General features: G+C 44.3%; 5 protein-coding genes across 5 annotated transcripts in view; all 5 read right to left on the reverse strand.

Moving 5' to 3' along the window:
• Positions 1–8,640: 8,640 nt before the first annotated feature.
• Positions 8,641–11,186, reverse strand: pth2 (parathyroid hormone 2; the record flags this gene model as incomplete). Its single annotated transcript, XM_080540969.1, has 4 exons — positions 8,641–9,040; positions 9,807–9,915; positions 10,215–10,288; positions 11,182–11,186. The coding sequence occupies 4 exons, from the start codon at positions 11,184–11,186 to the stop codon at positions 8,641–8,643; spliced, it is 588 nt and encodes a 195-aa protein (XP_080397095.1).
• Positions 11,187–13,214: 2,028 nt separating this feature from the next.
• rin3 (Ras and Rab interactor 3) lies at positions 13,215–33,919 on the reverse strand (the record flags this gene model as incomplete). The annotated part of the gene is made up of 15 exons (XM_080541074.1): positions 13,215–13,544; positions 14,278–14,441; positions 15,063–15,194; positions 15,489–15,594; positions 15,938–16,140; positions 17,339–18,061; positions 18,850–18,993; positions 19,230–19,353; positions 19,478–19,929; positions 20,353–20,444; positions 21,028–21,100; positions 22,016–22,130; positions 24,428–24,624; positions 25,223–25,367; positions 33,893–33,919. 15 exons carry the CDS (start codon positions 33,917–33,919, stop codon positions 13,215–13,217), a joined length of 3,027 nt encoding a protein of 1,008 aa, XP_080397200.1.
• Positions 33,920–50,880: 16,961 nt separating this feature from the next.
• On the reverse strand, positions 50,881–76,666 carry LOC308166325 (potassium channel subfamily K member 5-like; the record flags this gene model as incomplete). Its single annotated transcript, XM_080540593.1, has 5 exons — positions 76,429–76,666; positions 54,665–54,776; positions 53,912–54,078; positions 53,338–53,506; positions 50,881–51,872 (listed from the first exon to the last, which is right to left on the reverse strand). The coding sequence occupies exons 1-5, from the start codon at positions 76,612–76,614 to the stop codon at positions 50,881–50,883; spliced, it is 1,626 nt and encodes a 541-aa protein (XP_080396719.1). The 5' UTR covers positions 76,615–76,666.
• A 46,268-nt stretch (positions 76,667–122,934) lies between these two features.
• On the reverse strand, positions 122,935–132,539 carry LOC308166859 (potassium channel subfamily K member 17-like; the record flags this gene model as incomplete). Its single annotated transcript, XM_080541182.1, has 5 exons — positions 122,935–123,179; positions 123,643–123,811; positions 125,144–125,310; positions 127,209–127,323; positions 132,327–132,539. 5 exons carry the CDS (start codon positions 132,537–132,539, stop codon positions 122,935–122,937), a joined length of 909 nt encoding a protein of 302 aa, XP_080397308.1.
• Positions 132,540–135,617: 3,078 nt separating this feature from the next.
• kif6 (kinesin family member 6) overlaps positions 135,618–144,179 on the reverse strand; it is a gene marked incomplete at both ends in the record, with an annotated part of 100,948 nt that continues 92,386 nt past the window's right edge. Inside the window, 3 exons of the mRNA XM_080541292.1 lie at positions 135,618–135,841; positions 136,439–136,607; positions 137,783–137,934. Of these exons, the coding sequence (XP_080397418.1) occupies positions 135,618–135,841; positions 136,439–136,607; positions 137,783–137,934 (545 nt within the window). The remainder of the gene's footprint in view (positions 135,842–136,438; positions 136,608–137,782; positions 137,935–144,179) is intronic.

A 144,179-nucleotide genomic window follows, 5' to 3' on the forward strand; every position in this document is an offset into this window, starting at 1 on the left:
GCTCGAGCTGACCAGTCACATGACCAGTCACATGACCAGTCACATGATCAGTCAGACTGGGGGTTCACACTTTCTTGCTTCTTTAACCAAAAACATTGAAACAACCCAGATTTTAAAAAGTAACAAAGAAGAAGAGATGCTTCTACACCACACACACACAGCACAGGGAACACAGTCATGGTGATGATGCTATGACCAGATGACAGCTTGTGTAAAGCTTGATAAACATGAGAACATGAGATTCACCCAAACACACAGAGACACACACACATACACACACACACACACACACACATACACACACACACACTTCACCTACAGCCCACGCATAACCAGACACACTGTGCATCACTTCCACTGCATGCAGAAGACGCCACCATGTGGACTTGGTGCTGGTGTGGGAGGACTCATGCTGTCTACTCTGGTCTGGGGGGGTGGAGGGGAGGGGAGGGGAGGGGAGGGTGGAGGGGAGGGGGGGAGGGTGGAGGGGAGGTGGGGGTGAAAGTTGGACAGTGTCTCTTTAGGAGGCGAAGGAGGTGTGTCCTCTATTTCTTCTCTCTCTTGGACGTGTGTCAGGAGAGGACAAGCAGATTGCTAGTCACCGTGGGACAGGACAGGGGACAGGGGGGGGGGGCTGTGAGGGTTTTACATACACATATGGGAGAGGGGGGGACGGGACGGGACTGGGGTGTGCATCATCAGAGTTTGTTCTCTCACATAAACTTGAAACACAGGGCGAGAGCTCTCTTTGTGTGTGGGGGGGGGGGGGTTAGGGTTGGGGGGGGGTAGGGGGGTTTTAATGATCCCTTACGCTGTCGCTATATCTCCATCTGCGACTTCCTACAACTCTCTATATCTTCCGCTCCTGAATCTGGAAGAAAAGGTGGATTCTGAAAAAAAGTAGTGTATATATTTTCTTTTGTTTTTGTTTACGGATACATAAAAAAAGAAAGAAAGAAAGAAAGAATGTAAGACATGGATCACAGGCCGCAAACGCCGGGGTGATAAAAGGAGGGAGGGAGGGAGGGAGTGGGAGGAGGAGAGGAGAGGTCGGTTGGACAGAAGACAGAGTCTTGTCTCCCTGTGCAGGAGGGGTGGAAGGTTTGGCTGTCTGCCGTTTGGACGGGTCAATACTGACCCTGAGGGGGAGGAAGAGCAGTGAGAGGTCGAAGGTTAAAGGTCACAGAAAGGTCAGGGAGGAGACATAGGCACACAGCAGTAGAACTGAGGTGAAGGGTGAAGGTGAAACAGACAAAGACTTAAAAAACCACTGAGACCAGAGATGAGACCGTCTGAGTTACATCCAACCAAGAGTTTTTCCGAAGAGGTTGTGTGTGTGTGTGTGTGTGTGTGTGTGTGTACTTTCCTTAGTAACTAGTTACTTTTACAATGAAGTAATTCAGTTACTAAATAAATCAGTTACTTTTTGGGATAAGTTAACTAGTAACTATAACTAATTACTTTTTTAAAGTAACGTGCCCAGCACTGATAATAAACGATGTCATCTTTACTTCTGATGTAGTTCAGCAGTAGATGTCAGCTGTGTGATACCAGTTTAGTTGATGCTGTCAACAACGGTCAAAGACTGTTCCCGCTTTTCAGATGAGATCAGAAGTTTAGTTTCAATGTTTCTTTCGACACCACGGATTCATCAGCAGAGGGGGGCGGGGTTAGGGTGCAGAATAGAGACGTACTTCCGGCTTCATGTTCCCTTCTGATTGGATCGCTTGGGAGAGCGGAAATGATTCCATGGCAACCGTACTTGGATGTTGTTACAGCACCGGGAAACTTCAAATGAAAATGCGCCGGGAAGGGAACGTCAGAGTGAAAGAAGTGATTGAATCACTTTGCAGACTGCTTTCGACGCTGCAGGTGGAGTCTGTCCCCAGCGCAGAGGCCTTTAGACGAGCCAAGTTCAATAAAGGAGAACATGTGGTGAGTTCTGCCCGCTTCCTTTGGCGTGGCTAGGCTAACTAGGCTAACTAACCAACGGCTTGACAGGAAACCTCGTTGCTTTTAATCTTTAACTATTGTTGTTGTTGTTGTTACTGACTTCTACTGTCATGTACCTGTGTGCTGTTGAACTGCAGCTAGTTAGATCGCTATCCTCACCTAATTCATCAGAGCAGACGTGATGTCACCAAGCACCCCAGTTTCACCCTCAACATAGACAACTCCTTGGTTTCCCCCTCCTCCCCCCAGGTTAAGAGTCTGGGTGTCGTCCTCGACAGCACCCTTTCATTCCACTCCCACGTCAACAACACCACCTGGTCTGCTTACTTCCATCTTCGTAATAATATCAACCGCCTCCGCCCTTCACTCACTCCCAACAGCGCCGCAATAATCCTGGTCCAGAGTCCCTCGTCACTTCCCGCCTAGATGACTGTAACTCCCTTCTCTTTGGTCTCCCCCACAAACTGCTCCACAAGATCCAACTGGTCCAGAACGCTGCTGCCCGTATTGTCACCAGAACCCCTATCATCAGTCACATCACCCCCATTCTACACCAACTCCACTGGCTCCCCATCAAACACCGCATCGATTACAAAATCCTTCTCCATACTTTCAAGGCCATCCATAACCTCGCCCCTCCATACCTGTCCGACCTCCTCCACATCAACATTCCCACCCGGTCCCTCAGGTCTGCCTCCTCCATCAACCTGACCGTCCCCCCAGCCCGTCTGTCCACCATGGGGTTAAGAGCCTTCAGCCGCTCCGCCCCTCGCCTCTGGAACTCCCTCCCCCCCGACATCAGGAACATTGATTCAATCTCCTCATTCAAAACTCACCTCAAAACCCACCTGTTTACGCAGGCGTATCCCTGTTGATTTACTGTTCCTGTGCTGCTCTGCTGCTAGCTATGTTTTATACTGTATATTTCTATGTATTTTGTATTTTTGAATTTTGTAACTGTTTTTACATTTGTTGTACGGCGACCTTGAGTGCCATGAAAGGCGCCTTATAAAATAAATGTATTATTATTATTATTATGTCACCCCCCTGTCATCAGAACGACCACGCCCCCCTTTGGGGGAAACCGAGCGGAAAACTCCTGGGGGGTATTCCATCAACGTCACTAAAGGAAAATCTTATAGATAGGTAGATATAGATAGATAGATAGATAGATAAGTAGATAGATAGATAGGTAGACAGGTAGGTAGATGGATGCGTTGCTCTGATTAATGTATCTGTGTGTTGTGTGCAGGTGGAGGAGTTCTGGAGGTTTCTTTATAGTATCTTATCGAAAGCACTTAAACTGGAATGTGGATGTTCTTATACATCACACCACGATCTAGGTAAGGCTGGTGTGTGTAGTGTCTTGTCCATGTCTTTAGGTTGTGTGTGTGTGTGTGTGTGTGGAGATAGTAGTGCGTGTCTCTATTGGATGTATGTGTGTCTATAGTAAGTGTGTCAATATGGTGTGTGTGTGTGTGCAGGGTCCAGGCTGGTGCGGTCAGCGTTGTGGCAGTGTGGTTATGGAGCGTGCTGGGTGCGCGGGGGGGGGGGGCGGGGGGCCCGGGGGGGGCGTGGCCAGCAGGGAGCTGCTCCTGGCCTTCGGTTGGCTGCTGTCCTCTGGCCGCCTGCTGGACCTCCTGCTGAGAGACAGAACCACGGAGCTGGACGCCCTGACTCTGCCCACGGCCACGGTCAGTCTCTGCCCCTACCTGCCCCTACCTGCCCCCCTACCTGCCCATACCTGCCCCCTACCTACTTGTCCGGAGCAAGTAAAACATAACCCGGTGAAAGTTTTACTTGCTCCGGACAAGTAGGTAGGAAGCAGGTACCTACCTATGGGCAGGTAGGGGGCAGGTAGGGGGTAGGGTTAGGGTTAGCAGTAGGGTTAGGCTCCTCGGGCTGTAGTTTACTCATGTGCCCTAATCTGTGTGTCTCTCTCTCTCTCCCTCTCTTGCTGTCTCTCTCTCTCCCCCCCCCAACCCGTGACCAAGGCCTCTCTGAGAGATAAAGACTGCCCTCTGACTGGCCGAGGAGGGCTGGGGGCGGGGCCAGGGCTGGGGGCGGGGCCAGGGCTGGGGCCGGGGCTCCTCAGAAGCCTGCAGTGGCGATACGGGAGGCTGAGGACCCGGAGGCGGAGCTTGGTGTCCAGTCAGGAAGAGAGAGCCAGACTCCTTCACCTGGTAGGTCCGTCCGCCTGTCACTCAGCCTGCCACAGCAACCTTCAGTGGGTCATGTGACCAGGGTCATAGGGCAACATTCCTATCGGCAACATTTTAACCCTAAAACCCTACTACGCTGTCAGAGTGATGTCATACCTCTCTGTCCACAGGTCTTGTCCTCTAGCTCCTCCCCCTCCTCTAGCTCCTCCCCCTCCTCTAGCTCCTCCCCCTCCTCTAGCTCCTCCCACCACAACATGGATTCCACCACTCTCAAAAAGGTGACCCTAACTGCAACCTAACCCTAACTCAACCACACACCCAACACTAACCCTAACTCAACCACACACCCAACACTAACCCTAACTCAACCACACGTAATACTAACCCTAACTCAACCACACACCCAACACTAACTCAACCACACCTAATACTAACCCTAACTCAACCACACCTAATACTAACCCTAACTCAACCACACCCAACACTAATCCTCACCCAACATTACTGCCAAACTTAATGTCTTGGGGAGTGTGTTGTGGTAAAGGTGTGTGTGTGTGTGTGTGTGTTTGTGTGTGTGTGTGTGTGTGTGTGTGTGCATGTGCGCGTGTGCAGTGTGAGGGTTCGCAGGCGCTGTGTGAGCTGATGGAGGTCTACCTGCTCTGGAAACGTGTGGAGCCTCTCTTCTGGAGCTGGATGGTGAGGCTCCTAACCACAACCACAACCACAACACAACCACAACACAACTGTAACACAACCATAACCCCAGCACAGCCACATCCACAGCACAATCGTAACACAACCATAACACAACCACAGCACAACCATAACCCCAACACAACCACAGCACAACCATAACCCCAACACAACCATAACCCCAACACAACCACAACACAACCGTAACACAACCATGACCCCAGCATACCATAACACAACACAACCATAACCCCAGCACACCACAACACAACCGTAACACAACCATAACCCCAGCACACCACAACACAACCGTAACACAACCATAACCCCAGCACAACCATAACCCCAACTCAACCACAGCATAACCCCAACACAACCACAACACAACCACAGCATAAACACAACACAACCATAACGCAACCATAACACAACCCCAACACAACCATAACCCCAACACAACCATAACACAACCATAACACACCACAGTACAACCATAACACAACCATAGCACAACCCCAACACAACTATAACCCCAACACAACCATAACACAACCGTAGCAGAACAATAACACAAGCACAACCCACCCATAAACCCAACACTACCACATCCACAACCATAACCATAACCCCAACACAACCACAACACAACCATAACACAGCCACAGCACGGTGGGGCACACCGTACCCCAACCCAACACAACCACAACCATAACACAACCCCAACACAACCACAACACAACCAAAACCCCAACCATAACCCCAACACAACCACAGCATAACCACAACACAACCATAACACAACCACAGCACAACCCCAACACAACCATAACCCCAGCACACCACAACTATAACACAACCATAACCACAACACAACCATAACCCCAACACAACCACAGCACAACCATAGCACAACCATAACCCCAACACAACCCCAACTCAGCGCCGCTCTCCCGCTGCTCTGTGTGCCTGCAGGGCAGCGTGGTGGACCAGACCACACACCTGGATGAGGAGGATCTGGTTGATGCGTCACCAAGGCAACAGACTGTCAGTCTGAGCTGTCCCCATGGTAACGAGAGCAGGGGGGGTCTGGAGCTGCTCGATGACATGCTACTGAGGCTGCAGCCTGCAGGACACACACACACACCCCAGGTAACACACACACACACATACCCCAGGTAACACACACACACACACACACACATATACCCCAGGTAACAGACACACAGATCTCAAGGTCCGCGGTCGATCCCCGTCTCCACGTGTCGAGGTGTCGTTGGGCAAGACACTGAACCCCAAATTGCTCGGTGTGGTTAGGGTTAGTTATGGTTGGTTAGGGTTAGTTATGGTTGGTTAGGGTTAATTACAGTGTGGTTAAGGTCAGTTATGGTGTGGTTAGGGTTAGTTATGGTGTGGTTATGGTTGGTTAGGGTTAGTTAGGGTCAGTTATGGTTGGTTAGGGTTAGTTATGGTTGGTTAGGGTTAGTTATGGTTGGTTAGAGTTAGTTATGGTTGGTTAGGGTTAGTTATGGTTGGTTAGAGTTAGTTATGGTTGGTTAGGGTTAGTTATGATCTTAGCTTCTACTTCATGAACACACAGCTGTTATTACCCCAAGTATCAAACAATCAAATCTCTCTTTCTCTCCCCTTTTGTCAAGGTGGTAGAGGAAGAGGAGGAGGAGGAGGAGGAGAAGAAGAAGGAAGAGGAGGATGAGGTGAGGAGGAGAGTATCTCTGAGGCTGCAGGTTCTGCAGCAGGCCTATACTCCAGCCTCCCATGGTTACAGGCCCCGCCTCCAGAGAGTCAGCCCGTTAACAGAGGCCACTGGGTGCGAGGCCCTGCTCCACTGGCTGCAGGAGGAGGAGGCGTGTCTCCTGAGGGAGCTGGGCCAGAGGAGGCGGGCCAAGGAGGAGGAGCTACAGGAGTGGGCGGGGAAACTGGAGGGGTGTGTCCTCATCCCTTTCCTGAAGAGATGACTAGGCTTCTTCTCAGCTCTTAGTGCTAACCGCTAATGCCACTCCTAATATTATAGCTAATGCTACCAGTAATATTATAGCTAATGCTACTGATAATGTCAGAGCTATTGCTAACGATAATGCTACTGCTAATATTACAGCTAATGCTATTGCTAATGTTACATCAGTTACCACCCTACAGAGCAGCCAGCTGAAGACAGTTGAAGGTTACGAGACTCATCATGTTTCAGGAAATGTAATAAAACACAGAACAATTATTTATTCATGTTCTTTTTGTTAATTTATTTGCAGATAAAAAACGCCAACATCTTGTGTATTTGTGTTTGTATGTGTGTGAGTGCGGTGCCTTTAGAACAGTTGGTTTACACCCTAAACCTTTAGAACAGTTGGTTTACACCCTAAACCTTTAGAACAGTTGGTTTACACCCTAAACCTTTAGAACAGCTGGTTTACACCCTAAACCTTTAGAACAGTTGGTTTACACCCTAAACCTTTAGAACAGTTGGTTTACACCCTAAACCTTTAGAACAGCTGGTTTACACCCTAAACCTTTAGAACAGTTGGTTTACACCCTAAACCTTTAGAACAGCTGGATTACACCCTAAACCTTTAGAACAGTTGGATTACACCCTGCCTAAACCTTAAGAACAGCTGGATTACACCCTAAACCTTTAGAACACCTGACGTCATAGGACACATTAAGTGGGACAATGACCATATCTATACAAAACTAAAAACCGCCAACATCTTGTGTATTTGTGTTTGTGTGAGTGCGGTGCCTTTAGAACAGTTGGTTTACACCCTAAACCTTTAGAACAGTTGGTTTACACCCTAAACCTTTAGAACAGCTGGATTACACCCTAAACCGTTAGAACAGTTGGTTTACACCCTAAACCTTTAGAACAGCTGGATTACACCCTAAACCTTTAAAACTGTTGACATGAGTGTGCTCTCCAGTCATCCCTATCCCAGTGTGAGTGGGGCATAATTGATTGATTGACACCAGCTGTGTGACATGAATGATTGAGCCAGCTGATCCTATATATGTGACCATTCCCACAATAAAAGTTGCTTCCTTGATAACATGAACCCTGTCTGACAGCGTATGATTCCTCCGTTCAGTGTGTAGTCCGATCGTTATGGTTTTAGCCAATACGCAATAACCAACGTTTAACAAGAACAGTTGGTTTACACCCTAAACCTTTAGAACAGCTGGATTACACCCTAAACCTTAAGAACAGCTGGATTACACCCTAAACCTTTAGAACACCTGACGTCATAGGACACATTAAGTGGGACAATGACCATATCTATACAAAACATCGTGCTCTTTATTTTGAGTCATTCACCAAACGCATTTGTTGACAGTTTCATGGTAGACCAAAATCCAGACTGGGTTCAACACAACCATCTCCAACCATAACCAGTGGGGTTAGGGTTAGGACCCTAGGATTAGCCATCAATAGATTTTAGATATGCAGTTTATTCTTCATCTAATATCAACATCTTTATAGACATTTTCTCAGTGATGGTCTAGGTTAGGTTTAGGATTTCGTGAGTTTAGGGTAGGGTTAGGGTTAATCTCCGTTTAGGGTAGTTCAGAGATATTGAGCGTCAAAGTTTTTACATTCCATTATGTTTTGTGAGATGGAACCTTTGTATTTTATTAATTACTAACTCAAAAATGTCAACATTTAAAAAATAACACCACACAGGCATTAATAAACACCTAATGGATCAGATTATGTAAAAAACTCAATTTTGACAAAAATGGAGATAGAACCTTCTCTAGATAGAATTCTAACGTCACGATTTTAGGGTTAAGACCCTAGAGTTAGGGTTATGGCTAAAGTTAGGGGCTAAGGCTGATGTTCCTGCGAGTTGACAACCAGCAGCTTCTGCATGTAGGAGTTCAGCCACTTCTGCCTCTCCATGGCTGTCAGCAGCTTGCTCTTCTCCCTGAAGGCCACGTCGTCCGCCACCACGATGTTCCTCTTCTCCTGTCCAGGGTTGGAGGCCCAGGGGCCGGGGTTGGAGGCCCAGGGGAGGCTGGGGTTGGAGGCCCAGAGGCTGGGCCAGGCCTCCGCCAGCGCCTCCTCCAGCTGGCTCAGGGAGAAGTACTCCTCCTCCTCTCCCAACACCTCCATCTGGCTCTCAGCCGCTCCGAAGTCTGATGATGACATCATCTGGAGGCTCCGCTGGGACGCGGCCGGGTAGAGGAGCTTCCTCTGGTCCTCGTCGGCCGGAGACGACGAGCCTCTGGAGCACAACAGGGTTAGCGTTAGCACCCTAGGGTTAGGGTTGGGTTAGGACTAAGACCCTAGGGTTAGAATTTCGGTTGTTAAGTCTGACAAAGTCCCGCACCAGAGTACCAGTGTACTTAAGCGGTAGAATGACAGTTCAATCGTTTTTTAGACTGGGATCTATTCATACAACAAGGGACGCAGCACCGTTTCCCCCATATTGTCAGCGTCTTTGAGCCTCGGAAAAGCGCTATACAAATGAATTATTATGAACCCTAACCTTAATGAATTATTATTATTACTGAGGCATTTCGAAGAGAGCGCCTCAGCCAACGTTGGACCCGGAAACACATCACGACTTAACAACCAAATTGGGTTAGGACCCTAGGTTTAGGGTTAGGACTCTAGGGTTAGGGTTAGGACACTAGGGTTAGGACCTTAGGGTAAGGACTCTAGGGTTAGGGTTAGGACTCTAGGGTTAGGACTCTAGGGTTAGGGTTAGGACTCTCGGGTTAGGACCTTAGGGTTAGGACTCTAGGGTTAGGACCCTAGGTTTAGGGTTAAGACACTAGGGTTAGGATTGGGTTAGGACTCTAGGGTTAGGACTCTAGGGTTAGGACCTTAGGGTAAGGACTCTAGGGTTAGGGTTAGGACCTAAGGGTAAGGACTCTAGGGTTAGGACCTTAGGGTAAGGACTCTAGGGCTAGGGTTAGGACCTTAGGGTAAGGACTCTAGGGTTAGGGTTAGGACCTTAGGGTAAGGACTAGGAATAGGGTTAGTACCTGTGCAGAGGTGAGAGGCGTGGCTGAGGGAAGCTGGAGGTCTGCAGGGTGAAGACCAGGAGACTCAACAGGAGGAGAGGGAGACGACCCACAGCAGCCATGGAACAGCCTGGAACACACAGGTCAGAGGTCGCAGGTCAGGAGGTCTCTCTCCAATGTCTCTCTCCAATGTCTCTCTCTAATGTCTCTCTCTAATGTCTCTCTCCAATGTCTCTCTCCAATGTCTCTACAAGATCTCAATCACATCTCAATATTTTCCTCCACATTCACTTTGTTACTTTAAAAAATAAAAAATAAATACAAACAACTATATAAATCAAACACAGAACACTAACCAACTCTAACCCTAACACTGAGAGGAAACGGTTAGGGTTAGAGAGAGCTGAATGTACTTTTGGATGTTCTCACCTGCTGTGTAGAGAGTTGACAGGCTGGTTCTGGTCCAGAGATTGGCTGGCTGGTTGACTGGCTGGTTTTCTGTCCTGCAGGTGGTTGAAGAGAGGGGGAAGAGAGTGGTTGAGGAGAGAAGAGAGCGAGTGGTTGTTCTCCAGAAGATTCTTCTCTTATATACCTCCTTCAGATGGGGGGAGGAAGGAAGGCAGGCTCTGCCGGATGAAAGTATGTGTCTCCTTCTCTCCTTCTCTCCTTTCCTCTCCTCAGCTTGAGATGTCACACAGCAGCGACTGGACCTCCCGTTTCTTAATATAGAGCCAGGAAGCTGTGGACAGATAGCTGACTGGTCGTCACGGTAATGATGTCTGTGATTTGATGATGTGTTGAGTTTCTGAAACAACGCCAAGAAATAATCAAAACAAGCTTTTATCAGCGACTGTCACCCAGCTACACTCTGTTGTTTCTGACGTCACGACCTCTCGGAGACTAGATGGAACAGCGGGGGTCATGGGGTGGGGGGGGGGTTAGGGGGGGCAGGAGGGCACTGGTGAGGGAGGGGGGGGGCGGGGGTGAAAAAACGGATGTGGAACATCAAGATCAGTGTTGCGTTTGTTGCCCTCGCCTGACAGCCTACGCACGATGATGACGGGCAGGACTGAAGAGACCTCGTTAACCACACTCCTGTCATGTTCAACACACACACACACACACACTACCATACACACACGCCACACAGACACCAACAACATTGTGACGTTAGAATTATAAGGTTCTATCTCCATTTTTGTAAAAATTTAGTTTTTTACATAATCTGATCCATTAGGTGTTTATTAATGCCTGTGTGGTGTTATTTTTAAAATGTTGAAATTTTTGAGTTAGTAATTAATAAAATACAAAGGTTCCATCTCACAAAACATAATGGAATGTAAAAACTTTGATGCTCAATATCTCTGAACTGCCCTAACCTTAATTCTAAGCTCACGACATGACGCCTGTCATGTTCAACACAAAGACCTCAGCCCAGCACTAACGTTAGCATTAGCCAGACAAACTGTAGCACATATGCGCACACGCACGCACGCACACACACACACACACACACACACACACACACACGCGCACACACACACCTCTCTGAACCTGTGGATGTTACAGACAGTGTAGGAGCCATTTTAGTCCTACATGTTATTTATGTTAATTTCCTAATATTAATTTTGAATGATTGATTCATGATATTGATTGCTTTAATTTAATTGTGATTATTTGCTTCTAAGTCTATATTCCCTATGTTATGTTATTTAGATTGTTCCTTGTGGTCATTCCCCCTGGTGGTTGGGATGAATGATGGGGATATAAGGGAACAGGAAGGGGATTGTTAATTGGGATCAAACAAAGTTTCAACGACAGTTCAGGACAAGACGGTTGTGAACAGTAATTGACAGTTCAATAGTAATGGACAGTTTTGTGGACAGCTATAGACTTTGCTGACAGGATCGTTAATGATGGAGATATTTATTTTGAGTAAATAAAGGAACGTGTTTATTTTTATACACACGTCACTCTGCCTTTTTTGGAAACTGTTTGTTGGAACCTACGACTCACCCAATGTAGAGACTATTTGGATTATTAAGAAGCCTCTACAGACAGGCTGACAGGTGGAATGCTCACACCACCCCTCACTCCAGGTTGATTGACAGATGGAGTGCCCGAGACAGAACAACATGTCTTGTTACCGACGGCAACTTCATTAGACTCTCATTTAAAATAATGACCAGCGGCGGAGAGAGAGAAAGAGAGCGGGAGAGCTGGTCTCTGATCCTCTGACGCTAATCTCCTCGTCATACCCCGCACTAGGGGACAAACACTTGGAGACCGTGCCTTTTCTGAGGCGTGTGTGTGTGCGTGTGTTTTTTCTGTTGCTGCACCCAAGCTGTGGAACACCCTTCCACCAACCATCCGAAGCTCTGATACTCTCAGTACATTCAAGACCAGACTAAAGCCTGGTACACACATCGTGACATTAGAATTATAAGGTTCTATTTCCATTTTTGTCAATTTTTACATAATCTGATCCATTAGGTGTTTATTAATGCCTGTGTGGTGTTATTTTTAGGTTCCATCTCACAAAACATAATGGAATGTAAAAACTTTGACGTTCAATATCTCTGAACTACCCTAAACGGAGATAGAACCTTATGATTCTAAGCTCACGACATTAAGATTTTCCAAATCTTGACAGATTTTTTTATCTGAGAGAGACCCCATACATGAAGATAAAAAAATAATGGATTGAACAGTCTTGATCATATTGTGTGTGGTGCGCTGATATTCCCAATACAGCACACCACATACATAAAGATTATCGTTACGACAGTCTCGAGTCTCGTTCCCCAAGCCAGAAATCTGGCGTGATCAGGGTAGTAGAACCCTGTCTGACCTGTAGAGGCAGCCATGTGCGACAGGGCAAATAAAGTGCTGAAGAACGAAAAGAAGAAGACGCGTCAGTCAGCTCGCTTCTTGAGAAGGGTCCAGGTGTCGACACCCGGACGCATGAAGACCATGGCTGTGTTCGGAATAGCATACTAGCATACTACTCATGTTGAATGGGAAAAAATATGTGTGTTATCTGTGAAAAACCAAAGAATAACTAACCCTAACCATAAAGCCTGGGTGATGTCATCTAAAAGAAAAGAAAACGTCACATGATGTAGCAGTAACAGTTTAATGACAGTATGCAGAAGCACCGTTACCATAGAAACCAAATGGAGACATTTAAGCAACCCTAATCCTGACGCCTAACCCTAACCATTTTTAAACCCTAACCCCTAACCCTGAACCTAATCCTAACTTTGACCTTAACCCTATCTCTATCTCTAACTCTGTCCCTGACCTTAACCCTGACCCCTAACCCTTAACCCTGATCCCTGTCCCTGACCATTGACCCCTGACCCCTGACCCCTGTCCCTTAACCCTGACCCCTAACCCTGATTACAACAGAACTGTGTGGTCCATTACTCAGACGGACACAGTGGGGGTCTCAGGTCCAGACTCAGGGGTCTCTGGAGGTTGGCTGCCTGGCTCCTCCTCTTCTGTCTGCTTGCCGGGGCGATAGACAAAGCTGTACTCGGCGTGCTGGAGGCCGGCCTTCATGTGGAGGGGGCGGTCCTGCGGGTCCAGCGGCCGGTACTGTCCGTCCAGCAGAACGCCCAGGCTGTAGGCCTCCGGGTCGGACACACAGAACCGCTCAGCACACTGGACACACACGTCCCGGGCCGTGCTCCCCGGGACCACGCCCAGCGGCCGGCTGCTCGAACCCGGCTCCAGGAAGGACACGGTGATGAAGTCCTGCAACGCCATGACAACCATGTATGTGTGTGAGAGGATAACCATGACAACCATGTATGTATGTGAGAGGATAACCATGACAACCATGTATGTGACAGGATAACCGTGACAACCATGTATGTGAGAGGATTGTTGTATTATAGAATATCGTAGTCTGTAATCACACCCTAACCCTAACAGGCTAACCCTAACAGGCTAACCCTAACAGGCTAACCCTAGCAGACTAACCCCTGTATATCTATGTGGTGTGTGTGAGTGTGTGTGTACCTGTGTGTGTGAGTGTGTGTACCTGTGTGTGTGAGTACCTGTGTGTGTGAGTGTGTGTGTACCTGTGTGTGTGAATCTGTGTGTGTGAGTGTGTGTGTACCTGTGTGTGTACCTGTGTCTGTGTGGTGTGTGTACCTGTGTGGTGTGAGTGTGTGTGTACCTGTGTGTGTGAGTGTGTGTGTACCTGTGTGTGCGAGTGTGTGTGTACCTGTGTAATTGAGTGTATGTGTACCTGTGTGTGTGAGTGTGTGTGTACCTGGGTGGTGTGTGAGTGTGTGTGTATCTGTGTGGTGTGTGAGTGTGTGTGTACCTGTGTGTGTGAGCGTGTGTGTACCTGTGTGTGTGTGTGTACCTGTATGGCCTGGCTCAGCGTCCTCCTGGTGTGTGTGAGTGTGTGTGTACCTGTGGTGTGTGAGTGTGTGTGTACCTGTATGGAGCTGGAGGGGGGCGTGGCCTGTGTGTGTACCTGTATGGAGTCGGAGGGGGGCGTGGCCTGGCTCAGCGTCCGCCTGCGCTCCCAGCGGTGGATGGAGTCCTGGATCTCCAGGCTGAGCTGCTGCGGCGCCACCTGCTGGCTGAAACTCTTAATGTGCTGCAGAGCCCCGTAGGTGGTCGTCAGGTAGTAGGAGCCTACACACACACACACAGACACAGACATAGACACAGAGACACAGACACACACACACACGCACACGCACACGCACACGCACACGCACACGCACACGCACACGCACACGCACACACACACACACACACACACACACACACACACACACACACAGAGACAGACACACACACACACACACACACACACACACACACAGAGACAGAGACAGAGACACAGACAGACACACACACACAGAGACAGAGACACACACACACACACACAGACACAGACACACACACAGACACACACACACACACACACACACACACACACACACACAGAGAGAGACAGAGACAAAGACAGAGACAAAGACACACACGGTCAGGTTGTACAAGCCTAAAACACCACACAGCGTGTTACTATATAAAATAATGACAATAAAGTCTCTCTCTCTCTCTCTCTGTCTCTGTGTGTGTGTGTAGGAACCTTCTCCTAGCTGCAGAGCAGGTGTGTGTGTGTATGTGTGTGTGTGTGTGTCTGTGTCTCTGTGTATGTGTGTGTGTGTGTGTGTGTGTGTGTGTGTGTGTGTGTGTGTGTAGGAACCTTCTCCTAGCTGCAGAGCAGGTGTGTGTGTGTGTAGGAACCTTCTCCTAGCTGCAGAGCAGGGTCCATCAGCTCCATCATGTACTCCACATCCACCAGCAGGGCGGCGCTGTTGCTGCGTGCCAGGACGTACATCAGCACCGGCAGGAAGTCGTCGGCGCCAAGGGCTCTCCCTGCAGGAAATGACATCATTAGGTGTGACATCAGACACCACACACATCTACTGCCTGAGACTGAGGGCTAGGGCTAGGGTCAGAGTGAGGGTCAGGGCTAGGGTCAGAGTGAGGGTCAGGGCGATGACTAGGGTCAGGGCTAGGGTCAGGGTCAGGGCTAGGGTCAGGGTCAGGGCTAGGGTTAGAGCTAGGGTGATGACTAGGGTCAGAGTGGGGGTCAGGGTCAGGGTCTGGGCTAGGATTAGGGTCAGGGCTAGGGTCAGGCCTAGGGTCAGGGGTCAGGGTTAACCTCACCCGGGCAGCCGACAGACATGGAGTCGTAGATGATCTTGCAGGTTTTCAGCAGCATGTCGATCTTCCTCTGGGGCGAGTACTCCTGGTGCAGGGCGGCCAGCTTCACCTGCAGGGTATATACAGGAATCTTGAGGTTCATTTCAATACCTTTCTAAGACTTTTTAAAGACCGTGTCAATATTTTTCCAGACCTCACCGCCACTTCGAGCTGTAAGCGTTTACATCAGTGACACCGTTGTTTTTTAATAAAACTAATAAATTCACGAACTTTTACTAAAAGTTTTTAGGACTCAAACTCTTTGGACAGAGTCTAATTCAGAAAAATACCTACAAAATGCAAGACCTCATAAAATCGTGATAAGACTTTTTAATACTTATTAAGGGTCTTGATTTTCCCAAAATGTATTTATCAACTTTTAATACTTTTCAAGACACAGCGGATACCCTGACCTGGATCCGCTCCATGACGGAGGCCTCGGGCACGCTGGTGGTGACGCCCAGGGCGGTGGTGGTGGAGCTCATGACCACGCCCTGGTTCTCCCTCAGCCTCTTCAGGGAGCCGCTGCGGGTGTGGATGTCCCTCAGCCCCGCGTACACCGCCTCCCGCAGGGGCTTCAACACACTCTTACACACCGCAGCCTCCACCACCGCCTCTGGACGACGCCCACCACACACAGACACACACACACACACACACGTGTTACACAACGTTACACGCCACTACACACCACTTCACACAACACACGTGTTACACAGCACTACACACAACACAACACACACACACACACGTTACACGCCACTACACACAACACACGTGTTATACACCACTACACACACAACACTACACATACACACAACATAAATAATACACACTGACACACACACACGTTACACACACGTTACACACACGTTACACAGCGTTACTACACACCACTTCACACAACACTACACACACACATACACCACACATAATACACACTAACACACACCACTACACAAAACACACGTTACACACCACTAGGGTTAAGGTTAGGGCTATATTTAGGGTTAGCGCTATGGATAGGGTCAGGGTAAGAGCTAGGGTTAGGGCTAGGGCTATGGATAGTAGGGTCAGGGTAAGAGCTAGGGTTGGGGTTAGGGTCAGGGCTATGGATAGTAGGGTCAGGGTAAGAGCTAGGGTTGGGGTTAGGGTCAGGGCTATGGATAGTAGGGTTGGGGTTAGGGTCAGGGCTATGGATAGTAGGGTCAGGGTAAGAGCTAGGGTTAGGGTCAGGGCTATGGATAGTAGGGCCAGGGTAAGAGCTAGGGTTGGGGTTAGGGTCAGGGCTATGGATAGGGTCAGGGTAAGAGCTAGGGTTAGGGCTATCGATAGGGTCAGGGTAAAAGCTAGGGTTGGGGTTAAGGCTATGGATAGTAGGGTCAGGGTAAGAGCTAGGGTTAGGGCTATGGATAGTAGGGTCAGGGGTTAGGGTAAGAGCTAGGGTTGGGGTCAGGGTAAGAGCTAGGGTTGGGGTCAGGGTAAGAGCTAGGGTTGGGGTCAGGGTCAGGGCTAGGGTTATGGATAGTAGGGTCAGGATAAGAGCTAGGGTTAAGGTCAGGGCTATGGTTAGTAGGGTCAGGGTAAGAGCTAGGGTTGGGGTCAGGGCTATGTTTATGGATAGTAGGGTCAGGGTAAGAGCTAGGGTTAGGGTCAGGGCTATGGATAGTAGGGTCAGGGTAAGAGCTAGGGTTGGGGTTAGGGCTATGGATAGTAGAGTCAGGGTAAGAGCTAGGGTTAGGGTTGGGGTTAGGGTAAGAGCTAGGGTCAGGGTTGGGGTCAGGGCAAGAGCTAGGGTTGGGGTCAGGGGTTACCCAGGCTCTCCAGGCTGGTGTGGGGCTCCAGCAGGCTGCGCAGCTCAGTGCTCTGGATCAGGTAGCTCCTCAGCTGGGTCATCATCTGCCGCATCTCCTGCAGCATCTCCGTGCTGCCGCGGTGCTTCCCCAGGGTCTCCGTGGTGAACGTCTGGTAGTCTCTGACCAGGTTGCCGAAGTAGGAGGAGCCGTCGCGCGACAGCTCCACGATCCTCCTCTGCAGCTTCTTGTCGGCACTCAGGAAGCCCGTGAACACGCTGGAGAAGTTGACCATGGACAGCCGGTGTTTGGCGCGGTCGAGCATCACGGTCGGGCTTCTCTTCACCGTCACCTTGGGGTTAACCCCCCCTCCCCCTCCCCCTCCCCCCTCGTTTGAGTTTGTGTTGGCCACTCCCCCCTCGGCGTCCTCGGTCTCCTCCTCCTCCGTGCTGCTGGTGGAGTAGGAGTCGTGTTCCGCGGAAAGGGAAGCTCCGCCTCCCTCGGGGGAGTACAGGGACACGTCTGCCGCCCTGCTGGCCCCTCCCACCACCGGAGCAGCCCTGGTCCCGCCCCTGGGGTGGGAGATTGGCCGAGGGGGCGGGACCACATCTGACGATGCGTTGATTGACAGAGGTCCTCCCCCTATGACGTGGCAGTGCTCTGGATACAGTGGTGTAGTGGGCGTGGCCTGGGAGGACCTCTTTCTCCGGGGGGGCGGGACTGGAGCTACACTCTTCTTCAGTGCTGAAAGTGGGAAAGAAACTACAGTCACACACTCCTACATCCTGACTACAGTCAGACACTCCGACATCCTGACTACAGTCAGGCACTCCTACATCCTGACTACAGTCACACACTCCTACATCCTGACTACAGTCACACACTCCTACATCCTGACTACAGTCAGACATTCCTACATCCTGACTACAGTCAGACATTCCTACATCCTGACTACAGTCAGACACTCCTACATCCTGACTACAGTCAGACACTCCTACATCCTGACTACAGTCAGGATGTAGGACTGTAGTGGTAGTGGTGGTCTAGTGGATAGTGAGTTGGACTTGTGATCGGAAGGTTGTGAGTTCAAATCCCGCCTGAAGCCACACCACTGCTAGTGTGCCCTTGGGTAAGGCACTTAGCCCTCAGTTACTCCAGGGGGAATGTCCCTGTAATTCGTAATTGTAAGTCGCTTTGGATAAAAGCGTCTGCTAAATGGCAAAAAAAAAAAAAAAACACTCCTACATCCTGACTACAGTCAGACACTCCTACAGCCTGACTACAGTCAGACACTCCTACATCCTGACTACAGTCACACACTCCTACATCCTGACTACAGTCAGACACTCCTACATCCTGACTACAGTCAGACACTCCTACATCCTGACTACAGTCAGACACTCCTACATCCTCACCTACAGCTTGACTACAGTCAGACATTCCTACAGCCTCACCTACAGCTTGACTACAGTCAGACATTCCTACAGCCTCACCTACATCCTGACTACAGTCAGACATTCCTACAGCCTCACCTACAGCCTGACTACAGTCAGACACCCAGCTCTGGTCCACTGCTTCGTCCGTCGTCCTCTCTGTCATGTTGCTGTCCTCAACACAGACCAGTGAAGCGACAGGGCCTGCTGTCAGCCTGGTGAGGTCTGGATGAGGGTGAGGGTCTGGATGAGGGTGAGGGTCAGAGTCAGGGTCAGAGTCAGGGTGAGAATCAGGCTGAGGGACAGGGTCTGGATGAATGACAGAGTCAGGGTCAGAGTCAGGGTGAGGGACAGGCTGAGGGTGAAGGACAGGGACAGGGGGAGGGACATGGTCAGGTTGAGGGTCAGGTTGAGGGACAGGGTGAGAGACAGGGTGAGGGACAGGGTCAGGGTGAGGGTGAGAGACAGGGTCAGGGTGCGGGACAGGGTCAGGGTGAGGGACAGAATCAGGGACAGGGGGAGGGACATGGTCAGTTTGAGGGTCAGGTTGAGGGACAGGGTGAGGGACAGGGTCAGTGTGAGAGTCAGGGTCAGGCTGAGGGACTGGGTCAGGGTCAGGGTCGGGGTGAGTCGCTGTCTGTTTGCCGGAGGCTCTGCGTCGTAGTGGAACAGGAGGAAGTCTGTGCGGAGGACGCTGTGGGTGTGGCCGCCTGCCGCTTCCTCTTACTGCAGCTGCTGCTGACGTCTCTTTCTCCGTTTCTCCATTCTTTCCTTCCTCTCCTCCTCCTTCTTCCCCATTCTTTCCTTCCTCTTTCAGCTCTGGGGTGGCCGGGGGGCTCAGAGGAGGTGACCTGCGGGAGACCTGAGACGACAGCAGTAGTAGTCCCTCTGGGGCGTGGGGGGGGCGGGGTGGGGGGCGTTTGTACCTGGGTTGGCTTCCCTGGTGCCCTGGGCTGGTCAGACTTTGGCTGCGGTAGATGGGGGTGGGGGGGGGGGTGCCTGAGTTCTGCAGCAGACTGCTGCAGTGCTCCTCTAGGAAGACAGGGTTGACGTACCACAGCTGGCTGCAGCCTGCAGACAGCTGCACCTTGCAGGAGCTCCGCCCCTCACTGGGGCTGTGGCCCCGCCCATCACCCATAGCGTCATCACTAGGGGTGTTCAGCTGTGATCCCCAGAAGTCTGGAGGAAAATGGTAAACGGTAAATGGACTGCACTTATATAGCGCCTTTATCCAAAGCGCTTTACAACAGCCTCTCATTCACCCATTCACACACACATTCACACATCAATGGCAGCAAGCTACCATGCAAGGCGACAGCCCGCTCACTGGGAGCAATTTGGGGTTCAGTGTCTTGCCCAAGGACACTTCGACATGTGGCCAGCCGGGGCTCGAACCGCCGATCTGCCAACCATGTGATCATTAGACGGCAACTCTACCTCCTGTGCCACAGCCGCCCCCACTAATGTGTGTGTGTGTGTGTTCGTTGCCCTTCATTATTACTTCTTTTGGGAAGACCTGCTACCACTAAAGACATACACACACACACTCTTTTTCATAAAAAAAAATCCAAGCCTAACCTGGCCAATCAGAACTCACTCTACCTGAGCCTAATGATGAGATCATCTCCATGTCCTCATACTTGGTTGCCTGGACGATGACCGAAGGCAGCCTCAGGGTGAAGGGCAGAACATCACTGAAAGGGTTAAAAGTCAACATTAACATCATCCCTAAGGTCAGAGGTCAACATTAACATCTTCCCTGAGGTCAGAGGTCAACATTAACATCATCTTCCCTGAGGTCAGAGGTCAACATTAACATCATCCCTGAGGTCAGAGGTCAACATTAACATCATCATCCCTGAGGTCAGAGGTCAACATTAACATCATCATCCCTGAGGTCAGAGGTCAACATTAACATCATCCCTGAGGTCAGAGGTCAACATTAACATCATCATCCCTGAGGTCAGAGGTCAACATTAACATCATCCCTGAGGTCAGAGGTCAACATTAACATCATCCCTGAGGTCAGAGGTCAACATTAACATCATCCCTTAGGTCAGAGGTCAACATTAACATCATCCCTGAGGTCAGAGGTCAACATTAACATCATCCCTTAGGTCAGAGGTCAACATTCTGTAAATAACATCGTTCTACATGTTTGAGTTCTTACTGCCTGGTTAGGGTGTTACTGGCTGTTACAGGAGAAGGTTAGGGTCTTACCAGCTGGTTAAGGTCTTACTGGCTGGTTAGGGTGTTACCGACTGGTTAGGTTCTTACCGGCTGATACAGTAGAAAGCAACGAGTTTGAAGATGTTGTCAAAAACCAGGACGGAACTCTCCAAGTAGATCACTGCAACGGAGAGGAACTGTTCATCAACAGTGGATCGTGTTGTGACAGTGGTGTAGTCTAGTGTTTTCTAGTGGGTATACTGTGATTTTCCCCTCCCAGCCTCATATCGTTCATTTCGCCATAAAAATAAATCTGTGCTGCCTGTCTAACTATATATATATGTTAGAAGGCTGATCTGTGCATGATAGTGCTGCATTTTTGCATATTAATCATGTCACATCTCCCCCTGTTGATGGTATATGACGCTATAGTCAGTCCCAACGGTCCAAAAGTTAAGTGCTTCGTAACACAGACGGGGTGAATTTTATGAATGAAAGTGAAAGTTCTGTCACAAAACGCTGTTACGTATCCTCACACATTTTTAAGTGGGTATATGGAAATCGTTGGCCTTTCCTAGTGGGTATACGGCGTAGTCCTGCGTATCACCTAGACTACACTACTGGATCAATGTCCTATTGGTCACTGCAGTCATATCTGGCCTAACCCTGACCCTAGTCACATTGTTATCCTGGTCTAACCCAAATCCTAACCCTAATCTTAACCCCAACCCTAATCCCAACCCCAATCCTAACCCCAACCCTAATCCCAACCCTAATCCCAACCCTAATCCTAACCCCAATCCTAATCCTAACACCAATCCTAACCCCAATCCTAACCCAAACCCAAACCCTAATCCTAATCCTAACCCCAACCCCAACCCCAATCCTAATCCTAACCCCAACCCTGTTTAATTAAATGCTCTGCTGCTGTCAGGTGCACCTAGTACTGCAGAGGTTTAGTAACAACAGAAAGGAAAAGGTTTGGACGAGTCGAGTACGTCACCTCACCCTTGTCCTTCCCCCATACCTACCTCCCTCCCACCTCCCCCCCCTACTCCCCTGCAGTGAACAATAGTGGTCAAGTGAGGTTACCTACATGACTGTTCCTGGTTAACCAGAAGGTCCTGAACGTGTGTCTCCCCCTGTTGGCCACAGAGCCGAATTGACAGGACCATCATCTTCTGATCACAGCTTTTACGCACTAAAAAGATCTGAGCATAAAGTCATAGTGAACACTGTTACAGTCATATAGTCAACACTGTTACAGTCATATAGTCAACACTGTTAGTCATTAAGTCAACACTGTTACAGTCATATAGTCAACACAATTACAGTCTATAGTCAACACTGTTACAGTCATAGTCAACACTGTTACAGTCATATAGTCAACACTGTTACAGTCATAGTCAACACTGTTAGTCATATAGTCAACACTGTTACAGTCATATAGTCAACAATGTTAGTCATATAGTCAACACTGTTACAATTATATAGTCAACACTGTTACAGTCATAGAGTCAACGCTGTTAGTCATTAAGTCAACACTGTTAGTCATTAAGTCAACACTGTTACAGTCATATAGTCAACAGAATTACAGTCTATAGTCAACACTGTTACAGTCATAGTCAACACTGTTACAGTCTATAGTCAACACTGTTACAGTCATAGTCAACACTGTTACAGTCATATAGTCAACACTGTTACAGTCATATAGTCAACAATGTTAGTCATATAGTCAACACTGTTACAATTATATAGTCAACACTGTTACAGTCATAGAGTCAACACTGTTACAGTCATATAGTCAACACTGTTACAGTCATATAGTCAACACTGTTACAGTCATAGAGTCAACACTGTTACAGTCATAGAGTCAACACTGTTACAGTATATAGTCAACACTGTTACAGTCATAGAGTCAACACTGTTACAGTCATATAGTCAACACTGTTACAGTCATATAGTCAACACTGTTACAGTCATAGAGTCAACACTGTTACAGTCATAGAGTCAACACTGTTACAGTCATAAAGTCAACACTGTTACAGTCATATAGTCAACACTGTTACAGTCTATAGTCAACACTGTAACAGTCATAGTCAACACTGTTACAGTCACAGTGTCAACACTGTTAGTCATATAGTCAACACTGTTAGTCATATAGTCAACACTGTTAGTCATATGGTCAACACTGTTACAGTCTATAGTCAACACTGTAACAGTCATAGTCAACACTGTTACAGTCACAGTGTCAACACTGTTAGTCATATAGTCAACACTGTTAGTCATATAGTCAACACTGTTACAGTCATATGGTCAACACTGTTAGTCATATAATCAACACTGTTACAGTCATAGAGTCAACACTGTTACAGTCATATAGTCAACACTGTTACAGTCATATAGTCAACACTGTTACAGTCATAGAGTCAACACTGTTACAGTCATAGAGTCAACATTGTTACAGTCATAAAGTCAACACTGTTACAGTCATATAGTCAACCCTGTTACAGTCTATAGTCAACACTGTTACATTCATATAGTCAACACTGTTACAGTCATAGAGTCAACACTGTTACAGTCATGTAGTCAACACTGTTACAGTCATAGAGTCAACACTGTTAGTCATATAGTCAACACTGTTACAGTCATAGAGTCAACACTGTTACAGTCATATAGTCAACACTGTTACAGTCATATAGTCAACACTGTTACAGTCATATAGTCAACACTGTTACAGTCATAGAGTCAACACTGTTACAGTCATATAGTCAACACTGTTACAGTCATATAGTCAACACTGTTAGTCATAGAGTCAACACTGTTACAGCCATATAGTCAACACTGTTACAGTCATAGAGTCAACACTGTTACAGTCATAGAGTCAACACTGTTACAGTCATAGAGTCAACACTGTTACAGTCTATAGTCAACACTGTTACAGTCATTGTCAACACTGTTAGTCATAGAGTCAACACTGTTACAGTCATAAAGTCAACACTGTTACAGTCATATAGTCAACACTGTTAGTCTATAGTCAACACTGTTACAGTCATAGTCAACACTGTTACAGTCATATAGTCAACACTGTTACAGTCATATAGTCAACACTGTTACAGTCATATAGTCAACACTGTTAGTCATATAGTCAACACTGTTACAGTCATATAGTCAACACTGTTACAGTCATATAGTCAACACTGTTACAGTCATAGAGTCAACACTGTTACAGTCATATAGTCAACACTGTTACAGTCATATAGTCAACACTGTTACAATCATATAGTCAACACTGTTACAGTCATAGAGTCAACACTGTTACAGTCATAGAGTCAACACTGTTACAGTCATATAGTCAACACTGTTAGTCATAGAGTCAACACTGTTACAGTCATAGTCAACACTGTTACAGTCATAGTCAACACTGTTACAGTCATAGTTAACACTGTTATAGTCATAGAGTGTGTGTGTGTGTGTGTGTGTGTGTGTGTGTGTGTATGTGTCTCACCCCAGGTCTTTCTCTCTGCAGTATGATGGAGGCCTGCTGCTGACTCATCCCCAGCTGCAGCCAGACGGGACATGTTTTAATTAGCTTCTCCAAAACACTGATACCAGGTGGGGGGGCAGGCTTTGGTACTCGGTGAGACAGGGAGGGAGACAGGGGAGTGGGGAGAAGGGAAGACAGAGGGGGAGTGGGCTTTGGTACTGGGGGAGACAGGGAGGGAGTCAGGGGACTGAGGAGAGGGGGAGAGGGCTTTGGTACTGGGGGAGACAGGGAGGGAGTCAGGGGAGTGGGGAGAGGGGGAGACAGAGAGGGGGAGGGCTTTGGTACTGGGGGAGACAGGGAGGGAGTCAGGGGAGTGGGGAGAGGGGGAGACAGAGAGGGGGAGGGCTTTGGTACTGGGGGAGACAGGGAGGGAGTCAGGGGAGTGGGGAGAGGGGGAGACAGAGAGGGGGAGGGCTTTGGTACTGGGGGAGACAGGGAGGGAGTCAGGGGAGTGGGGAGAGGGGGAGACAGAGAGGGGGAGGGCTTTGGTACTGGGGGAGACAGGGAGGGAGTCAGGGGAGTGGGGAGAGGGGGAGACAGAGAGGGGGAGGGCTTTGGTACTGGGGGAGACAGGGAGGGAGACAGGGGGACACACAAGGGTTTTGTCAGTGGAGGAGGAGGTCTTGGCTGGAGTGGAAAAGAGGGTTTTGATGGGAGGCGGTGGAGAGGGGCAGAGGGGGGCTGGCAGTGGGACGGAGGGGAGGTGAGGGGAGCAGGCTGGGTTGATGGGAGGGGTGGGGAGAAGGGCAGTGCAACTGGGGGTGGAGATGAGCTTATGGAGGCCGGGGGGAAGGAGGGTGGTGCCATGGAGGGTCCTGGGGAGGGTCCTGGGGTGGGTCCTGGGGAGGGCGCAGGCCTGCGTCCCACAGCTCTTGGTGCTGGTCCTGGGTCTGTACTGACCCTGTGGATGTAGAGGAGTATACTTTCAGGAGTGTAGAGGAGTTTACGGGGCGGCTGTGGCGCAGGAGGTAGAGCCGCCGTCTAATGATCACAAGGTTGGCAGATCGGCGGTTCGAACCCCGGCTGGCCACATGTCGAAGTGTCCTTGGGCAAGACACTGAACCCCAAATTGCTCCCAGTGAGCGGGCCGGCGCCTTGCATGGCAGCTTGCCGACATTGGTGTGTGAATGGATGAATGAGAGGCCGTTGTAAAGCGCTTTGGATAAAGGCGCTATATAAGTGCAGTCCATTTACCATTTACTACATACTACTACACAATAACAACACTACAATACAACTACTACTAATAATAATATACTATCATCACTACTAATACTGTACTACTACGACGACGACTACTACTACACTATCACTACTACCACTAATACTGTACTTGTACTACTACTACTATTACTACTATTATCACTACTACTACCACTACTATACTAATACTGTACTACTCCTACTATTATATGTAACACGGTCTGGTGAAAATGCAAAACGCATGTCGGCAATTCTCAAGTCGCGCAATGAAAAGAAATCTGTTTTTTTGCATATTATGAAAGTTTAAGTGTTGAAGAGCCTGCTCTAACAGTTTTAGGATCACTAAATACTTATACATTTGTGAATTGGCATCACTATCTTGTCTGCCATAGGCTACTGGGTAAGTGATACATGGCTTGCTAACAAACTTACGTTTTAGGACGTGTTCAAAAGCAAGGACTGTGTGATCATCTAACTATGTGTAGTTATGTGTTTTTACCATGTTGGTGTTCTATCAGCGTGTTGTGCTAAACATGCAGTTAGATGTTCAGATGTTCCAGTATTTGGTTTGAGGTGTACCAACATTCAAATAAGCATATCATCTTCAACTATCACTTTCAGATTTCAATGTATGACACATCATTTGAAAGCTTACACTATCAGCACTTTCATAATCTGGAAAAAAATGAAAAATGACCATGCCCTACTTTTTAACCAGACCCTGTCACATATTTACATTTTTGGCATTTAGCAGACGCCTTTATCCAAAGCGACTTAAAACAAATACATTTGTCTAAGTAAGTGAATCATCTATCCATCAGTCATCGCAAGAAAATAATCTATGCTAGGGCCAGAGGCAGTCCAAAATGATAGAGAAAGGAAGTTAATAGTTTTTTTCCCCGCCCCACCACATCAAGAAACCATAAGCAACCACAGGCTCACAAGAACACAGCATCCTAAAGCAACATCAAAGCATATACAAACAGAGAAGCCATATAACTGCTCCCAGTGTGGGAAGACTTTCAGTCGAGTAAGACACCAGAGAATACACACTCTACTACTACTACTACTACTACTACTACTACTACTAACTACTACTACTATGTACAACTACTACTACTACTCCTAGACTACTAGTATACTCCTACTCCTACTACACCTCACATACAGTGAATATAGACAATAAAGCTCCAGTCGAATGTTTTAAAACAACACAACAGCCAGATTATGAAATAACATTAGTGTCAGGTTTAAGACAACATTAAGAGAAAGTTAGGGCTGTTTTTTTATGGGTGACTGACTATACACGGTTAGAACACAGCGTTAGGGTAGTACTAGACAGCGATAGGGTCAGAGTTAAGATTAGGGTTAGTCAGGGTCAGGCTGTGCATACCTAGGGGGAGTAGCTGGTTCCATCATCCTCTCGTCCGGATGGAAAACTTGTAACTTCTGTCCTTCTAGAATGCCTGAGTCCTTCTAGAATGCCTGAGTCCTTCTGGAACGCCTGGAACTCTCAAAACCTTGTTTGTGTATTGAGGGTTCCACCATCTCTCTCTTTTTAATCTTTCTCTCTTTCTCTTGATTCTCCCTCCATCTTAAACATGGCTGCTGATGTGACAGGAAAAGTATTTTTTGTCTGTTTCTCTCTTCTCTCTCTCTCTCTCTCTCTCTCTCTCTCTCTCTCTCTCTCTCTCTCTCTCTCTCTCTCTCTCTCTCTCTCTCTCTCTCTCTCTCTCTCTCTCTCTCTCTCTCTCTCTCTCTCTCTCTCTCTCTCTCTCTCTCTCTCTCTCTCTCTCTCTCTCTCTCTCTCTCTCTCTCTCTCTCTCTCTCTCTCTCTCTCTCTCTCTCTCTCTCTCTCTCTCTCTCTCTCTCTCTCTCTCTCTCCTTCCTGTCTGCGGTGGTGTTCAGTCAGGGTTGTCCAGTGTAGTCGGTCGGCCCCTCCCCCTTTACCGCCTTGAACATTATATCAACAATCTCCCCCTCTCCCCCTCTTAATTCTCTTTCTGCTCCTCAACAGTTGTTTCTGTTTTTCTTTGCTCTGAAAAGAGTATTATTGACACAACTACATCTACAGGGTTACCTAGGGTTACCTAGACATCTACAGCCACCCTGAACCCGAACCCCAACCCTGCCCTAACCCTGCCCTAACTATCCCTAACCCTGCCCTAACCCTAACTATCCCTAACACTGCCCTAACTATCCCTAACACTGCCCTAACTATCCCTAACCCTGCCCTAACCCTAACCCTGCCCTAACCATCCCTAACACTGCCCTACCTATCCCTAACACTGCCCTAACCCTAACACTGCCCTAACTATCCCTAACACTGCCCTAACCCTAACCTTGCCCTAACCCTAACTCTTCCTCAGTCTGTGTATATTGATGCCTTTGAGGAGAATCTAAACAGATGATTTTGACTTTAGTGTCCGAGTTAGAAACCTGTTTCGCTTTGTGTTCAACAGAGGCAGCATAGCGTCCCCCCCCCGCCTCCCTGCCCCCGCCCCCAACCCTGCCCCCCATCCCCCTTCAACCAAACCACAGCAGATGTTTCCTGTCACTGTGGTGGTATGTTAGAAGAGAGAGAGAGAGAGAGAGAGAGAGAGAGAGAGAGAGAGAGAGAGAGAGAGAGGAGAGAGAGCCAATATTCACTATAAGTTGCAAGTATGACATCTTGTGGCCTCTGAGGTGAACTGCGATTGGACACTGAACAAATACAGACTGAACTGTTACTGACTGAAAAACACCTAATATAACACCTAACCCAAGAAGAAGAAAGACAGGAAGACAGAAAGACAAGCCGTTAGGGAACTCAAACATACGGAGCCCACCTGGGGTCACATGGTAGAAAAAAATTATTTGATGTGTGAATCCGTTCCCTCTGTTTAGTAACGGATTCACACATCAAATATTTTTTTTCTACCATGTGACCCCAGGGGGGCTCCGTACAAACAGAATCACACCATCATAATAAAATAAGCTGACAAAGGATCCACATTTTTATTCTTTTTTTAATACTCGACACGGAGCGCACATCAGACCACAGAACATACAAACTCGTTACACATAGCATACAAACCCAGACACGTGGTCTGGGGTGGTCCAGTGGTCCATCACCGCGGTCTACAGTGCACTATGCCCATGTCGTCATAGGTTTGAATCCCGCCCATGATCTGCTGACATGCCCTCTCTCTCTCCCCCTTCTTCTCCTTACTTTCCTGTCTGTCTTCACTGCATCTGTCTAATAAAATGAAAAATATGAGTGGGACTGCCCCACTCAGGAAAAAACCAAAAACCCCAAAACCCCAGACACAACAACTCTCCGCAAAATAATCCATACACTTCATGAAAAACAATACATAAACAAAAAACAGTTCGATTTTCTGTATGGACCGAATCAACCAAGACACTATTTATATCTTCTTCTCAAAATACACAAGGACCCTCACTCCTGGACAGCCCCTTTTTAAGAGAGCGCCAACTTTGGACCCGGAAACACGTCACGACTTAACAACCAAGGCTGTGTTCGGAATAGCATACTAGCATACTCATACTAGATATGACGTAGATTTGAGTAGGCGAGAGCGTTCACACTGTACAGTATGCGAGATTTGAGTATGCAAGAAATTTAGTATCCAAGCAATATTTTCGGAATAATTTAAGTGTGTTACGACTGTACACTTCTGGAGTACTGGATCCCCAAAATGCATTTCTCGCCCAGGGTTGCCAGATGGGGCTGGTTACCGCCGAATGGGCTACTTGATTTTGAGGTTATAGAAAGTTTAAGCTGTAAATTGTCAATCCCATCTGGCAACCCTGTGCGCTTTCAGCCTCGTCAAACTACGTCATACAAACTTGTCATACAGCTGTTGTTTACATTGTCCGATAGCCTGGGGACCGAAAGCTTGCAATAAACATCGTTTTTAGCACAGATTTGAGTGTGCAGATGCTGCTTTTTTGCACTCTATTTGATACTCTTCAGCTGCAGCACCTCAGCTAAATCTGATCACGGATGAGCGGTGGTATTTTCACTATACTGGGAATTAACATGGTGAAATGCATTCTTAGACATGACTACATCGTCATGATTACAAAGATGCCACTTGAAATGCATGAAATCCAAGTTTATTTGTGTCTTACACACATGTTCGCCTAGTATTTGACTGCTTGTCAGGCCCGGATTAACCCCCTAGGGAGCCCTAGGGTGACCAGACTTGATGTGTGCCCCCCCCCCAACACACACACTTTTTTTTTTTTACTTTGCAAGTGAAAATTTGATATTTACTATGGTTACAAAAACCATAGATTTACAAGAGCATATTACTACAGTACAGGCTCATCCCAGTTGGGCCTAATGCCGTAGTATAGCCTTGACACTGATGCTCAAATCTGAATGCAACTCACATCCCAATGCAACACGACTTTCTAAATATAGGCTAATTATTTCCATCATAAATGGCCTGAGACTACATGCAAAACCATAACAAAGGGGGAAAATGCACATACTGTATACTACAATAAAACAAGCTCAATACCAACCAAGTCCAAAAATGGAAATAAACAGCGCCTGTCTCTTTGCCGCTCTGCTCACCTTCGTGATGCTGTATCAGACGTAGGCTATAGCCCTGTGCATCACACAGGCCCAAATCAGCCACAGCGTCATATTAGCCCCAAATAATCATAAGTAAGCCTTACCGGTAAGGAAGAGCCTCAGTGCGACAAACACACATTGGAACGTCGTCTGTAGTCCATGTATTCTCAGGATTTGAAGCATCTCCTCTGGTGAACGGGTTGTCTCCTCCCGCACAAAATCCTTGAACTGAATAAGTTCATCTCCAAAGTTTTTGTTCAGGTCATCTGGATATGTGGAGGAGAGCGCAGTAGCGCGTTTACGCACAGAATCGCGGTCCATGTCGGAATCAAACAAAACGCCAAATAGTCCATTCAGGGCCCTGTATGCATCAATGCGCTGAACAAGACAGGATTGCTTAATTTTTCGCTTGGCAGAGCCACTCAGTTGTCGCCTGTCCATTTTGATTTCTTAGTTGATAGTTTGGCGTCACTGCGTCATCGCGCACCTGTCTGTGATTGGGGGGGGGGGCACTTGTCTGTGACTGGGGGTGGGGCACTCGCAATGATTTATCTTATTATTTATATGATAGCCTAAATATAACCGTTAGTTTTGTATCTGTGTGGATGTCTTCCAGTAAATATAGCCTATATTTTAAAAATGTGCCCCAAATATTTTAAAGGTCTATTCATTGTCCGAATAATTTGGTGCCCCCCCATTGGCTGGTGCCCCAGGGCATTCACCCGATGCAATATATGGATAATCCGGGTTTGCTGCTTGTAGCCCAATCACGAATGATCCCAGTATTGTCGCTTCAGACGGACAAGTTGGTTGTATTGTGCTTGCTGCAGCAAGCCCACGATATGTTATTGCTCATATATATTTATTTTAATCATGTTATTTTACCAACTGTTAAGACAACAATATAGTAAGCTAGTTACTTGAGCTAGCTAAAGATATTGGCCCCCCCAAATCATTTTACAACTTGTTATTATGTTACAATGTTTCTGTCGAACTCCGTAAGTAAGCAACGTATGTAAGCAACGCAGGGTGCGTTCGTAAATTCGCTCTGAGAGCGCACACTGGGTTCAACGTCATAAAGGGACCAGGTAATTTGATTGGACAAGAGGCATTCCATGAGTGCTGATCAGATTCCCAGGGCGAATTTACGAACGCAGCCGTAATGTAGCTAGGAACAGAAGACGAAAAAAATCGTCAGATCAGATGTATAAACAGGTTATTTTGATAAACTGGACACATTTTGGGCATATATGTGGTTACTTTCTCGCCTGAAAACATATTAAAACTTCATAAAATGACATGTTAACACTTGTTGTATTCAGAATCAGAATCCTTTTTATTGCCAAGTAGATTCGCACATACAGGAACTTGACTTGGTGTGGTTGGTGCATAGGACATAAAGATAACAACAATATAATAAAAACAACAATGTAATACACAACAATATATAAGCAAAAATATGTTTAAAAGACAATGACAGAAAGGGTCTGTACACTGTACATTGGTGTATTCCTCCTGGCTTGGATATGCTTGTTGGTAACATGGAATTCTCCACAGAGCCGTTCTGAATGACCTGGCCGGGTCAGTACTATGGGAGACCGCCTGGGAATACCCGGTGCCGTAAGTTTTTCTCAACTCCCACCAGTAGAGGGCACTATTGCACCCTTTTAACAACTGGAACTGTGTCATTGTTTTTACACTGCTTTGCAAACTATGAACCCAGCTTCATGTACGCCATACCACTTGCTTCCCATCCTTTTGGAGTCATTGGCAGAGGGTAGTAAAACCATAGTCTTACACTCACTGAACACTTTATTAGGGACACACCTTCTCTTTCATGGAGGTGGTGTAATGGTGTGGGGAATGTTTTCTTGCCACACTTTTGGCCTGTTAACACCAATCAATCATTGCTTGAATGCCACAGCCTATTTGAGTATTGTTGCTGACCATGTGCATCCCTTCACGGCTACACTTTACCCATCTTCTAATCTAATGGCTACTTCCAGCATGATAATGCACTATGACACAAAGCAAAAGTCGTCTCAAAGTGGTTCGGCCTTCCCAGTCACTGGATCTGAATCCAATAGAACACCTTTGGGATGTGGTAGAAAGGGAGATTCAGGTGCACAGCTTGAACGTGTACCTGAAAAATCTGATGATGCAATCATGTCATCATGGACCAGAATCTCAAAGGAATTTGTGAGCTTAGAATCATAAGGTTCTATCTCCGTTTAGGGCAGTTCAGAGATATTGAGAGAGTCAAAGTTTTTACATTCCATTATGTTTTGTGAGATGGAACCTTTGTATTTCATGAATTACTAACTCAAAAATGTAAACATTTTTAAAATAACACCACACAGGCATCAATAACTGGGCTCCCCGCCACCGCCATTAGACCTCTGCAGCTCATCCAGAATGCTGCTGCCCGGCTGGTATTCAACCTCCCCAAACACTCTCATGTCACCCCTCTCCTTCTCACCCTGCACTGGCTCCCGATAGCAGCTCGCATCAGATTCAAGACCCTGGTGCTTGCATATCAGGCAGCTAAAGGGACAGCCCCTGCCTACCTGAAGGAAATGGTAACCCCCCAAACTCCAGCCCGCTCACTCCGCTCCTCCACCTCGGCTGGCCGACTGGCCCCACCACCTCTGCACAGCAGTCGTGCTGCCCGATCACGTCTCTTCACAACTCTGGCTCCCCGCTGGTGGAATGAGCTCCCCACGGCTGTCAGAACGGCAGAGTCACTACCCATCTTCCGTCGTAGACTGAAGACCCATCTCTTCAGGTTACACCTTAACTGCTCCTCCTGAGACTTCTACTGCCCCCCAGCACTGCGTCTCCTGAAGACACCCGCTTTCCCCTCTACTGTGTCCCTAAGAACTTCTATTGCACCCCTTGTACGGTTTCTCTGTTTCTCCAGTATTAAAAAACAACAAACAACTAGGTTTTAGAAGAAGGTGATAGAAGAAGGTTTCTCCTTCTATCAATGGCCCCGGGCCTGAGCTGGATTACTCTTCCTGCCACGAATGGTGGATTGATGATTCACATGCTTAGCATTCAAATGTATTGATTGTAAATCGCTTTGGAATAAGGCGTCTGCTAAATGCCAAAAATGTAAATGTAAATAAACACCTAATGGATCAGATTATGTAAAAAAAAAACGTATAATTCTAACCTCACGAATTGTAACAGCCTTTTCCCCTATCAAGTCTATCAGGCCCTTCCAATCACCCAGACAAGTTATAACTCACTTCACTTTAATTCACTTCATTTAACCAGCATTGGGTTACTCACGGTAGTCGACTGCTTCTTCTTGATGTTGTTGTTGTTGCTTGAGGATGAATGAGTGACCGTGGATGTTTGGAGCAGTAAATGCTAGGCTAACGTCGCTAACGCCATGATACAAAGCAGGTGGAAAAGATTTCCCAACAACAACAACAACAACAACAACAACAACAACAACAACAACAACAACATATGTCACGACAACCCAAACAAAAGAAAACGATTCTAAAGGGACCCCAACTTCCTTTCCAAAGTTAATGAAGCAATTACAATTTTAAAGCAAAGCTTGTTGGGAAAAAAAAAACGATTTCAGCTTGGTGTCCAACAGGTAAGCATGCACCTGTCTTCACCTGGCGAATGCTGATGACATCATCCATTGGTGCCCTTACCTAGCCTAAACTTGTCATAGCTGACCAGTAGGGGGGGAAAGCACAAGCTGAAATAACTCACCACCGACGTTACCTCAGAGTCAGCGGCGCGTGTGCGTGGCGGAACTTTTGCTGGACTTTCGGTCCAGTGTGTTTGTCTAGCGGCTTGGCAGCGAGCTGCTAAGTGGTGAACCAGTCCGCGTTCACACCAGTGTAACCAGAACCATCAGCGTCATCAACGCTGGGTGACGCAGGGGCGGGATAAACAAAAAAATGTCACAACTAGATGGCAGCTACTTCACTGGAAATGAGGATAATAATATATTCCACTACAGAAGGAAGGCTATCTGAAATAAACACTGTTTTCTTTCTACACGCGTTCTCTTACTAACCAGCTGCTCCGAAATGGCAGCGCTGGTGCCAGACTTGGACAGACCCCATGCATACAGACTACCTTAACCTTAAGCTCACTGCCACTTTACTACTTGAACTATATATTTTATTACTAGTTATACTGCTAATTGTATAGCTGTCTTATCTGTCACTTACATGCTGAAGATGGACTGCACTTATATAGCGCCTTTATCCAAAGCGCTTTACAACGGCCTCTCATTCACCCATTCACACACTCATTCAAACACCAATGGCGGCAAGCTACCATGCAAGGCGCCGGCCGGCCCGCTCACTGGGAGCAATTTTTTGGGGTTCAGTGTCTTGCCCAAGGACACTTCGACATGTGGCCAGCCGGGGCTCGAACCGCCGATCTGCCAACCTTGTGATCATTAGACGGCGGCTCTACCTCCTGAGACACAGCTGCCCCATCCTATACTATTGTCACTTTTATCTTGACACCATAAGGCTGGTGGCTTGTGTTCACTGGCTTGGGTCCAATAGAACCTCCGGCGGGAGAGAGTCAGGGTCAAAGGTCACGGAAACCGATGCTCTTCCTCCAAGGACAGAATATGCTCCATGAGAGCTGCCGCCAGGAGCATTGTTTTACCCCCCCCCCACACACCGCCGCCCCAACTGTGTTCCTGCCCTATCCTCCACACTCTATCTAGAGCATAAATAGCAGCTGGCACACCAGGCACCAGCGCATCGCTCCCAGGGTCTCCTCCAGTACTCCCTACCCCCCACCAGGGGTGTCCAAACGTTTCCGTTCCGGAAGGCCGGCAGCAGAGAGTCAGGAAACAATTGGTGTCGTAGAGGGACACTCCAGCTCCTTCTCTCTTTCTCTGTTGTGCAGTTGTGCACCTAAAAAAACTCTCCATCTGGTTTCCTGTTCCTTTGTTGACAGGGAAGCGAGCTGGCATTATCCAATGCCAAGGTGGATGTGTCGACCAGGGTACACAACACAAGGGCGTAGGCATCGCCCCCGGTTACTAGTAAACACCAAGTTTATTAATACACACGAGTCAGTTCTCCCAGAGCACCCTTGGCCGTTGCATCTTGAGCAGGCTCCTCAGAATACTTCTTAACTTCATTTGAGTTATTTCAGACCTGTCCTGTTGAGTTGACATGTATACATGTTTGTCCTGCACTTTTCTCACCCCTGTATTATCATATGACGTCATGAAATAATAGACGTGCAAAATCCCATATGACTTAGGAGACTCCAACAGAGTTCAGTCGAGGTTTAACAGGAAATGCCAAACACTGGTGGAGGAGACAGACTGACAGGTGACGTGTATTGAGACAAGCTGGCTGCCCCACATATGACGTGTGTGTCTGCGCTAGAATCCGACACAGCCGTTCTGCTCCCCGCCTCTGGAACTCTCTGCCACCTAACACTCTGGAGCTCTCTGCCACCTAACACTCTGGAACTCTCTGCCTGCCACCTAACACTCTGGAACTCTCTGCCACCTAACACTCTGGAACTCTCTGCCTGCCACCTAACACTCTGGAACTCTCTGCCTGTCACCTAACACTCTGGAACTCTCTGCCACCTAACACTCTGGAACTCTCTGCCACCTAACACTCTGGAACTCTCTGCCACCTAACACTCTGGAACTCTCTGCCACCTAACATTCTGGAACTCTCTGCCACCTAACACTCTGGAACTCTCTGTCTCCTAACATTCTGGAACTCTCTGCCACCTAACACTCTGGAACTCTCTGCCACCTAACATACGCAATATTGACACTCTCACCACTTTCAAATCCAGTCTTAAAACACACCTTTTCACAATGGCTTACTTGGTTTGATCTCCTGTATTTTGTTTGTTGTTATATCTGATTTTGCTGTTTTTATCTCATTTTGCTTTGTTGATTTTAATGTTTTGATATGTGGTTTTAAACTGTCTGGTAAGGTGTCCTTGAGAGCCTTGAAAGGCGCCCATAAATAACATTTATTATTATTATTATTAGTAGTAGTAGTAGTAGTATCATCGTATTCTCTTCACATTGCGTCTGGGAAACACAAACTCTGAAGAAGGATGACAGTGGGGCAGATGGGGGATGGGTTGCTGGCTGACCCATGGGGCTTGCATAATAATAATAATAATAATAATAATAATAATAATAATAATATCTTAGATTTATATAGCGCCTTTCTCAGACCCAAGGACGCTTTACAGATTTCATAGCCAGACAGTCAGAACAAAAAAACAAAACAAAGAAACAAAGACAACGAGAGTGACAAACTAGACTAGAGGCCAAAGGTCTTAGAGAACAGGTGAGTTTTGAGGGCAGATTTAAAGGTGTCCAGGGTAGGGGGGGGGGGGGGGGGGCGTTGCGGATCGCTGTGGGGAGAGAGTTCCAGAGGGTGGGAGCTGCCACACTGAAAGCTCTGCCCCCGAAGGTCTGTAGGTTGGTGCGGGGGGTGGAGAGTAGGCCCTTGCCTAGGGACTGCAGGTTCCAGGAAGGGGTGTGGTGACTGAATGTCAGTGAGGTATTGGGGGATGGGTTGCTGGCCGACCCAGGGGGCTTACAATGCTTTTTCCGGGTTCAGAGCACCGCTGGCATCCGCGTTGCGACTGCCGCTTCTGTTTCTCTGTCCTGTCTTTTTGTGTCCTGTCTTAAAGTGTCTTTAGTTCCTTGTTTTCAACGTCTACCTTGTTTTGTGTGCCCGCCTTCTCCCCCGCCTTCACTTCATTTTATTTTTTCACCGACCTCCGCTGCTTTCCCCCCCCCCGCCACCTCTCACTGCCTCCACTACCGGACTACAGTATTCACCGCCACCACTAACCCCATCACTGGATCACTAACTCCCACTGGATTCACACTTCTCGACACCATCGTTCCTGTCCCCCGGCTCTGTGTGTTGCTGACCGACCCGCTGCGCGCCGCTCTCAGACAACGCTAGCCTGGCCGTGCTGTGCTACTACCCTCGTCCTGGGAGGTAGCCACCACTCCCTCTCCAGTTTGGGGGTTGCCATCTCTGCAGGTGAGTGTCAGTCCTTCCCAACCTTCACTCACTACTGCGGGATTTGGTCGCTGGCATGGCACGGCTAGGCTGGCCGTCCGCGCGGGTTCAGTCCCAAGCTAGCAATACAAATGACAACAACAACAACAACAACACCACGCTGCCACTCTGGTTCACTGCCATGTTTACACAACTCACTGCCCACCAACTACTAGTCACTCCCAACCTATCCACTGAACTACTCCCACCTGTACTCTGGTTTCATCTCCAACTTGGACTCACCCTCCTGCTGCTCCTATCGTTTTGCCCTGGACTCCCGCCCATCTCACCTACCCCCCACCTCCCTCTGCCCTTCTCTCGTCTCACCTATACTGCCACTGACCTTCACTCACTGAACCATAACCATCGCCTCACTGCTGCTGCTGCCACCGCCGCCACCAAGGCAGGCATTCTCCGCCGCCGCCGCTACATCCACCGAGGCTCCCAGCAACATCGACACCGGACTCTACACCACCCTGAAGGCACAAACATCCACTCATTCTGGACTAACTCTCGCTTACCATACTTTTCCAAAACCCTAGAGCGCGCTGTCGCTGCCCAACTTCACTCCCACCTCCAATCCAACAAACTGTATGAACCCCTTCAATCTGGCGTCCGCCCACACCACAGCACTGAAACAGCCCTGGTCAAAGTAATCAACGATCTCCTCACCTCCGCAGACTCAGGTGCCCTCAACATCCTAGTTCTACTAGACCTGAGCGCAGCCTTCGACACAGTGTCCCACTCCATCCTCCTTCAAAGGCTGCGCCAACTGGGTGTTGAGGGCACCGCCCTGGCTCACCTCCTACCTCACCAACAGACAACAGTTCATCTCCCTCTCCGGTCACACCTCCTCCACCTCCTCTGTCACACAGGGGGTCCCACAAGGCTCAGTCCTCGGCCCCCTGCTCTTCCTCTGCTACACACTCCCCCTCGGTCACATCATCCGCCAATTCAACCTGGACTTCCACTGCTACGCCGATGACACCCAGATTTACATCACCACAAACTCCACCCAGAACCCACCCCTCAGTTACATCGAAAACTGCATTTCAGCAATAAAAACCTGGCTCACACACAACTTCCTCAAACTCAACAGTGAAAAGACCGAAGTCATCCTCATCGGCACCAAATCCATCCTCAATAAAACCGGACCCATCACACTCACCATTGACGACACTACCATCACCCCCTCCTCCCTGGCTCGCAACCTCGGCTTCATTCTGGACCCCACCCTCTCATTCGATCCCCACGTCAGCTCTATTGTCAAGACATCCTACTTCCACCTCCGAAACATTGCAAAAATCAGACACTGCCTCTCCCCGCCCGCTGCTGAATCCCTCATCCACGCCTTCATCTCCTCCCGCCTTGACTACTGCAACTCCCTACTCACCGGCATCACCTCCCGCTCCCTCCATAGACTCCAGATGGTCCAAAACTCTGCTGCACGCCTCCTCTCAAACACCCGCTCCCGTGACCACATCACTCCTGTCCTCCACTCTCTCCACTGGCTCCCCATCAAAGAACGTATACAATTCAAAGTCCTCATCCTCACATACAAAGCCCTCCATAGCCTGGCCCCCCCTTACCTGACTGACCTCCTTCTCCCCCACCGCCCTACCCGTACCCTCCGATCCTCATCCATTGTTCCCCTCACTGTCCCACCCTCAAAACTCAAAGGCTTCGGTCACCGTGCCTTTTCACGAGCTGCACCCCGCCTCTGGAACTCTCTCCCTCAACCACTCAGAGACTCACCCTCACTCCTCACTTTTAAATCCCACCTCAAAACCTACCTATTCTCCCATGCCTACAGCCTCCCCTACCCCTAGCCATCTCCCCCATCCCGGCCACCCCCCCCCCCCCCACCCCCCTGGACACGCATACAACCTCCCCTACCCCTACCCATCTCCCCTAACCCTGCCACCCCCCTGATATGCACACAGCCTCCCCTACCCCTAACCACCTCCCCTGTCCCTACCACCCCCCCCCCCCTCCCCGTTAGCTGACTCTGTGTTCCATGTGTCCATGTTGCTTATTGTTTTTGTGTTTTCCGTATCTCCTATATTGTCAGCGTCTTTGAGCCTCGGAAAAGCGCTATATAAATGTAATTAATTATTATTATTATTACATAATCCGTTCTGTGCTCCCACCCCCCGTGCCCACTGGCCCCTTATCCTCACTATGTTGGTCAACCCTTTGGAAGAAAATATTATTATAGAACGTGTGAGATCTAACATGTTGAGCACAGTTTAGTTGATTTTATTTTCTTCAGAGCAAATCGCTAGATGGTATGTTAGCTTTGGCTACCACCCGTTGACTGTGATTCCTCATTCCACGTATCAGTGTAAAGTTTTAGCTGCCTATCACACCTGGGCTTCAAGTTCCTCTCCTCTATACGTCTACACACGTCCAATCTCTCCTCTATACGTCTACACACGTCCAATCTCTGCTCTATACGTCTACACATCGTGACGTTAGAATTATAAGGTTCTATCTACATTTTTGTCAAAATTGAGTTTTTTACATAATCTGATCCATTAGGTGTTTATTGCCTGTGTTATTTTTAAAATGTTGACATTTTTGAGTTAGTAATTAATAAAATACAAAGGTTCCATCTCACAAAACATAATGGAATGTAAAAACTTTGACGCTCAATATCTCTGAACTACCCTAAACGGAGATAGAACCGTATAATTCTAAGCTCACGTACTGACTGATGAGTTCCCCAAACCTGCTGAAGCCAGTGCTACACAAGGCCATTACAGAACATGGAAAAAGCTAGATTTTTTTCATCATATAATTCGTTTTATCTTTTAATCTTTAAACCTTGCAAAGACACATTTTTAAACCTTGTGGCTAATACAAGCATGGTGTAAGCTGAAGCTCTGAAGGCAGGAAGACCTGAGGTCAATGTTTGCAAACGCACCGAGGACACACAGAGAACATTTAACGTTTACACCCCATGGCCCACATATCTGCCTCCCTCCCTGAGGAAGCAAATGTTCTAGTGAGAAGCAAATGTTCTAGTGAGAACACCCCCTTTGAGGACGGCACAGAATTGCCCCTTTCATTCTCAATGCTGACAAGTGTGATTGGTCAGAGATATCTATTAAAAGATCAGTGGGTGGGGCTCCGAGGGCCGAGGGGTCCTTTTTAACTGATCATGATGACGAGAAGGACGCTTGTCATGTGTTTGGCTGATAATATCTGGGTTAGCCATGACGCCATCAATGAGGGTATTGTTAAGTGCTTCACGAGGTCCATGAATAGTGTCCTCTCCCTTTAATCCATCCCGTCAAAGGCCCACTACAATGAACTCCGTCTATTCTCAGTGGGGGGTTAGAATTTTGGATTCACCATATCAAATGGCATCATCCAAACATGAACAATTAGGTGTTCTATGTTGTTTTCCAATACTCTTCATGTAAACATCTGGCCTGGCTGCTGCTACTCTCCGTCAAATGCTACATTTTCGATGGGTGTGATTTAAGGGGTTATTATGCGTCTGTCACCACAACATGCTAATGTTATACTCTAATAGGATGCATGCTCTGGGTAATGACACTCAATCAAATAAACCAATTATTGTATACTATTTGTTTACATTTGACATCCCTCGCAGTTTAGCCAGCACTAGTAGTGCACACATTGTCAGCTCAGCAGGTACAAATAACAGCCCAGACTAGATGAAACTGACCATTTACAATGTTGTGGTAACATGCAGCAAGAATGTTCAGAAAGATAAGCAAAGATAAGCTAAGGGGGTGAACTGAATACGTATTAATATGTATTCTGAACCTGTTATGGTAGATTTCAAGATCCTTCTGCTTGTTTATAAAGCTCTCACTGGCATAGCCCCAGAATATTTGAAAGACCTTTTGCTAGCATATCAGCCCAATAGAGCTCTCAGGTCTTCTGACGCTGGTTTTCTCTGTGTACCACAGAAGAAGAGATTTGGTGAGGCTGCATTCTCATTTTATGCACCCAAATTGTGGAATGCACTGCCAGTTTACATTAGGGATGCAACCTCAGCAAATATGTTCAAGTCAAGACTAAAAACCCATCTTTTTAATATTGCCTTTAAATGACTAAATAATTAAATTAAGATGATATAATGATTGGAGCACTTTGAGCTGCAACGTTTGCAGGAAAGGCGCTATACAAATAAAGTTATTATTATTATTATTATTATTATTATTATTATTGACTCAAGACCCCCTCGCCCCCAACATGTTTGAACAGTCCTAGACTAGAAGGTACTGAGGTTGTTAGATCGCAGGTAGTCTCTCTGCCAGACTAGAAGGTACTGAGGTTGTTAGAAGGCAGGTAGTCTCTCATGCCTAGACTAGAAGGTACTGAGGCTGTTAGATGGCAGGTAGTCTCTCATGCCAGACTAGAAGGTACTGAGGCTGTTAGATGGCAGGTAGTCTCTCTGCCAGACTAGAAGGTACTGAGGCTGTTAGATCGCAGGTAGTCTCTCATGCCAGACTAGAAGGTACTGAGGCTGTTAGATGGCAGGTAGTCTCTCATGCCAGACTAGAAGGTACTGAGGCTGTTAGATGGCAGGTAGTCTCTCATGCCAGACTAGAAGGTACTGAGGCTGTTAGATCGCAGGTAGTCTCTCATGCCAGACTAGAAGGTACTGAGGTTGTTAGATGGCAGGTAGTCTCTCATGTTTTAACAGTCCTAGACTAGAAGGTACTGAGGCTGTTAGATGGCAGGTAGTCTCTCTGCCAGACTAGAAGGTACTGAGGCTGTTAGATCGCAGGTAGTCTCTCATGCCAGACTAGAAGGTACTGAGGCTGTTAGATGGCAGGTAGTCTCTCATGCCAGACTAGAAGGTACTGAGGCTGTTAGATGGCAGGTAGTCTCTCATGCCAGACTAGAAGGTACTGAGGCTGTTAGATGGCAGGTAGTCTCTCTTGCCAGACTAGAAGGTACTGAGGCTGTTAGATCGCAGGTAGTCTCTCATGCCAGACTAGAAGGTACTGAGGTTGTTAGATCGCAGGTAGTCTCTCATGCCAGACTAGAAGGTACTGAGGCTGTTAGATGGCAGGTAGTCTCTCAGGCCAGACTAGAAGGTCCTGAGGCTGTTAGATGGCAGGTAGTCTCTCATGGTGCTAGAAGGTACTGAGGCTGTTAGATGGCAGGTAGTCTCTCATGGTGCTAGAAGGTACTGAGGCTGTTAGATGGCAGGTAGTCTCTCAGGCCAGACTCAATGTTTATGCAGCAGCTGTGGATCGAGAATCGACTGAGGCTACATGTGCTGTGGTTTTCCGTCGCTCTCAGCATGATGCCATGTGGGTCCAGTGACCCGTATCAGTTATGATACGTATCAGTTAACGTCTCAGCACTTTGCACACCTCCATAAGGGTGAAGGCACTGTCATGTAAAATATTCCACTACAGTGGAATATGCCTGGCTGAAATATCACAAGCCATTATGGGTAGATGTCTTTAGTATAGTTAGGACATCCACTCAATACTATGTATTTCTAGACTTCAAAAGGTTGGATTTGAAATCAAACAATTACTATAAGATTAAAGTAGATTATCAGCTTTTTTTATGGTATTTCTTTTTTTCTTTCTTTCTTCTTTTGTCATGCAATCAACTTGCCAGTCAATTTGGTGACCCTGGAGCAATTAGGGGTTCAGTGCCTTGCTCAAGGACACCTCAACATGTGGCCAGCCGGAGATCGAACCGTCAAGCTGCCGACCTTGCATCATTAGACGCCGGCTCTACCTCCTGAGTCACAGCCACCCCCCAATTTGTGTACATATTGGTTTCACCATTTAAGTCCCCCTATTTAAGGGTACCCAAAAGTGATAGGATAGATTTATCAGATGTTCAAATTAAGCCCGCATGTTTAGTATTTGGTCAACAACCTGTGGCATGCAATAACTGCCTGAAGTTAACTGAAGTTGAACTGCCAGACACTGGGTATCTGGTGATGCTCATCAAATGACAGGCATGTTTGAAAAGATTTAAAATCTGGAGATTCATTTTTTGCCAATCAATAACTTTCCACCTTTTTGGCACTAAAAAGCAACCCTAGTTGCTATGGAAGTATGTTTCGTCCTGCTGTATGATGAATGAATGAATGAATGAATGGTCTTTATTGTCATTAATACAGTACAGGTACCATACAACGAAATTTAGGAGGGGGGGCTCCCCTGGTGCTTGGAAAAAAGACTAAAAACAAGAGGGCCAAGGGTAAAATAAAAAAGGGAAAAGAGCTGGTTTACATAAATAAAGGCTATGTACACTATCTACTATACTATACTACTATACTATACAATAGAACACTGTGCTGTACTCTATGCTATGCTATAAATATCCTAACTGAAGCGTTGTCTTTGCTATTAGTTGGTCTGATAAGATGTTTCTGTAGTTTCTGTAGCCCTCACGGCTGTTCTACACGGCTGTTCTACTCAGTTACATCATAAATGAAGGCAAGTTAGTCAGTCCCAGTGGGGGCCATACATGCTCAAGACATAACACACCCCCTCCACCATATTTCACAGACGAGGTGGTATGCTGTGGATATTGGGCAGGTCTTTTTTTCCTCCACACTCTTGCCATCACTCTGGTTCATCTTTATTTCATCTCTCCACAAGACCTTTTTCCAGAACTCTGCAGAGGCTCTTTTAGGTACTTTATTAGCCAACCGTAACCTGGCCATCCTGTTTCTGTGGCCAACTAGACACGCCTACCTCCTGGAGAGTGTTCCTGATCGAGCTGGTTTGGTTTTTTCCTTAATCATGAAAAGCATTTTTTGGTCACTGACTGTAGAAGCGGGGCAGCTGTGTCTCACGAGGTAGAGTCGCCGTCTAATGATCACAAGGTTGGCAGATCGGCGGTTCGAGCCCCGGCTGGCCACATGTCGAAGTGTCCTTGGGCAAGACACTGAACCCCAAATTGCTCCCAGTGAGCGGGCCGGCGTCTTGCATGGCAGCTTGCCGCCATTGGTGTGTGAATGGGTGAATGAGAGGCCGTTGTAAAGCGCTTTGGATAAAGGCGCTATATAAGTGCTGTCCATTAGAAGTCCTCCTTGGCCTACCGTTCACCATTCTGAGCTTTACCAGGGCTTTCTTTCCTTTTAACAGTAGAACAGCCGTGAGGGATCATTTGACCCCTGTGAGCAGAATTTTTTTTCTATCTTTGCAAAATGTCTAATTTCAGGACCCTGCTTTCATGACTTTTCCTAGATATGTGTGTTCTACCACCCAGTACCTTACAGTTTGAAATCACATCAGGATAAGCTAGTATAAAGCTATTTTGCAGTTTTTCTGTGTAGGAGGGAGGCTAATGTACAAGCGGCCAACTAGTGGTCGTCGTGTGTAAGTAGCAGCTCAGCATTGTAAAGAGGGGGTCATTTGAGGCGGCTATTTTAGTAGGTAAAAAGGCACGGCTGTTCTAGTGTTAATGATGTTCCAAACTGGGGGGGGGGGGGTCAACCTCTTAATGGCTTCCCTGACTCTTTGGTCCTCATGTTGACAGACACCAATAGCAGACACCAGAGGCAAATGCAAAGCGTAGAATCAATAAAAGACATCGAGAGCACTCTTATGATACATGCACAAATGATGTGACGGAACACACTTGACGAACCAGAAACACCTGTCAAGCTGTCCCATCACTTTTGGGGTACCATGAAATAGGAGGACTATGCATAGAAAGTGTTGGAATTTCTGAATGGTGAAACCAATATGTACACAAATTAATTCTGAAAATAATATACAAAAAATAAATAAATAAACTAACCTGATGAATGTACGAAAGGCGCTATATGAATAAAGCTTTACTTACTTACTTACAGGTTGACATAGTACGGATGAGGGTAAGACTATAAGAGGCTTGAACACTGAAAATCATAGTAACATGAAGAGCCATGCCCTATGTCATTCTGCTCTTACCCAAAACCCTCTGACACTGAAACTAGTTGGGTCTGGGCTGGGATACTGTAGGTGTATTTTTAGCTGGGGTCTGACCCAGAGATGTGTTATTCAGCTGACCACATCCAGACAATAGTCCAGATGTTCCCTATCCCAACACCAAGGTGGTATGCATGCTCTAATCATTGTGTTTTCAACGGATCTGGAATCCCTTGGAAATGTAAAACATCCTGGCTCTAACCGTCCCAACTCTCTTCTTCCGGCAACGAACTAGAACGATAGTAAGGAATTCCACTCATTAACAGATGAGCCACTTTATACAACAGTTTAATTTCCGACCAAGTGATTTGATTGGACAAGAGGCATTCCGTGAGTGCTGATATACAGTATAACAGCACTGGGACTTTTAACTATTATGTATCACTCCGAAATGACCGTAAATACAAAGTAGCTAGCCTGCAGATGTGTGTGTTGAGGTTACTAGGCAACAGTCCAGTTGCGGAACAATTTTTTGTTGACCGAGCCAAAAAAAAAGATTAAATAAACAAACAAATCATAATCTGTTGTCGTTTATTACTGTTAACTAATAAATTGCGGTGTAGAACTGTTGTATAAAAGCAATATCACACTCGAGGTCGTGCTGTTATACTGAATATCAGCACGGCTGTGATTGTCTTCGGCTACGTTCAGTATATTCAGTATAACAGCACTCCCTCTCGTGTGATATTGCTTAAATGTACATTTGATAAGTAAGTAAGCTAGCTAAGTAAGTAAGCTAGCTACCTATGATTGGAAATGAAGTAGTATCCAGTTGTGGAATTATATTCATCACTACTTTGGCTGATGTGATGTGGGTTAACTAGCCAACTCCGTAAACATTAGCGGAGCGAACCAAAAGTACTGAGTGAGAAACTCCTGGCTGTGATTGCTTAACTTGTTCCATGGGAAAAAGTCTTGCGTCAGACATGCGTAACCGGACCAGGCAATGTTCAGGCTTCTGTTCACACATAAGCCTTCCCCCTAAATTCCATGGAATCATACGAGGTCCTGACCAGGGTAATTGCCTGAGACAATTTCCCTGGTCAGTCGCATTCACACATACCCCGTACCAGGTAAATTCCATGGAATCTACTGGGAATTAAGGCTCGTATGTGTGAAAGGGGTTTAAGTTAACTAATGGTACCAATGAAGGTGCATACTCTGCATGGCATTTTAAAATAGTTTATTTACAATGAAATACATATATATATATACACAATACAGTTTTTGCAAGGATTTTATGTACAAAAATATCTTAAAACTGTAAATTTAAGCATTAAAAAAATGCTGGAGTAAGTTTTACACAAGTGGAACAATGAAAGGAGTAAAACGTAAGACATAGTCCATAACTTGTTCTAGGTCGATAGAGTTGGTAGAACAATTGCCTGAAATTTAAATCCCGATCTAGAAAGTACCCTAGCTGCATTCACACTGGACAACTGAAACCATTTGAGACGGGATGCGTCACAGGGAAGGAGAGAGAGAGAGAGGGAGAAGGGTAGAGAAAATAAATTGAAAGTAGAAACACCTACAGTTTGAAGGATTAAATCACGTTTGATTCATAACAGAGAGAGAGAATAGGAGAGGAAACGTACAGTATGTCAGAGAATAAAAGATCAACGATTGTAAGACAATGTCGCTGGAGTACTACAACAGTAGCAGGGAGTCACCTTGACTGTTTGCCAAAACAACCACCGTGAGGCGCTGCTGAGCAATTAAACTGGACATGCTTACAATGTGTTAGAGAACCTTTTCCAGAGTGAAACAGTCAGGACTATTCAACAAAACAACAACTGACGTTTCTCTCCAGCAAATGTCTTCGTTACATGATTGTATGACTAGCAAAGGAGTTTTTGCCGTTGATGGTGAAGTCTTTACAGCAGTGCCCTCCATAAGTATTGGAAAGAGGGAGCATGTTGTCTTCTTTTAGCTCTATGCTCCAACAACAGTTATTCCAACTATTAGTCAATGTAGCGATTCTTAGCTTTTATTGCAGGGCACCAAAAGTATTGGAAATTGGCTTGACAGGTGTTTCTCGTTAGTCAGGTCTTATAATTTAAGAGACGCATAAAAGTATTGATTCGATGCTTTTGCAATAGCTTTGGAATCCGCTATTGGTGTCTATCAACATGAGGACCAAATAGCTTGTAACATCATGAACAAAAAAAGAAGAAAGCAAGCACTGGTGATCTCAGCACTGGTGATCTCAGCAATTGCAAACAAGCTGGCAGGTGAAGGAATGACAGAAGGATGCGCACCATAATTAAGAAAAAGCCCAAATAAACTGCCCCACTGATCAAGAATACTCTCCAGGAGGTAGGTGTGAATGTGCCAGAAGGATAGGTGACCAGAGGCTTCACTGCAAGGTGCTAACCACTAGTTAGCCACAAAAAGGATGGTCAGGTTAGTTTGCAGGTTACAGTTTGCACTTATGTACCAGAGTGATTGCAAGAGGTTTGGGCATTTATAGCTGCCACAAAAATGGACTAGCTTCTTTATTTTATGATATTACTGCTGCCAGCAGCAGCAGCAGAATGTATTCTGCAAATGTCTCAAATTCATTGGATGGTGCTTCGTCATACTGTAAGACAATGACCCCAAAAACCATACTGGGAGTTTTTCAGGGGCATAAAACAGAAAATTCTTGGCCAAGTCAGCCTTCAGATTTTAATCCAATTCAAGATGCATTTAGTTAATTTCCTCATAAATAGGGGGAGTAAAAATCTTGTATTTCTAGTGAACTCAATCTGGAAACCCCCCCCCATTGAATTAAAGTAGAGTATCTCTACTTTGATAGTAATCTCCCTGATCCAAACTGTCGGTCTATAGAGCTAAAAGAAATGCTTCCTCTTTCCGATACTTATGGAGGGCGCTGTATTATGTTTGACAATGAGGACGAAAACTAGCATAGGCCCATTCACATTTCATACTAAACAAAATGGATGCTCACCATGCCATGACAAAAAAAGTGCATATAAATGCTTCTAATACAAAAGTAGCCAGTTACTGATTGCGATCACATAAAACTGTCACTGAAAGCTATTTCTATCTTCTTCGCTAGGTTGACAACTTCCTGTTCTCTTGCCGCACAGTAACTTCCATTAACTTGCCACAAAAGATCAAAATCCAAAGCATGCCGGACACACAACGCAATTCAGAGACAGTCCAGTCCATTACCATTGGAATGAATGACTTATATGCTGGTAACATAGTCCGTTTTGCCACTATGGTGTGCACCTAGCATAAGGAACACATGCTGACAAACAAAGAAAGTCAACTCTGTCAAGTGCAGCTTCTGGGGTGGTTGAGTTCTTAATAGGCAGTTAAGACATTCATGTACTTATTTAATTGGGACATTTTTCATTTCATGGTGCTCAAATCAGTATGGCCTTACTGCAGACCGATGTTACTCGGTTTCTTAAGAGAACCCATAAAGATTTTATGCATTTGTGTGTTAATTGATAATGTTGTTAACACTGCACTAAGGAAATAGATATGGAGTTTTGACACGTAATCATTAACACAGTCACCTCAAGCAGTGTTAGCAGCTAGCATTAAGATTGTGTCAAGAAGAAAGTATGCACATCTCTAACTAGACCAGTCAGACAACTGATTAACAGTCAGTCTGAAGACGACTCAATGAATTTGTATCTTTTGGTGTAAGATCTCAAACACAATCTGGGAGAAAGGGAAATAAGATTGGGAGTACAAGATAGCCCTGCTTGAAATTGCACAAAAACTGATATTGGACATGAAAAGTAACACTGTCAAGGTTTTTTGTGTGCAAGTGTGTGTGCAAAAGGAAAAGGGCGAGAAAGAGAGAAGGATAGTAAATTAAAAAACCCTGACCTTAACCCCATCCAGGCTACAATTGAAGACAACAGTGGAAAGCAACAGACGAGATTTTTTGTTTACTCAATTTCACTAAATGGCAAAATCAATGTATGGAGGAAAACAATAGTATATCAAAATGTGAACATTGACATGACTGACTTCATGGCTCATGACTGGCTTACAGTACGTCAAGGGAGCAGTGATCTGACCTAGCGAACCTTGCTAACCTTGGGCCACCCACGAGTTACGATTGTCATTCCTGCCAGCACCAAGCCCCCAAGAGTAAATACAGGCGGCAAGGCCATGTCCTGGACAAAGCAGTGTCGGTGGCGGCGGCAGTCAGGCACTTTTCCAATGTTTACATGGCAAATACAAAGATCTTTCAAAAGGGGAGACAACATAAAACAAGGGAGGGGACAGAGTGATAAAAAGGGTTATTGTGACTGGAAGGGGCCTGCCCCCCAATTTTGGATTTCAAATCACAGCAGTGAGCAGGCCCAATGTGACAGAGAAGAGCTACCGACTGCTTGAAGCAAAACTAACTGGTAGAGATGAAATTCACACAACCGGTTTAAGTATGCTCTGTGGAAAAAGTCATCTCGGGCTAAAGAATTCCTCAGGAGGACTGGGGAAAAAAAGAGCAGATTTAGAAGCATTGAAAAGGGGACTGTTAAATATAAACAAAAGAGTAGAAGAAACCATGAAACAGAGAGTGAGCCTGGAAGTAGACACAGGAAACAGGCCTTTAAGCTCACAAGGTGGTTGGTGCTGTGACGCAGAAGGGATTGTGTGAGAACACATCTGCCGTGTACGCTGGACTACTCTGCACTAGTCCAAAAAATACTTCAAGGTCTCACTTTCCAGGTTGGAAAAGTTCAAAATGGCTCTGACAATCTTAGACATAGAAAGTAAAAATCACACAGTGAAAGAAAATAATAAAAGGAAAAGGTTTCACACAGTGAAACCAAAATGATAAAAGGAAGAAGAAACACATAAAAAAGGGGACACTGCGCTGAAACTCTCTAGAATCACGGCTCAGGTGATTGATTCCTTTGTATTGAAATGGACCTTATACTGCACTCATCAGTTGATGAATTAAGCAATGAGAGAGATATTTATTTAGGCTTCTTTTTCCTTCATAGATATAAATATGACTAAAGCACCAATATGGTGAATATAAATCAAGGAAGCCAGGGCAAGCCATCCTCTAAGGAATTGTCACCCCCCCCCACCCCCCATATTTCCCTATTAACCTTTAAGCTGAAAATAAGGCATTATGTGATTGATCAACTCAATCTGCTTTCTGACATGGACATTATTCTAATATAAATAACGTACATGTGTTCTAATAACCAGTAGTGAATTAATTGAGGAGAACTTTTAAAAACAATCTATTGGTTCATAGTTCATACGTGTCACTCCGTCTAATCCATAACCGACATGAAATTCATAAGACATAACACATTAAATTACATTTTGTTTATGAAGGAAAATAAACCGGAGGCCCCACAAACAACTCTTTGTGAGTCCGTTATGCAACTGGCTCTATCATTTGATCAATCGGGGGAGACACAATAGATATGTACATGTCAGTCTTTGGTACGGAACGGAACATTTAAAAAGTTATTTATATTATTAAAGTTCATTATTATTAAGTTAATAGGAAGAGGAAGGCTTGGGAATGCCTGAAACACTCAACCCCTCAAAATAACCGTCTCACAACAGACTTCAAAACCAACCCAACCCAACCTAGAGATCAGGAGGATGTGATTGGTCACTCCAACTACCAATGAAAGTTCCTCAGGACTCTGTGTTATCTTCCTTCGTATACTCCTCGACAAGCTTCTCGTAGGAGTGACCATGTTCAGACCCGTCGCTGGTGAAGACCGACTCTTCCGACTCAGAGCCCTGCTCCTCTTTGTACTCTGTCTCTGACTCAACGTTTTCATCACAAGTGGTGACGGACAATTTGGCTTTGGCGTCGTCATCATCGTCGTCATCGTTGTTGTCGTCGTCGTCGTCGTCCTCCAGGTTGTTGTTAAGGAAGTTCTCCTCGTCGATAAAGGTGATGTTTGCGTTCTGGAAGATCAGGGACTGGTATTCTTTCGAGTCCCACACACGACGACCACCGCCCATCCCGCCTCCACTTCCACCTCCCACTCCTCCCCCGCTCTCCTGGTCCACTTCTTTGTCTAGCTGGTTCTCGTACATCCTCTCCTGGTCGCCGTCCAGCTCCCCCTCCCCCTGGTCCTCTGTTAGCAGCATCCCGCTCTCGTTGCCCAGCAGGTAGTTCTTGGACTTTGAGAACGCCACGGTGACCCGGTCGCTGAAGCTGTAGCGCCGCTTCTGCCGTGGCGAACGGTCCAAGCTGAGGATGGTGTGGCCGTTGGACACGACGGCGTCGCTGTCGCTCTTGGAGCGAATCGTCTCCTTAGTCTTGTCGGCGCCACCGCCGCCGCCGCTGCAGTGCACCCCCCCCCCGGTGTTTTTCTTAGCACCGATCTGCTTGATGAGGTCGTTGTAGCCCTCTTGCTTCTTGGACAAGAAGCTGAAGATGTTGACGTCCTTGGCGGAGGGAGGCAGGTGCAGGGCCTTGTGGCTCTCCTTGTAATGCGTCAGCTCGTCCAGGGAGAGCTTACGCCGCCTCCGTCGTTTCTTCAAGGCCTTGTGTGCTTCAACGACCATGCGCACCTTCCAATTGAAGAACAGGGAGAGCCAAGCCAGGCCCAGGTAAATCCACACTTCCACAAAGTAACGGTAGAGGGTAGGGTAGTCGGCGTTAGGATCCACACCTGAAAAGAGTGGAATAAAAAAGTTAGATTTCAACAAATGTCAATGTCAAATCATGAATAGACCATTGTCTTTGAATTTACTGTGACTTATTTGTACAGCAATATAATTAAGCATAATCTCTTTTTTTTGTTTGCACAATAAATAATTTAACTTATAATTAGAACTGTTATCAAAGGTCAACTTGATGCCTCACAATACTTAGCCTATCAAAAGAAAGATTAGAAAATAAATTACATTTATGAAGGTGTATCTGGAATCAAGTGGAAACATTTTCTAAGGAAGGAGGAACATTTCTCAAGAACAAATTACATAATAATTACATAATAACACATCTGAAGAACAAATTACATAATAGACATATTACATAATAAAATCCAAGCACATTGGGCCAACACGTATGCACTTTTTCAAGAATGTCTACAATTATCTTAACTAATTTAAGTTTCTCACAGAGAATCATTCAAACCATTTTCAACACTTTGTTTGTGCCAACATTAGCTACATCTGACCTTATGTATTGAATGGAAGACCACTGTCAGCACACGCATGAAACAGAAGAAGAAGAAGAAGAAGAGGACCCTCAGGATTATCAAGGACCCCAGCCACACAAACCAGCAAACCTAAGGCATGGACTACACCTATATGGATATTTATAAGGCCTGGACTACACGTATATGGATATTTATAAGGCCTGGACTACACGTATATGGATATTTATAAGGCCTGGACTACACCTATATGGATATTTATAAGGCCTGGACTACACCTATATGGATATTTATAAGGCCTGGACTACACCTATATGGATATTTATAAGGCCTGGACTACACGTATATGGATATTTATAAGGCCTGGACTACACGTATATGGATATTTATAAGGCCTGGACTACACCTACACACAAAAACAGTTTGGTCTGTTTACGTTTTGAGTAACTGCCCAGTTTGATTACAACTGACTGTGCATGCCCATAACGTTCTTCTACGGTATTTGACAGATTGTGTTCAGTTTTGGCTTTTCTTATGGACAGAGATATTTTTGTGGTGTGGACATATTTTTTTTTTTAAACGAGGATGAAAATATCTGCTTAAAAACATATCCAGATACGTGTAGTCCAGGCCTTATAAATATCCATATACGTGTAGTCCAGGCCTTATAAATATTCATATACGTGTAGTCCAGGCCTTATAAATATTCATTACATACGTGTAGTCCAGGCCTTATAAATATCCATATACGTGTAGTCCAGGCCTTATAAATATCCATATATACGTGTAGTCCAGGCCTTATAAATATCCATATATACGTGTAGTCCAGGCCTTATAAATATCCATATACGTGTAGTCCAGACCTAAGCCTAAGAAGTTTACTGTTGTGCATCCGTACACTGGATGCAATAAAAGCATCCTGAAGTCTAAACCCCAACAAAAGCCAGTTGGTTGATAAAGTGGTGCGAGAGCTTACCTGCTACAAGATCACCAAAGCCAATTGTGGTCAGAGTGACAAAAGAGAAGTATAAGCCCTCCACGTAGGTCCAACCCTCCTGAGACATGAAGACAAACGGGGGGATGACCAGGTGGACCAGCACACCCCATAACACAAAGATGGCCGTGCAGGTAAACTGGGCCTTACGCTGAAAAACAAAACAGCAGGTTAAGGATGGACTAATGGACTATAACAGTGAAGGTAAACACAAGATTTTGTGACGTTAGAATTATAATGTCAAAATGTCGTTTTTTTTTTTTACATAATCTGATCCATTAGGTGTTTATTAATGCCTGTGTGGTGTTATTTTTTTAAATGTTGACATTTCTTAGTTAGTAATTCATAAAATACAAAGGTTCCATCTCACAAAATATAATGGAATGTAAAAACGTTGACGCTCAATATCTCTGAACTGCCCTAAACGGAGATAGAACCTTATCATTCTAAGCTCATAATTTGCTGGTGAATACCATTCTTATTAGACAGAAACACAACAAGAGAAAGATGAATGCAAGAAGTGAGATGCTCACTTGCTCCAAATGCTCATCCTTACCAGTGTTAAGCCTTTCTTGGTGAGGTACTGGCCCAGGTGCTTGGCCCGGCCTCCGAAGAACTTCCCCAGCTCACTGATCCAGGTGAGACATAAGGGCACCCCGAAGAGCCCGTAGAAGATGCAGAACAGCCGTCCTGCGGACGTTTTGGGGGCGATGTTCCCGTAACCTGTCAGAGCAGGAGGCGAGGGGTTAAGTGAAGTATTCAAAGTATCAGAATTCAAAGTTATAGTTTCCTCATAAAGGAAAAAGAAAAAAATCCTGGCACAAGAAACAGCACATTTCATAACCACAATTTATAAACTCATCTTCACTGAAGCTAAGTGACAGAGACTTGGCAAGGCAGAGAAAATATGTCAAGCATTGGAAGACCCTCAGGGCATTTCAAGATGTGGCATCGTACCAAAAGAAGAAAAATTACTCTGCTGACATAAACGAAACCAACCGTAAAGACTGGTCCTCTAATCAAGGTTTTTTGTCTGCTATGTTCTACTTAGATTGTACAGGCACAGACAACAAGGAATCCGCCCTAATAGAGCATCTATCTAGAGGTTACAAAAATAAATCCACAAATCATTGCAAGATAAACAATTTCCGTGTCTTGTTGACTTCGTGGAGACATTCCCTTTTCTCCCCAGCATCAAGTATGATTAGCAGACACAATGCAGTAAGTAAGCTCTATTCAATTAAATTAGACCACTTTGGTTTAGACCCTCAAAATCAAACAGCTGAAGTGCACGTGTCCTACAACCTACCGATAGTTGTGATAACAGTAGCAGCAAAGATGACCGCGTTGGGCCAGTTCCAGTTGTTGAAGGTCTTACTGCCCGTTATAGTGACACCCTGCCCCGCTGCGTCAGACACCATCTGGGGACAAAAGTAACAGTCAGTGAGTTGAGTGGAATTAAGCTGGAGGCACAATTGGAAATGGACTCCAACCGCATTCCTCTAGCTACAAACATGTAATGCTGCTGCAGCCTAAATGCACACACCCAACACCAAATGGTCAATGGACAATAAGGCAAAGCCGTGGGGGTGGGGGGGGTGTTGTGTGTTGTGTATGGAGTCCCATTTCTTCCACCACATCCTTCCTGTGAGCCATTGATAATATCTCCAGATGCACCGATGAGCTGGCCATTGCCAATGATTTGCTCCCAGACAGCAGAGTATCATCCCTGGCGATACCAGTCTTATTTAGGTCTTATTTGGGTTACATTGGGGAATAAGTAAAGAGCGTAAGTGGAAAACGTGGGGAAAACTCATTAACAATACTGTGAACTCTACTTCAGGAAGTAGCATTGCATATTTATAGAAAATTATCCTGATGTGACAAAACTAGGTCATGCTCTTTTCATATTCAAACTGTACTGGTGCACTTGGTATGAAAAACGTGAATGGGGGGGGGGGGGGGGGGAATGGTTTCCGTGATAATTAATCATTACAAACTGTGTGTGTGTTTGAACAGCCGCAGGACAACCTGAGGCCGTTCCCTCAGGTAGGAGCATCCCCAGCAACGGCTTCTGAACTAAACGGCAAATGGACTGACTTATATAGACATTTAGACATATATACTTATATAGTGCCTTTATCCAAAGCGCTTTACAACGGCCTCTCATTCACCCATTCACACACACACACACTCACACACCAATGGCGGCAAGCTGCCATGCAAGGCGCCGGCCGGCCCGCTCACTGGGAGCAATTTGGGGTTCAGTGTCTTGCCCAAGGACACTTCGACACGTGGCCAGCCGGGGCTCAAACCGCCGATCTGCCAACCTTGCGATCATTAGACGGCGGCTCTACCTCCTGCGTCACAGCCGCCCCCAGGATGGGACAACGCATTCCCCCAGACCAAAGCTCTCAAATGTCTCTAAATGTGCTCTTGAGGGGAAAATGCGCAGGGCTTGGCAAGAGGTGCTCGTGCCCCTAAGTGCTAGTAGTGCATAAGACGAAGACGCTCCACTCTTTGATAATGGGCCTGTGACAGCTCTGTAATTAGACGTGCACCAGGGGAGGGGATTCCTTTGCCTGCTGAATCAACACAGTCATCCTTCGTGTCCATTGGGATGCATGGCAAGGGAATTGGGGGGTAGTAGATGTCTCAGGAGGAGCAGTGCTGGGGGGCAGTAGATGTCTCAGGAGGAGCAGTGCTGGGGGGCAGTAGATGTCTCAGGAGGAGCAGTGCTGGGGGGCAGTAGATGTCTCAGGAGGAGCAGAGGTGTAACCTGAAGAGATGGAGGTCTTCAGTCTATACACACATTTGGCACCTAAGGTGGGTGCCAAAGAAACGTTGTACGTTCCAACCCCAACTGGAACTGTCCCCCCAGACCTGAGATGAGGGTTATAGGTGTCACACAGAATGTTGCCTTTAGTTGAAGGGGTCTGAATTATAGAGCAATATTGGGTCATCAGACTACCAACTGTGAGAAACTAACACCTGTTGACACCAGAATTTTTTTTTTTACTGACTGACCAAATAAAATGTGTCATATTTCTGCAGTGGTTTGGTTTGTTGGCAAAGCATGTGATCATGTGATCACAAAAAAGCTAACAGTAAGGAACTGACGGTAGCCAATCATTTAGAAAATGATAATTGCCCCAGACATTGGCCCCTGGCCTGAGCTAGAATACTCTTCCTGCTACGACTGGTGGATTGATGATTCACTTGCTTAGTCAAATGCATCGATTGTAAGTTGCTTTGGAATAAGGCGTCTGCTAAATGCCAAAAATGTAAAAAATGTAAATGTTAATTCTGTTAAGATACAGCTGCACAGAAAGGGATTGTTGTTGGTGAAAATGGCACTTACACAAAGCAAACCATTGTACGTCTTTGTTTTGTTCAGAGTAGATGACAAACAAACTCATCCTCGTCACAGTTATGGGAGCTCCGTTCCTCCAACATCTCTCAGGAATCATAAAATAGAAGCTTAGTCTCCGAATTGCATAGAGACAAAACATCCACAACCCTCCTACCATTACTCCACACTTGAGGGAAATCTACAAACTGCTGATTCACAGGAAAAGCAGACTGAGAGTGAGGGCAGGGGCTGAGCAGCTCATACCATGTAGCCTAGATGACAGATTACATCTTAAATTGAAGCCGGAAAAAGTCAACCATGTAATGGTCAATAACAAGTCCAACTGGGCCGACGGCTTCTAGGTATGGGAGAGAATACAGAGCGGCTGCTTTGTTCTTTCATCCCATCGCGGGGGTCATCTTTTTTCTTTTTTTTAAACTAACCAGTGCCAATTCAATGACAGGCTGTTGGAGCAGGCCTAAATAAGCTTCGCTGCACCCCCCCTACCACAGGGGGTCATTAACGGTCAGAAGGTCAGCCCAAGGGTCTAATCTAGGGTCAATCCAGGATCAAACAGGTGCAGAAAGAAAGAGGCCTTAAAGAGGCCATAAAGACAGAGCTATAGTATGTGTAAACTATGAAAGACACACTTTGTGTGGCCAGCAGCCACAGATCTGTTCTTTAGGAAGCTGTAAACTAGGTCAGTCACGACTCACACAACCACCCAGGAGGTCAGGTCAAATCCCTTCACGCCTGCGCCCCCAGTACCTAACTGACCTCCTCCCCCAGCATACCCCTTCCCGGAACCTGCGGTCTGCAGACATGGGCCTGCTATCCAACCCCCGGCCCGCACCAACCTACGGACCTTTGGGGACAGAGCCTTCAGCGTGGCTGCACCTACCCTCTGGAACTCCCTCCCCACAGTGATCTGCAATTTGAAAGTGACAGTTGAATCTAAGTGACAGTTAACACTAGAACAGCTATGTCTATGTTGCCTACTATAAGAGCCGCCTCGGGGGTCACATGACCATAGTCTTTACAATGGGAAGCTGCTATTTACACACAACGACCACTAGTTGGCCGCCTTGTAAATTAGCCTGCTTCCTACACAGAAATACGGCAAAATAGCTTCATACTAGCTTATCCTGATGTGGTTTTGAAAACGTAAGGATACTGGGTGGTAGAACGCACATATCTAGGACAAGTCATGAAAGGAGGGTCCTGAAATTTGATTGAGTGCAAAGATATAACATTTTTCTTTACTCACAAGTCCCCCCTCATGGCTGTTCTAGTGTTAATGAGGATCCCACTTATTGACAGAAAGGACTATTCACATGCAAAGTTACCCATCCAGGATGTTAACATGCTCTTTAGTACGTCAAGACAATAACTGCCATTGTGAATACGTGTTTTGGTAAACTACCACACCCCACTACCATGTTGGAATCCTCTCTGAAATGGTATCTAGATTTTTCAAACAATTCACCCCTGACATGTATAACATAAAAGAAGCAGAGAGAAGAGAGTACAGGGTATAATCCAGGGTGTCAGGTGAAATTAAACTATGTTTACTGTATAAACATCTTGTACATTTAGGGCCGGTTTCACAGACAAGGCTTAAGCCTAGTCCTGGACTAAATCACACTTTCAATGTAAAATCTCCATTGAAGATGCTTTTTAGTCCAGGATTAGGCTTAAGCCTTGTCTGTGAAACTGGCCCATAATCTTTAGTTACACTTAATCCTGAGCAAAATAATGGAGGACATTCCCCTAAGTTGCAGGGTTAGGCATTTTGCCAAGTAATGTCATATATGGAGTGCTATTAGACTCTTAAATTCACTGTCAGCCTCTAACCTGTTTGTAGTCTTAAATAACCCAATTGTCCAATATAATATATAACTGTGACTTCCCTTTCATGCAGCCATTTAATCTCATTTAATTTAATTATCTTATTCTTGGTTTTGTCTTTGTGTCATGTTCGTTACTGCTCTCAGAGGTATTACACATCTTTGCTAAAGATTACGAAGTGGAACTCAAAAGAGATCGGTAACCATTAACAAGTCTAAAGCATCGGCTACCAAAGCTTGAAAAATGGGATTCTGAAACAAATTATAAAAATTAAAAAAAAGAGAATAAAATCAGAAAACAATGGAAATTCCAAGTTACCACACAGTTCTCCAAAATGCAAACCCCCAGAATATTAGATAAAGGGCATTATATGACAAATGGGGAGAATCTGTCAAGAAAAGCACACAAAAAACAACAACAATAGTATTTATAAATGATTGCTTGACGCAAGTCACCCGTCAAGTAATTCAAAACGTCGGTTTGGGACCAATGCTACGGCTGCCATGGCTGCCATCCCCAAAACCCCAAAGAACCGCCATCCTCCTCTTTTTCCATGTGGACTTAAGCAGCTATGAGCAGCATGCCTCCGCTGACAGCCACAAGTAAGCCGCTACGCTAGCCCAGAGAGGCGCTAGTCGTTAGCAGCCTCGGGGGAGCTCAGGGATTTCAATGGGAGATTTCCAGAGAGGGAGAGAGAGGAGTGGGGGGAGAGAAGGATAGGTAGAGAGAGAGAGAGAGAGAGACAGAGAGAGAGGGAGAGAAGGATAGGTAGAGAGAGAGAGGGACAGAGGGAGAGAAGGATAGGTAGAGAGAGAGAGAGAGAGAGAGAAAGAGGGGGAGAGAGAGAGAGAGGCAGAGAGAGAGAGAGAGAGAGGGGGAGAGGAAGAGAGAGAAGGATAGGGAGAGAGAGAAAGAGAGAGAGACAGAGTGAGAACAAACCACTCACGGGCCGATGCTAATCCAGTGAACTGCAGAGGCTTCACTAGAAAGTAAAACACCCATCAGCTGGCTGCCCCTTGGGGCAGTAACCCGTAGGTGCCAAAGCAAGGTGCCAAATGTGTGTATAGACTGAAGACCTGAAGACCCATCTCTTCAGGTTACACCTTAACTGCTCCTCCTGAGACTTCTACTGCCCCCCCAGCACTGCGTCTCCTGAAGACACCCGCTTTTCCCCTCTACTGTGTCCCTAAAAACTTCTATTGCCCCCCTTGTACTGTTTCTATGTTTCTCCAGTGTCTAAATATTTAAAAAAATGAAAAAACAACCTAGGTTTAGAAGAAGGTGATAGAAGAAGGTTTTTCCTTCTACCAATGTCCCCGGGCCTGAGCTGGATTACTCTTCCTGCTACGACTGGTGGATTGTTGATTCACTTGCTTAGTATTCAAATGTATTGATTGTAAGTCGCTTTGGAATAAGGCGTCTGCTAAATGCCAAAAATTTAAATGTAATGTAAATGTGTGTACATGTATGTGTGTATGTGTGAGGTCTGTCTCTCTGGAGGGGCGTAAGGAGTAGGGGAAATCTTATATCGTGAGTTAGGTCAACTACTTCAGAGGATGGGTTGAGCAGTCAGAATCATTGTTAGAAATGGATAAAAAAAACAAATGTATGGAATTTCTATGAAGACATTGATAAAAATAAAAAAAATCAGTTGTTTAGTCTGTGAAGCCACGATTATGGTGTAAATGTTTGTTGTGTTATCTGAAACTTGGACCACCCTACAGGACAAGCTCAAAGAAGACCCTTCATCTACCTAACAGACACACACAAGTTACAGTATTAAGGAATTTTAGGTTAGTGTTTTATGATGTTCCTGAAATACTATATGACTATACCTACAGACAAAGTGTTTTCTTCAAGGAGCTGTTAACATGCATCTGTGCCCATCCCTCTCACTAGGTCCTGACTCCTGAGTTCCCACGGTTTGCAGGTTGCTACAGTGAGCTGAATATGACAACGCAAAGCAACGGTCTTAACATCCCACGATTGGCACCTTTAGAAAGTTGGCTGCTCCAAAATGTTTGTACAAAGTGAAGGCATGATTTCTCTGCAGGCAGTTCCTACAAACGTTGCTAGACACTAGCTCAGATCCCCCACTGCAGCATCCTGATAACCAAAGAACTGCAAAACCACAATGACAAACTCCAACTGTTATCAGGACAGCTGGCTGCAAAGAGGCGCTCCTCTGCGAAGGTACTTTTCCACTCTCTGCGTGAGCGGCTGAGCGTACAAGGCAACGGCGGTGGGGGACTGGGAACAGCTGCTAGCGAGGCAGATCGACTTTGTCGCAAACAATGGAGTCACTTATATCCCTTTCTCGGTCAGCAAACCGATTGCCAATATGGTGGGTGCAACAATCAATGCAGCCAGAAAACAATGTTGAGAAATGACTGTTTAGTGTTTAGTGTTTAGTGTTTACTGGAGACATTCGTTCCTCAATGCACGGGACAACGTTTCATGAACTGTTTAGAGTTGTACTGTGAATAGGTAAGCGGGGGGGAATGGTAAGTAAATATGCCACTAGAAAATAACAAATGCAACATTCAATATCTGCTCCTCCCTGCTAGGTCGTAAAAATGAGATTAGCTTATCCTGCAAGGAAATCAGTCCGACCACATCTATTTACGCAGAAATTAATCAAGCTGGAACCCCAAAAATGCCAATTCGCTTCCTTTTTTGTCTGTATGGCAGTGAAATCCCTAATTTCATCACCTCGAGGATGACAAAAAGCTACCATGGTGTTGCGAATAGGTCTAAAATTCTATTCAAAGAGGTCTAAAAAAGTAGGTATTAAATTTGACTTGTTGAAACTCGTTGGAACCCTGAATAGGATTAGACATAGGCCTCCTTGGGCCTGTTTGTCCACACTTCCAAAATAGGCTTCTCTGATAATAACATCCAAACATGATGATCAGATCCCTATGCAATCACCGTACAGTACATTTACACATCAGGGTTCCTACAAGTTTCAACAAGTCAAATTTAAGACCTTTTTAGACCTTTTTTTAGACCTCTTTGAATATCATTTTAGACATATGCCGGTGGTTCGCAACACCATATGATAGCTTTTTGTCATCCTCAAGGTGATGAAATTAGGGATCTCACTGCCATACAGACAAAAAGTCTGAAGGATAATTAATCCTATTTTATAAGTCCCATAATTAACATTAACTGTACACATTTGGCATTTTTTTGGTTCCAGCTTGATTAATTTCTGCGGAAATAGATGTGGTCTGACTGATTTCCTTGCAGGACAAGCTAATCTAATTTTTAAGTCTTAGAACCTAATTTTTTAGACCTAATAACAGAAATGTAGGACCTTTTAAGGTCCTATAAATCGGATTGCTGGATTTTAGACTTTACGGCTTTTTAAGACCAGCGCGGGAACCCTGACACATGGTATAACCCCCCCCAACGTGCATCCCTTTTGTCTCATATTTCTACATCACACGCGCATTTACTTCCCCCCCGCTTTAATTACTAGACTGTATGCACTTTTGGTAGCCAGATTGCGTCGCCAATGCTGTCTGATAACCTTTCGGATCTCTTCACCTCATGCAGGGGTGTGGCTGTATTCTGTTCACAGGTAGCATTCAAATGCACGGTGTGTCGTTGTAGTAAATAGTCTACCTCAAAGATCCATTCTGGTTAGCATCAACTGTCTATCAGGTTCTTGCAGAGTCAATTTGTATCAACGCAAGCTATGGAATAAATTATAATACGGTTCGCTGATGTACTGTTGTAACCTATTTTGTGGAGACATCATACAAGACAGTTTCTCTTGTTTCATTGTGGACCATTGTGTTGTATTCACATCCAGTTTAACTCGATTTCTGGTACCGAACATTACTTGTATTTTAGGAGAGAACGGATTCTTTCATTCAAACTCTATTTTACAGCATATATAACACCGTTATGGAGTTTTGGAGTTATTTCATGAATTCTTTGTTGCCTTTGTAGCCCCTACCCCCACTTCCAAACAGGGTATCTTGAGGTTAATTTCAATACCTTTCTAATACTTTTTAAAGACCTTGTCAATATTTTTCCAGACCTCACCGCCACTTGGAGCTGTAACCGTTTACATCAGTGACACCTTTAACTTAACAGTTTTAGTTTGCAATAGACTAGACCACTATCATACAACAGAATTTCCGGTTCATCTTTGTTTTTTAATAAAACTAATAAATTCACGAACTTTTACTAAAAGTTTTTAGGACTCAAACACTTTGGACAGAGTCTAATTCAGAAAAATACATACAAAATTCAAGACCTCATAAAACCGTGATAAGACTTTAATACTTATTAAGGGTCTTGATTTTCCAAAATTGATTTATCAACTTGTAATACTTTTCAAGACACCGCGGATACCCTGTTCATGAATTCTTTGTTGCCTTTGTAGCCCCTACCCCCACTTCCAAAGAACAGCCCCAGCTGAAGACATCACAGCTTTGAGGAATGAATGAGTGGGGGCATGCCGCTCACACAGGCACTGCATCACCCGCTGCTCCTGCTCCCTTTCACCTCTGTTTGCAGACCTCTCTAGACAGGAACTGTTCCATTCAGCATGTGTCAAGAAGTGTGTTTGCAAACAGTGTTCCAGCAGTTCCATGTTCAAAGTTTCTTGTTGTTTGACCACTCAAACATGATTAGTCATCGAGGCAGCTACCAAACTGCAGCTATTCAACGCCTCAACAGCTGAGAATGTCACTGTTGCTGTTCGGTTACGACGACTGCGAATGGCCCCCTGGATTTGAGCATAAGTTACCTTTTCCTGCTATGACTGGTGGATAGATGATTCACTTATTTAGTCAAATGTATTTGTTGTAAGTTGCTTTGGAATAAGGCGTCTGCTAAATGCCTAAAATGTAAAACTGTAAATGTTACTGCTACCTAGGTACCTCGGGTTTTAAGTCACGGTTCGGTGCGTTTTCGGTATAACAGGGTCAAAATTATCACAAAACATTTGTATTATTATTAATATTATTAAACAGTGGTGTACTAAACAAATAGTGGGTCTTTCTTTCTTTTTTATTGGAGAATAGAAGTATATAAGTCAGGTATAAGAATATATAAATGTCAAATACAAGGTATACAATTGACTTCAAAATAAGTAAAGGGGGGGGGGGTCTTTTTTTCTTAAATAAAATAAAGTCTGTCAATACTGCTGCAACCTACTAATAAAAAAGTAAAATTTACTGAAAAGTAAATCAAATTAATATTCTCTCAATAAAGAATATAATAAAATTAAACATCCATTAAGGTGCAGCATTTAGAAAATGAACTGTACTTGAACTGAACTGTACTTGTATTCACATAAGCAGCTTTCAACATCACATTAGGACCTGCCAGCTTGTACTGACATTCATTGTATTTTCTATGCAATATCAAATCAAATCAAATCAAATTTTATTTGTATAGCGCATTTCTCACAAGATGCGACTCAATGCGCTTTACATACTGACAGAGCCGCAAGCAGGCAAAAGTAAAAAACCTGTACACTATGTAGCCAGGAAAATTCCCTTGCAGCCCTCTACTCATAGAGCGACTACTAGCCAGTTTGCCTACCAGCACCCAGCTCTAGTCCAATCAAATTACTTGGTCGCTCAATGACGTTGAACCCAGTGTGAGCAAATTTACGAACGCAGCGCTTGAGATACACCTGATTACTTAAAATAAAAATAAAAAGTTTTGCATGTGCAGTACAACGCTGTATCATTTGGTACACACGCGAACCGAACGGCCCGTACCGAAGATTTTCGGTATGAATACGTGAAACGTTACACCCCTACTGCTACCTGTTCATCTAGCTAAAAACACAAATGTTGACCTGTCATTCCTACTGTCACAAGCCTACAGTGCAGACTTTCAGGCTGAACCATGTAGGACAAGCCTACTCACTGTGAAACGTTGCTGGCCACATAAATGTTGTTCATTGTTTGGTAATCCCTAATGAAACCATACGAGTTCAAGGTCTAGATTATGTTACTGATATTGTTGTTGAAGTTCCAAGAAAGCAATCAAATTCAGTTTAGTGAAAGAGGCAATATAATAAACCAATAAATTCCATGTATCGAGCTGTTTCCTTTCTGGCATTTCAGGATAATATTCTGTGGAACTACGGCACAGTAGACAATAATTCACTGGCTCATATAAAGCAATGTTTTGGTCGGTAGCTTCATCAGGGTTTACAGAGAGGGTCTGTTTGCGCACCTATAAGGGAACCCATACATGTCTGCCCAATTGTCTTGGATCATGTCATTATAATCGTCCAGCAGCAACACATTTTGTAGATTTACATTAGTGGCTTGTGCCAACACTGACTGTATTCACATAGGGCACCAACACAGTGTTTCAGCGGAGCCATTTGTCCATTTTAGAAACCCAACATTATCCTTAAAAGTAAAAAAGCCCTCTCAGTGAGGGCTAACGAGGGGCCTTCCCCTACCCCTTCCTGGTTTCTTGTAGACGAGTGATTCCTTGCAGCCATTGCTCCATTGTCATTCAACCAATTGGCATTAACATTCAATTAGGTCATGTTCTCACATGAAAGTCCGAAACGAATCCCGGAACAAGTGGATGAGTTCGCAACATTGTTGCATAAATTATTTCTCACAGCCCTTTATGTAAACGAAGTAACATACGCAATCGAAGCAACAGACGAAGCAAGTGATGGATGCGTCGTTTCTAACCGGAGCGAAACCCCCCTTTTCAAGCGGAGCATCCGTTGGTTCTTTGCTGCGGGAGCGACTTCGAATGCGCGTTCTCACAGCTCCAAACAACGCAGAGCAATTTTTTTTAAATCCTAAACTCCGATTCCAAGTGAAGCAAATGTTCTAGTGAGAACACACCCTTAATCTCAAATCTGAGTTTGCACGTAGGTCTTCACTTCAAAAAGTTGGAACTGAAATGTGTCTGGTCTTTATAAAATCCAGCTCAAGTGAGACTAAGCAGTGGGTGTACAATCTAAAGCAAACTGTAGCAAGTAGGCATGGAATAAACCCCAACACAATTAAACTGTTGCTTTCAAGTGCCAAAAGTAACTAATGTTCAAGGACAGCATCATGAAACTGAGGCCCTCACTGGGATGTGCAGAATCAGCTGAGTATTCAGAAAGGTTAAAGGTTATCTTGATGAGATGAGGTAACAAGGTTATCTTGATGAGATAACAAGGTTATCTTGATGAGATGAGGTAACACAGTTATCTTGATGAGATGAGGTAACAGTCAGCTACTCACACTGAACCTTCAGAAAGGTTATCTTGATGAGAAGGTAACAGTCAACTACTCTCACACTGAACCTTCAGAAAGGTTATCTTGATGAGAAGGTAACAGTCAACTACTCTCACACTGAACCTTCAGAAAGGTTATCTTGATGAGATGAGGTAACAGTCAGCTACTCTCACACTGAACCTTCCACACTCACTACGTCTGACTCACTTGGTCAGACAGCTTCTTTACAAAATTACGGCCAAATTCAATAAGATTCATTTGTTTGATTTCACAAAGAAAAACAAACAAACATTAAAGGTATAACAAAATGATAAAATAAAAAGTTTAAGAGAAATAGGTAGAAGTATACAAGTGCAGTTTGTACCTTGTGCACAACACTTATATAATAGTGAATCTATCCAGGAAAGCAGATTTATAGAGCACTGTTATCAGGGTTCCCACTAGGGCTGGGCAAACGATCAACATTTCTTTTTCGATAATCGTAAGAATTAACGATCAATTATCGATTAATCGATAAGCTTTTTTTTTCCTTGGGGAAAAAACTTTATTTGTGTTGCTATTGCACACATTCATTCATTCACATTCAAACTAGACACTACAGTCAGATAACAATCCTCTTAAACAAGGCAGTGAGTAGCTTAAATTGTTTAACTTAAAAACACATTTTACGTTATAAATAAAAATATAGAAAATAAGTAACTCACCATAGGAGCAGTAAAAAAACAGTTACTCACAAATAGGAGGATGACTGAAAACGTTAGTGTCCTTAAGAGCGTCCAGCTTAACTTAAATTTAAACTCCAGCGAGAGACTGTAGGCGGCAGGCCTACTGGTTCTTGTTCAGAAAGATGATCATGTTAACATGTTCAGGGGTGAGAGACGAACGCAATCTGGTGACACGTGGACAAACTAATTTCCATTATTATTATTATAATTATAATTATTGTTTTTTTAAAATAACGATTATCGAGCAAAATATTTTGTGATCGACCAAGATCCTTATCGATCAATTATCGATCGTCGATCATTGATGCCCACCCCTTGATGTCCACACCTTCTGAAACATCACATTCAAGCACTTTTCAAGGACTTTCAAGACTCAATTCCCTCAAATTCAAGGACCCAACACGGCATAGTTTGAGACAGATCTAGATGAGAATTTATATAATTGGAACTATCCGCTCACAGACAACAATTAAAAAGAGAGGCTTTTGAATGTAGCGACTTGAACATGACTAGATGGTCTCTATAATTACATAAAACATTTTTTAATATATATTTTTTTTAGAGAGAGAGAGAGAGAGAGAGAGAGAGAGAGGGGGGGAATTCAAGCACTTTCAATGACCCATGTCTATTTTCAAAAACTTTCAAGGCCTTGATTTTTCTCTTCTCAAATTCACAAACTTTCAAGGATTTCAAGGACCCGTGGGAACCCTGCTTTCTATATGCACTGTTCTATATGCACTGCGCTCTTGGACTCTTGACATAATAGGTTGTCCTCTGATCTTCACTGGCCGATCATGCAGAACACCAGCTCATTAAATTCCTGTTTCCACTTAGGATAAGGTATAGCCACCACTCCCTTAAATTAACTTTTACAATAACTTTTTAAGGGCTTGATGGGCCATAAAACCCAATCCAGTTAAGGCCCTTGTAAAACAGCTACCTCTCCACCTCAAGGCTTTCTGTAAGCAGTTAATCACAGGAGGAGCACATCTCAGTATTGAGTGTCCTATTACACAGGTATCAGTTATTAATTAAACAGGGTAGGCCAAAGTGCAAGTTGGTGATTTTATTCTAGATTTTCCACATTATACTGAGTAACAACACTTGTTGCAAACAAGTACCGAGTACCTCCAGCCTAATGCCAGGAAGACGCTGCCAATTTAAAAGGATTTTCTTGTTGCCGAACAATTTTCTGAATCGGCATGAAATCCTAAGGATCAGGGGTGTCAATGTTGTCCGCTGGGTGGTTTTCTGGAAAAAAAGCAAGTCTGTAGACATCTTGGTTTGATGAATGTAGCAGCGACTACATTCATCATTCATCATGTTATTGACGGCCATTATCAAGGTCAAAGGTCAAACTCAATGTAGAAAGACAGGGCTGGCAGTAGCAGTGCAGCAGCAGTAAATGGACAGCGCCTTTATCCAAATCGCTTTACAACGGCCTCTCATTCACCCATTCACACACCAATGGCGGCAAGCTACCATGCAAGGCGCCGGCCCGCTCACTGGGAGCAATTTGGGGTTCAGTGTCTTGCCCAAGGACACTTTGACATGTGGCCAGCCGGGGCTCGAACCGCCGATCTGCCAACCTTGCGATCATTAGACGGCGGCTCTACCTCCTCTGCCACAGCCGCCCCATGCAGCAGTGCCACAGCAGACACACTGTCTGTATGGACACGCACACCTGAGAGCAGAAACACTGTCTGTATGGACACCACACACCTGAGAGCCACAGCAGCTCCCCGACACATGAGTTAGAGGTGTGGCCAGTGTGGCCCTGGAGGGAGTGCATGTCAACTTCACTGGGAAGGTGATGAAAGGAATAAAAACTGAAATAAATCATTTTCTATCATTCTATCATTCTGACAATTCACATTCTTCAAAATAAAGTAGTGATCCTAACTGACCTAAGACAGGGAATGTTTACTAGGATTAAATGACAGGAACTGTGAAAAGAAATGTCCATTTAAATGTATTTGGCTAAGTAAGTAGCCTTGAGAACCGATGGTTCTGGAGCCTAATGGCCCTCATGGCAGGAGCCTATATCCTGTTTCCGTAGCGTGAGGCGGCTTACTTGTAAGTACACCCCCCTGGACATGAGGCTGGTATGTTGCAGGGTCTTACGCAGGGTCCCCAATCCAACCCTTAATGCTGAGTGCCAAGCAGGGAGGCATTGGGTACCATTTTTATAGTCTTTGGTATGACTCGGCCAGGGATCAAACTCACAACCTCCCAAACTCAGGTTGGACACTCTGGTCATGTTCTCACATGAAAGTCAGAATCGAGACCCGGAGCAAGTGGATGAGTTCGCAACATTTAATGCATAAATAATTTCTCTGATTTGCGTTCTCACAGCCCTTCATGTAAACGAAGTAACATACGCAATCGAAGCAACAGACGATTGGTCCGAAAAATTGAGAATTGCCCGTTCGTCCCGCTCTTATCCAGATCAACACGCGTGCGCTGTTGTTATCCTATGGACAGCCTCGAGCAGCGTTCTCACCAAAAGCGAAGGGAAGCAAAGTGATGGATGCGTTGTTTCTAACCGGAGCGAAACCACCCTTTTCAAGCGGAGCATCCGTCGGTTGTTTGCTCCGGGAGTGACTTCAAACGACGCAGAGCAAAGCAAATTTTATCCTAAACTCCGATTCCAAGTGAAGCAAATGTTCTAGTGAGAACACCCCCTCTAACTGCAAGGCCACTAAGCTGGTACACGTATTTGGCTAAGGTGTGTAAACGTCTGACTTCAACTGTACTCTTAACATGATGCAGCTACCACTATACTTCACACCAGGGAAGGTGCGGAAACTGCACTGCTAACTATGAGTGACTTGAAGAAAAGAGTGTCATACCAAAGGGTCGGAATACTTATGTATATTAGGTAGCAATAGGTACACTCACCGAACACTTTATTAGGAACACTTTCTCATTCATTCAGGTGGTGTAATGGTGTGGGGAATGTTTTCTTGCCACAGCCTATTTGAGTATTGTTGCTGACCATGTCCATCACTTCATGGTCACAATGTACCCATCTTCTAATGGCTACTTCCAGTATGACAATGCACCATGTCACAAAGCAAAAGTCATCTCAAACTGGTTTCATGAACATGACAATGAGTCCAGTGTTCTTCAGTGGCCTTCCCAGTCACCGGATCTGAATCCAATAGAACACCTTTGGGATGTGGTAGAACGGGAGATTCACAGCTTGAACCTGAGAAATCTGCAGGAATTGCGTGATGCAATCATCATGGACCAGAATCTCAAAACATCAACATCTTGTGGAATCAATATCATGAAGAATCTAGGCTTTTTTGAGAGCAAAGGGAGGCCCTACCCAGTATTAGTATAGTGTTCCTAATGAAGTGTACAGTGAGTGTATTTCTGTATTTAAAGTTTGCTTCGGGTGATCAGCAGATAACACTAATGAATGCCGCAAACTCCATGCATAAAATAAAAGAGAATGCCCAATAATGGATGTAAGAACTTTCTTCTTTTGATTCAATAAAGCACAAATAGGCTGGGGCTGTACGCAATGCCAAATAAATACAGTATTTCAAACAAGAAAACAGAATTGAAAGACAACAGCAGCAGCAGCGAAGGTCAACATTGTTCCCACCATAGTTTTACTGTTTCGGTTTACATATGGAGATAGGTCTGCCCCCTCCGTTCACACGTGACATGTCGGAAGGTCACTACATTATTCAGACTGTCCAAACTATGAACCTGACTGCCTGGGTTCATCTGTGATGCTCTGCGGCATTCATGCACCATTGGTGTTGGTAAAATCCACAATATTATTTATCCATAATATTATGTCGCTATCTCACTGACCTGGGAGGTATTCCATCAAGGTCACTAAAGGAGAATCCAGGCTTATTTTGATAAGTCTCACGAGACACCAAAAATAAGGCTGGATTTTTTTCAATAAATCTTTCTTATAAATCTCACGACATTGATGGAATCCTACCCTATTCTTGCATGTTGCTCCCCTATTGTGGCTGAAGTTTTGACATGTCAGCCACTGTCAAAGTTATGTGTCTTATGCCTAGTTCTTGAATGTTTTTTGCTTTTCTAATAGGATTTTTAAATTTCTTGCAGGGTAGTGATGGGATCACATTTTTTGTAATTTAACAACAGTACACCTTCCGGTGGGAAAATCCGAACATTTTGATTGGTTGGCAACAGTGAAGGGTTTGTGTTCGTTTGATTCTATACTCCAAAAGTTTGGATTTTAAATCAAACTACTAAATTAGTTTACTTGTAAGTGCATAAGTGAAGTTATGGGTGGTGGCACTAATTTTGAATTTCCAGTGTTTTGTGGCTTTGACAAGCCATAACTTTTCACTTAACTTTGTTTGTTGAGCTCACCGGTGCTTTTTTCCCCCTTTTTAATTATGTTGACTTTGGCATGCCTAAGGTTTTGGCTCTGTTTCTGATAGTTTGCTTCCTTAACTTGACACCTCTCCTCTCCTCACGTTGACAGACACCAACAGTAGCTTTCGTATGTCTGGACAAATGATGACGATACTTCTGGTGCCCTGAAAAAGGGGGATTATGGATTAAAAAGTGTTGTCATTTCTAAATGGTGAAACGTATGTACACAAAGCTGAGAATCTCTACTTCAACCTCAGACTAATTTAGTAGTTTGATTTAAAATCCAAACTTTTGGAGTATAGAATCAAACGAACACAAACCCTTCACTGTCCCATTACTTATGAAGGTCACAGTATTTGATGTTGGAGCACGGTTTTGGAATTCATCAGTTGGATCAGAAGAATATACAGAGAATCTGTCCTTTAATTTCAGTGCTAGCTATTGAACCCCTGGCCCCTTCACTTTTTGCTATGCTACAACCTTCGGAAATCAAATAAATTATATTTTTTCCCTTATCAATCTACACACAATACCTTATAACGACAAAGCAAAAACAGGTTTAGAAATGTTTACATGAACAATGAAGAATTTGAATGGGACGTTGGCTGACTTTACAGGGGCATTAGGCTCCTGCCAGTATCACCTTTGATATTGCAAAATTGGAAGCTAGAATCGGTTCCTACAGTACCTGCCCGTCTGACTACTATGGGATCGAGAGCCTTCAGCCGTTCTGTCTCCTAACACTCTGGAACTCTCTGCCACCTAACACTCTGGAACTCTCTGCCACCTAACACTCTGGAACTCTCTGCCACCTAACACTCTGGAACTCTCTGCCACCTAACACTCTGGAACTCTCTGCCACCTAACACTCTGGAACTCTCTGCCACCTAACACTCTGGAACTCTCTGCCACCTAACAAACGCAATATTGACACTCTCACCACTTTCAAATCCTGTCTTAAAACACACCTTTTCACAATGGCTTACTTAGTTACTTAAATCTCCTGTATTTTGTTTGTTGTTATATCTGATTTTGCTGTTTTTATCTGATTTTGCTTTGTTGATTTTAATGTTTTGATATGTGGTTTTAAACTGTCTTGTAAGGTGTCCTTGAGAGCCTTGAAAGGCACCCATAAATTAAATGTATTATTATTATTTATTATTACCTTTAATTTGCAGTTAAAAAACAGTAAAATGACCTTGCCCTACTTGGGGACCCAAACACCAGCCCGTCACATTTTGCAACCTTATGCAATAAGGAGTATAGTATTGTAATAAGAGTATAGCATTGTATGTTGCCACAAATACTTGGAATTGTAATCCTTTGAATTCAAGGAATCCTCCTTGAATATGTCTGTTTGTTCTTTTATATACTGGTTAATATAATGATGGCTAAAAATGATGACAATATCGACATTACTCCATGACTCATAAGCCCACAAATCCTTCTCTAACAATTGTGGAAAAAAAAAAAGAAAAAGAAAAAAAAGACTTATGAAACTGGCGAAATACAATATAAAATCAACCACTTCTTTGACCCACTGTAATCATGTCTGGTGTGTTTTGAAATCCCAGCATAATGCATTAGTTCGTGATCTTAGACTGATACGGTTCTATCTCCGTTTAGGGCAGTTCAGAGATATTGAGCATCAAAGTTTTTACATTCCATTATGTTTTGTGAGATGGAACCTTTGTATTTTCAACCAAGGTTCCATCTCCAACTGAAAGGCCTACAGCGCAGGATTCTTCAGACTCAGCACAGGCAGCTGAACTGCTCACAGTGGATAAACTCTCCCCACAGTCCTGCGACTCATCACAGCCTACAGTAAAGGGCCCTCCAAACTCATCACAGCTGGCTGAAGTGCGTGCTGCAGATGACTTATCAATCTCCCCATCGCAACTGCCTAAACTGCGCTCCACAGTCGCCAGGGCAAAACTAATCATTAGCCAACTCGTTGAACCCCCACTAAGGCGACGGTCCAGCCCCTTTTCTCTCCCCCCACCCTCCCTCCCTGCCCCCGACCCCCCAAACCACAGAATTGAATTCAAAATCCTCCTAATTACATACAAATCACAAAATGGTCTTGGACCAAAATACATATCAGATCTCCTCCCACCCTATATTCCCGCAAGGTCCCTAAGGTCAGCTGAGACAAATCAGCTAATAATTCTAAGAGTAAAAACAAAACACGGTGCAGCAGCTTTCAGTCACGCTGCTGCATGCTCCTGGAACAAACTCCCTGAAGAAATCAAACAGGCCCAAACCCTTAAAATATTTAAATCCAAGCTAAAAACCTTCATGTTTTGCACCAGTTATGATTAAACACAAACACTTCTATCAATGTCTTTTTTCCATTAACTATTGTCTTTTTAAATGTTTTATCTATTTACTTCTTATATTTGCTTTTATTCATTGTAATTTTTATTTTCTTATGCTCCTCTTACTGTATTTTTAAATAATGCATGTAAAGCACTTTGAATTGCCCCTGTTGTATGAAATGTGCTATACAAATAAACTTGCCTTGCCTTGCCTATTTTATGAATTACTAACTCAAAAATGTCAACATTTTAAAAACACCACACAGGCATTAATAAACACCTAATGGATCAGATTATGTATAAAACTACATTTTGACAAATGGAGATAGAACCTTATAATTCTAACGTCACGAGTTGACTTTTCAAAGCCCACGGGACTGGGCAACGCTCAAAGTTGACCTGAAAGGTCTACTGGCCTCCTCCACCTCCTCAGGTTACTTATAAGACCACAGCTCTAACAGCTGCCACACAGCACCAACAACTGTCCCATAGGAGACTACAAACATCTCCCTTCCAGCAATTCTCTTCCTTTACGCTCCCCATTCATCTACCCTGAAGGGATTTGGGAGTTGCAAAGGTGCCATCATGGATAGGGGAGGAGGCATGGAGATAGAGAATGCGTGCAGATACCATTTCACTCTGCAATACAAAAAGGAGGGACAGAAAGGGGGGTAGGAGGGCTGGACAGGATGTAAATCATTCTAATACCTCAACATGTGGGATAGAGAGGAGGACATGTTAAGACATGTGCTCTGTTTTTGGTCAGATGCAATTCAGAAGAGAACTATCCACATAATTCATTCTTTCAAATCAAGCCACGAGTCCCATGTCAAAATATGAGCACTTTCCAAGACTTAGCAAAATCTCAAAACTGTAGTCAGAATAGGAATTCATCTGATGCTCTGATGTCAAGAATGCTTCTCTCCTTGGTTTTCATGTCACTTAGATAAACGACACACACTTAATTCCTGCATCTCACATAGCAATACAGTACATGTTCCAGAGAAGGTAGTGTATTGTTCTTACAAGGAAGTCTATTGTTACAGGGTGGCATGCTCAACCTGTTTCAGAAACAATTTCCACTCCTAAGGAAAACCCAAGACATTTCACAGAGAAGGGAAATTATTTATGACACATTTTAGGATCAAATATTCATCTGGGGGGGGGGGGGTTGGTGGGGGCTGTTTAAATCTGCCTCTGTCTAAAACTCCTGAAATCCCTCATAAAGCAAGGCGATCAGAATACTCACACACAAATTGAGAATAACATTACATTTACATTTTACATTTTTGGCATTTAGCAGACGCCTTATTCTAAAGCGACTTACAATCGATACATTTGAATACTAAGCAAGTGAATCATCAATCCACCAGTCGTAGCAGGAAGAGTAATCCAGCTCAGGCCCAGGGCCATTGAAAGAAGGAAAAACCTTCTTCTAAACTTAGTTATTTATTTATTTTTACACTGGAGAAACAGAGAAACAGTACAAGGGGGGGAATAGAAGTTTTTAGGGACACAGTAGAGGGGAAAGCGGGTGTCTATAGGAGACGCAGTGCTGAGGGGCAGAAGATGTCTCAAGAGGAATAATAAAAACAATAACAATCATAGCGAAGTTCTCACACCACGTACGTCATTGTGTGGTGATGACTCTAGTGTTTACATTGCTGACACAGAGCGACCATAGAGGTCAATGACACTAGACCCACTTTGCTACGAGCGTTATAATTTTTTTACAGGGGGTACAATTGTAGGCTTAGGAACACTGAGTACTTAAAGACTGGGTTCCAGAAGGTCACACCCAGTATCATATCCCTGTCCTAGACAGACTACAGACATACTGAAACAGTGGTATCTAAACATCATAAATGCAATCGAACCAACCAAGCAATAAATGCAATAAGTGTACCTAGACACTTAATTTTGTTGAGCAACCCATGAACAATTGAGGGAAACGAAAATGAAAGTGGCCAGGGTGGGATTGGAATAGGTTGTTAATGATGTATATTATGACATTAAGACATGAATTCACATGTTGGCAACGCAGTAATCTGATGGTTTATGGGATATGAATTAATGGATTAAGATGAGCTGATCCCGTGTTCAGGGAGACCTTGGTTGGCAAGGCTGTATGAATCGGGTTGGTGAACAATGCAATTTAGATTAGATTAGATTAGATTAGATTAGATTAGATTCAACTTTACTGTCCTTGCAGAGTACAAGTACCAGACAAGGAAATGCAGTTCAGCATCTAACTAGAACTGCAACTTGTCTCTCTAGGACACACTGCACCCTCACTCACAGTTAAATGGTAAATGGTAAATGGACTGCACTTATATAGCGCCTTTTTTGCTGCTCCAAAGCTGCTCCAAAGCGCTTTACAACGGCCTCTCATTCACCCATTCACATACACATACACATTCACACACCAATGGCAGCAAGCTACCATGCAAGGCGCCGGCCCGCTCACTGGGAGCAATTTTGGGGTTCAGTGTCTTGCCCAAGGACACTTCGACATGTGGCCAGCCGGGGCTCGAACCGCCGATCTGCCAACCTTGCGATCAGTAGACGGCAGCTCTACCTCCTGAGACACAGCCGCTCCTAAACCTGCAGCAGTATCTGCCCATCTGCACTATACCTGCTGCTCACCTGCACTTTATGAAACTATTTTCAATGACGGACACTCACTCACTTAGTTCTGTTATTGCACCTTATGTATTGCTGATATGTATATACTTGTGTCATCAGTCATCACTGCATTGTTGAGAGGAACCATGTATAGTTTAATACCTGTATCCAGTGCATAAGACCAATAACATAAATTGACTTGACAATGAATGCAATATTATCTATAATTGTTATATATATATATATATATATATATATATATATGAACAATATGAACAATGACAATAGTGGTAATTGGCTCAGTATAATAGAGTAAAGTGGCTAAAGTATATATATATATATAAATAATCGTCGCTCACATGTAATGAATTATTATAAACAAATTATCATGTTACTGTTTCATGCGGTGAAATATTAAATTGTCATTGATAGGTTGCTACAGTTGGCCAGTAATAGATCAGATCCTAGGGCTGGCTGCGGGCACATACAGGGCAAGTGTAAAAACAAACCAAAAAAAGTTTGGGCTACAACACTCAAAGGTCTCCGCGTGTGGAGAAGCGACTGTGACGCTACTGAGGTGCAGCGAAGGTTTCTTTTCATACCTGCAATATCTTGTCCAAATCATCTTTCGTGAGACAGGGATATTCTTCAAGTATTTTATCCTTTTGTTTAGTGTATGTGTTTGCAGCGAGCTTCCAATTCGGTTCCTCGAGGACTTGGAATATTGCTGCCCCAATGGACAGGTAGAAAATGATTGCAGAAGTCAACAGAGGACCTTTATCCACCATAATGAAGCGCTATGGCTCAACTTTCAATCGCGCGAGAGGGACTCCAATTTAAATTGGGATCTGTTCGACCCAAGCTCAAACTCAAACACCTCAATATGTTAAGCAGGCTTGACGTTTCTTTCTCACGAGCTTCTTGGAAAACTGATCGGAAACACTCGTGGTAACATTAGGTCTAGTGCAAAACAATCTAGTAGTGGACATCAATTAATCAGAAAAGCGCGAAAGTGAAAGAAAGCTGTGTCCAAATTCCTACACAGTGGTCAACCCGTCTGTTCGCTCTCCACGTGTGCATACGGTGTAGTAAGAAGGTTGAGCTCTCTTAACTCATAATGTAGTAGCGAATAAAGGGGAGTGGAGAAGGGTTCAAGATCCGCCCATGTGAAAGGCTACTGGGTGTACTTTCTTTGTCTTTTTTTTTTTTCTTTCTTGCAGGTAAACTGTCTATCGGTGCTTTTCTTCCAGGTAAACCGTGTGTCCCCGTACCTCACATGGAAACTGCGCAACTGAAAACTTCCCAAATGCGTTACAATAAGGTAGTTTACAAACATTGGTTGTCCAATGTTTTGACAATAATAACATAATCGATTTTTGACGCTCACTGCTTTTATACGTAGGAATGTTTAGCTCGGAGCAAAGTGTGACAATTTCAATGTGAATGCTTATTGAACTCAGTTATGGAAAGATAATTGAAATAAAGCAAAACTATTTAGCCTATCGGTCTGTACAGGCAAGGCTACACTAAATCATCACTGCAGCCTATAGTGTATTATGTATTGTACACTCAAGGGTACACTTATGATTCTTGATGCTATTCATGTGTAGTTTCTCTCAGCCTTTTCCATGTGTACCAATGGAATATCCTTCTTTAGAAACCACAACTCTAAGATTAAAATGTATAGTGACAAAGGATTTATTGCTTTTAAGCTGAATGTCTGTACAGGCAATCTTATCTGTATTGGCAGACCACATTGTCTTGTGAGGGGATATCATATCAAAATCCCCCTAGTCTTCAATACAATGTAGATACAACTATGCGAACTATCTGTAGTACCAGGCTAGTAAGACTTACCCTGTGGCAACATACAGCAAATCGTGAGTTTAGAATTAAGGTTCTATCTCCGTTTAGGGCAGTTCAGAGATATTGAGCGTCAACGTTTTTACATTCCATTATGTTTTGTGAGATGGAACCTTTGTATTTGATGAATTACTAACTAAAAAATGTCAACATTTTAAAAATAACACCACACAGGCATTAATAAACACCTAATGGATCAGATTATGTAAACAACTCAAAGGGAAAAAGCACAAGGGAAAAGTTAGTCAGACCTACTGTTTCATTTGCACTAGGATGCCACATCTACTGTATGTGTCACTGTCTATGCTAGAAGTGAATATGACTTCCTAAGACAATGGTTAGAAATATGTCGTATGTTTTTTTTTTACATCGTAAACAATCTGAAGACTTGGAAATTGTATTGTGCCACTGCCACACCTAATAAAACTCTATTTCTTGCCACAATGCAGACTCTCTCAAGCCTCTACCCATAAGGAACAGGCTGCAACCTGCAAGAGGGTCTGTTCAACAACTGTACAGTGGAAACACAAGCTTACGTCTGGTCTCTGGGAAATGCACTCTTGAGGGTGTTTGATTTGAACAGCTGGATGGTTAGCAATACTGCTTTACTCGCTGTAGGCGACTGACTTGGAGTATGTGTTGGCAAGAAGGTAAACAGATGCAGGCAGTAGTGGACTGTTTGGATGTAACCTCCCTTTTCAGGACAAAGTCAGTGGTGTAGTCTAGTTGTTTCTAGTGGGTATACTGTGATTTTTCCCTCCCAGCCTCATATCGTTCATTTCGGAACGCCATAAAAATAAATCTGCGCTCCCTGTCTAACGTTATATATCTAACATTACGTTATATATACTAACATTATGCTATAAGGCTGATCTGTGCATGATAGTGCTGCATTTTGACATATTTCATGTCGCATCTCCCCCCGTTGATGGTATATGACGCTATAGTCAGTCCCAATGGTCCAAAAGTCAAGTGCTTCATAACACAGACGGGGTGAATTTTATGAATGGAAGTGTGAAAGTTCTGTCACAAAACGCTGTTACGTATCCTCACACATTTGTAAGTGGGTATACGGAAATCCTTGGCCTTTCCTAGTGGGTATACGGCGTAGTCCTGCGTATCACCTAGACTACACCACTGGACGAAGTGGATGTGGTGCTGCAAACCTGAAGGATAAACTGTCTGTATGCCTGGTTAACCTTGTTATTGTCTCTGACCTTCAGGACAAGCAAGGTGTGGAGGACGTCTTTTGTATAAACCAACGCTTTCCTGTCCTGCTGAACCCCGAAGCTGACCCCTGTGTGTGTGTGTGTGTGTGTGTGTGTGTGTGTGTGTGTGTGTGTGTGTGTGTGTGTGTGTGTGTGTGCGTGTGTGTGTGTGTGTGTGTGTGTGTGTGTATGTGTGTGTGTGTGTGTGTGTGTATGTGTGTGTGTGTGTATGTGTGTGTGTGTGTGTGTGTGTGTGTGTGTATGTATGTGTGTGTGTGTGTGTGTGTGTGTATGTGTGTGTGTGTGTGTGTGTGTGTGTGTGTGTGTATGTGTGTGTGTGTGTATGTGTGTGTTTGTTTGTTTGTTTTCTTTGTGTGTGTGTGTGTTTGCGAGCCCATACACATATGCATGTTGCCCTGCTCCTATGTAGGCTGTGACATGGACTGCTCAGATATTTACTTAAGTGAGGTGTCGATTCGAAGAGTCAATATTTAGTCCAGAACCAGACTAGACTTACCCACTCGCACTTGCTGCTGTTTCAAGCTTTCGCTTCCCCACTTACTTTTCACCTAGGTGTTGACTGTGCCAAATTCCTTCTTGATAGAGAAGAGTAATCTAAGGAACAAAGTTATTGATTAGGCCCCAGCAGGCTGTTAAACCTTCAGTGACATGACAATCATGATGACTCAGAAGCATTAGGAGAATCTGGCGGGCCGCCACGAATGAATTTTCTCCGCCACAATTAATTTAGTTATTATGACCGGAGAACAGAAAAAAAATGCAGATTGAAGCTAGATTTAGGCCGCCTCCAGGGGGCTGTTCCACTATGCCAGATTAACTCTGATCCAAGCGATTAACTCTGATCCAGGTTTAAATAAGCTTGCGGTCGGTTCCATCAATGTGGCTCAAATAATTCGCTGCTTGGTTGCTAAGCAACCTATCCTTCTGAGTCAGATATAATTAGCCTGGTCCCGAGCAGACTTACAGGCTGGCTAAGGTAATGCGTGCGTCAAAAAAGGCTCACAGGCGGAAACTACATCCCGAACGACAGTTCCTCAAGTGTCTTTTAGGAAATATTAGTTCCCACTTCACACGAGATAGATAGATAGATAGTTTGACTGTGTGATAGATAGATCATTTGATAAAGTGTGATCGATCGATAGATAGATAGTTTGATTGTGTGATAGATAACCTGATATTTTGAAAGTGTGATAAATAGATCGATAGATAAATACATTAAAAAGTGTAAAAAATAAAATAAAATAAATAGGTATGTCTATCAACTTGCATTGCTTACAGCGGTCTGGCTGGCGCAGTGGTTAAGGCAACCAGCTAGAGTTCCGAAGGTTGCGAGTTCGAGACTTGATTTTAGTGTTTTTTTTTGTTTTTTTTTACATTTAACCGAAACCTTCATGCAAAGGCTTCAAACACCATTGTAATCATGTCAGTTCTTGTAAATTAGACTGCACCATAATTTTATAGCCTACATACTTTTTTAGATGAGATTTTTGATTAGATTCAGACAACGAAATGCAGTAAAAAGTGTGTCCGAAGAGGGATTTGAACCACCGTCTAAAAATGACGAATAAAAACTATGGCAGCGGTCGATACCACTAGGCCATTGTGGCGATATGACGGTTAGTAGCCTGCTGCTGATATCTCCACAGTAGTAATATTCATTTATTAAAATATGAACATATAACAATAACTGGGGCTAGTATGACCTACGCATTTAATCGGTCAGCAATTTCTTGCCAAACCATTTCCATCGCCTTGTTAATTGCGGCAGTAATGCACTATTTTACATCTTATTTTTCCGTCTTCATAAAGATCAATAATTCGGAATGCTGCGCAAATGTAGGACCCCTGCAGAGTGGAGTATCTTCATTTCGACAGATCGACTCTTCGGGGCTCTTTATGTCTGCGTGCACACGCCCATATAGAGGATTTGTAAGCCGGTGTTCTGTGAACACTCGTGACACAAGCCTGATCCTCGTTCGAGGAATCACCTGAGGCTTGAATTCCAATCCCGAGTTGCCTGATCGCCTGATTTATTTCAATCGCCGATATACTAATCCACTTTAGTGGAACGGCCCCCTGACCTACATTTCGTTACGATTTAGTGTGTAGTAAGTTACAAAATGTTACAATGTTGCAATTAACCTCGTCGTTTGTGTTCGCACTGCAATCGAGACTGAATCGCTCTCAACAGGCGCACGGCGCGAGGCGACGCGCTTGCAAAACAGTTTTGTGATTGGTCCGAATTTCGCGGGACATTTGGATTTCAGGAAATCCCTCTCCTCACTCTCTCTCTTAGCCCGTCGCCCGTCCCTTTAATCCCGTATCCTAATCGAAAATGCAACATCATCAGCGACGACTGTGGGTTATTGCATTTACTGCTGTTCTCTGGTTCATGTTCTTATACCAGTGCTCAGTATAGAGTATTTTAGATGAACATTCGTAATATAGTCTGATGTTCATGGTCAACTAAATCAGCCTATTTTGTGAAACAAATAATGTTCCCGCTAATGGGATAACCGAGCAGCCTCGCACCTAACGCCAGCTTCGAACTATTCATAGCAATATGCGCGGGGCAAAAATAATCTATTGCCTCTAAAATCATCACGAACAGAACGGCGGAGGTACGGGTAAACAGGGCTCATGTTCTGTCATCAAAGGTAAGAGTTTTAACTCAGCTGATGCATTACCTTGCTGTTGGTTGTTTACCGAATGCTCCATCTGACTGTCACACTGTGATTTTACTTGTGTAAACAGTAACGTTAGCCGGTTTTGTGCGTGTACTCTCATGTAGGCCTACTTCGTATTGATGAGCTGATGATCTTTCATTGTGTGTGTGTGTGTGTGTGTGTGTGTGTGTGTGTGTGTGTGTGTATGTATGTATGTATGTATGTATGTGACTGTCAGTCAAGTTTATATTCTACGGATGTTGTTCAGTGCTGTATGCGTGTTCCCGGTTCCATGTGTAGCCTACTCTACTCTTGTGTACTTCTTATTCAATGAGCTGATGATCTTTCTGTGTGTGTGTGTGTGTCATGCGCGTTCCGCAGCTGTCGGATATCTTGGTATTTGATCACCTATATAAAATCACCTGCTCGGCTTTAATAACTTAACCGCTATTTAAAAAAAAAAAAATGTTGCCACCCTCTAGTTTTTGGTGAAATTACGTCTTTGTTTTGAGCGCCAGTGCGCGTTTTCTTCGCGCGCATAAACTGACCACACCGCCACTAATGTGAAAAATCCTTCACAAATGTTCTATTAATAATAATATTAATAATAATAATAATAATATCTTGGATTTATATAGCGCCTTTTTCAGACCCAAGGACGCTTTACAGATTTCATAGACAGACAGTCAGACAGACAGAACAGAAAAACAAAGCAAAGAAACAAAGACAACGAGAGTGACAAAACTAGACTAGAGGCCAAAGGCCTTAGAGAACAGGTGGGTTTTGAGGGCAGATTTAAAGGTGTCCAGGGTAGGGGGGCCATTGCAGACCGCTGTGGGGAGAGAGTTCCAGAGGGTGGGAGCTGCCACACTGAAAGCTCTGCCCCCGAAGGTCTATTGGATTGAAGTCTGACGATAGACTATAGCCAGTCCAACACCTTTGTTTTCTTCCTCTTGGACCAATTAAGAATCTTCTTTGCAGTGTTTTTTTTTTTTTTTTTAAGGAATGGAATGTTACAATCTCTTAAGCTGTGTAGTTTTATTGACTTAATACCAATGACTGGTCTAAATTTCATGTAGCTACAATGGAAATATGTTGAATTCATTTTATTTGATGAGTGTTGAATACTTATTTCCCCCAATGTATGTTATTATGTCAAAGTGTTTTGTTAATTATACACAACATTTCCCTAAGCCTTAAATAATGATGTTGACTTTGGAAACAATAATCTTCTTTGTTTTTGAAGAGATACATTCTCACATTAAGATCCACTGTGCACTTTTTTTTCTGCATGTAGTATCTTACAAACTTGTGAAAGAGTCATCATATATTGATTTCAAGCTATTGTATTTATTTTACTTTTGTAAAAGATAAGAATAACAACAATGTATACCAATGCAATTCAATCAAGCAATATACCCCCTTAAGACATAAGCACAACCTAGATTACAACAGACAACACCAATAGATAGGAAGCCCACAATAATGGGTCCGCTAAAACAGTTTTAACATGAACACAGTTTTGATTTGATTTGATTTGATTTGATTTTTATTTATTTGTTCAAGGGGGACACAGTACATTAATGAACACTTAAATGGAATGCGCACATTTCATCAGTGTAAATGTACCCAATTATAGCCATAGGCTAATTTCCGTTGGTGGTCCCCCTGCCAGAAGTAACAGGGCTACATTTCGTAATGGAAGAAATCAGGTTATGGGGTAAAATAAACACATCATATAGATACAGTCATGATTAAAATAAACACAAAAATACAGTAGCTAAAATAAAATCAGATGGCATCTAACCTAAGGCATCTAGCCTAACATGCATCACAGTAGGTCATACACCAAGCTTAACACAGGTGACCACTGACTCTACCTTCAGTTCCTCCTGAGCCTTTATGAATGAATGAATGGTCTTTATTGTCATTGATATAGTACAGGTACCAAACAACGAAATTTGGGAGGGGGGGCTCCCCTGGTGCTAGGAAAGAAAAACAACGGAAAAAAAACAAGAAGGGAAAGGAGCTGGTTTACATAAATAAAAGCTATGTACACTATCCACTATACTATACTGTACAAATAAAACACTGTGCTGTACTCTATGCTATGCTATACCTATTCTAACATTTCCTATTCTCTGCAACCTTATGTACCCTAGGGTTGTCATATTGCACATAGTGTTATTGCACATTCATTTAAAGTGTCGCAGTTTGCAGGCTTGAAATGACACATTTGTGCCTCAGCACTACACCTGATTTTCAATCCAGCAGCTGCCATCAATCCGTCCAGACTGTCCAGGGCCCAGAACCTAGCTCTTTGCTGTGTTCAGGGCCTGGATGGCCCTGGGGTAGAAGCTGAGCTTCAGTCTGTTTGTCCTTGCGAACATGGTCCTGTACCGCCTGTTCGAGGGCAGCCGAGCAAAGTGTTCGTACCCAGGGTGGGATGGGTCTCTGGAGATCTTGGAGGCCTTCCTGAGGCAGCGTGTGTTGTACAGCTCTTCCAGAGAGGGGAGGGGGGCGCCGGTGATCTTCTGGGCCGTTCTCACGACTCTCTGTAGCGCATTCCTCTCTGCGGCTGTGCAGCTGGAGAACCAGTTGCAGATGCAGTAGGTGAGGATGCTCTCCACTGCGCAGCGGTAGAAGGCCACCAGCATCTCCTGTCTGATGTGGTCTTTCCTGAGGACTCTCAGGAAGAAGAGCCGCTGTTGTGCCTTCTTGATGATGGCTGCTGTGTTGTTCTTCCAGGACAGGTCATCCTGTATGTGCACCCCCAGGAATCGGAGGGTTGAGACTCTCTCCACGCTCCCTCCGTCGATGAGCAGGGGCTGGACCTCAGATTTTTTCCTCCTGAAGTCCACGATGATTTCCTGGGTCTTTGACTGGTTCAGCAGCAGGTTGTTAACCTTGCACAGCTTGCTCAGCTGCTCTACCTCATCCCTGTACGCCGCCTCGTCCCCCCCCGAGATGCAGCCCACCACGGTGGTGTCGTCTGCAAACTTTACGATGGAGTTGCTGGGGTGGACGGGGGTGAAGTCGTAGGTGTAGAGGTTGTAGAGGATGGGGCTTAGCACGCAGCCCTGGGGGGACCCAGTGCTGAGTCTGAGGGCTGTGGAGGTGTGGGAGCCCACCCGCACCCTCTGGGGGCGGTCGGACAGGAAGTCCTTGATCCATGCACATATAGAGTGTGATAGTCCCAGGTCTAGTAGTTTGGTCACTAGCCTGTCTGGAAGGATGGTGTTGAAGGCAGAGCTGAAGTCCACAAAGAGCAGTCTCGCGTAGCTGTTTCCCCTCTCCAGGTGGGATAGAGTGGAGTGGAGAGTCGTCGCGATGGCGTCCTCTGTGGACCTGTGGGCTCTGTAGGCGAACTGGTATGGATCCAGGTTGGGCGGGAGGCGTGTGACTATGTGGGCCCGGACTAGTTTCTCGAAGCACTTCATGATGATTGGTGTGAGTGCCACCGGGCGGTAGTCGTTTAGGCAGCTCACCGTGCTTTTCTTTGGGACTGGGATGATAGTTGAGGTTTTCAGGCAGGGTGGGATGGTGGCCTGGGACAGGGACTGGTTGAAGATGTTGGTGAAAACCCCGGCCAGCTGGTCGGCGCAGTCCCTCAGCACCCGTCCCAGGACGCCATCCGGCCCTGAGGCTTTCCTGGGGTCCACCGCCTTCAGCACGCGTCTCACTTCATGCTCTGTGAGGGTGAGGCTGCTGAGAGCTGGAGAGAGTGGTGTTTGTGTTGTGGTTACCTCCGTTCGCCCCTCATCGAACCGGGCGTAGAAGGAGTTCAGCTTTTCCGCCAGCAGGGGGTCGTCCTCTGCGGCTGTGAGCCTGTTGGCTCTGAAGTTTGTCATGTGCTGAACCCCCTGCCACACCCGCCTGGAGTCGTTGCTCAGGAAGCATTCCTCAATCTTCTCTCTGTGGTCTGCCTTGGCCTCCCGGATGCCGCGCTTTAGGTTAGCCCTGGTGGTGCTGTACAGCAGTGTGCCCTTCCCTGCGAAGGCGTTGTCCCTCTCATTGATCAGTTTTTGGACCTTCCCAGTCATCCATGGCTTCGTGTTGGGGTAGACCCGGACCCGTTTGTCCACGGTGACTGAGTTGGTGCAGTTCACTATGTGGTTCAGAACCGACGACGTGAACTGTTCCAGGTCCTCATGCTCATATTCCTGCCATGAGGTGTCATTAATCAGATCAGATCAGAAGACTTTATTGCCATGACATGTAAACTTGTTAGGAATTTGGTTTGGAACAATGGAGCACGGTTTACAGCAGGACAGGTGCAAGACAGGACAAGACAGTGCAAACCAACATCAAAGTGCAAGAGTCATAATTAATATAAATATAAAGTGCAGAGATCAGTGTTCAAGTGTTCATATCCAGACAGTCCAAAGCTCTCTGGGTGGAGGTGGAGGGAGGGTAGATAGATAGGGGTCAGGTCAGGGGGGGGGGGGGGGGGGGCCCAGCGGCATTTAGGAGCCGGATGGCTGTGGGGAAAAAGCTGTGTGTATGTCGGGCCTTCGCAGTTTTTAGGGACCGCACCCTCCTGCCTGAGGGGAGCGGGGCGAAGAGACCGTGTCCTGGGTGTGCGGGGTCAGCCATGATCTTCCTGGCCCTCCCCAAAGCCCTACTTTTAAACAGGGCCTCAAGGGCAGCAAAGGGCAGCCAATCACCCTCATTCAGGCAGATCTGCAGTGGAGCGGACCCTTCTGGCCAGGTTCTGACAGTCTTAGTGGTGATGGGAGCACTTTTCCTCATGGGAGTGTAGGCTGGGATCAGGAGGATTGACACATGGTCAGACATGCCTAGATGAGCTAGCGGTCTAGCCTTGTAAGTAAGCTTGATGTTGGTGTATACCTTATCCAGTGTTTTTTCTCCTCTAGTTGCACATTTAACATGCTGATAGAACTTCGGTAGTACTACCTTCAGGTCAGCATGATTAAAGACTCCGGCGATTATATGAACTGCCTGTGGGTCTGCGCTCTGTCCACCACTGATGACGTCATGTAGCCGCACCAATGCTAAGCTACCAACCGCGTTAGGCGCAATGTAAACAGATGTTATGTACACTGCGTTGAATTCCCTCGGGAGGTATGTGGGTCGGCATTTAACAGTCAAGTATTCCAGGTCTGGGGAGCAGTGGCTACTTACAGTTTTTGTGTTTAAGCACCAGCTGTCCTTCGTAGATATAATGAGGCCGCCTCCTCGCGTCTTCTCACTAAGCAGCGTCCGGTCCGCCCGGTGTAAAGTCCTTCCTTCCAAGCCTACCGCGGAGTCCAAGATGGTGTCATTTAGCCAGGTCTCCGTGAGAATAATCACACAGCTATCTCCCACGATGTTATTAGTAGCGACCTGCAGTCTCAATTCGTCCATCTTGTTAGCCAGAGACCTGACGTTGGATAGGAAAATACTCGGCAAAGCAGGTTTATCCGGGCTTCTCTTTAGCCTAGCTAGCAGGCCTCCCCTTCGTCCTCGGCGTTGCTTACGATCACGACGCCGACGTTTGCGCTTGAGGGCTGGGACCGCGAACCACATTTCTCCCGGCGACCTAGCAATTTCGAATGGGATTCCTTGTTGTTTCAAGAATTCCGTTGTTACAGTCCTCTCATTTTGCGCACCAACTTCTAGTAAGTCTAGTCTGCTGTAGGTACTATTTACACAACCGTTCCCTATAAGTACTAAAATAAAAATGTACATACAAATGTACTTAAAAACACTAAAAAAACACCAGCGTTGGAGCCACTCCGAGCCGCGCGTCTGAGCGCGCCGCCATCTTGCGCACACCATTTGTGTTTTTAAGTTTTTGTGTATTTAATGCATTACTGGGAGCATGCATGTATGAAACATTGCCATGGTCAATCATAGGTAAAAATGTCGCTTGGACTATCCGTGTCCCGAGGCAGGACTTTCTTAGTGTATTTTAAAATAAATATCAACATCAATATAGATGCCCAGGTGTTTATAATGAGGAACTCGCTCAATAGGCATAAAGGAGTCTGCACACAGCGTGCGATTTCTGTTGCGTCAACATTCCATTTTGAAGTTTGAATGGAAGTCTATGAGAACATCGCATCTCAACACACACGGCCCCGATTTTAATCGCACGAAAATTCGATTCCATTCATTTTGAATGGGAAAAAGCACAAATTTGACAGTGCGACAAAACTCGCACGCCGTGTGCTTTGTCCCATTCAAAATGAATGGAATCGAATTTTCGCCGTGCGATTAAAATCGGGGCTGTGTGTGTTGAGATGCGATGTTCTCATAGACTTCCATTCAAACTTCAAAATGGAATGTTGACGCGCAACAGAAATCGCACGCTGTGTGCAGACTCCTTTAGAACCAAAGAACATAGGCATAAATCATCAGATGCTTTTTTCTGTGATCTGGAAAATAACACTTGTTTTTTTTCTGGCATTAAGGACCAATTTCAATTTAACAAGGGCATTCTGAAGAGCAGTAAATGTACCCTGAAATTCCTGTTGAACTGTACACCTACAGGGCAACTACAACAGAATCAATGACATACAAAGAATGGCCACATGTCGAAGTGTCCTTGGGCAAGACACTGAACCCCAAAATTGCTCCCAGTGAGCGGGCCGGCCGGCGCCTTGCATGGTAGCTTGCCGTCATTGTTGTGTGAATGGGTGAATGAGAGGCTGTTGTAAAGCGCTTTGGATACAGGCGTTATAAGTGCTCTATTTACCATTTATTAACTGTTCCAGAATTTAGTAGGATCCCCAAAACAATCTGAGCTAGCATTTAGAAATGAGCTTGATTCAGCTTTGTTAATAGTGGATGTGCATTACTGTGTCTTCCTAGCTTTCCCCAGGCCTGGTTTCTCATTGTCAAGAGATCTGACAATTCAGTAGAGTAACAAGGGTTAGACCTATCCTTAATTTTAAGGCGTTATAGGGGGAACGTTTGTCTGCCAGAGAAATAAATATGGAAGAGAAACATTGTAGATCAACTTCAGGCAATTCGGTTGTTAAGTCGTGACGTGTTTCCGGGTCCAACGTTGGTTGAGGCGCTCTCTTCGAAATGCCGCAGTAATAATAATAATTCATTATATTTGTATAGCGCTTTTCCGAGGCTCAAAGACGCTGACAATATGGGGAAAAACAGGAAAGTGCTGCGTCCCTTGTTGTATGAATAGATCCCAGTCTAAAAAACTATGATTCTACCGCTTTAGTACACTGGTACTCTGGTGTGGGGAATTTTTTGTTTGGACCCGGAAATTGCTAAACTTCACGCGTGACGTCAGACTTAACAACTGAATTGAGTCCGTTTTTCAGAACCCCCCCCCCCCCCCCTTTCATAAATTCATCTTTTATAACAATCCAATAAACATGAACCATCAAGTGTAATACATTTTCTTTCAGGACAATTAATAATAATAATAATAATAATAATAATAACTTTTTATTTGTATAGCGCTTTTCCTGCAAACGTTGCAGCTCAAAGTGCTCCATTTAAGGGAATTTAGTTATATAGGTTTCATGTGTTTTTTTCCCGATCAGATAAGCAATAAATCATTTGACATGGTCAATGGAAATCTTTTTCTTTTTGGTGATGATGATTCAAAATTGATGATGGGATGTTTTAAATTAATTTTAACATTATTTAAAAAAAGTTAACTTAACTCAAACAGAACGCATATCATTTCAGATACATTACTTTGTCCCCCATTACATTTTACAATACACAAAAGAATACAAGTATGACAATGGTGACGGCAGCTGGTGAAAGCAGGAACAAGTCGGCAACCAATCAATTTGTTGGGTTTGTACTTTTATTCAGTTCCCGGTTTCACCAGCTGCTGTCACAATTGGCTGTGGAGAATCTCAGGCTGTGGAGGTTGGCACAGGCATGATTCACATACTGGACCTCTAGTGAGTTTTTAACACAGTGGAAACAAATGCTTGTCTCTCAGTGGAACGGTTCCTCAGATTTGGTGAGACAAGGCGCAGACTTCGGAGTCAAGTCAAGTCAATTCCCTTTCCTACAATGTCACAGTGATGGCTAGTCTCTAGGAGCACTGGTCTTCTGGTCTTCAGATCGCTGCAGTAATAGTGCTATACATCCTAGAAAAAAACCTAAACCAGTTTCACAAAGAGGAAAGTGGCAGACTCTAGCTGCTTTCAGCCTCAGGAAGGGACGATAAGTCCTGGATTTTAGGGGTAACCAGACCCCGGTTGAAATAACGGAGGTAACCACAACACAAACACCACTCTCTCCAGCTCTCAGCAGCCTCACCCTCACAGAGCATGAAGTGAGACGCGTGCTGAAGGCGGTGGACCCCAGGAAAGCCTCGGGGCCGGATGGCGTCCTGGGACGGGTGCTGAGGGACTGCGCCGACCAGCTGGCCGGGGTTTTCACCAACATCTTCAACCAGTCCCTGTCCCAGGCCACCATCCCACCCTGCCTGAAAACCTCAACTATCATCCCAGTCCCGAAGAAAAGCACGGTGAGCTGCCTAAACGACTACCGCCCGGTGGCACTCACACCAATCATCATGAAGTGCTTCGAGAAACTAGTCCGGGCCCACATACTCACACGCCTCCCGCCCAACCTGGATCCATACCAGTTCGCCTACAGAGCCCACAGGTCCACAGAGGACGCCATCGCGACGACTCTCCACGCCACTCTATCCCACCTGGAGAGGGGAAACAGCTACGCGAGACTGCTCTTTGTGGACTTCAGCTCTGCCTTCAACACCATCCTTCCAGACAGGCTAGTGACCAAACTACTAGACCTGGGACTATCACACTCTATATGTGCATGGATCAAGGACTTCCTGACCGACCGCCCCCAGAGGGTGCGGGTGGGCTCCCACACCTCCACAGCCCTCAGACTCAGCACTGGGTCCCCCCAGGGCTGCGTGCTAAGCCCCATCCTCTACAACCTCTACACCTACAACTTCACCCCCGTCCACCCCAGCAACTCCATCGTAAAGTTTGCAGACGACACCACCGTGGTGGGCTGCATCTCGGGGGGGGGACGAGGCGGCGTACAGGGATGAGGTAAAGCAACTGAGCAAGCTGTGCAAGGTTAACAACCTGCTGCTGAACAATTCAAAGACCCAGGAAATCATCGTGGACTTCAGGAGGAAAAAGTCTGAGGTCCAGCCCCTGCTCATCGACGGAGAGAGCGTGGAGAGAGTCTTAGCCCTCCGATTCCTGGGGGTGCACATACAGGATGACCTGTCCTGGAAGAACAACACAGCAGCCACCATCAAGAAGGCACAACAGCGGCTCTACTTCCTGAGAGTCCTCAAGAAGGAACACAACAAGCAGGAGATAATGGTGGCCTACTACCGCGGCGCAGTGGAGAGCATCCTCACCTACGGCATCTGCAACTGGTTCTCCAGCTGCACAACCGCGGAGAGAAATGCGCTACAGAGAGTCGTGAGAACAGCCCAGAAGATCACCGGCGCCCCCCTCCCCTCTCTGGAAGAGCTGTACAACACACGCTGTCTCAGGAAGGCCTCCAAGATCTCCAGAGACCCAACCCACCCTGGGTACGAACACTTTGCCCGGCTGCCCTCGAAAAGGCGGTTCAGGACCATGGCCGCAAGGACAAACAGACTGAAGCACAGCTTCTACCCCAGGCCCATCCAGGCCCTGAACACAGCAAAGACCTAGGTTCGGGGCCCTGGACAGTCTGGACGGATTGATGGCAGCTGCTGGACTGAAAAAATCAGGTGTAGTGCTGAGGCACAAATATGTACATTTCAAGCCTGCAAACTGCGACACTTTAAATGAATGTGCAATTACACTATGTGCAATATGACAACCCTAGTCGTCTATCTGTACAGTGCAGTATAGTGGATAGTTTATTTACGTTTATTTATGTAAACCAGCTCCTTCCCTTCTTGTGGTTTTTTTAGTTTTTTTTTTCCTTCCTGGCACCAGGGGAGCCACCCCTCCTAAATTTCGTTGTTTGGTACCTGTACTATAGCAATGACAATAAAGACCATTCATTCATTCATTCATTCATTCAAATACCCTGCAAACCAAGTGAGAAGGGTAGGACATTGCGGGTGGGGTAGCGTGGACGGCAGGACTGCCAACCCAGGCCAGGGGGAGTCCGGTGCAGGTCCCACGTTAGCATGCCTCCACTCACAAGGGGCGCTAAAACAATGTTGTTACGTAATATTATTGTATTTGATCTTTACCTGTTCTTTTGACTGTTTTCCCCTGCTTTTATATTCATTCTATGCTTGTGTATGTTTTTATATTCACTTTATGTTCTTATTCCTGTTGTAAAGCACTTTGAGCTGCATTTCTTGTATGAAAGGTGCTATATAAATAAAGCTTTACTTACTTACTTACTTACTCAGGAGCTGTGGTCGTCTGTTACTCTACTAGCATTGCAAACTTCTCTAACCTGGGAAGTCAGTCACAGCAGCAGTTCTTCCAGGGTTAACTCTGGTCAACTGCTATGGATGAAGTGTTATCAGTTGTTTTTGTGACTGCAGTTAGAGTTAATCTGTGATAACCTATTTATTGCCACTGGGCTTCATAGATAGCATGGCACTTAAATTCTTTCAACAATGCCACAATTTCTTTCGTCTGTTGTGGAAGTCGACCCGCCGTTTGTGGCTCTGTCATGTCGCTGAATCCACCTTTACATTTTTATTGTTAATTGTTTTACTTTTACAGGTGTAAGAAATACACCTGTCATCATTTGGAACTGATGCAAGATGATATCAGAGTTGTAACAGTGCCGCAAAAAAAATGATCACATTCTGTTACAGCTCTAATGTGCCATATAACCAATAATGGCTTTGATCACTGTTAGAAAACAGCTGACACACCAGTTGCCATGAAGAGATCTGACTGTGTTTCTACTGACTGCCAGGAATCACAAGAGAACAGTGGGGCAGCTGAACCGTGTCAAATGAGGGCCTGACATACTTCTTGCATAAGTGGACTATCCTAACATGCCCCACCTCCCCACATGTGTGGACTAAGCATTTTTCCCCCTGGTCGTATTTAGTATTTAGCAAGAAAACTGAAAACTCTGTTCAAATAATCTCTACAGCCCTAATATATAGTATTCCATGCTCAATTCAAATACCATTGTATCAGCCGATAATGCAGCAAAACTTCTCTGCAGTGGGCTTAACCAGATCTTATAAATGATCGGACAATTAACACAGAAGTCTGTTGTGAAATGGTGAGGGTGCAGGAATGTCAGAAAGGCAAATAGGTTTGCAGTGTAGAAACATTTCATATCAAGAGTCTCAAGTGCTAGGTCTCAACAAGCACACCTCACTAAGGCTATTGGAGCTATTATAAAATTATAATAGGTATTAAAAAAACAGTTTTTCGGTATATCATTTAATCATGATACTCATGATTAACACATGATTTATTGATGTTTCATTTATATTTACATTTTTGGAATTTAGCAGGGGGCTGAGGGCTGAGGGTGGAAGAAGGCAGATTTGGTGACGGATTTGATGTGTGACTGGAAGGAGAGTGTGGAGTCGAGGATGACGCCCAGGTTGCAGACTTCAGGAGATGGGGAGATGGAGCAGCCGGCAACCTCAAGGATGAAGTCTGCAACCTTCTGGAGCAGTGCCTTGGGTGCCACAACCATGAGCTCTGTTTTCTTACTGTTGAGTTTGAGAAGGTTAGATGTCATCCAAGTTTTTATTTTGTGCAGGCAGTTGACAAGGGACTGAGGGGGGAGCAGAGAGGATGGAGTAGAGCTGAGATAGATTTGGGTATCATCAGTGTAGCAGTGGAAGTTGAGATTGAGGAGGATGGTGTGGGAGACAGTAGCGAAGGCTGCAGAGAGGTCCAGAAGGATGAGGATACTGAAGCGGCCAGAGTCAGCAGCGATGAGGAGATCGTTGATGATCTTAATGAGATCGGTCTCCGTGCTGTGGTGTAGTCTGAAGCCAGATTGAAGGGGCTCATAGAGCTCATGGTTGGACATAATGCTGATGGAGTTGGCCGGCGGCTACTCTTTCCAGAGTTTTGCTCAGGAAGGGAAGGTTGGAGATCGGCCGGTGGTTTTAAAGGTCATCAGGGTCCAGACCAGGCTTTTTGAGGATGGGGGTGACTGAGGCAGTTTTGAAGCTTTATGAGGGAGGAGCGCGGGGGGGGGGGCTGGTGCCAGGAGCTGCTGGTGGATGGAGTCAACCTTTGTGAGGAAGAAGTCCAGGAATTTGGAGCAGAGGTCAGGAGCACCAGGGGGATGGGGGGCATCGGGGGGGTGGAGTAGACGGTTGATGGTGGAGAACAGTGTTCTGGGGTTGTTTTGCTGGGAGCCGATGAGACGGGAGTAGTACGAGTAGTGTGGGTAGAGAGCATCCTTGTAGACTGTTACATGGTCACTGAAAGCCAGGAGAGGTTTTTTGGACAGCCTCTCCGGCTGGCGACCAGTGGTGTGTGGGTGGGTGGGACCTTTGACATGTTGGGTGATGTTGAAGCAGTCCAGGAGTGACAGAAATTCAGCAGCAAACCTGCAGTTGCTGGAGTCCACATGGATGTTGAAATCACCACGCAGTAGAGTGGATGGGGACGTGGAGCAGAGGGAGGTGAGCAACTCAGACAGCTCTGCCATGAAGGTAGTGGAGGCTTTGGGTGGGCTATAGATGAGGGCAACCTGGAGCGGAGCAGACCCAGCCAGTTTGATGACAACACACTCAAACGAGGTGGTGGTAGGCACTGGTGAGTTCCTTAGCCGGGATGTCAGCTCGGTGGATAATAGCCAGTCCACCACCATGACCCATTAGCCTGTAGCCTGTAGAGATGGGTTTGTCCTACCCCCATCATAACCCAAAATATTAAGTTGTTTTACTCCAATGTTTACAAACAACAGGAACAGGAACATAAACACTATAACACATAAACACTCTACAGCTTGATATAAATATGTTTAAAACCCCTATGTTGACATTACAGACTGTTGGCCTCGGAATGCAGAGGAATGCAGAGGAGGTCTGTGAGAGTGGGAACATTTCTCCAACCCCGTTCCCCAGCTTCTTTATGTGGGGAGGCTGACGTTTTTGCTGATGTTTTTAGAATTACAGATTGTGGCTTTTCACACCCCGTGGTCCTGAACTGGAGATGAGAATCTTTTTTTTTTTTTAAGTGATTTTTTCTGAGTGGGGCAGTCCCACTCATATTTTTGGGGGGGTTTTGACAGATATAGTAAAGATTTAGACAGGAAGGATGGGTGAGAGAGAGAGAGGAGGGGTGACATGCAGGATATGTCCCCTGCCGGAATCGAACCGGGGACCCTGCAGTTACATGGTCAACGCTTTAACCCGCTACGCCACCTAAGCGCCCCGGAGATGAGAATCTTTCTAGCAGGAACAGTCCAGGACGCAGTCCTCTGTGGTGATGATATCCCAGATTAACATTGAGGCTCACCATGGTGGTCTTTTGCACCACGGAGGAAGGACCCTTGGCCCCAAGGGGGTCACAAATAACTTCCGAAAGGTCAGTGTAGTCAGATAATCAGTACGGAAAAGCTGTATCAGATGACAGAGCGATAGTTTGTTGTTTGTGTAGGGCTTACATCGTTGAGACCAGACTTGCAACACACGACACATGAGTTCGCCTTACAACACATTAAACAAATATAATACCTAGGCTCAATTTGCTCCTTCCATGGGGTCCTGTGGGGTGGGGGAGGGTGGCGGGGGAGTTGTGATTGGGCGGGTGGGTGGGAGGTATTTGGCGGGAGGGGCATTTGTGGGAGGAGGGGGAGTTGGGGGACTATTGGGGTAAAGGGAGATTGGGAAGGGGAGGGGGGGGGGGGGGTGGAAGGTCTATGGGAATTTTGTATTTGTACTGGTAAATCGTATTTTTGTTATTGTATTTTCTCCTTTGTTTATTTGTATGTTACCACTCCCTTGTTTTACTCCCTGAAATAATAATAAAAAATTGATCACAAAAAAACTAAAACAAATATAATACCTTGCTTGTGCAGAGCAAACAAAAGGTTATCTTCTGTTTTCTTCAATGTATCAATATTCTACGTGGTTGGAAAGTATGACACACATAACAACAAGCAATCAATCGACAGGCATGAGGGGGGAGGGTCCTTGGAATGTAACATCCAATGAAATTGCAAGTACATACTCTCATCGCTCCGTCCAGTCCAATCCAGGCCAGGTCTGCTAATCTAAAACTCCCCAGACCTGAGTTTGAACTCAATCTATCTTTCTATTTTGAACTCAAGATTTGAACTCAATCTTTCTAATTGACATAACATTGTGACATCTAAACATCAGCAAAACATGTTTTGCTCTCAAAACAGCCTAAATTCTTTGTGGCATTGATTCCACACAATGTTGGAAACATTCCTTTCTGGCCCATGATGACATGATTGCATCATGCAATTCCTTTACATTATTTTATTTTTTTACATTTTTGGCATTTAGCAGACACCTTATTCCAAAGCGACTTGCAATCATTGACTAAGTAAGTGAATCATCAATCAACCAGTCGTAGCAGGAAAAGGCTGCCAGCGGCCATTGGCAGTCGTCGTGCTAGAAGAATAACATTTATTTTTTCTTCTTTTAATAGTAGACACTGATCGCCATGGGGGGGGGGGGGGGTTACTTGTGTGTTTATAGTGGGGGTAAGTAAGATAAAGGCAAACAAGGCAGGACAGACTTATTTTGTTTGGTGTTATAATTGTTTTTTTGATGTGTACTGTTTTGTAATAAATAATTGATTAAAAAAAAATGTGTAGACACTGGATAGACAGTACAAGTACAAGGGGGTAGTAGAAAACTCAGGAGAAACAGTAGGGAGGAAAGCAGGTGTCTCTGGAGACACAGTGCAGGGGGGTAGTAGATGTCTCAGGAGGAGCAGTTAAGTTAAGGTGTAGCCCGAACAGATGGGTCTTCAGTCTCCGACGGAAGATGGGGAGTTACTCTGCAGTTCTGACAGCCATGGGAAGCTCGTTCCACCAGCAGGGAGCCACTGTAGTGAAGAGACGAGACCGGGCAGCGTGACTGCCGCGTTGGCGTAGAGGTGGTGGGGCCAGTCGGCCAGCAGAGGTAGAGGAGCGGAGTGAACAGGCTGAAGTTTGGGGGATGACCGTTGCTTGCATGTAGGAAGGGGCAGTTCCCTTTTGCTGCCCTGTAGGTGAGCACCAGGGTCTTGAATCAGATGCGAGCTGCTATCGGGAGACAGTGAAGGGTGCGAAGGAGAGGGGTAACATGAGATAATTTGGGGAGGTTGAACACCAGACGGGCGGCAGCATTCTGGATGAGCTGTAGAGGTCTGATGGCGGAGGTGGGGAGCCCGGCCAGGAGTGCGTTGCAGTAGTCAAGGTGGGAGATGACCAGTGACTGGGTCAAGAGTTGCGCTGCTTCACTGGTGAGGAATGGACGTATCCTTCAGATGTTGTAGAGGAAGAATCTGCAGGACGGATGGAGAAGTCTTGGAGAGGGCAGGCTTTCCCAGGGAGGAAGAGTAGCTCAGTCTTGTTTAGGTTGAGCTTGTGGTGGGCTGACATCCATGTAGAGATGTCAGCGAGACATGCAGAGACAAGAAAGACAGGAAGAGTTACGTATCATCTGCGTAGCTGTGGTAGGAGAACCCGTGTGAGGAGATTACCGAGACAGGAGACTTGGTATAGAGGGAGAACAGTAAGCCCCCTAGGATGGAGCCCTGGGGTACCCCAGTGGTGAGGGTTCGTGGAGAAGACAATGATCCTTTCCAAGTCACCTGGTAGGAGCGACCCGCCAAGTAGGAAGCTGTGGATCTCCTGCTCTACACGTCCCTTTAAGGAAAACTCCTTTCTAATAACCATTAGAATATGGGTACATTGTGGCCATGAAGGGATGCACATGGTAGGCTGTGGCATTCAAGCGATGATTGGTTGGTATTAACGGGCCTAAGGCGTGCCAATAAAACATTACCCACACCATCACACCACCTGAATGAATGAGGTGTAAGGTGTACAGGTGTTATTTTTCTGAGTGGGGCAGTCCCACTCATATTTTTAAAATGTTATTGGACAGATAGTGAAGACAGACAGGAAAGTAGGAGAAGAAGGGAGAGAGGACATGTCAGCAGGGCATGGGCCGGATTCTAACCCATGCCGACATGGGCATATGTGTGCACTGTAGACCGCGGTGCTAGACCACTGGACCACCCCAGACCACCGATTAGATTATCTTTAAGCAAGGTACAGTAGTTATGGTCCGTTGACTGTCACATTCAAGCATGCAGGTGGTGGTCGGTTATGGGGCGTAAAAAAACTCCCCAATTACTTGGGTAACAATGGCAACTAGGGAAAAGTATCCTGCCAATGCTCTTATTGGTGTATGATTGCTGTGAAATATTACAGTGCATGAGAGCTTGTATGCTTGACATATTTAGCTTCCCTGTCTCTACCACTCTCTGCTTTGCATTGCAGCAAACACATTTGCAAGAAAGGTTATGCAATACCTGCTATGCAATACCTGCTATGCAATACCTGCTATGAACTTCAGAAGTATTGTAACCTAGTTAGTAATTTTTTATACACAATTGCATGTTTCTGCACGAGTTAGAATGTATTAAGTCATGCTATTATTATCGCCCTGAGGGAGAGAAGAGCACTCTTTAACCACTGTAATTGTATGCTGAGTGTGTGACCTAATTCCGATGTGGAAAAACGTGTTGCGGATGAGCTTACTGAGTTTGCAGAGGTCTTTTGCCCTAAGCAACAGGTAATACAGTAAATCCACACTCAAGTTAACCTCAACTTAAAACCATGACAGAGATCGCAGAGCTAGTAGCTGATACATCTGAGATACATCATGTTACCCTGTCCACCACACACTGAAGAACGACAGTCCAGTTGCAGTTTTAGCTGTAAAAAAAGTATTTTGGATAGCCTTCAGAAATGTACAGTATATATACGTTTCCAGTTTGATTGTTACCTCACATTACACAAATGTAAGAGTAAAATTCTTAGGCTTCGGTTCCTGACATTGCAGCACAAGACAATAAGGCAGGAGGCAAGATAAGTCCAAATAAAATAAAGTGACAATACTACAAGACATAGTTAGACAATTGGACAAGTGACAAGTTGTGGAGATAAATAGACAGGATACAATTAGCGGTACAGAGAGTAAAATAAAATAAAATAGTATAAGTAGAACTAGAATGTCATGAGTGTTGCACTCGGTGGCAGTGTGTGTGAGAGGTAGTATTGAGTAAAGTGACTGCGTGCTAAAGGTTAGGTAGTCCGTATACATGGGCTGTGCTTAGGGATAACAGTCAATATAACAACCTGTATCTATGCTGTTATTTGTTAGTTATCTACTTACACTTGTGTATTGCTGCTGATTGGTTTGCAGGGGTTAGCAAAACATGACAGTAGGTCATGTAGGTCAATAGTGTCTATTACACTTCCATCCATTCTGTGCTACTGCCATAGAAAACACATCAGAATCAGAATCTGAATTATTTAAGTATATTTGCGCATACAGGAAACTGACTTGGTGTGGTTGGTGCATAGGACATAAAGATACAAACAGCAATATAATTTTTAAAAAACAATGTAGTAAACAACACTATATAAGCAAAAATAGTTTAAAAAGACAATGACAGAAAGGGGCAGTAGAACAATAAATTATGTATGCTGTAAATTGGAGTATGTAAAACTAATATAGATTACATTGTCAGTTGTATGTGTGTGTGTGTGTGTGTGTGTGTGTGTGTGTGTGTGTGTGTGTGTGTGTGTGTGTGTGTGTGGTGCCAACACCTGCCAAGGCGATTGCTTTCCTCTTCTACCCACCCAGTCCTCAGGCAGGTTTAGATCTAGGGTAGGATTTACTTAACATCCAAGGCCTTCTAGTTACTAGTAAACATGGTGGGCGGCTAGCATAATCTAAGTTATGGCTAGCTGTAGCTATACAAGTGCACTTGTTCCCTAGGCTTGAAGCAAAGGCAGGGCTTTGATCACCGGCTGGCCACTAGTTAGCCTTGGCATGCACTGGTCTTCACTTAAGTGTGGGAATGTCAGACATGACAGTGTTATGACTAATGTCATAGTTACTGTACCTTGGAATACTCAAATCCATTCTTCCAGCAAACGGCAACAATTACTGACGGTTTTGTTTTCACAGATGATAAAAGAGGAAGCTACATTTCCGTGTCTTCAGTTTCCTAAAAGGAAATTATGTTTTTGACAATGGAGCTTAGGGGTGTGTGAGTATCATGAAAGCACGTACCTCCTGAGACTGGGAATATTGTATAACAAGAAATAAAAAACGATTGGTCTTTGATTTTGTGTGTCAGTAAAATATATTTACTACTTATAATCAACAGTTTACCAATTCAGTCTGATTATTAAGCCCACCTCTGCTAGCCCCCTTGCAATTTGACCGACTTGCACAGCCTGTTATTAATGATACAGCAGTGGAATAAGTACATCTAATAACCATATGGAACAAGGAATATGGGGCCTCCACCACACCTCACAGCCATTATGCCACTTGAATGGTGGACTATTGTCAACCACCACCCACTGTCAGGTCATCACACCGTCTCTTAAATAAATGTGTGTCTCTCAAACACAGGGTTCCTACAAGTTTCAACAAGTCAAATTTAAGACCTTTTTAGACCTTTTTTTGACCTCTTTGAATATAATTTTAGACCTATTTGCGACACCATATGATAGCTTTTTGTCATCCTCCAGGTGATGAAATTAGGGATTTCACTGCCATACAGACAAAAAAGTCTGAAGGATAATTAATATAAAATAAATAAGTCCCATAATTACTCAAAAGTAAATTTTCTTTTCTGCGTAAATAGATGTGGTCGGACTGATTTCCTTGCAGGACAAGTTAATAAAAAAAAATCTACCTAGCACCTAATTTTTTTGGACCTAATAACTGAAATGTAAGACCTTTTAGGCCTTATAAATCACACTGCTGGATTTTAGACTTTAAGGCTTTTTAAGACCAGCGCGGGAACCCTGCAAACATGCGCGGGAACCCTGCAAACATGTCATTGTCATGTCAATGTCAAAGATCTCCAGGGACCCGACCCACCCTGGGCACGTACACTTTACCAGGCTGCCCTCGAAAAGGAGGTTCAGGACCCTGGCCGCTAAGACAAACAGACTGAAGAACTGCTTCTACCACAGGGCCGTCCAGGCCCTGAACACAGCAAAGACCTAAGTTCTGGGCCCTGGACAGTCTGGACGGATTGTATGGCAGCTGCTGGACTGAAAAAATCAGGTGTAGTGCTGAGGCACAAACATGTACATTTCAAGCCTGCAAACTGTGACACTTTAAATAACGTGAAAAAAAATACTATTGTGCAATATGACAACCCTAGTCGACTATCTGTACAGTATAGTACAGTGGATTGTGTACATAGCCTTTATTTATGTAAACCAGCTCCTTCCCTTCTTGTGATTTTTTTTTTTTCTAAAAAAGTTTTTTTTTTCTTCCCTTTCCTAACACCAGGGGAGCCACCCCTCCTAAATTTCGTTGTTTGGTACCTGTACTGTAGCAATGACAATAAAGTCCATTCATTCATTCATTCATTGCCTGGGAGCTGCCCCTTTTACCCGGTATACTCTCTGTGTACCCGAGAATACTATTTTGCCTGGACAATAAATGTTACTCAACTCAACACCTTCGGAGCTGTAAGACATCTTATTAAGGGTGAAATTCCTACACAGACCCAGCGTTTTTTTTGTGTATTTACGTAACTCGCAGTACATCAACACACCCCTAATGGAGCATATTGGTCAAAGCAAAAAGAACCATCTGGACTCTCACAGTAAAATAATAGTTTACCTGGCTGTGTCCAACTCCATAGTGTACGTACATCCTGACTCCTGTCAAAACCTAACACAGAGGCTCTGAATACTTCAAACAAAGAACTTGGCCTTGCAAACTTGTACGTTTAACAGACTGCCATATGTTTTGCGCATAATGTCAATAGAATGACACTTGCTTTTGGGGCTATTAATAGCTCGGGTGTTAGGTGTGCTGAGAGTCTTGACCTCGTGAATGGAGCAAATGATAATTTTTTTCCCAGACCCATTGTTGTTTTTTGGTTTGTGTTTTTTTTCTGCAAGCTTCTCGGAGGGGGAAGGAAGTCGGCGCAATCAATGTGCTAATTTACAATTGGTTGGCCTTTGTTTCCTTTCCACTATGGCTTGATGTATTTCCATGCTACAAATAATTTTTGTGTGTATATATATATATATACACACAGAATATTATATACCGGTATACAGAATATACAGTATATACACACAGACACACACACACACACACACACACACAGGTTTGCCCGATGGTTTGACGTGTTGCGAGCCGTTACATAGGTTTCCACCCCCTCCCGTTGCCTCAGGTCTGACGACCAAACCACCCTTAAGACCACCAGGACCAAGCTCCGGACCTGGGGTGATGGGGCCTTTTCAGCCGCAGCCCCGTCCCTCTGGAACGCCCTCCCCAACCACATCAGACAGGCCAACACCCTGCCAACATTTAAACAGGCCCTCAAAACCTCACCTCTTCAAGCTCGCCTTCACCAGTTATTCCTCTCCCCCTCCCCTCTCCATTACTACCTTAATTAGGCCCCTATACTTTCTTTTATTTATTTTTTGTGTCTTTTTATTATTACTACTCAATATTTTCAGTTTGTAAAGCGTCTTTGAGTGTCTAGAAAAGCACTATATAAGTCTAATGTATTATTATTATTATCTTTTTTTATACATTTATTTTCCGACGTCATAAAAACATTTATTGCACCTTGTCTGACATAGAACTCCTGCTCGTGTTGAATGTTTGAGAAGGTCAGAGAACTTGGATGAAAGCATTGGTTGTCTCAAACATTCTTTCTGATTCCCTTTCCTCACTTTTCTCTGATTCACTCTTTTAAACGATCCTCTTTCTATCTGTCAATACCAGGCTAGAGTCACGCTTTACTAATATTACATATCACAATTTCATAGCAAGTCAAAAGGACTGCTTGGGCAGCATAGAGTACCCACCCATTATTAATATAATAAATCTGTTAATATTTATATTAATAATGGGTGGGTACTCTATGCTGCCCAAGCAGTCCTTTTGACTTGCCATGAAATTGTGACTTGCCATTGTGACTTGGTAGCTTGCCGCCATTGGTGTGTGAATGTGTGTGTGAGTGGGTGAATGAGAGGACGTTGTAAAGCGCTTTGGATAAAGGCGCTATACAGTATAAGTGCAGTTCGTTTACCATTTAAATGACCTTTTCAAAATGGGAATACCAAATATTGGAAAGTGCAAAGCAAAAAGTGCAATCAGAAAAGACCCCATAGTTGTGTACAAACCTCTGTTTTTATGAACTGTTATGTCACCACCATATCTTACAAGAGTTGAAGAGGTGGCGTTGATAAGAAAGACTAGTCAATGATTTAAGCTGTTTCTGGCCCATTGGCTGTGTGTCATGTGTGCGCACGTGACAGAGAGAGTGCACGTGAGCAAGAGTATCAAAGAGAAGGCTTCAATCCAAAATGCTATGCTAATCTATTTACTGCACACAACGTTGTGTTATTGTTGTCAGTCAGACAGCTGATGCATCATACAGGTAATCGTCTGTGGGAGAGGAACATGTTTTTCTGGATACAGGGGCACGCGTCGCGTGATTGGCCAAAGGGCTCCTCCTGCCTTTTTGGAGGACGTCCATGAAAACGCCCCTTGGTGACATTCAGTCTCTGAGTTGTGCCACAGGCTCACATGACACATGATGCAACACAGTGACATCAGCATCACAACAGCCTCTTCAATGTTACTACTGCCCTTTGCTGGGTCAATGCACTTAATACTGGACATGAATACGCAAAGCACTGGTGTGAAAAACATGCCACTGACCTCTCATTAAACCTATGGTGCAGTATACTGTATGGGAGCCTACAGTAGTTGATGTAAGGAAAGCATATTGCCATCTACGTTAGTGAAATTGTAATTATGAAATATAAGACAGAGAGGGAAGGAAGAAATGAAGGGAAAAGGGAAGAAAATGAATGAATCTTCACACCGTACACAAGTGTAAAGCACTGCCACAGTTAAGCATTAACTGTATTAAGTAGAAAGTCGATCAACCACAGCAAACCGCATGAGGAGTCATGACAAGTGAGCTATTCTGGTACAGTATACACTGTAGGTGATTTGGTCATGACACGTGCTTGACCTAAATAGCTTGTAGAGGTGACCACTGTTTTTTTTTTTTAAATATACAATATATAAAAACAATCTTTTGGTTACACAACTTAAAATGTGCATTATCAAGTGCCATAATGTTTATGGTCTCACTTTATGGTCTGTCCTGGCCATACAGTACTGTTTTAATCTGTGTACAGCATATATATATATATATATATATATTATGATCTTCTTCAATTTGTTGAAAATGGCTCTCTCACTGCATTTCTGTCTTCTTGAACAGTAAGTGCCTATACAAACTCAAGAAATAGTCAATTACATATCTGCCCTCAAACTGATAAAAACAAACGTGTGACCGTTGCCCTATGGGAGTCCATAAAAAGTTAAGATGGCGTACTTGTAACTGACCAAGATCTCCTCGTAACAAATCAAACCATTTACAAGCGTCCTTGGGTCTGAGAAAGGCGCTTTATAAATCTAAGATATTATTATTATTATTATTATTATTATTATTTAGCTCTGTTGACTTTTCATTGGGAATATAACTATTTCCTGAGATCCAACATTGCAAAATTGAAGAAAAAAAAATGCAATAGTGGAATTTCTAGTCAATGAAAGGACTGGGCTTTGGACTATCTATGAGTGTGTGTGTGTGTGTGTGTGTGTGTGTGTGTGTGTGTGTGCGTGTGTGTGGGAGTGTGTTTAGTTTGCTTCTACTTACTAAGAAGTTTGGAAAGTGGTTTGTTTCAGGAACTGTTGATCTGTCAGATAAAGTCAATGATGAACCAAGCGGGAAGAAAAGGCAGCAAGGCAACCAGCATAAAAGCCAATAGAATGACTTTGCTCATGCTGAAGTACTTCCTTGTTACAGCATCCAAAACAAAGGCATGTCTTTACAGCCTTTAGCATTAGCAACACAAACAGCCTCTGTTCTAGATCACAATTCAAATCCTACTGGCTTTCCTGACTGTATGTCCTCCGTTAGCAACGCCTAAGAGTGCAAATAGTTCCTATCATTCCTAGCATTTTTGCCATATAGTTAGCTAATAACTATTAGGTAGATGCCAGTGGAACAGTACCATAAAGTAAAGTACTAAAAACAAGAAAAAAGGGGAACCAAGGCACTCTTATTGTAGAAAAAATTAAAAAGCCTTTATTAGGAGTGGCTATGCCGACGCGTTGCGGTCTTCTGACCTTCCTCAGGGCACATGGAGTACTGGTACAAACATTTCTAAAAACAAGCTTGCCACCATTGGTGTGTGAATGTGTGTGAATGTGTGAATGAGAGGCCGTTGTAAAGCACTTTGCTATAAGGCGCTATATAAGTGCAGTCCATTCCTCTTATAGTAGTTACAAAGGGCTCCCTGCAGCTAGTTGTAAATTGCTGTTGGTCTTTTGTGTTTGTTTGTGTTTAGAAAAATAGCCATACATGCCTTCAGACCCCCAGTCTAACTATCCAAGCAAGAAAAAAACAATTGGGTAAGAGCTACTGGGATGAGAATGAGATGTTCTGTTAATGCCCATGTCAACCAAAATGGATTAAAGTGTAACTGTTCAATGCTTCAGGTGACAGTACAAAGATGCAATGGAGGTGGACAGTATCAGTACCACAGCATGAGCTTCAACGTGAATACAACATTAGACTCATTGCCATGCTGTACTGATGTTTACAATATCAATAGGGATTCACAACATCAAATCCACTTCAGCATTGCTATTACACAGACCTCCACCATTGGCCACAATGCTAAGCTCTGCTCTTGTCCTCTTTGGTACACAATGTACTGTTTGAGTGTGGGGATGATTCTTTATGAAAACACCACCTCCTCATTGGATGGCTGGTCTCTGGTCTCCTTGTTGACCCAGGAAGATGATAGCTGGCTCCTGTCCTAGGGTTGGGCTGGTATCAGAATTATTTAACCAAAATAAGCCAAAATACCTGCTACACCAGTACAACTGGTGCTGCGGCACATGCATCATCGTTAACACTAGAACAGCCGTGCCTTTTTTACCTACTAAAAGACTAAAAGAGCTGCCTCGGGAGTCAAATGACCCCCTCTTTTACAATGCTCAAGCTGCTATTTACACACAACTACCACTAGTTGGCCGGCTTGTAAATTAGCCTGCTTCCTACACAGAAAAACAGCAAAATAGCTTCATACTATCTTATCCTGATGAGATTTAGAAAAAGTAAAGGGCTCTGCACACAGCGTGCGATTTCTGTTGCGCGTCAACATTCCATTTTGAAGTTTGAATGGAAGTCTATGAGAACATCGCATTTCAACACACACGGCCCCGATTTTAATCGCACGGCGAATATTCGATTCCATTCATTTTGAATGGGAAAAAGCACAAATTTGACAGTGCGACAAAACTCGCACGCCGTGTGCTTTGTCCCATTCAAAATTAATGGAATCGAATGTTCGCCGTGCGATTAAAATCGGGGCCGTGTGTGTTGAAATGCGATGTTCTCATAGACTTCCATTCAAACTTCAAAATGGAATGTTGACGCGCAACAGAAATCGCACGCTGTGTGCAGAGCCCTTAAGGATGCTGGGTGGTAGAACGCACATATCTAGGAAAAGTCATGAAAGGAGGGTCCTGAAATTTGATTGAGTGCAAAGATAGAATTATTATTGTTTTACTCACAGGGGTCACCGTGACCCCTCACGGCTCTTCTAGTGTTCTAGTTAAATGAGTGCACCTAGACTTTGAGCACTTTATTGGAGCCGTTAAGCAGCAATATTTCAAAGAAATGCTAACTTTTTGATGAAAGCAACCACATTTGGCAGAGAGATCTATGTACACTCAAGGATACTGAGCTGTAATATTCATGACATATGAATATGTTTTAATTACCAATATAATTTAAGTTACATTTTATGACAGGCACAGGTTGGGACATCTTAATAACAATGCCTAGCAGGAGGTCCTTGATGGACACCTGTAGTTGCCATAGTAACAGAGTGACAGTTAGTTTTACTGATCCACATCATAGAGGATGGTCAAAAGATATACAATAAAAGAGTTGAAGACGTTGCTCCGTGGTCCTGCAATTTGTATAAACCACAGATATTTCAGGAGCCAACACAGATCTTACCCTTGGGGCCCATAGCAGCCATTGTGCAAAATGGCCACCAATGGTACCACTATTTTACAATTTGGATTGAAACCCTGAAGAAGGCAGCTTGCTCCCAGCATACCAAACAACGCTGTGTTTTTTCACAACCACTATTTAACAAAACTTTCAGTTTAGCATTTATGGTAAATGGACTGCACTTATATAGCGCCTTTATCCAAAGCACTTTCCAACGGCCTCTCATTCACCCATTCACACACATTCACACACCAATGGCGGCAAGCTACCATGCAAGGCGCCGGCCCGCTCACTGGGTGCAATTTTGGGGTTCAGTGTCTTGCCCAAGGACACTTCGACATGTGGCCAGCCAGGGCTCGAACCTCCGATCTGCCAACCTTGCGATCATTAGACGGTGGCTCTACCTCCTGCGCCACAGCCGGCACATATAATTTCTTTATGATACCACCAAGTTTGGCACTTAGGTCGAGTATGTACCCTGAGAAGATTTAGTTATGGAGCCACCACAGGTTTGGCCCCTGAGGGACTTTTTTCATATACCTCATGACGACAAGCTTCCAGAAGTTTTCTATCTGTTGGTTAAATGTCAAACATCTGATCTTCATCCCATATTGTGACATCACAATATCAAAAGGCGACATGCTTTGACCTGGTTTGGTACAGCAATATAGTCGATTATATGAAAGATGATTTTGCCTCTCTCTCTCCATGCAGTTATGAGGAGGCTGATGTGAGACATCCAGCACAGCATGGCCACGGCCTCGTACCTACGACCGAATCACAGCCGTGCTGATATTCAGTATAACACACTCCCTCTCGTGTGATATTGCTTAATTGTGAAACATTTTTGGAAAAATATGTCCTTCATTGCATCATGGACCGAGTCAAGGTTGGTTGTCTTGTGGTGTAGAACACAGGCATATCTCTCTAGCGACGGGTGATTGGAGATGTAGAACACAGGCATGTCTCTCTAGGTTGGTTGTCTTGTCGTGTAGAACACAGGCATACAGTATCTCTCTAGCAACGGGTAGACTTGTATAGTTCTGTAAGGATTCTACTAACAAGGGGGGTCACAGTTGGCCAATTCCATTGTCCTCACATGGTCAAGATGGCCTCCCTTCCTGTGACCTCGTGACGTTAGAATTATAAGATTCTAATTATAAGATTTTTAGGTGTTTATTAATGCCTGTGGTTATTTTTAAAATGTTGACATTTTTGAGTTAGTAATTAATAAAATACAAAGGTTCCATCTCGCAAAACATAATGGAATGTAAAAACTTTGACGCTCAATATCTCTGAACTGCCCTAAACGGAGATAGAACCTTATGATTCTAAGCTCACGACCTGCCCTCTGCCCTTTGACCTGAGTGATACTGTCTGTAACCTCACCCCCTTTCACACCGTGACCATCTCTAGTAATGTGATAGGACTGTATAGGTGCCCCGTCATAGACCTGTATTAGCATATCATTGGGGGTATATATTTGTGAGCTAAAGAAAGCTCTCTCTCTTTCCCAGCGGCTCTTTCCCACGGCCGACCTTCTATGAGTAAAGCTTTAAGTTGTATGTACCTTTGTTTAAATAAATAGTCTGTAACTCTGAAGTTTTACTTGTGATCATGATCACTAAAATGGATTGTATATATATATATATATATATATATATATATATATATATATATATAATAATAATAATAACTTTATTTGTATAGCGCTTTTCCTGCAAACGTTGCAGCTCAAAGTGCTTTAATCATTATATAATCATCATTTAATTATTTTGTAACTTAAATGCAATATTAAAAGGATGGGTTTTTATAATCTTAATTTAATTATTTAGTCATTTAAAGGCAATATTAAAAAGTATATATATACTGTATACTTTCTTCAGACCAACCAATACATTTTTGTTTTCACTGAGTCATGGTTGTCCGCCTCTACTGCAGACTCTGATGTTGCATTGGATGATTATAACATCAACTGTCTTTAATATCAGGCAGTGGGGTGGCTGTTCCTAACCGCTAGAAGGACCCAACACTGGCTCTTCTGTGTACATGTACAGTAGTATATAAAGGAATTCTCCATCAAATCCCAAACTATCTTACAGTAGGCTACATCCCTTATGCTCTTATAGCTCTTATCAGCCACAGTCTCAACGTTGGTTAATCACCAAGGTCCCACGTGTCTCCTCTGAGCTGGGGAGACCTGCCTTTAAAAGTCACAGTGCTCCTTGGGCATGGAACTACCTGCAGGATACACTAGAGAATATTGTTGAGTGCTGCAGGAGGTCGACTTCCTTTCAATGAGAAACTGGCATAGAATAGAATAGAATAGAATAGAATAGAATAGAATAGAATAGAATAGAATGAATCTTGTTTGTCTTCCTCTCTCTCTCTCTCCCTCTCTCTCTCCCTCCCCCCCTCTCTCTCTCTCCCTCTACCTCTCTCTCTCCCTCCCCCCCTCTCCCTCCCCCCCTCTCTCTCTCCCTCCCCCTCTCTCCCTCCCTCCTTCCCACCCTCTCTCTCTCTCTCTCTCTCTCTCTCTCTCTCTCTCTCTCTCTCTCTCTCTCTCTCTCTCTCTCTCTCTCTCTCTCTTGAGTGAGAGAGTTGCTGGCCATTTTAGGAACTTGATTAAGGAATCCTCTGTGGAGGAGTGCTCTTGTTATAATTGTTGTATAATTATTGTCTGTAAAACTACTACATAGTAGTAGGAACACTAATTCTCAGTTGTATTTTGAATCCACACCAGTCAGGCTTCAAAACGTGGCATAGTACCGTTACTGCAGCGCCCCTAGTGGTAATGATATTGTAAACAAATGATATTGTAAACACTGTAGATAAGAAACAGCATTGTGCAGCCCTCTTCATTGATTGACCTATACAAAGCATTGATACATTGATCATGACCTGCTCCTGCAAAGGCTATCTGACATTGGATTAAACCAACCAGCCTGCAACTGGTTCCAAGATTACCTACCTTAAACGTTTATTTTTATTTTTTATAAATAAATGTCTTATACATTTTCTGTTTTCATTTTTTTAAATGTATGATGATATAAGAACTACACCTGAAAAGGTGTACAACAAGTGTTCCTAATAAAGTGTCCAGTGAGTGTATGTAGCAGCGTTTCCCTGACCATTGAATCAGTGGGATTGAATATGAATTAACTCATAGTGATGTAACGTTTCTCAGCTGATTCTGCAGATTTCAGCAGTAGGCTATATGGACATAGCACACTCACAGCACAAACACTGCTGTTTTCAGCACAAAGACTGCTGAAGCAGTGCAATTCAGCAACTCTTCAGCAACTCTTAATCTGTCAATAAATGTAATTGTCTAACTGTCTTTTTTATTTTATTTTTTTAACCATTCTTTCTCTCCCCTGTCCAGCATATATAAATGGACTGACTTATATAGCTCCTTATTCCAAAGCGCTTTACAACGGCCTCTCATTCACACACCAATGGCGGCCAAGCTGCCATGCAAGGCGCCGGCCGGCCCGCTCACTGGGAGCAATTTGGGGTTCATTGTCTTGCCCAAGGACACTTCGACATGTGGCCAGTCGGGGCTCGACTCGAACCGCCAACCTTGCGATCATTAGATGCCGACTCTACCTCCTGTGCCACAGCCGCCCCGCATATCATGTATCATAGTTGGCTACAAATGAATACCTTTCATATAGGTGTTACATCATTGCTGTAGCCTTGGACAGTTGTGTGACATTCATGATCTGTCTGCTAAACATTTCGCTGCAGCTCCGGTGTGTGTTTGCTTGAGTGCCGTTTACTCAAATCCTTTCCCATTAACAAACAAAAGTGTTACATTCAGGAAAGTACACAAGACTAATGTGTAACAGATCTGCAATGTATTGGTCACAATATTATTTACTGTGTTGGTGTTTGTGCTGCCGCTGTGTTTAGGACTGTAAAGGGCTCTGCACACAGCGTGCGATTTCTGTTGCGAGTCAACATTCCATTTTGAAGTTTGAATGGAAGTCTATGAGAACATCGCATTTCAACACACACGGCCCCGATTTTAATCGCACGCGAAAATTCGATTCCATTCATTTTGAATGGGACAAAGCACACGGCGTGCGAGTTTTGTCGCACTGTCAAATGTGTGCTTTTTCCCATTCAAAATGAATGGAATCGAATTTTCGCGTGCGATTAAAATCGGGGCCGTGTGTGTTGAAATGCGATGTTCTCATAGACTTCCATTCAAACTTCAAAATGGAATGTTGACACGCAACAGAAATCGCACGCTGTGTGCAGAGCCCTTAAGACTTGGATGTTGTCTCAGATGGGGGTGATCCCCCCATATATTATTACACATTTGTTGTGTCATTTTCTTTTCTGTTTATTTCTGATATGTGACATGCCCCCCCCCCCCCCCCCTGTTTTTTTGTTTTGTTTAGTTTTTCTTTGCTTTTTGTTTGTGTTTGTGTTTTTTGTTTGTTAGTTTGTTTAAAAAAAAAAAAAAGAGAGAAAGAACATTCTCTGTTATTGTTTATGGACAATGTACTGCATAACGAAGTGCAAAACTACTTTTCCACTATTACATGGGACAATAACCTCCCCCACGGATACTAGTTGTTGTTATGTCCTGTTGTGTACATGTCTCTGTGAAACTCAATAAAAATATTAACCCCCCCCAAAAAAGTGACAGTCCGTCGAGCAGCTAGACAGTCACTTATATGTCTGTCTGTCTGTCTGTCTGTCCGTCTAGCAGCTAGACAGTCATGCCTTATAGGGCAACAGATGAAATTAAATCCAGGCCCACTCCCCCACCCTTGAACAGTCAAGTTCCTCATTTAATAAATGCTGTTAGTTTTTGCATAGAAGATTGACTTGCAAAATGTATTTTTACTGTAATCAATGCCATTTACATCCCCAAAATAGAATAAAATGATTGTGTTAATTTATGCATTTCAAATGTTTAGGTTTCTATGCAGTGTGTTGGAAGTGTGGCCTTTAGGAGTAGCCTAACCAATGGGATATCTGCCAGAGCTCAGTATATTAAGGAGTGAGCTAAGATTTGTGAATCAATTGGTACTTATGTTCTCTGTGACTACTTTAGCGTAACAGGGCACCATATGTAACAGAACCTAGTGAGGCGATATTAACAAGTGTTAACAACAGTGTCGCATAGGCATCTGAATCCATCTTCTCTGGATATCTGGTGTGCTTGAACTGTTTCTTAAGATGTGGCTCTACATTTACATTTACATTTTTGGCATTTATTCCAAAGCGACTTAGTTACAGTCAATACATTTGAATACTAAGCAAGTGAATCATCAATCCACCAGTCGTAGCAGGAAGAGTAATCTAGCTCAGGCCCGGGGCCATTGATAGAAGGAAAAACCTTCTTTTTTATATTTTTATATTTAGACACTGGAGAAACAGAGAAACAGTACAAGGGGGGCAATAGAAGTTTTTAGGGACACAGTAAAGGGGCTCTTGCAGTGTAGTGGCTGTTGAGGGTCCAGGTTTTGGTTCCACATTGGTGAGGTCAAGTACAAGCTCTTCTTGACTGCTGTGTGTTACAACAGGCACACTACCTCCCCACCTGGGTCTCCCGTTCCTGTGGAACATTTGCGATTCCGTTTAATGATTGTGAATTCTGACAACCAATGATTTTTTCATTTAGTATTCGGAACCTTTGGTTGCTGTCTTGTTCCCGCTTTCACCGGCTGTTGTCACAAATTAGGCCCCTTTGTATCCATCATTACACCTCGCTGGCGCCATCAGGGTTGGGTTTTTATGGGTCTGGGCATCACTGCAGGGTATCCGCGGTGTCTTGAAAAGTATTAAAAGTTGATAAATCAATTTTGGGAAAATCAAGACCCTTAATAAGGATTAAAAAGCCTTATCATGATGTTATGAGGTCTCGAATTTTGTAGGTATTTTTCTGAATTAGACTCTGTCCAAAGAGTTTGAGTCCTAAAAACTTTTAGTAAAAGTTTGTGAATTTATTAGTTTTATTAAAAAACAAAGATGAACTGGAAATTCTGTTGTATGATAGTGGTCTAGTCTATTGCAAACTAAAACCGTTAAGTTAAAGGTGTCACTGATGGCGGCGAGGTCTGGAAAAATATTGACAAGGTCTTTAAAAAGTCTTAGAAAGGTATTGAAATTCATCTCAAGATTCCTGTATATACCCTGTTACTGGTTCTCAGTCACATGACTGACCACAAGCCCTAACACCTCAGATTCAGATTCAGATAACGTTTATTGCCATTATGCTTTACACATATCGGAATTTGCTTTGGCGTTACAGTAAGTGCGTTTATACTTTTTTCATGTGTATACATGAATACAAAAATAAATACAAAAACAGGACAACACAGGACAGACAACAGTGCATTGGATAGTGCTACATATAAAGTGCAGTGCAACGTTTTTCAGTGAGTCCAGTGCGTATTCAGTCCTGGGCAGACTTGGGGGACGGGGGGGAGGGGAAGCCAGAGTCATTTATCAGCCTGGCGGCTGAGGGGAAGAAACTGAGCCTGTGGCGGGTCTTTACAGCTTTACAGCTAACACATACATGATTACATGATTAGGTGAAGTGCTCATTATGCTTTGCGATAATGTTACAGGTGTGTATTCTAGATGTCTAATTACAGTTGGCAGATCAGTGGTTCGAGCCCCGGCTGGCCACATGTCGAAGTGTCCTTGGGCAAGACACTGAATCCCAAAATTGCTCCCAGTGAGCGGGCCGGCGTCTTGCATGGCAGCTTGCCGCCATTGGTGTGTGAATGTGTGTGTGAATGTGTGAATGAGAGGCCGTTGTAAAGTGCTTTGGAGCAGCTTTGGAGCAGCAAAAAAGGCGCTATATAAGTGCAGTCCTTTTACCATGCTGGAAGGAGTGGTCACCGCCAAAGGGTCCACACTGAACATCCCAAACCTCTCCAACAGTATAACAGAAGAACACGTTTTCAGTTTGAACTTGATGACATTAATTGTGACACGTTCTAGTCTTTTGGTCCGCATATCGGCAACCAATCAAAATGTTCAGACTATTCTTTTGAAACACGGAACTAGGTTGTTTCAAGGTTGTTGAGAATCACAACACAAACTTGCTAGTCAAGCCAAAATACTGCAACAATGCAATGGATTCGGTGAGTAATCCCCACTGCTACCTAGTTAACTATAACACTACTTAACATTGTTGACTTAGCAGGCTCACAAAACAAGCTGTGTTAGTTGACTAGCGATGTGTCATTGATTTTGAACAACGTGGAAATACGTTCACATTTTTCGAAAGAAAAGTCTGATTATTACATCAGATCCCGATATGCAGAACAAAGCGTTAGAACGTGACACAATCACATTGTTGATCTGGTTAGGTCACAACTGCTAACAAAATAAAGAACGTTCAGAGTTCTTCTTCATCGTGCAGAGACCAGCTTTCTGAAGCCCTGCTTTTTGGAGGCGGATCTCAAGTCTGGCTTTGGTTTGCTATAGTTGGGTAAGAAGAGTGATTTGTTTCTCTGCCAGATGAATCTGTACCTCTGCTCTTTCGGTTTATTGTTTAAAAAGTGATTTATAGCCATCATCATCATCATCTTTGTTTGGCAAGGAACGCTTCCAACCTCTTTTCTGAGGTCCTGTGGCAATAACTACTGGCTCTACCAGGGAAGATCCACCTTCCTCCTCAGTAACAGGGCTGAGATCCAGAATAAATGTTTACTCAGCGTTAGGAGGAACTGGCTCACTTTCCTCTACAGTCGTGGGATCACCCTGGCTCACCCTCCCCTCCACCCTGTCCTACAACACCTTGATTCGTATGCACCAGTGGTGGACTCAGGCTGTTTGAAGGGCAGGGGGGGCGAAAAGAAAAAAAAGGGCACCTACTGCACAACATGGGACCCCATCAGTGCACATGGTCAAGTTTAGACCATTGGAAGGGCAGCCAATAGGGCACATCCTCTAATTTTGCCACTCAAACGGGCACTTTAGTGCGACGTTTTCAACGATGGGGGCACATGGTCAAGTTTAGACCATTGGAGGGGCACCAATAGGGCACGTCCTCTCATTTTCGCCACTCAAAAGGGCATTTTTGCCATTCAAAAGGGCACTTAAGAGAGACGTTTTTCAACCGTGGGGGCATCAGGAGGGGCGGGCGCCCCCCCTGCCCCCCCTGAGTCCGCCAGTGGTATGCAGAGCTTGCGAGTTTTCACCTCCAATAACGTCAAGAACCACATGGGTGGATCACCTCTCCTAAAGGGCTTGTTGCCTGTTTGGGTGTTTTTTACTTCAGCATGATCCTTTGTTGCCCTGGCCTTCTGATTCTTCCATCTATTCTCACTAGAACATTTGCTTCACTTGGAATCGGAGTTTAGGATAAAATTCGCTTTGCTTTGCGGCGTTTGAAGCTGTGAGAACGCGCATTCGAAGTCGCTCCCGGAGCAAACAACCGACGCATGCTCCGCTTGAAAAGGGTGGTTTCGCTCCGGTTAGAAACGACGCATCGAGGCTGTCCATAGGAAAACAACAGCGCATGCATGTTGATCTGGATAAGAGCGGGACGAACGGGCAATTTTCAAATGTTCGGACCAATCAACTACCAGAAATAGAGAAAAAAATGTATGCAACAATGTTGCAATCTCATCCACTTCCTCCGGGTCCTGATTCAGACTTTCATGTGAGAACATGACCTGTAAGAACATGACCTCTTCTGTGTTTAGTTCTCTGAGGTGGCGCAAGAAAGGAGGTTCCAGTTTATTATTACGTCACATTACACAAGTGTAAGAGAGTAACATTCATAGGCTTGGGTTCCTGGGAGGAGAGAAAAGCTCAGGATGATGCAAGTGGAGTGAAATGTCCCATTCCTCCCCTCCTCTGTTTGTCTTCCTCCCTGCGCTGTGCAGCTGCCCCCCCATACATCCATCTGTTTCTCTCTGTTTTTCTCTCTCTCTCTCTCTCTTCTTGAATCCACTGTACCTACTGAGGCCTCTCCAGCCTCTCTACCAACATTTACATGTTTGGCATTTAGCAGACGCCTTATTCCAAAGCGACTTACAATCAATATATTTGAATACTAAGCAAGAAGTAGAAGGAAGAGTAATCCAGCTCAGGCCCGGGGCCATTGATAGAAGGAAAAACCTTCTTCTATCACCAGGGGTGCACATAACTGGTGCGCCAGTGCGCATGCGTCGCCAAAATGCATGCTGCGCGGCAGATCAGCCGCATGAAGGCGCTCTTGCGCACCAACAGCTTTTTTTGAAAAGTTGATTTCAGTGTTTACAGAACAGAGCAGTGCTTAAAGAGATGTCCATTTATATCAGTGTGTTTAAAGAACAGACATTCAGTTAGTGCTTAAAGAGATGTCAGTTGATTTCATTGTGTTTAAAGGAGTCGGACAGACTTTCATTCTTAAAGAGCAGTCATTTGATTTTGCATTTGTTTCTTTTGTTTTGCACACAATAATTTGGTCGTTCATCTTTATTTATGAATAAATGTCGTTTTGCTAATAATATATCCATGTATCCCTTTTTTATCCATCCTGTGGGACGGGTCGTGACTCGCGAGCTCGGGGAGCACCAAGCAGCATCCCTAGGTGCTCCTCTGAGCACTGGCCCCAAAAAGTTATGTGCACCCCTGTCTATCACCTTCTTCTAAACCTAGGTTTTTTATTTTTTATTTTTTATATTAAGACACTGGAGAAACAGTACAAGGGGGCAAAATAAGTTTTTAGGGACACAGTAGAGGAGAAAAGCGGGCGTCTTCAGGAGACGCAGTGCTGGGGGGCAGTAGATGTCTCAGGAGGAGCAGTTAAGGTGTAACCCGAAAAGATGGGTCACCAAAATGCCAGAAATGTAAATGAATATAGAAGCTAAGGAATGGGGACTATGTTAGTGTATTTGGAAAAAGACATGTCCACTCCCGGCAGTAAGACAGGCTCTGCAAAAAATTAACAAGAGAAAAAGAAAACAGTAGAGAGAAAATAGTGAATGTATGGTGCAAAATCCTACCAAATGACTCCTATTTAAGTAGGGCAGAAGGAAGGGTGCCTTGCTGGGACAAACTGAGCAGCATGCTATCCCCTCAGATCATCTAGCAAGTCAGTCGCCAGTCTGTCGGATAACAATCAGGGAGAGTCTCATTTACCTGCAATTATCCTCATTTATTAAACCTATTATTACGTAAACATACTATAAATATGGGATAATAAGACCTAGGCTTACCATAAACACTCAAGTCAAAGACCAGCTTATCAATGATTGATAGCCCAAATTATGCAGTGGCCCAAATTATTGGATGTTCTACTTATCATGACACAGCTCTAATATAGGTCACAGATAAGATATTGTACATTTGATTATGATAAAACATGAGCAGGTTCTAGCCTTGCTTTTGGGTCCAAAGTTCCTCGGTGTCACCGACGACCTCACCTCGAATGAGCAGCACACCAAACAGGTGATGAAAAAGGCACAACCTCCCTAATAATATTATAACCCCCCCAAAATGGACTTGCAGTGTTGTAAATTAGCTGCTGTGTTTCAAAGAGGCAACCACCAGTGACAGAAAGGTGAAAATCAGTGAGTTAGAATACCCCTGGTAGTAAGCATGTTTATATGCAAACGAGTATACTCCATTTGTGACACGGTCTGGTGAAAAGGTCCGCATCTCGGCAATTCTCAAGTCACACAAATGACCAAAAAGCTTAGTTTAAAAAAACGAACTGTTTTGCTAGGTACTAAATACTTTTGTGAATTGCAGGGTTCGACAGTAACACCGTTTTACTTGTCCGGAGCAAGTAAAACATTTGCGGGGTTTGTTTGCGCGAGCACGACGACACTGCTAGATCCCGGATATTTTTACCTGTGTGCAGGAAGAACAACAGACGGCGCAGACCAGACTAGATGATCGTGAGTGAAGATATTATCAAAGAGTATGGGTGATCGACAGCTCTACAGAGGGGAGTGAATGAGAGGAGGAAGGGTGCAACTCTGAGAATGAAATGCATTCCACACGCCCAGGACAAATTCAGACAAGTCGTGACGTTAGAATTATAAGGTTCTATCTCCATTTTTGTTCTGATCCATTAGGTGTTTATTAATGCCTGTGTGGTGTTATTTTTAAAATGTTGCCATTTTTTAGTTAGTAATTCATAAAATAGAAAGGTTCCATCTCACAAAACATAATAGAATGTAAAAACTTTGACGCTCAATATCTCTGAACTACCCTAGACGGAGATAGAACCTTATAATTCTAAACGGAGATAGAACCTTATAATTCTAAACGGAGATAGAACCTTATAGTTCTATACGGAGATAGAACCTTATCATTCTAAACAGAGATAGAACCTTATACTTCTAAACGGAGATAGAACCTTATAATTCTAAACAGATATAGAACCTTATCATTCTAAACGGAGATAGAACTTTATCATTCTAAACGGAGATAGAACCTTATGATTCTAAACGGAGATAGAATCGTATCATTCTAAACTCACGAAATGTTGATGAAGCGAAGGTGGTACACTGTACAGGGAACTACACTTGGACCTGAAGACCTGCCTCTGTATGGATGTTTGCATCCATGTGCAAAGGATGGTCAGGTCAAAGGTCATACTTTTAACTTTTTACCTTTTTTGTTTACCTTTGTGTGTGTGCTTGTCATGCCTGCTGTGAGCCCTGGTGTGGGACACCAGAAGAGTTTAGGTTGAAAGGAAGAAGATCTGTTTTCACCCAAGGAATCTGCACCCGTCTCTCACATGGAAAGTTCCATGCGTCACATCCTCGGCTTGTGCAAAGTCTCCAGATGGAAATAAATTTGGTGTGGTTTGCATATGCTGACACTTGGTGGCAGATGTGCGCGCGTACACACGCACACGCGCACACGCACGCACACACGCACAAACACACACACACACAGTTGCACATACTAACACACACACACACAGGTGCACATACTAACACACACACACACACAGGTGCACCTACTACCCTAACACACACACAGGTGCACATACTAACACACACACACACAGGTGCACATACTAACACACACACACACACAGGTGCACCTACTACCCTAACACACACACAGGTGCACATACTAACACACACACACACACACACACGCACGCACACACGCACAAACACACACACACACAGATGCACATACTAACACACACACACACAGGTGCACATACTAACACACACACACACACACACACACACACACACACACACACACAGGTGCACCTACTACCCTAACACACACACACACACACACACACACACAGGTGCACATACTAACACACACACACACACACACACACACACACAAAACCTGAGGTAAATCCATCTCAGTACAAACAGTCATCCTACAGTCCCTCACCACAGGAACACACACACACACACACACACACACACACACACACAGACCACACTCACTCAGCATCTTTCAACCACACTGCTACTCATCATGTGATCCGTTTAGTAAATTTTTGTATTATAAATTATTTCGAATTTTTGAAACAGGTTTGTGTGGTTTGTGGTCGTTAAACTCTGGGGAAATGTATTGAAACCTTACTGAGGACCTGGTGATGCACACTGTTAGAAAGTGGTCTTCTGACACTGGTTTTCTCTGTGTACCACATGTACAAAAGAAGAGATTTGGAGAGGCTGCATTCTCATTTTATGCACCCAGATTGTGTCTCACTGCCAGTTTACATTAGGGATGCAACCTCAGCACATATCTTCAAGTCATGACTAAAAACCCATCTTTTTAATATTGCCTTTAAATGACTAAATCATGAAATTAAGATCATATAATGATTAAAGCACTTTGAGCTGCAACGTTTGCAGGAAAAGCGCTATACAAATAAAGTTATTATTATTATTATTATTATCATCATATGGCTTCATATTTCCCGTCATAAAATCTTCTGTTATTTAAATCACGCTGAATATGGAATCATGTCCCCATCAGGATGATATGCAGGTGTAATCACAAACCGTCAGGTGACCTACAGTAACCACAGCGTATGAGGCCCTCAGTTTCTCTCACATGGCGAGTCCTCATTGAACCGTGGCCGAACAGGCATTTAGTTTGTTATACAACTCACACGTCCCTCTTTCTTCTTCTTTCTCTCTCTCTCTCTCCCTCCCTCCCTCCCTCTCTCTCTCCCCCTCCCTCTCTCTCCCTCCCTCTCTCTCCCTCTCCCTCCCTCTCTCTCTCCCTCCCTCTCTCTCTCTCTCTCTCTCTCCCTCCCCCTCCCTCCCTCCCTCTCCCATCCCAGGACTTCATGAAGAACATATTTGCTAAAAGGACTATCCAGGGTGAATGAAGTTAGATATAACTCTCAGTACCTGTTTGTACGGCTGTGATTGTCTTCCTACTCGGCCTGCGGCCTCGTACCTACGACCCAATCACAGCCGTGCTGATATTCAGTATAACAGCACTCCCTCTCGTGTGATATTGCTTATTGAAGTACGATGACTAGGGACTAGCAACTAGGGAGGACAGAGGACAATGTTCACATTTAAGTCCAATTGAACATCCAATTCATTTCCTGATGATAAGATTTTAGGAAAAAAAGTCCTAAAAACAAACAAACACTAAAGATGGCTGTAGTACAGGCCTGGCAAAGCATCGTCAGAGAATATACACAGCATCTGGTGGAGTCAATGGGTCACAGACTTCAGGCAGTTACTGAATGGGAAAGTATTGTCGACCAAACACTAAACATACTTTATTGGACATAGTTTTAGCATCTTAAAAAAAATGTTGTACTTGTAAAAAAACAACAGCATTGAATTAAAGCTGATTATTAGGGGTGGGCATCGACGATCGATAATTGATCGATAAGGATCATGGTCGATCACAAAATAAAACATTTGTTCGATTTTTTTGTGATCGACCAAATGTTTTATTTTGTGATCGACCAAGATCCTTATCGATCAATTATCGATCGTCGATGCCCACCCCTACTGATTATCTCTACTTTGACCCCATATTAATTGTTTGATTTCAAATCCAAACTGTTGGAGTATAGAGCTAAAAGAAGGCAAAATGCTTCCTGTTTCCAATACTTGGAGGGCACTGCATCATTGAATATACATATAAATTGAATATCTATTGGCACCCTCTAGTGGCTATACTCTTTCACCTGAATTTGATACGGATAAATGGCAGAAAGAAAGTACAAATAAATTCCATATGAACTAGAAATTATGTTAATCACAAATATCATGTTATTGTCAGACTGGGTCAATCCTGGGCTATGTACCACTAGTTTAACATCAATATCAATATGTACTATAAGCACAATGAACTTGACATGCAAGCACTTGAACATAACATTCATAGTATTCCACTTCATATCATGCAACGATATAAAGGCTGTTAACGAAAGGCTTCCAATAGTATACCATTTCTCTTGGCTATTGTAAAAGTAAAGAAAAACTAAATAAAATAATGCCAAATATTTCTGAGAAGCTACTGTCATGTACTGTAATTTTGCTACAGTATAACCATTTTTAAATAGCATGTTATAAAAAGCAACTTGCATCTCATCCAATTCGGTTGTTAAGTCTGACGTCACGTGTGACGTTTAGCAATTTCCGGGTCCAAACCAGAAATTCCCAGTGTACTACAGTGGTAGAATGACAGTTCAATCGTTTTTTAGACTGGGATCTATTCATACAACAAGGGACGCAGTACTTTCCCGTTTCCCCCATATTGTCAGCGTCTTTGAGCCTCGGAAAAGCGCTATATAAATATAATTTATTATTTTTATTACTGAGGCATTTCGAAGAGAGCGCCTCAGCCAACGTTGGACCCGGAAACACGTCACGATTTAACAACCAAATTCAAAGCCACCTGTTCAACTGGTCCATTCCTGTGGTCAGGAGGTTAAAGCTGTTATACTTCTCTAGCTCTAGTTTTCCATATGGCACCCCACCACAGACAGTTTTTACGTGCATTGTTCATATATATAGATTCAATATTTACATTATTAGATAGATATTTACATTATACTTATTTTCTGACTAATGTGCAAGTAGTTGGCTCTGGTGTAGCAGCTGTGATTTAAGCGGAATTTAATTTTAAGAGGATTTAAGGAAGCGACAGAGAAACAGGAAAACTTGCCTGTTGGATTGGAACTTCTTTTTATAAAGTAATGTTCAAAAGTGGGTTTATGAATGACTTATTGAAAAAGTAATACAGAAAAAAATATTCAGAAGCAACATTGTCGTACTATACTTGTTTCGAGTGTTTGAAGTCTTTTAGATAACTGTTGTGGAATGAATGGGCTTCAATGGACAGAAAAAGCTGTCTAAAGGCTGTATCTAAGTAACAGAATAATCGATATATGCACTTAAGAATCGAATCCTAATGCAAAATAACTATGAGACTAAATGTAGTGGAGCATAATTTTAAATGTACACAAGCTGGAACCAAACAAATGCCAATTCTCTTCCTTTTTTGTCTGTATGGCAGTGAAATCCCTAATTTCATCACCTGGAGGATGATAAAAAGCTATCATATGGTGCCGCAAATAGGTCTAAAATTCTATTCAAAGAGGTCTAAAAAGGTCTTAAATGTGACTTTGACCAGGTAATTAACTGTGATAAGATGTTGGTCCCAGATAGGGCTGGTATGAATGTGTTCCCAGTCTGCTGTAACGACACAGAGTTGGTAATGGCCTTATTTAACCAAAAGGACATGCTGTTAATTTGCACCAATGTTCTCATTTGGAAATGGGGAAAATAGCTTTAAGAAACGACAGATTTCTGCGTTACAGTTGTTTTTTTGTAAGTCGCTAAGGACGTACTATTAAAGTTAAGTGGATCACTAACAGTGAAATCAGATGAAATCTCCATCTTAGTTGTCTTTTCGTGAGCTTAGAATGATAAGGTTCTATCTCCGTTTAGGGTAGTTCAGAGATATTTAGCGTCAAAGTTTTTACATTCTACTCTAGGCTTTGTATTAATTTTAATTTATTAATAACTAACTAAAAAATGTCAACATTTTAAAAATAACACCACACAGGCATTAATAAACACCTAATGGATCAGATTATGTAAAGAAACTACATTTTGACCAAAAATTGAGATAGAACCTTATAATTCTAACGTCACGTTTTCTCTATCACTCTCTTTTAAAAGAAATTGTTACAGATTCACTGGGGACTCCTTGACCTCCTCCTTGACCTCCTCCTTCTCCAGGCCTGGGTTGCCAGGTTCTCCCTCCTGCCCACCATCTGCGGAGCCCCACCAGCCTTTGAGGTGGGCGTTGAGCCGCTCCAGGATGTCGATGGTGTGGTTGATGACCAGCGCCAGCCACGCCAGGCCAAAGAAGATCCAGGACGCCATGAGGAAGCTGTACCACTCTGGGTAATAACGTTCTGGGTTGCTGTCTAAATAGACATACAGAGACTACTTTAGTAAACTTGGTCTGGGTTAGTGTCTATATAGACATACAGAGACTACTTTAGTAAACTTGGTCTGGGTTGCTGTCTATATAGACATACAGAGACTACTTTAAACTTGGTCTGTGTTAGTGTCTATATAGACATACAGAGACTACTTTGGTAAACTCTGGGTCTGGGTTGCTGTCTATGTAGACATACAGTCTTAATAATAATAATAATAATAATAATTATAATGCATTTTATTTATAGCCGCCTTTCAGAGCACTCAAGGACACCTTACAGAGCATAATTTAAAAACAAGCAACAGATTCAAACAGGTTAAAACAGTGATTCAAACAAACAAAAAGAACCAAAACAAGACAAAACAAAAGACTTAAGAACAACCATCAATTAAAAAATACGCCATTATATCGTAAAGTATTTGCCGCAGGTGTGATTCGTACTCTACCTGCCACGTAGTCTCCGAAGCCGATGGTGGTGAGTGTGATGAAGCAGTAGTAGATAGCCTGGGCATAGCTCCAACCCTCATGCTGCATGAAGACCATCATGGGCATGACGAAAAACAGAGCCAACCCAGAGAGGTAGAACATCAGGTGGATCAGGAACCTGGTGCACCGCTAAACGAGACACAAAAGAAGGGAAGTCATATGGACTGCACTTACAGTATATATATAGAGCCTTATTCCAAAGTGCTTTACAACGGCCTCTCATTCACCCATTCGTTCATTCACACACCAATGGCGGCAAGCTATCATTCAAGACGCCAGCCCGCTCATTCGGGAGCAATTTCGGGGTTCAGTGTCTTGCCCAAGCACATCTCAACATGTGGCCAGCAGGGGATCGAACCGCAAACCTTGCGATATATACAAATATAATGAATTATTATTATTACTGAGGCATTTCGAAGAGAGCGCCTCAGCCAACTTTGGACCCGGAAACACGTCACGACTTAACAACCGAATTGTGCACTCATTCCTTCTCCCCCGACTTCAAAGGAAAGGATTGGTGTAGGAAGCTCTCTAGCTCATGTCATGTTTTTGAATGCATAAGGGGGAGCGAACAATAGTACTATTTCAGGAGAAGGTTCAAAGGGTGTGTTCCCCATATTCAGTCTGTAGAGGTTGATGCTGCCATCTACATATTCAGTGTTTAGAGGTTGATGCTGTCATCTACATATTCAGTGTTTAGAGGTTGATGCTGCCATCTACATATTCAGTCTTTAGAGGTTGATGCTGCCATCTACAGTCCATACTTAGTCCCTATGGGTGGGGGATTGAATCCTTCTGTCAACCTTCACCTCCAGTACCTCCCCTCTCTTTCACAGAAAACTAAATTAATTTGTAATGAAAAGAAAAGAAGAAAATATACAAATGCTGAAATGTGAGCCTATAACCATTTGACTTATACGGACTACGAAAATGATTAACATTCACATTTTTGGTAACATGTAACTGTTTTCTCCAGACAAGACATCTGGACTAGACTGTGTGTGTGAGTTATGGCAGGATAACCTAGCAACTGTGCTATCTGCCTCTCTATCAGACTGTGTGCTGTAAGTAGAAAGTGGAAAAGTGAAGTCTTATTTAGAAAGTGAAGTCTAATTTATGGGGAGAACTAATGGCTCACCCTTAAAGAGAGGATGATTCTGTTTTGTTTTGTTTCACTTTATGTTTCCATGTTGTGTGTTTTAAATTGTGTTGTTTTTTATGCTGTGTTCTTATGCTGTTTTTATGTTGTTTTAGGACATGTGATGTTTGGTTTTATTCATGTTATGTTTTATGCTGTATGATGTTTTGTTTTATTCGTTTTATGTTTCCATCAAGGACCACTTTGGAAATAAGTGTTTTAAATAATGCTTTCAAGTGCTATCCTCTGGACATTTTACTTAGTGTCATGATGCGTTAATGATTCTATTGTAAATTCCTAATAAAATAAAATCAAACCCTCACCCTGCGTTCGGTCTTCCCCTCGATGAAGTCGCAGGCGTTCCTCTCTATGGCCAGCATATACTTGCCCACCCTGTTTAACACCACCACGTTGAGAGGGATCCCAAACATAGCAAAGAACACACAGAAGATCTGACCTGCCATGGTGCTGGGGCTCATGTTCCCATAGCCTGGAACACAAGTAACATTTTTTTTTTTTTTTTTTTACAACGAACGGAGAAGAAGTTTATATACTGTGGAAGCAATGTACCATGAGAGGAAGGGGGTTGTGGACTCATTTACCACTGGTACAGGGTTGTGGCACGAGGCGAAGCCGAGTAGGAAAACCCTGTACAGTGGTAAATGAGTCCACAACCCCCGCCCTCGAATGGTCAATTGCTTTTCTACAACAGCCACATAATATAAAAAAGAAATACACAGTTGTAATATTAAATTCATGTATTTACAATCATTAATCGTTTCAGAATATCCTTCCACCACAGAATATAGTCCCATAAACCAGATCAACCATTGCATTGTAGGTCAGCACAGGTGTTCTTAATCAGATTGATTGGGAGGCGCATTGATACTGGAAATGCGGTCTGAACTGAAGGTTGTTGGGATATTTACCACTGTTGCTAGCCAATCAGAATCCAATATCCAAACATGCTGTTGTAGAAAATGTGTTTTGGAACAGGTTGCCAATAATTAAAGCTCACATTGAACATTTTAATATTCAGTGGATCGTTTGAATGTCATTATTGCACTTTTGAGTTGACAAACAACTTCTTTTACCAGTATATGTGACAGTGGCTGGTGAAAAGTATTTTTTTTTAACATTTACATGTTTGGCATTTAGCAGACGCCTTATTCCAAAGCGACTTACACTCAATACATTTGACTAAGCAAGTGAATCATCAATCCACCAGTCGTAGCAGGAAGAGTAATCCAGCTCCGGCCCGGGGCCATTGATAGAAGGAAAAACCTTCTTCCATCACCTTCTTCTAAACCTAGCCTTAAGATTAAGTCATAAATACAATTGGGACTTGTTTTGCTGATTACAAATGGACACACAAATGATTCATTGCAAATCTACAGGACATGGACTTAAGGTACAGTACACAACCTTTTCCTCCAGCCCAGTCCGATTCTACATATTTTTATTATTTCCACCACTAATGGAACACCTGGTTCAAGTTATCAGTGCATTAACACTAGAAGAGCCGAGTCATTTAAAAAAAAATATCTTTGCACTCTATCAAATTTCAGGACCCTCCTTTCATGACTTTTCCTAGATATGTGCGTTCTACCACCAAACCAAAATCACTTCAGGTGGTAAGATAGTATAAAGCTGTTTTGCAGTTTTTCTGTGTAGGAGGCAGGCTAAAAAAAGAAGCGCCCTCTAGTGATCTCTGTGTGTAAATAGCAGATTTACATTCTAAAAAGGGGGTCTATTTGACCCCCAAGGCGGCTCTACTAGTAGGTAAAAAGGCACGGCTGTTGTAGTGTTAAAAGACCCTGCTTGGTTTAGCCTTACTTATGGTGGTGACCCTGCTTGGTCGAGCCTTACCTATGGTGGTGACCCTGCTTGGTTTAGCCTTACCTATGGAGGTCTAGCCTTACCTATGGTGTTAAAAGACCCTGCTTGGTCTAGCCTTACCTATGGTGGTGACCCTGCTTGGTCTATCCTTACCTATGGTGGTGACCCTGCTTGGTCCAGCCTTACCTATGGTGGTGACCCTGCTTGGTCTAGCCTTACCTATGGTGGTGACCCTGCTTGGTCTAGCCTTACCTATGGTGGTGACCCTGCTTGGTCGAGCCTTACCTATGGTGGTGACCCTGCTTGGTCCAGCCTTACCTATGGTGGTGACCCTGCTTGGTCTAGCCTTACCTATGGTGGTGACCCTGCTTGGTCTAGCCTTACCTATGGTGGTGACCCTGCTTGGTCTAGCCTTACCTATGGTGGTGACCCTGCTTGGTCTAGCCTTACCTATGGTGGTGACCCTGCTTGGTCGAGCCTTACCTATGGTGGTGACCCTGCTTGGTCTAGCCTTACCTATGGTGGTGACCCTGCTTGGTCTAGCCTTACCTATGGTGGTGACCACGGTAGCAGCGAACACAGCAGAGCTGGTGAACTTCCAGAAGCCGTCCATGGTTTTGTTTCCTTTCAAACTCAACCCGGCTTTGGAAGCGTGGTGGACCACCTGAAAACCACACATGGACCACACCACAACCACACATGGACCACATTAATTCATTTTCAAAATCCGGAATGTTTCACACAACAAGCCCTGTTTACACACAAGCTTTATTGTTGTACATGAACAATGGGATTTTTCTGTGGGACGGTTTTGCTTCTTTGCAGGTTTGATTGAATTCCAACAACAACTAAATCATTTAATTGAACAGGTGCTACCGCTGTGCATCTAGGGGTGTGTTCTCACTAGAACATTTGCTTTACTTGAAACAGAGTTTAGGATTGATTGATTGAAAACTTTATTAGAAGATTTGCAGAAGTAGGTACATGAAAGTACATATTACATACAAGGTCAACTAAAAGGATAAAAAACCCAAGAAAGCCACTGGCTTATTTCAATTGGGGTCCTTGATTCTCAATTCATCGTTACATGTAAGACAGACAAAAAAAACTAGTACTATCTACAAGATAATACAGACAAATAACTATTACTATCTACAAGATAAACATACATCCATCATGGGAAGAACAATACAACAAAACATAAGGTATGTACAGCGGGTAGGACAGGTGGGGACATACACCACAGGTGGGGGCGGGGGACAAAACACAAAGTATGTACAGTGGGTAGTTCGGGTCTTTTAATCAGATTTTTGATTTAGAGGGTCCAGTTACGGATTGCAGCCTCCTGTAAATGTTTTTTGAGAGTGGTTTTGAAGGTGGGCAGTGTTTTGCACTCCTTTAAGATTATAGGAAGGGCGTTCCACATTTTTACTGCATAGTTTGCAAACGAGTTTAACCCCTTGTTTGTGGTGCAACGCGGTTGAACGTGGTTCGTGGAGCTTCCTCTGGTGTTGTATGTGTGGACGTTGTTCACTTTTTGGAAGTATGTTGACAGGTACTTGGGTGTCTTTGTGGTGTAGCGTATCTTGAAGACCAGTCCCAGTGCAAGCTGCTGCACTCTGTCAACTACTCATAGCCAATCAAGGCTCAAAAAATGAGCAGCGGTTAGATGTGTCCTAGGGTTGAGGCCTAGCAGAAGCCTAACCAGTTTATTTTGGGCTGTCTGGAGTCTTGTTTTATGGGCCTTTGTGGTTCTATAGTACCATGATGTTACGGCATAGTCGAAGTGACATTGAATGAGAGCTCCTGATAGGGTCCTCAGTGTGTTTTTACTGACAAGTGAGGATATCCTGTACAAGAATCTAGTTCTATGGTTCACTTTTTTGATTACTTTTGCTGCCATTTTATCTCCGGAAAGATTTGCCTCTAAGATGGAGCCCAGGTATGTAATATCCTCTTTTCTTGTGATATTAATGTTACCCACTTTTATTTTCAGCCTTTCTGAGTTTAGATGGGGATCCGTATAGGATGGTTTCAGTTTTACCTAGGTGTATTGATAGTTTATTGTCAGCTAGCCAGATGCAGATTCTACTCAGTTCAGTGCTTAGCGCTTTTTCCACCTGCAATATGTCCCTGTCAGAGACCAGCAGAGCTGAGTCATCCGCGAACAGGAACAAATTGCAATCACATGCTGATGACATGTCATTCACATATAGGAACAGTAAAGGTCCCAATATGCTTCCTTGTGGAACGCCGCAGGTCACTGGGAGGGGGGGGGACAGTGTTCCGTTCATACTAACCACCTGTTCCCTCCCCTCTAAGTAGGATTGCATCCAGCTCACCGATGTTCTATCGAACCCAATTGCTTTCAGTTTATCTAACAATATGTGGTGATCTACTGTGTCGAAGGCCTTCTGGAGGTCCAGCATGACCATGCCGCAGTACTTGCCCGAGTCCACCTCATGGTTGATGTGGTCGTTCAAATAGAGAAGGCATGTGTCAGTGGAATGGGATGTTCTGAATCCTGATTGAAATTCATACATCAGATTTTTTTCGGTAAGGTACCTATCAACCTGTTCATAAACTATTTTTTCCATAAGTTTCGAGATGGAATTAAGAATAGAAACAGGTCGGTAGTTGCCTGGGTCTAATTTGCTTCCTTTTTTATACAGTGGGGTTACCCTTGCTATTTTAAAGTCAAGGGGGACGTGTCCCTGTTTGATGGAGAGGTTTATTATGTGGGTGATGATTGGGGTAATGGAGGCAGCTGAGTCTTTTAGAAATCTGGCTGGAATATTGTCATGGCCCGTGGCCTTTTCTGAGTGTAGAGCGCCCAGCTTTTTAAACACCTCATCGTTTGACACCATGGAGAGTTTAAAATCATCTTTGCGTACACCCAGTTTATTGTAGAACGCACGGATGTGCTCTACACCATAACGCCCTGAGTGGGGTGGTAGATTGTTAACTAATTTAGTGGCTATGGTTGTAAAGAAAGTGTTTAAGCACTTAGCCACATCCAGCTTGTCTGTAAGGAGAGAATCTCCAGATTTTATGCTGATGTTTGTAGACCTGGTTTTGAGTTTTTGACTGCAACCTAGTTGGCTATTAAGTAGCTTCCAAAGGTCACGTGGTTTGTTTAAGTTTTCTTCGATTTTGTTATCGAGGTATTCTTTCTTAGCAGATTTGGTCATGGTAATTACCTGATTGCATAGTTTGTTGCATTGTTTTTTAATTTTCTCAAAGTGGGTAAAGTTCGCTTTGCTCTGCGTCATTTGGAGCTGTGAGAACGCGCATTCGAAGTCGCTCCCGCAGCAAAGAACCAACGCATGCTCCGTTTGAAAAGGGTGGTTTCGCTCTGGTTAGAAACGACGCATCCATCACTTTGCTTCGCTTCGCTTTTGGTGAGAACGCTGCTCGAAGCTGTCCATAGGAAAACAACAGCGCACGCGTGTTGATCTGGATAAGAGCGGGACGAACGGGCAATTTTAAAATTTTCTGACCAATCAACTACCACGTCTGTTGCTTCGATTGCGTATGTTACTTTATTTACATAAAGAGCTGTGAGAACGCAAATCAGAGAAATAATTTATGCAACAATGTTGCAATCTCATCCACTTGCTCCTGGTCATGATTCAGACTTTCATGTGAGAACATGACCTATGACTGGAGTAGCTGGAGAGAGAACAGTAAGCAGCTTATCACACAGCCACGCAAGATAATATAAAAAAAAAAACGAAACACAGCTCTGTTGCGGGACAGAGTGGAACCCGATTCAATTGTGAGAAAATCAGTCAGTTGAAATGGAAAACCCGAATGTAAACATGTTCCCCTCTGTTAACACTTAATCAGCCATGAGAGTGAGTAAAATCAACGTTTATATCTTTGCACTCGATCAAATTTCAGGACCCTCCTTTCACGACTTTTCCTAGATATGTGGTGTTCTGCAGTTTTTCTGTGTAGGAAGTAGGCTAATTTACAAGCGGCCAACTAGTGGTCGTTGTGTGTAAATAGCAGATTCCCATTCTAAAGAGGGGCTCTTTTAGTAGGTAAAAAGGCACGGCTGTTCTAGAACCCCAGGACCTTCCCAATGGCACTAGATGTCTGTATGTTATTTTTCTCGTCTAAGCTGCAACGTGGAGGACAACTTTCCAAAGACCACTACTTTACTTCGGACCTCTCCACCATCACTCATGGTTATGTAACGGGCGGCTTGCTTAGCAGCCAGACTGTACTCAGTGCCTCATCCATTTATGCTCATTTGAGCCCATTCCTGGTATTTAGGTCAATGGACCACAGTTGTCAAGTAGATGCACAGCAGCAGGTATGTCTCGGACCTGTGTCAGGATGAAAATATTGACACAGCCTGTTGCATAATAGTCTTCAAAGGGTGCATCCCAAATATGACACTTACCCCTAATAAGTACACATCACTAGTCTAGGTTCAGCTTGAACCCTCTGTCTCAGTTATATAACACGGGGTTATGTAAGGCTGATGCACCTCCCTCTATTACTTGTTGTATTACTTAGACAGACTTTTCCACATATGCACGTAAATATGTAACACACACACCTTTTTAAAATGTTTTAATGTTAATGTTTTTTTCCCATTTGTATTTCTATTCGTAGTTATTGTAATATTTTTGTCTGCCCTGTTTCCTATCATTCCGTAACTTAACTATTATAAGCTTTTGCTTAACCCCCCCCCCCTAAAAACCTGTTGTTTTATGAAACTATTCTCCTGTTATTGATTCTAGGCGTTGCATTTGTCAACATCAGGACCAAAGCGATGTCAGTGAATGTCAAGGAAACATTTATAAGGTTGAAAAATCTGAAAACCATGGGGGACCGAGCCTTCTGTTCGGCTGCGCCGTGCCTGTGGAACAGCCTTCCTAGCCAGCTAAGGGCAGTACAGAGCCTGTGGAACAGCCTTCCTAGCCAGCTAAGGGCAGTACAGAGCCTGTGGAACAGCCTTCCTAGCCAGCTAAGGGCAGGTCAGAGCCTGTGGAACAGCCTTCCTAGCCAGCTAAGGGCAGTACAGAGCCTGTGGAACAGCCTTCCTAGCCAGTTAAGGGCAGTACAGAGCCTGTGGAACAGCCTTCCTAGGCAGCTAAGAGAACAGCCTTCCTAGCCAGCGAAGGGAACAGCCTTCCTAGCCAGCTAAGGGAACAGCCTTCCTAGCCAGCTAAGGGAACAGCCTTCCTAGCCAGCTAAGGGAACAGCCTTCCTAGCCAGTTAAGGGCAGTACAGAGCCTGTGGAACAGCCTTCCTAGCCAGCTAAGGGCAGTACAGAGCCTGTGGAACAGCCTTCCTAGCCAGCTAAGGGCAGTACAGAGCCTGTGGAACAGCCTTCCTAGCCAGTTAAGGGCAGTACAGAGCCTGTGGAACAGCCTTCCTAGCCAGCTAAGGGCAGTACAGAGCCTGTGGAACAGCCTTCCTAGCCAGTTAAGGGCAGTACAGAGCCTGTGGAACAGCCTTCCTAGCCAGCTAAGGGCAGTACAGAGCCTGTGGAACAGCCTTCCTAGCCAGCTAAGGGCAGTACAGAGCCTGTGGAACAGCCTTCCTAGCCAGCTAAGGGCAGTACAGAGCCTGTGGAACAGCCTTCCTAGCCAGCCAAAATGATGATAGAACCTTATAATTCTAACGTCACGGCATGTCTTTCTCCCTCACCTCAGCCAGGTCCTCCAGACCCTCCTGGTTCAGACAGGGGAAGGTGTTCAGCAGAGCGCTCTTGGCCTGAAGTATCCGGACGGTGTCCTGCTGGACCACGCCTCCCTCCAGCTTCCAGAACACCACCCCGCCGATCAGCACATACACCCCGTAGAGGAGTCCCAACAGAAGGATGGAAGGGATTTTAGTCAGGCACCGTTGAAGGACACCCATAATGATGTTCCCGGGGCTCTGGGCTCACAGGGCTTCTGCTCCTCTGTGGCTGGAGAACAGGTGAGCAGGTGAGCGTTTAGTCTGCCAAGGTAGGTCGGTCCTAGGCTCCTTTCCATGAGTTGCAGGCAAATGACTCTCACCTGCCACTCCTGTTTCAACTTCCTGAAGCACTACCATGCAAAAAAATGCTAAGAAGGTATACAAAAACAGAGTTGGGGGCGGGGGGGGGGGGGGTTGTCCAGACCATGTAAGATGACCAGGAAAGCAGTCAGATCAGTAGAAACCTCCTGGCCCTAGCTATAGGTGAGGAGGGAGATGGGAAAGGAGGTCCAGCGTGAGATGAGTTATACTATAGCTTGGGAGACGGGTGCTCAGTTCCACTACTCAAAGTCGAGGCATTCGGGAGAGGGGTCCAAATGTAGTGTGGTGGCCACTAAAGGAAAGGACAGACCTAGGCCCCTAGGCTAGGGTTAGTGGATAGGAAGGACAGATCTAGGCCCCTAGGCTAGGGTTAGTGGATAGGAAGGACAGACCTAGGCTCCTAGGCTAGGGTTAGGGGATAGGAAGGACAGACCTAGGGTCCTAGGCTAGGGTTAGTGGATAGGAAGGACAGATCTAGGCCCCTAGGCTAGGGTTAGTGGATAGGAAGGACAGACCTAGGGTCCTAGGCTAGGGTTAGTGGATAGGAAGGACAGACCCCTTAACTGTAAATACAAGTAAATTACTAAATATTCAGCTAACAAACTTAGTTAACCTTGAGGCAAAATAGTTTCCAGCCAAACTTAGTTAACCTTGGGGTGAAACGGTATTGTTTATTTACTGCCTTTCTCCAAAAGTGATTCCAAGAGTGTCTCCGGTTACATTTACATTCTGCAGTTTATGACCCATGAACTTTTTTAGCATACTGGTGCATAATTCATTGGGTGACTGCATAGGGCCTACCTAAACCAAGGTAATCTCTCAGTAGCGTGCATAGGGCCTAACTAGACCAAGGTAATCTCTCAGTAGCCTGCATAGGGCCTAACTAGACCAAGGTTACTTTACATGTTCTTGCACTTAGTTGTACAGTATATTTATTCAAAATATTCACTCATATTGGTACTGTATATTCTGTCGTGGGTTTTGTTGTATTGTTGTCTTGCTGTTGTATGTACTGTAGCTTGTTTAGCATGGTAGAATACCAAGTCGTGTTCCCAGTGCACTGCACATGGCGAATAAAGTTGAATTTAATTTAATTGAGTTATCACTCAGCATCAGTCAAAAACAGAGTCTGAGAAATTCAGACAAGTATCTACTGTGCTGCACTCCCTGTCCTCTTCCTTCCCCATCACCACTCAAGAAATCCATCTATCCAGCAGTGATCCGCTCATAGAGCCCATTATGTCTGACTTCACACAGCCACGTTGATTAATGAGTATAATGTGTTTGCTCTAGATAATCCTCTGTGTCTAACACACTGTTCAAACACGCACACCTGTTCAGAAACACTCACATGCACACACACACGCAAACACACACAACGGGCTCTATTTTCAGCTGGTGAAAAACGGACACAGTGTTAACAATTTCTCTGTGGTAACAGGTGAAATTACCACAGTATTGGAGCACTGTCTTAATAATAATAATAATAATAATAATACATTTTATTTCTGCTCTCAAGGACACCTTACAAGACAGTTTAAAACCACATATCAAAACATTAAAATCAACAAAGCAAAATGAGATAAAAACAGCAAAATCAGATATAACAACAAACAAAATACATGAGATCAAACCAAGTAAGCCATTGTGAAAAGGTGTGTTTTAAGACAGGATTTGAAAGTGGTGAGAGTGTCAATATTGCGTAAGTTGGGTGGCAGAGAGTTCCAGAGGCGGGGAGCAGAACGGCTAAAGGCTCTAGACCCCATAGTAGTTAGGCGGGCAGAAGGGATGACAAGTTGGTTGGCAGAGGAGCACTGTCTTATCTGTGCTCAGGTGGGCGGAGTAGCAGATGTATGACAATGAGCAGGTTAAGTGGCATCAGGTGTGCTGAAAGATTCTGGCCTTGAAAGTATCGCTAATATTTCAGTGCTCGCTTTTGTGCTAAGACTGTTTTTTATGCCATTCAATAGAGCCCACAGTTTTACTAGTAGTAACAGTACATGATGTCATAAAGGACATGAAGGTGATGTCCACAAACAAAAGCAAACAAACCAAACCAACAAACTTTATCACTCAACTCAATCAGTTTGGAATATGGTATTTTCCTGCGCACACATTTGAGATATTTAGCAGACACCTTTATCCAAAACGACTTACAACAATGTGTTGTAAGTACAAGTACATTTGTTTAAAGTAAGTGAGTCATCTATACATCATTCATCATAAGAAAAACAAATCTATGCTAGGACCAGGGGCAGTCACAATTCGGTTGTTAAGTCGTTCGGTTGTTAAGTTTGTATAGCGCTTTTTACATAAATAAATTCACAACAAAATAATACTAAACAAAAAAACAATAAACACAATACAAACAGTAATCTAACAGCAAATCATAGACCTCAGGAGGGGAGGGGGGTGGGGGGTAGGTCAGAGTTTCAAGGGAAGGTGATTGGTTGGATGCATTGATAGCCATCGACGCAACCGTTGATCCCAATTCTGTACGGCTTCAGTTTGTGGTAAGAGTCCATATGCCAGAGTGCATTATATGCGTTATATATGCCACAAGTTCATATAACTCCTATTTTAGAAACTCTACACTGGCTTCCTGTTAATAGGGGACTAATAGATCTAGAATAGATTTCAAGATCCTTCTGCTTGTTTATAAAGCTCTCAGTGGCACAGCACCGGAATATTTGAAAGACCTTTTGCTAGCATATCAGCCCAATAGAGCTCTCAGGTCTTCTGACGAACCGCTGATCTGCCGACCATGGGATCATTAGACGACCTCCTGCACCACAGCCGCCCCTATGCCGCCCGAATTTGGAAATTTGGAAATGAGGATATTTTCCCGGATACACCCAGTACACCCAATATTGGAACATATCTTGTGAGACTATACCTCCGTTAAGGGCACTCCCACATGCAACCCCAAGCCAGTTCTTAGACCCTTGTCTGGACGGCCCTCTGAGCTAACCCCTGGTCCTGTTTGCTGGGCGGCCCCCCCTCCTCCTGGGTCCTGAGTCTGGGACGTGTTAGACCGACGGCGTGCTCCATTATTCGAGCGGCAATATTGAAGATAAGCGCGAGCCATGCCAGGGCAAAGAAGATCCACACCCCCGCAAGGCTGCGGTACACAGAGATGTAGTGCTTGTCTGGGTCGGTCCCTGGGGGAGATGATGTTGCATGAATAAGTCAGAAGTAATAGTCTTCCACCGAAATATTAACATTTGTTTCCATGTAGTCAACAAAATAAACATTTGGTAATCCATTATGTAATCCATTATGTAATCCATTATGCGCTCTCAGTGTAAACATGAATTTTACTTTGTTACATTATACAGGCCCTTTTAACACTTCCACAGAATTAAGAAGATGATAAAAAAAAACGGTACTATTGTATTTAATTTGATAGATCTACTGTATTGCTGTGAGAATGACATGCTCCCTTCACAACAGTTGAGGAGAGTTCGTGAGCTTAGAATCTCCGTTTAGGGTAGTTCAGAGATATTGAGCGTCAACGTTTTTACATTCCATTATGTTTTGTGAGATGGAACCTTTGTATTTATTCATTACTAACTCAAAAATGTCAACTTTTAAAAAATAACACCAGACAGGCATTAATATACACCTAATGGATCAGATTATGTAAAAAACTACATTTTGAGATAGAACCATATAATTCTAACGTCACAAGTTATCAAACCCGTCTCATTTTCCGGGATGCGATAGAGGACGTGTGCTCAGACGTTTGCTCTACTCACCCACGACGAAATCACCAAATCCGATGGTGCTGAGGGTGATGAAGGCGAAGTAGAAGCTCTCTCCGTACGTCCAGCCCTCCACAGAGCTGAACACCAGAGGAGGGATGACCAGGAAGAGTAGGCTGCCCGTCAGGAGGAACATGGCCACTGCTACGACGTCCACCGATGACTTGGTTATGAACACATCAGTGAGAGAGGTACAGTACATGGCATTAGAGATGAGGAGCATTGGCAACGTTGTGCCCTCGTAACTGAACCACAACAGCACCTGAGCTATGATTCTTGTCATTACCTGCCATGTTTGTCGCCACATTATCACACAGTTCCAATGTTACTGTCGTGGATTTAATTGACTCTTAATAGATTGAGTAAAACTTATAAAGCACAAAGAGCTTAAATCAATTGTCTCCAAAGAGGCCTTTTATTAAGCAAAGTTACATGAGCGCAGAGAGAAACGAGCAGACCAATAAGCAAGAAGCGAAAAGCCAAAAAGCAAGAAGCAGCCCCCAACGTTGGGCGGGACTCATATTTATAGAACTGTCCTTGGTCACAAGGTCACTATTCTTGGGAACCAATCATATTATACAAATCTGTGATTAATTAATTAATTAATTAATTGTTGCCATTTAGCAGACGCTTTTATCCAAAGCGACTTACAATTACGAATTACAGGGACATTCCCCCTGGAGTAACTGAGGGCTAAGTGCCTTACCCAAGGGCACACTAGTAGTGGTGTGGCTTCAGGCGGGATTTGAACTCACAACCTTCCGATCACAAGTCCAACTCACTATCCACTAGACCACCACTACCCCCACTGTCCATAGTCAGAATTATTCACTGCGCCTCAGATCTTGGCCCCTCCCTTCCAGGAAGGAAATGGGCCTTCCTTGAGTGCTAGATTCAACAAACTGTAGAGAGACTTACATTTCTCAGTATAACATGATATAAAACCACAACATTACCATTCCTAATGACTCAAGAGTCAGGTAAACCTCAATGCCTGACAGGAAAAACAGGTGTCAATTAACGGGTTCATAAATAAATACATTCATTGATCCTTTCTTTCTTTACAGTACACAATAATAATAATAATAATAATAACTTTATTTGTATAGCGCTTTTCCTGCAAATGTTGCAGCTCAAAGTGATTTAATCATTATATAATCTTAATTTAATTATTTTGTAACTTAAATGCAATATTAAAAGGATGGGTTTTTATAATCTTAATTTAATTATTTAGTCATTTAAAGGCAATATTTAAAAGATGGGTTTTTAGTCTTGACTTGAACATATTTGTTGAGGTTGCATCCCTAATCCCTAACAATGTCCTGGGATGATCCTTACCTTGTGTTGTACTACGGAGAGACGCCCCAGGTGAACAGTAAGACACTTTCCCAGCTGGTTGAGGAAGGCCAGATTCAAAGGGATCCCACACAGGGCGTAGAACACGCAGAACACCTGACCGGACACAGTGCTGGGGGACAGGTTACCATAGCCTGGGAACAGAGGACACGTTACCATAGTTACCATAGCCTGTGAACAGAGGACAGACAGGTTACCATAGCCTGTGGACAGCGGACATGTTACCATAGTTACCATAGCCTGTGAACAGAGGACAGACAGGTTACCATAGTCACCATAGCCTGTGAACAGAGGACAGGTTACCATAGTTACCATAGCCTGTGAACAGAGGACAGGTTACCATAGTTACCATAGCCTGTGAACAGAGGACAGGTTACCATAGTTACCATAGCCTGTGAACAGAGGACAGGTTACCATAGTTACCATAGCCCAGTGGTTCTCAAACCTCTCCTTGGGGACCCCCAGCCGCTCCACATATTTGATCTGTTCCACCACCAGCACACCTGATTCAACTTATCAAGTACAAATCACAATTGCGTTGTACTTGATTAGTTGAATCAGGTGTGCTGGTGGTGGAACAGATCAAATATGTGGAACGGCTGGGGGTCCCCGAGGAGAAGTTTGAGAACCACTGCCATAGCCTGTGAACAGAGGACAGACAGGTTACCATAGCCTGTGGACAGAGGACAGACAGGTTACCATAGCCTGTGAACAGAGGACAGACAGGTTACCATAGCCTGTGGACAGAGGACAGACAGGTTACCATAGCCTGTGAACAGAGGACAGACAGGTTACCATAGCCTGTGAACAGAGGACAGACAGGTTACCAAAGCCTGTGGACAGAGGACAGGTTACCATAGTTACCATAGCCTGTTAACAGAGGACAGGTTACCATAGCCTGTGGACAGAGGACAGACAGGTTACCATAGCCTGTAGACCAGTGGAGGCTGGTGACTTCCAGAATTGAGGAGGCCCAATTTTTTTCCGCTTGCTCGCTTCACTCGCGATGGAATGTTCCCTGTTCTTCTTATCTGTCTTTGTTAAAAATTATTAATTTGTGTTTGGCGGTACTGAAGGGATTGGGACACTCTCAGGATGGTGGATGAAGCAGCTTTTATTGCCTGCACAATGGGTCATCAAATAAACAAAACAATTGGCATGAATCTCTGGTCCGCCTGCAGCAGCTATTGTCCCTTCTGCTCAGGCTCACAACATTCACCACAACATACTACATACAATCAATGACATGTCAAAAGCACTCAAACACTATGTCAATCAGACACACAACATACAATTCAGAACAATACTTCTAATATTTATCCTGCAGAACAGCACTCATACGCGTGTGGCGGAAAAAGGTACTACACGGAGGCCAGGCCTCCTGTGCCCACACATTTTCAGTGATTTGGCCAATCACATATTGCCATGAAAAAAATTGCATTACATTGACTTCTATGAGAAACCACTTTCCGACAGGAGGCCTGGCCTCCGTGTAGTACCTTTTTCCGCCACACGCGTGTATGAGTGCTGTTCTGCAGGATAAATATTAGAAATGGATGAAGTATTGTTCTGAATTGTATGTTGTGTGTCTGATAAAAAATATAATTATTGCTTTTTTAAATCTCTCTCTCTTCTCTCAAATTATTGGGGAGGCCAGGCCTCCTCCACCTCTATGCAGGAGCCTCCACTGCTGTAGACAGAGGACAGGTTACCATAGCCTGTGAACAGGGGACAGGTTACCATAGTTACCATAGCCTGTGAACAGAGGACAGACAGGTTACCATAGCCTGTGAACAGAGGACAGGTTACCATAGTTACCATAGCCTGTGAACAGAGGACAGGTTACCATAGCCTGTGGACAGAGGACAGACAGGTTACCATAGCCTGTGAACAGAGGACAGGTTACCATAGCCTGTGGACAGAGGACAGACAGGTTACCATAGCCTGTGAACAGAGGACAGGTTACCATAGCCTGTGAACAGAGGACAGACAGGTTACCATAGCCTGTGAACAGAGGACAGGTTACCATAGCTTATGGACAGAGGACAGACAGGTTACCATAGCCTGTGAACAGAGGACAGACAGGTTACCATAGCCTGTGAACAGAGGACAGGTTACCATAGCCTGTGGACAGAGGACAGGTTACCATAGAGACAGAGGACAGGTTACCATAGCCTGTGAACAGAGGACAGACAGGTTACCATAGCCTGTGGACAGAGGACAGACAGGTTACCATAGCCTGTGAACAGAGGACAGACAGGTTACCATAGCCTGTGAACAGAGGACAGACAGGTTACCATAGCCTGTGAACAGAGGACAGGCAGGTTACCATAGCCTGAGAACAGAGGACAGACAGGTTACCATAGCCTGAGAACAGAGGACAGACAGGTTACCATAGCCTGAGAACAGAGGACAGACAGGTTACCATAGCCTGTGGGCAGAGGACAGGTTACCATAGCCTGTGAACAGAGGACAGACAGGTTACCATAGCCTGTGGGCAGAGGACAGGTTACCATAGCCTGTGAACAGAGTGACAGGTTACCATAGTTACCATAGCCTGTGGACAGAGGACAGACAGGTTACCATAGCCTGTGGACAGAGGACAGGTTACCATAGCAACAGAGGACAGGTTACCATAGCCTGTGAACAGAGGACAGGTTACCATAGCCTGTGAACAGAGGACAGACAGGTTACCATAGCCTGTGAACAGAGGACAGGTTACCATAGCCTGTGGATAGGGGACAGACAGGTTACCATAGCCTGTGGACAGGGGACAGACTTCTATCAACAATTATCCACTTTATGGCAGACCTGAAATCCAGACCAATGAGCACTTGGGTCTTTAATAAAATTAAAAAAAATAAAGAAAATATATATATATGTTGAGTTGCATTTCATGTACGAAAGGCGCTATATAAATAAAGCTTTACTTACTTACCTATTTACGGTACATGTGGGAATACGGTACATGTGGGAAAACTAGGGTTAGGGTTAGGTGCTAGGGTTAGGGTTAGGGTTAGGTGCTAGGGGTAGGGGTAGGGGTAGGGGTAGGGTTAGGTGCTAGGGTGTTAGGGTTAGAGATGCCAGCATGTACCAAGTCGACGTTTTATGCTGCCATGTCCCCGGAAATGCCAACATAAACCGTTTTCCCACATGTATGTACCGTAACATACAGTGGGGAGAACAAGTATTTGATACACTGCTGATTTTGCACGTTTTCCCACTTAGAAAGAATGTAGAGGTCTGTAATTTTTATCATAGGTACACTTCAACTGTGAGAGACAGAATCAAAAAAAAAATCCAGAAAATCAAATTGTATGATTTTAAAGTAATTAATTTACATTTTATTGCATGAAATAAGTATTTGATACATCAGAAAAACAGAGCTTAATATTTGGTAAAGAAACCTTTGTTTGCAATTACAGAGATCAGACGTTTCCTGTAGTTCTTGACCAGGTTTGCACACACTGCAGCAGGGATTTGGGCCCACTCCTCCATACAGATCTTCTCCAGATCCTTCAGGTTTCGGGGCTGTCGCTGGGCAACACGGACTTTCAGCTCCCTCCAAAGATTTTCTATTGGGTTCAGGTCTGGAGACTGGCTAGGCCACTCCAGGACCTTGAGATGCTTCTTACGGAGCCACTCCTTAGTTGCCCTGGCTGTGTGTTTCGGGTCGTTGTCATGCTGGAAGACCCAGCCACGACCCATCTTCAATGCTCTTACTGAGGGAAGGAGGTTATTGGCCAAGATCTCGCGATACTTGGCCCCATCCATCCTCCCCTCAATACGGTGCATTCGTCCTGTCCCCTTTGCAGAAAAGCATCCCCAAAGAATGATGTTTCCACCTCCATGCTTCACGGTTGGGATGGTGTTCTTGGGGTTGTACTCATCCTTCTTCTTCCTCCAAACACGGCGAGTGGAGTTTATGCCAAAAACCTCTATTTTGGTCTCATCAGACCACATGACCTTCTCCCATTCCTCCTCTGGATCATCCAGATGATCATTGGCAAACCTCAGACGGGCCTGGACATGCGCTGGCTTGAGCAGGGGGACCTTGCGTGCGCTACAGGATTTTAATGGGCTGATCCCTCACCTTTCTTATGATCATTGATGCCCCACGAGGTGAGATCTTGCATGGAGCCCCAGACCGAGGGAGATTGACCGTCATCTTAAATTTCTTCCATTTTCTAATAATTGCGCCAACAGTTGTTGCCTTCTCACCAAGCTGCTTCCCTATTGTCCTGTAGCCCATCCCAGCCTTGTGCAGGTCTACAATTTTGTCCCTGATGTCCTTAGAAAGCTCTTTGGTCTTGCCCATTGTGGAGAGGTTGGGGTCTGATTGATTGAGTGTGTGGAGAGGTGTCTTTTATAAAGGTAACGAGTTCAAACAGGCGCAGTTAATACAGGTAATGAGTGGAGAATAGGAGGGCTTCTTAAAGAAAAACTAACAGGTCTGTGAGAGCCGGAATTATTACTGGTTGGTAGGTGATCAAATACTTATTTCATACAATAAAATGCAAATTAATTATTTAAAAGTCATACAATGTGATTTTCTGGATTTTTGTTTTAGATTCCGTCTCTCACAGTTGAAGTGTACCTATGATAAAAATTACAGACCTCTACATTCTTTCTAAGTGGGAAAACCTGCAAAATCAGCAGTGTATCAAATACTTGTTCTCCCCACTGTATATATAATGGAAGAGATGACTTGAAGTGGGAAATAGAGTTGTTATGGAGCGTGAGCTGACCTATCGTGGTCACCACAGTGCCAGCGAAGAAGAAGGAGCTGCTGAAGTCCCAGTTACTGGGGTTGGTGGAGTTTCCTGACGGGTGCACTCCTCTCTCCCAGGCGTCCAGGATCACCTGCCAAGTCAACAGACATACAGAGTTGTTTATGAAGACATATTGTAATGATGGACCCACTTACTGTAGCCATAACTGGAAAACAAGTTTGGAATACGGAATACGTAAGCTCATTTTAGAGCAGTTCCCTTGAATTCCAGACAAACAATCACAACGTTTTCATAGAAAAGAGAAGTTCAATTGGTTTTACAACTATTGTGAGTATGGTGTTTTGCTCAATGTGAGGATGTGTTGGAAGGATATTAGGGCCCAAGAGTACAATACAAGTACACTACAAGAGTGTTCTTGTCTTTGCTCTTGTACTGAGCCAGTAGGAATGCAAGGATGCTGGAGATTTTAAATCTAGCAATCAGTATTCTTACTGAGGTTGCCCATGCACAAAATCATTCTGGCAAACATGTTTATTAATGAAGTGGAAATGGTATTGATTAAATCAAATGGAATTAAACCAGGTATATGTGGAGGAGTCTGGTAGCTAGGATGCAGTTTATTGTCCTTCTACAATCTAATAAAATCAATCTAGCCATAATATATTATATTTGCTGAGCCCCGGCCCATTAAGTTGCATACAAACAGGATCAATACTGCATATTGATCATGTGTGTGTATGATCAAGGGTGCAAACAACATACATTACACTGGCATTCATTTCAAACAATACCTGCTATTAACATTAACAATCAAATACAATTCCTTTATACATAAATGTACATGTTCATATCTGTCTAGAGTAAAAGGTCCAAAAGATTATGCAATGGCATAAAGTTCTATTGGCATAAAGTTCTATTGGCATAATGTTGCTATGCTATGCTAGGATGAATATTTGCCTGAATATTTGTCAGACATGCTTTTAAAGTACGTGCCCTCAAGATCCCTCAGGTCATCTGGCACTGGCCACTTAGTCGTTCCCTGCGTGAGGACAGACAAAGACATACCGGGACGTAGTTAGTTAGTTAGTGCATCCTAGTTAGTTAGTAAGTTAGTGCATCCTAGTTAGTTAGTTAGTTAGTGCATCCTAGTTAGTTAGTTAGTGCATCCTAGTTAGTTAGTGCATCCAGTTAGTTAGTGCATCCTAGTTAGTTAGTTAGTGCATCCTATTTAGTTAGTTAGTTAGTGCATCCTCGCCTCTGGAACAGCCTGCCAGAGGAGCTGAGGGCGTCCCAATCTGAAAAACACCTTTAAAAGACATCTTAAAACACCTTTAAAAGACATCTTAAAACACCTTTAAAACACATCTTAAAACACCTTTAAAACACATCTTAAAACATACCCTTTTAGCTTAGCATTCTTTCAAATGGATGGGAAGAATAGAAACGTAGAAAGTATTTTGAAAATGCACCGGACGATATCGGCAAATGGTGAAGGAATCAAGATGATGGACACTAATTAGTTATTAAGCGCTGTACTGAGACCGACCTGCACAAACTTCTCCAGGGCCGGCGCGTCCAGACAGGTGTAGTTGGTCAGGAAGTGAAGCTTCTCCAGCTGGAAGTGGTTGCGGCTGTTGCTCTCAGCC

The sequence above is a fragment of the Nansenia antarctica genome (assembly GCF_963989245.1).
Source record: "Nansenia antarctica genome assembly, chromosome: 1".
NCBI lineage: Eukaryota > Metazoa > Chordata > Actinopteri > Argentiniformes > Microstomatidae > Nansenia > Nansenia antarctica.